Source organism: Anastrepha ludens, chromosome 5 (genome assembly GCF_028408465.1).
Source record: "Anastrepha ludens isolate Willacy chromosome 5, idAnaLude1.1, whole genome shotgun sequence".
Taxonomy (NCBI): Eukaryota; Metazoa; Arthropoda; class Insecta; order Diptera; family Tephritidae; genus Anastrepha; species Anastrepha ludens.
The window spans coordinates 56,112,663-56,256,841 of record NC_071501.1 but is presented as its reverse complement, the minus strand read 5'-3'; the positions used below and the strand labels follow the sequence as shown (position 1 = coordinate 56,256,841).

At 38.0% G+C, this 144,179-nt stretch overlaps 2 protein-coding genes across 2 annotated transcripts; both read right to left on the bottom strand.

Annotated features, from left to right (window-relative positions):
• Window positions 1–5,713: 5,713 nt before the first annotated feature.
• LOC128863776 (vacuolar protein sorting-associated protein 11 homolog) lies at window positions 5,714–10,543 on the bottom strand. Its single transcript, XM_054103113.1, has one exon. It carries the CDS (start codon window positions 10,317–10,319, stop codon window positions 8,001–8,003), a length of 2,319 nt encoding a protein of 772 aa, XP_053959088.1. The 5' UTR covers window positions 10,320–10,543; the 3' UTR covers window positions 5,714–8,000.
• A 38,125-nt stretch (window positions 10,544–48,668) lies between these two features.
• LOC128864015 (homeotic protein caudal) lies at window positions 48,669–139,777 on the bottom strand. The gene is made up of 2 exons (XM_054103481.1): window positions 138,704–139,777; window positions 48,669–49,226 (listed from the first exon to the last, which is right to left on the bottom strand). The coding sequence occupies exons 1-2, from the start codon at window positions 139,335–139,337 to the stop codon at window positions 48,763–48,765; spliced, it is 1,098 nt and encodes a 365-aa protein (XP_053959456.1). The 5' UTR covers window positions 139,338–139,777; the 3' UTR covers window positions 48,669–48,762.
• Window positions 139,778–144,179: the final 4,402 nt, after the last annotated feature.

The window sequence follows — 144,179 nt, the reverse complement described above, 5'->3', positions numbered from 1 at the left end:
GCCTAATTCCAAAGATCGACGAGGAATGGACAAACCTGGGTTGTCTTCAACACTTTCGGCTACAACAGCAGAATTCTCGCTGTTCGTGAGGGACGTGCATGGGTTTTATTCTTCACATCACTAACTTGTCCCAACAGCTTGAATTTTTCACCAATATCTGTATTGCAGTCTGACAAGGTGCTTCACGATGACACAAAAATGTTCGAGTTCAACGAACCATCTCTGCCAAATTTTCACCAATTTTATAGTGAATTTTAATAATTTCAATGCGTTGTTTAAGCATGGATCGTTAAATTTTTTTTAATGGCGTAGTTTCTACTTGTCAAATGTCAAAAAATGACAGGTTCAAAAGTGACATCTACGGAAATAGCAGGCTATTCAAAATACTACTTGTTATTGGAAAACCCTTTATGTGAACGTATTATTAGATTGCGTGAATCAAAAATAACAATTCTAATTAAACAAAAACTCCCCTTAAATAACGCACAATAAAATCAGTAATTTTCGCACATTTGTATTGTATGGGCATTGCTTGCATTCATTCCAAGCCACATCAGCTAATTCGCTCTGAGCCGAATAACAGTCTGTTGTCTAGCACACCTCTAAACATCTTTTCACCATGTTTAGAACCATTCGAAGGGATATACGACGATAAAAGTCTTTTTTATATCCGTAAAATTGACTTTTGTCCTTCGATATCTTCTCTATTTTTAATGAGCTCATACAAATTTTAGTACCTGTATAGTCAATATAAGTTGTCCTATCGAACCAAATTCTTTGTTTTTCGAAACCGTGCGTATTTTGTTGTTCTCTGTTTTTTCTCTGAATCCTTTTTCTTACGCAATATTTCATTAAATGCAATCGCCAAAAAAAAAAAAAAAAACTGAAATTGCAGAACCTGATTATCTTTGATTAACGAATCCATACATATATATATATATGAATATTCATATTTATATTGTAATAAAACAAGTAAAGAAGTGCTAAATTCAGTCATCACCGGTCGTCTTCGTCTAGCTCATCTAACGGTAAGCCCAAGAAACTAGCTGTTTCGACAGATTGGGTTTGATGGGGCATGTGGAAAAGTGGTTAGTGTCGTGCGGGTGCCTTAACCTGCTCCATTATCGAGAACGTAATTGTGCCAAGCTTATGCGAGACTCTCGGGGAAGTTGCAGAGAAATGCATCCTGACGTGCCTAGGAGGTCGCTCAGGCTCAAGCAGGTGTCTGTATGGGTGAGGCCTGCGGTACCACCCTAGCAGTTTGTTATGCTCCCTCACAGGCAGCATGTGTGCCTCGTTGTGTAGATGTTGTATCGGGGACATCAGGAGACAGCCTGTTGCGGTCCTTATTACAGTATTTTGGCAGGTCTGAAGCTTCGTCCACTGCGAATCACTGGTTCCAGTCGACCAGACAGGCGCAGCATGACTTTAATGTGCATCACGATCTTTGGCATTCAAGCCTGCTAAATGATCGTAGGGACAGCTATTGGCAGAGCAGATAGACGATTTGACATTCAGCACTGTAAACAACGACGCCCCCCACATCACAATTGCTAGCGTAGGTCTGATAAATAGCATAACCTGGCGACCTATGCTCTTGCACAGCGACAAGGTGGATATTACTTTTAACGCTTGTACTTCGTCGGATTCGAAGAGATGTGCGAGCTACTTTAGCCGGCCAGAGCCCCCATCTCCCCAGCCGCCAGAGGGAGTCTCCCTGGTCTCCTACGCCGACGACTGCACGATAATGGCGTCAGGCAATGACAATGGTGACCTATGCTCCTAGGTAAACGACTACCTCGCCCGCCTTTTTCGCTTCTTCACTGAGAGGAACTTACAACTTTTCCCCATTAAATCCACGGCGACCATTTTCACCACCTGGACAAAGGAGGTCAAGCGACAACCCCACCTCCCCCTGAGCTGCCTCCCAGGCATGTCAGGAGGCATTTCCTTAATTACGCGGGCGAGATCCAAGACAAAACAGACAGACAGTTACTGGATCGGACAGTGTACAGACAGGCCATAAACGACATTCATCGGGAGACCCTTACCACTTTTTTAAGCTCCGGACCCCCGAATGCCGTTATCGGAGTCCAATCACCACCAATCGCAGACGAAGCGCTCAAAATCCCCCGAGAATCCCGCGTAACCTTGGCACAATTACGTTCTGGATACTGTAGCAGGTTAAACTCCTACTTATCCAGAATCGACCCCGACATATGTCCGGGATGTGAGGGCACCCCGCACGACTCTAACCACCTTTTCACATGCCCCATCAAACTCACTCATCCAACACCCCTCTCTCTCTGGACCCAACCCGTCCAAGCCGCTAGATTCCTGGGCCTACCGTTAGATGAGCTAGACGAAGACGACCGGTGATTACACTACCCTGACAGGGCAAAGTTACTGCTACAACAACAAGAAGTATTTTGAGCAAGCCTGCTGCAAGGGATTGCTCCTGTGACGAAAGATTGGGGGTGGGGTACGGTACACTAGACAGGGTTTGTTTACTGGGGTGGCAGCCCTTGGTCGGTAAAAACCCGAGTCATTCCGGTAACGTAGAACCGGCTGCCATGGTCCGCACTGATCTTTATGTGTAGTATGTATATCAGCGCCCATTTTGCGGAGTCAAACAAACTAATAGCATATAAGGGTACTGATATCAGATGGACGGAAATTTAGGCTATGTTCAGAAACGTATTATAATGCGCAGTACTTGCAGCGCTGGCAGCACTGTCAATGTGACAATTCATGCAACTGATAGATTTGTTGAAAAATTGCAAATAGATTGGTTGCATTTATGAACGCGCTGTGCAGTAAAATGGAATTGTTACTAAGTTTGGTCATGGACGATGTATGTGAGGAAAAAACCGATAGTCTTTTATTAAATTTAAGAAAAAAAAACCGTGTAAAGCTTAAAAGAAGGACATATCTTGTCAAAAGTTTAATATCAAAACGGAAAATACCTAAAAATAAGTCTTTTTTTTGAAACAATAAAATCGTTTCCCGAGGATATATTTTATTCTCATTTTCGAATGTTTCTATCTATTTTTAAATCTTTATTAACTTTTTTTACTTCATCTACGACCTTAGCCTAGAGCACGCTCTTTTTCCTCCTTCCCGACGTGAACTCGTTCTCCCTGCTCAGTTGGAGGCACTAAATTATGCCAACTTTTTTTTTGACGTGTGATAACGTCTTATAATTCGATGTAGCCGGCTGCACGCACCAAAAAATGTGTCGTTATCTTGCTCATGCGCATTATGCCGGTTAAAATTCTACCTTCAAGCATCGATTAGTTTATGTCAAGCTGGATTTGATAGTTATATTTCCTGTGCAGACAATATCAACACACTCTGTATTGTCATAAAACAATGCACTGAGCATAACTCCAAGCTTCGCCTGCTGTTCATCAATTTTGAAAAAGTGAAACAAGCAAAGCAAGCAGGAAAGACAAAAGCATTTACCTGATTCAGATTCTTTATGAGTGGGTGCGCAGGCTTTCGAAAACGTGGATAATTTGTATCACTTGTGAAATATAATCGCCGCAGAAGGAAACAGCATTGCATTGGCCACACCCCGAGGAAGAGTGCAGACAACATCGTCTGAGGTGCTGCGATGGAAGCCCTTCCAACGGACAGGATGTAATGTAGGCAGACCACGAACCCCCTGGCAACGGGGACGGAAATGAAGTCTTTGATTAAGACTTAGAGCCCTTTCACAAAACCTTGTTCGATGGTTTCCGTCAATCGTTTGACGGTGCTGCTTAAAAACTCTCCTGCTGAGACGCTAGAACCAGACGATCTCACTGTGCTTCAAGAAGGCATAATGAGGCCTTTAAAGGTTGGACTTACCCGCTCCCGCTGTCCTTTTACGGAGTTTCCTACAGGCCGGGTCTTCTACTTGCTTACTGAAAGGACGAGAAGATCGCAGAGTGGATTTCCAACTTCGCACCTAGACTTGTCACTGGGAGCTGGTAGGAATATTCTAATATTCCGACCATATATAGCAAAGACATTAGGAAAGCAAATACAGGTAGCTTTAGGAACATTTCCGAAGAAATCACCTCAAGCCCAGTTGCGCCTAGGGTCCGCAAAACTATGACTAAGGAGAAGTTGGCATTAAATGAAGTGTCACAGATATAGATTGCGGATATACGTGCAATGAGGAAGACAGAGCATACGTGTTACTGGCTAGACATTTTTCGGGAGCCTTAATTCAAATCCTAGAGTCCTTTACTGTGTTCTCAACGACCCAATCGGATTGGAAACTAGCTAAACACTTGTTTATCCAGCAATCCATAAGGTGGACTGTTAGTTCCGTTATCTCTACAAGACCTCGGCGGCTGATGATATTACAGTAAGGCAGAGATTTAATTATAAGTTTATCACACCTTTTGGGAATAATGCGAGACTGTCTAACACTGACCTACATATCAAACACCAGAATGGATAGGCGCTGGAATATATAGATCCAAAAGAGATTGACTTAGAAGCCTCGGGAATGAGCGAATTGCCTTCTAAGCGACAGTCAGGCGGCACTCAAGGCGTTGTCATCACTAGCCCTTGAGTACATGGTGAAATTGAATTTTCTAGGAGTGCACAATCACATCCGGCTCATACGCGCCCTAGGACACATGTGATTAAGTGGGAACGAAGTAGTGGATGCCGTGGCTAGAGGCTATTAATAGGGCTCGAGCCCTTCCTTGCTATGCGACAACACGTCAACAAGGAGAAGCTTAGAAGTAAAGAACTAAGGCTTAGAGATGTGAGCTGGCACCAAATGATGGGGTTACGCCATACCACCAAGTATATTCAAAGAATGTTCAGACAACTCATAACCCTAAGAAAAAACCGCCATTCTCACAGGTCACTACAAATTGTGAAATCATCTGCACAGAATTGGCATATGGTTCACTGACCCTTGTCAGCCAGCTCGTACCACCAGCTGGTACCGGAGCGTTTGTATCCATCCGGACGGCATGACCCAACCAACGGAGACGCTGGATTTTTATTCTCTGCCCTTTGTCGATGCCCTCGTAAAACTCATACAACTCACGGTTCCATCACCTGCGATACTCGCCGCCACCAATGTGCAAAGGTCCAAAAATCTTCCGCAGAATCTTTCTCGCAAACACTCGAAGCGACGCTGGATCGGATATTGGAAACCGTCCAAGTTCTGCGCCGTACGATAGGGCGAACATGGGTAGAGCCTTATAAAGTGTTAGTTTTGTTCGTCGAGGGAGGACTTTACTACTCAGTACTCAGTCTAAAGTATAACTTGTTGGCAAGATATTCTGCGCTGAATTTCAAGGCTGACATTATTATCGATGTTAATACTGGTTCCTAAATAAAGAAAGCTTCTTAGAAAGGATGAAACTAATGAGTTAAAGCGTTATGCAAAGGAACAAAACGTTTCAAGGCATATTCGTCATGAAAAATACTCACTTAAACTGTAATAGCCCCCGTGGATACTAAAATAAAATATTTATTGAAGTGACCGTCAATTTTCCACCTTTACAGGTTGAGAAGTACTATAGACTAAACAATTCCGCTTTCCAATATTTGGTAGAGGTGATTGAAATGCATATCTAGCCAATTAAAAATCAAATTTGTGTTTCGTCACTAGTGTTTATTAAATTTATAAAGTGGTAACCCAACGTGCTAGAAATTTAAATAGTTTTAATAAAAAATTTATAATTAAAAACTAATTTGTAATATTATTTCCTTTTGTTATTGCACTTTATTTCTCGTTTTTATTCATACTAGAACAAATTGGGGGTTAAGTGATTGGGTTTGAGAGGGCATGTGATTAGGTCGTTAATATATTGCGATGTGCCTTTACATGCCGGATATATATTGAGTATGTCGGGGTGGTTTTTGTATAAATAGGAATTTAACCTGCTACAATATCCAGATCGTAATTGAACCATAGGAACGCGCTATGAGGCAGTAAAAGCTCTTTGTCTGCAATAGGTCGTGATTGGGCTCCGACAACGGAAATCAGGGATTGGGAGTTTAGGAAGGTGGTAAGAGTTTCCCTATGTCTGTCTATACTTATATACTGTCCGGACCAGTAGTTGCAGTTGTGTTTTGTCCTAGACCTCGTCGGTATAGTTGAAGAGATGTCTCCTGATTCGCCTGAGAAGTGTCTCAAGCTGTAGCAAATGCCTGCATGATTGTAGCAGCATAACATTCCCCATACTTACATACGGGGAATGCTGTTGGAGTGACAATCCTTGGCCGGATATAAATCCGGGTTGTTCGGTAAGGTAGAACCCACTGTCGTGGAAACGGCCTGCATGGTTGATTCGCGTGGTAATTTCCTATGAAGAGTTGCTTGCTGAGAATTTTGTTGTGCTCCTTAATAGGAAGCCTTGATGCCTCATTATGTGGGTGTTGCAGGGCATGTCGTGATAACAGTATTTTGGCAGCTTCATCCACTGCGAATCACTAGTACCAGGTGACCAGACTTGCACAGAGTAATTTAGCACCGACTGGCCAATTGCTTTGAATGTCGACAGCAAGATTCCTTTGTCTTTGCTCCAAGTGCTGCCGGTTAGCGATTTGAAGACCTTGTTGCGGTTTTGGATTTTGGTAGCCATTGCGATTGCACCAACTTCAGGGTAATAACCAGCCGGGCAGCAGATGACAGGGGATAAAAATATGAAAAATTTCGATCTCGACATCAGCAGGTGCAATATATTGTCACAAACCGTGTGGACCACTCCCAATGTGTCTAAAGGCCTGAGCAGGTCTTAAGGTGGCACCATCCGTTGCATTGGTTGCATCTTACCTATGTCGAGTTTACGTGGAGTCGTATTTGGCAAATGCAGCAGAAGTCAACTTCGGGTCCAGGGTTAGGTCCTGAGGAGAAGTATTAGCAACAGCCTTGTTGAATGGAGCTGCACCACTGACGATAAACGGGGGGTGAGGTTCAGAGCTCTAGACAAGGCCTGGTCGGGAAAAATCCGAGTCATTCCGGTATGTGGACCCAGCTGCCATGGTTCAGTCATCAGCTGACCTTTTTTAAAAAAGCAAACTTTGTTCAAACCAATTTGTGTTGGAGAAGAATTCTTCTTTACTCTTAATGCGAAAAACTTTAATAAAAAATTGCATAGCTACTATATATCAATTAGTTTAACTTTTTTAATTTCAATTTCATGTATACAAAATAAACTGTTTATTTGACTCTAAACAAAACTAAATTATTCTTCGTTTCGTACTCAAAAAGGGAAGTGTCTTTGAAATTCTGCATAGTTCTCCACAAATAAATACATTTTGTGTAAGGCAGTGTTGAGTCGTACTCTCGTGTAAAGATCTACTTACCCATTTCTAATTACACCATGCTATTGAATCACATATTTGGTTTTTTCATACACATTCATATGTACATATGTAGCTAAACGGTTGGTTTATTGACTTGCTCCAATTTCATAGGTATTAATATATTTAATTTATGTTAAAACTTAAAATTATTCACAAAATTATACCTCAAGAGATAACAAATCGAAAACGGACGCGTTCAATTTAATAAAAATTGATTGTCATGTTCGTAGAAAAACTAAAATATTATGTTAATTAATGTATACATATATATATGTATATATATAACATAAATAAGGGACATTTTATAGAATTAGAATACAGCGACGTAATTTTCAGCTTGCTTTGCTAAATGTGCATTGCAATTTTAAGTCCAGACAATATTCCATATTTTTTGTGACGCCTGTTGCCTTATTTTACAGTTCACATCAGTTCAAGTAGTTATGCCACTACTAAACATAACTCCTTGATTTATTAAATTATGTACATATAAACCAATTGTATTACCTATAAATCTTTGTGAGGGACTTAAATGTTATCTAAAGCAGGAACATTTGATATATGTACATATTGTGAAGGCATTCACTTGTTTAATTCTGTAGAATATCGACTTATAAGTAAATAAACCAAATATCTTTATTATTCATACGTATGTCCATAACGTAGGTACGTTTAGTTCACTGATTATCTTCTTGCGGTAGGCAGAAGGGACATGTATTGCCATATAAATTATGTTCAACACATCCTACGTGAAAAGCGTGCTGACACAAGAAATAAATTGCAGGTAGGGTCAAGCTGCATTTGCAAATAACACAGATATTCTCCCTAAATTCAACGGGACACGTTCTAAACTTTAAAAGGTAAGCATTTAAAGACTTCAAACAGAAGACCAAAGGCTTTATTTTATACTTAGATTTATTATCATTTTCGGATTTATTGGTGCAAAATAGTTTCTTTATGTGAACTACCTTATAATTTTTTCGAATGGAAATTCCTTGAGCTACTTGCAGCATTGCTTGGTTTCTCTCACTCAACATCGTCCCAATTATTTTATCAACAAAATCAATTTTAATTTGGGAACTGCAGTTTATGACATCGAATGCCTGCATCATCATATTTGGACCAATAATGTACGACTCTTTCTCGAATTTAAAAGGTATATTGAAATCACAGTACTTAACACAGTATTTTAAAGACAATTTCATCTTCTTGTATTTCTCATGCAGGTATATAATACCAGGCCAGAATGAATAGTTCACAAATGAAATCACAATTTGCTCGGAATAACCAGTACCGTAGTTTTCTAATAATTTTATTATATCTGGGGCACTCCTTCTTCCTTTTTGCCATTCAAATAGATGCACTTCCAATAAAAGATTAAACACCAAGGTACTTTGATTAGATAAAGAAAGTAAATGTTCTAAAAATTTCGTACAGTTTTCGTTTGAATCTATCAAAAGCGATATATAGCGCTCAGGAGTCTTAACCATCTTTAGCGCTTTAAAAATCTTTTGCCAATACGTCGAGTTTATTCGAGGACAATTCCCTATTAGCTGATCATCAAAAGTATTATTAAAAGAATGATCCGAAGGCTCTTTTAAGATCGCATCAACATTATTTAAAAATGTTAACAAAGTCTTAGGAAGTTTATTATCACAACAGATTTCATTTGCCGCATTATTACATTTAAGACTTATGTTTATTCTTTTTTTGCAATTCTCGAACAGTTCTCTTTGCGTGGCCGACGCTGTGTCAGTGGTTACGAAATTACTAATATACTGCAATAATTGACTATTGTACTTTAAATCTACGAGTTTTTTTATAATAAAATAAGAATTCATTAATCCTATTGTTTGCTTATATTTGTTAACCGCTGAAGATACATCTCCTTTACGCAATAAATAATCACCATATTTTAACAAGACACTTCCTGTAAGGCTGAGTCTTCTATTATTAATTTCGTTCAAAGCAAGTTCATAAAGATTACTATTCATTAATATCTGCAATTTGCATTGAATACTCTTCTCTATGGTAATATAAATGTTGTTATCGTTCAATATATAGCAGAACAATTCATTCGTTACTAGCATATTATTGTTTGACTTTTCAATATCTTTTTGGAAGACAATTGTTTTTTTGTAAATATCAATTATAATAATATAACTTAGCGGTTTTTCCTCCGATTCCATTAATATTACAATGTTACTTTTTAAACAAGCAATAACTTTTTTCCTTCCGCTTATGGCGTAACATGGCCCCCTGCCATCTATTGTAAAGCAATAAACTGCATCATCTCGCCCGATCAAGAAATATGAATTTTCAGCATTATGTTGAAAAGTACAACAACTAATAGCAGTTGTTGACGATTCCATAATTGTTTCGGTGTTTATAATATTACTGTTGATAATATGATACAAACGAACATTATACTCCGAGCATACAAACATGTACAGAACATCCATTTTTTGCTGAAATTCAATCCCTATAATGCGACTTTTGCAAGAAGGAAAAGTTATGAAATTTGATGTCATATCTGAATTTATAACAGATAGGTGAAATAGTAGTTCACCCGTATCTAATCCAATAGAAATGCATAACAATCCACCTATTGACAAGCACGCTTTAAGAGATGTTACACATCCATGTGTGGTTAATTGTGCTGAACCAACAAGGGCAGCTCCTGTACGTTTACTGATACCAGCCAAGTTTAAGACATGCACATTTATACTGGAAGCTGATTCCCCTTCAGCTACGAGAACGAGGAATTCGTTCTTGGTTGTAAGTGCACAGAATCGTAGTTTAGAGCACGGACACCGAAAGTTGATTGCCCACGAATTTCTAAAACATACGTGAATTATTCCCAGAGCCTCGCAGAAAATATATAAACTTCCATTGGTGCAGTGTGCAACTATTTCCGACTGTTTATCAACTTTGCAAAAATTTGAAAATAGCGCCAGTTCATAAAATTCACAACTCCTCCATTCAAGAACACTCATTTCTTCTATATTTTTCAAATCCAAAACTAAACGTAATTAATCCAAATGTAACAATGGAACGATTAAAGTTCCAAGAGTATAATGTTCATATTTTTTAAACTACCAAATAATATCGCGAAGCCGATACTTTGTAAGCTGACCGCTAAACGTTCAATAAATATTCCGATATTTGGATTGACCAACAAAATTAAATTCGCGCTCCACTCGCGATATGCTTTACACGTTCAATATTTATCGCGTCGACGTTAAGCTAAATACACACCAGGCAACCGTTGCAGCAACTCGCCCATGTTGAAGCAACCGTTGCCTCGTGTGTAGCTGTGTTGCCAAATGATGTTCGTGTTGCTGCAACCGTTGCCTGAAATATCAAATAAATTTGATTTTTGGGATAGGTTGCTGCAACCGTTGCTTCGTGTGTATCATTGTTTACAGCTTTTACTCGTTCAGTTCGTTGAGCACAAGCAAAGAAGAATGTTCGTGCGGAGTAAAATAAAGTGAAAAAGGAAAAAATGGCAATTGAAAATAATGAAAATTATGTTAATTTTATTAACGAATATAAAAATTTGAGAGAGCTGTGGGATATAAGTAGTGAAAAATATAAAAAATAAAAAATTTAGAAAAAAAGCATACGAACAATTAAAAAATGAATACAATAAAATTGATAAAAATTTCAAGTCCGCAAAAGAGTTTCCTGTTGCAAGATACCGCAAAGTTATTGCCAGTCTAATTTCTGCTGATATTGCCTCTCTCATTATGGTATCTTGTTTCGTTATTTTGGCCTTTACGAAGTCCAACAATTTTCTAAACAGGGCTTCGTCCATCCTCATGTAATTTTTATAGTCCGCTGGCTCATTTTCCTTCAGTTCTTTCAGCAGCCTCTCGTTCGAAAATTCGATTTTTTTAAAAGCCAATTTTTGGACCAGATTTTTTTTCTCTTCTTTTGTTGCATCTCTTCTTCCTCATTTTCGTACAAAAGTTCGTCAATTATAAAAATAAATAAATAAATAATTGGCGCGTACACTTCTGTTAGGTGTTTGCGCTTTGTGGTGTGCGCTTTGATGTAGTTCCACTAATGGAGGGACCTACAGTTTCAAGCCGACTCCGAACGGCAGATATTTTTATGAGGAGATTTTTCATGGCAGAAATACACTCGGAGGTTTGCCATTGCCTGCCGAGGGGCGACCGCTATTAGAAAAATGTTTTTATTAATTTTGTTTTCACCGAGATTCGAACCGTCGTTCTCTCTGTGAATTCCGAAATGGTAAGAGAAGTAATTTTACACATTTCGTCGATCATTTAAAAATTTTAATTTTACGTATCTTCCGCTTGCACCTTTCCTGCACCACAGTTATACACAATACTGAGATTGAAGCAACGGTCGCAACGTGTTTCTTAAACAAAGGCAACACGTTGCTGCAACCGTTGCTTCAACGGTTGCCTGGTGTGTATTTAGCTTTACATACTTGTCGCAGAGAACGTAAATTCATTCATGAATTTACGTTCTCTGCTTGTCGTGCTGTTTGGCTGAAGGCTTGAGAAATGGGTACGAGTAAGGCCCACCGCACACGGGTCGTATCGTCAGCGGCACTATATTTTTTTTAATGTAGCGACGATGACGATACAATTGGTTGTCCGCACACACTGCAACTAGCTATCGTACAAGTCGAGTTGTCAATACGTCGAACGGGGAAGAGAAATTTATTTTATTGTATTGTCTTTTCCATCGTAGGAAAAATAAAAGAAAAAGGAGGTGTGCATGCGTACATTAGGAATAATTCAATGGGCAGGTTATTCATTGCCACAAGGGAGTTACAAGAGGACGAATGCAAGTTTCAGACTTTTGCTTACACAAATGATTATAATGATTATAAATTTCAGACATTTTACAGAAAGTCTAAAAATGCTTTTAACGAGCTTGTAGAATATTTGAAGCCGACTATTCAAAAACAAAATACTAACACTGAAAATCAAAAACACACTACTAAAAGTGTACAGGTTGGCCATTTGAATACAGTTGTGAGACAACGAAGCATATGCCTCGCATACATTTTGTCGCATTCGCTACGATAACGCAACACGCTTAAAAAAAGGTTGTAACGGTAGTATTATTATTTATCAAAGACACAACCATAAGTTATTTTACAGTGTTTGAGCTCTTCTTCTTTTTAACTGGCGCGATAACCGCTTTCGCGATTTTGGCCGAGTTTAACAAAGCGCGCCAATCGTTTCTTTCTCGTGCTAACCGGCGCCAATTGGACACACCAAGTGAAGCCAAGTCCTTTTCCACCTGATCTTTCCAACGCAGAGGAGGCCTTCCTCTTCCTCTGCTACCACCAGCTGGTACCGCATCGAATACTTTCAAAGCCGGAGCGTTTGTATCCATTCGGACGACATGACCCAGCCAACGTAGCCGCTAGATCTTTATTCGCTGCGCTATGTCTATGTCGTCGTAAAGCTTATACAGCTCATCGTTCCATCGTCTGCGATAATCGCCGTTGCCAACGTGCAAAGGTCCAAAAATCTTAAGCAGAATCTTTCTCTCGAACACTCCAAGCGTCGCTTCATCGGATGTAGTCACCGTCCACGCTTCTGCGCCATACGTTAGGACGGGCATGATGAGAGTTTTGTAGAGTGTTAGTTTTGTTCGTCGAGAGAGGATTTTGCTGCTCAGTTGCCTACTTAGTCTAAAGTAGCACTTGTTGGCAAGAGAGATTCTACGTTGGATTTCCAGGCTGACATTGTTATCGGTGTTAATGCTGGTTCCTTAAGAAACGAAGTCCTTTACAACCTCGAAATTATAACTGTCAACAGTGACGTCCTGCTACGCGAGTGCGCCGACTAACGGGGCATACGCCAACAATTGTACGCTCTTATAAAATATTGTGCCTGAGCGATTGCGGGGGATACCAAATTCAGACATCGCGGCATACAGATGACTCCTTTTCATACTGTCGAATGCAGCTTTGAAATCGGCGAAAAGATGGTGTATGTCGATTCTCGTTTCGTGGGCATTTTCCAAGATTTGGCGTATTGCAAATATTTGGTCGATGGTAGACTTTCCAGGTCTAAAGCCACATTGATAAAGTCCAATCAGTAGGTTGACGATAGGCTTCAGCCTTTCACGCAATACGCTCGCTAGAACCTTATAGGCGATATTTAGAAGACTAATCCCGGGGTAATTGGCACAGATTGCAGGATCGCCCGTCTTATGGATTGGGCAGAATACACTTAAATGCCAATCGGCAGGCATGCTTTCATCCAACCATATTTTGCATAGAAGTTGATGCATGCACCTTACCAGCTCCTCGCCGCCATGCTTCAATAGCTCAGCCGGCAGTCCGTTGGCGCTCGCGACTTTGTTGTTCTTAAGCCGCGTTATCGCTATTCTCACCTCGTTATGGTCGGGTAGCCGAACGTCAATTCCGTCGTCGACGATTGGGGTATCGGGATCTTCACATTCTCTGTGACATGCGCAGCTGTCACTATTTAACAGGTTCGAGAAGTGTTCCCTCCATAATTTAAGTATACTGTGGATGTCAGTCACCAGATCGCCGTCTTTGTTCTTAAAGGAAAACGCCCCGGTTTTGAAACCTTCTGTAAGCCGCCGAACTTTCTGGTAGAATTTTCGGGCATTGTTCCTGTTGGCCAGCATCTCAAGCTCCTCGCACTCACGTATTTCGGCCTCTCGTTTCTTCTTTCTGATAATACGTCTCTCTTCCTTCCTTAGCTCTCTGTAGCGATCGCAGCGTGGCTCTATAGGCAGCAGCATGACATTCCTCGTCGTATCAATTGTTTTTTCGGGCTCGCTGGAATCCGATTTCTTCTTCGGCGGTGGTACGTAGGGAACGAGAAATGTTGCTCCATTGCTCGTGCATGCCGGTTTGTTGGGCAGTGCTCTCTGAGAGCAAGAGTGAGAGTCGAGTGGCGAATTTTTGGGCTGGCTGTTGTGACTGCAGCTTTTCGATGTCGAACATTCTTTGCGTAGGTAGATGTATGTTTTTTGCTGCACAGAGGCGTGTGCGCAGTTTGGCTGCAACAAGGTAATGATCTGAGTCGATGTTGGGTCCTCGGATCGTACGTACATCTAATACACTAGAAGCTTGTCTTCCATCTATCACAACATGATCGATATGGTTTCGCGTTTTTCGATCAGGAGACAGTCAGGTAGCTTGGTGTATATTTTTATGCTGGAATCTGATGCTGCAGACTACCATGTTTCGGGCCCCGGAGAAGTCGACCAGCCTCTCTCCGTTACCGGAATTTTCGTTGTGCAGGCTGAATTTTCCGACTGTGGGACCAAAAATTCCCTCCTTGCCCACCCTGGCGTTGAAGTCGCCAAGCACGATTTTTATGTCGTGGCGGGGGCAGCGCTCATAGGAACGTTCCGTTCCAAGCGCTCATAGGCGGAATCTTTGGTCGCATCGTCCTTCTCTTCCGTCGGGGCGTGGGCGCAAATTAACGAGATGTTAAAAAAACGGGCTTTGATGCGGATTATTGCGAGACGCTCGTCGACCGGAGTGAACGACAGTACTTGGTGACGAAGTCTCTCTCCCACAACAAATCCGACCCCGAATTTGCGCTCCTTTACATGGCAGCTGTAGTAGACGTCGGAAGGTCCTATGTTTTTCTTGCCTATCTCAGTCCATCGCATTTCTTGAATGGCAGTGATGTCAGCCTTTACTCTCACGAGGACAGTCGCAAGCCGGTAAGACTTTCTTACACTGAATGTTCGAATGACGGTGCAATACGAGGGGTGCCTTTTATATGTCGGGATTTGGCAACCCTGGTGTTACAATCTGGCAACTGGCAGCTGTATCGCAAAGTTTGACATTTTTTGGCTTTTACGTACTCAGAACGTTTTGAAATACCAGCGCTATTTGTGTTGTTTACAGTAATTTAAAAGATTCATCTCGGTCCAAAAATGGAATTAAATCATGAACATTTTCGTGCGATTATTTTTTACAACTTTCGACGTGGATTAACTCAGCAACATTGCATGGATGAACTTAATTCATTTTTTGGCGATGAAGCTCCATCAAGGACCAGTGTTTATCGATGGTATGGTGAATTCAATCGTGATCGTAGTGCACTCTAAGACGAATTTCGTGAAGGTCGTCCAAAATCAGTTGTTGTTCCGAAAACCATTGATGCTGTGCGCGAACTGATATTGCAAGATCATGTGACCTATCGTGAGATTGAGACAATCTTAGGCATTAGTGCGACCAGCATACATTCAATATTGCATAAACATTTGACTGTCAAAAAAATTTGTTCGCGTTGGATCCCACACAATTTGTCAATCGCTCAAAAAAAGGCTCGTGTCGATTGGACGAAGAAAATGCTCAAAAAATACGATCGCGGGCTTCGAAACAAGTCTATGACATCGTGACAGGTGATGAATCATGGATTTACGCGTATGAGCCCGAAAGTAAACAGCAGTCGACTGTATGGGTGTTTCAAGATGAGCCAAATCCAACAAAAGTTGTTCGCGCACGAAGCACTTCCAAGCAAATGGTCGCCTGTTTTTTCGGAAAAACTGGACATGTCGCGACCGTACCACTAGAACAACGCAAAACAGTAAATTCTGAGTGATACACAACCATTTGTTTGCCAGTTGTCTTCCAAGAAATTAGGAAAACCAATCGCCAAAGACGGATCACTCTTCACCAAGACAATGCGAGCTCTCATAAATCGGCTCAAACAACTGCATTTTTGAGCACCCAAAACATCGAATTAATGGGTCATCCGCCGTATAGTCTTGACTTGGCACCGAATGACTTCTTTTTATTCCCGTACGTAAAAAACAAACTGAGAGGTCAACGTTCTTCGCGGTTGCGGCATTCAGAATGCATGTTTTGGAGGTACCTCATTCAGAGTGGTAAAAGTGCTTGGACAATTGGTTCAAACGCGTGCAAAAGTGTATAGATCTTCATGGAGAATATTTTGAAAAACAATAAAGTGATTTTCGATGATTAAAATTTGTTTTTGTTCTCTTATCCCGACATATAAAAGGCACCCCTCGTATGATTATATGTCGAAGAATAAAATTGGATTTAGATTTTTGTGTCCCTAAAAACGAGAGGGACGCATTTTGCCATGGTGCTAGTTTTAACGACTCGGTAATTTATTGCGTGCTATAAAAGATTTATAGGAAGACGCAGTTGATGTCAGTGATAACGCGATGGCATTTATTGGCGCGAGTAAGGTGGTTAAGAGAGCACATGATTATTGGAGGGAGCATGATGTCCTATAAGATCTGAACCTGAAAGATTCACTGAATTGCACATCATGATTCCAACAGCCCCATATCAGGGTGTAATTTATGAAATCCACTGTAGAGTCAATGATATTTCATTTGGTGCAAGTTGTGGGTCACAACTTGTAAGCTTCTCATTAAGGACGCATTAATCAGGTCTACAAATCAGAGACGCTAATCCGTTAGCACCTGTGAAATTGCTAGGCAAACATGGCCAAGGCTAAATTTACGTCTGTCCAAGAGCATTATAAAACTGAATAGACTTCAAATCAGGACTTTAGTAGGGTCCCTCACAGGACATTGTCTCATAGGAAATCATGCAAAGAGATTAGGCGTTTACACGCATGATTTCTGTCGTAGCTGCAGAAATGAGGAGGAGTTGGAAACAATTCAACACCTTTTTTGCACATGCCCAGCTCTAGCCAGAAGCAGGAACCGATTTTTAAAATCCTACTTCTTAACGAATATAGATAATCTATACATTTTAGGTATCAACAACCTTTTACGCTTTGTCAAAAGCTCAGGATGGTTTAATATGGAGAGGGAAATGTAGCTCAGCCCCCGCGGTTTCACAACGGACCCATTTCGTGGTCTAAGTGGCATCGTTGTCTCTATGTGCGATGCGGCTGCCAAACCTAACCTAACCTAACCTAAGTTGTGGGTCAGCGAACGCTGGTACAAGAGCCGTTGGCTTTGTTAATGGTCGATATTGAAGCAATATTAAACTCTAGATCATTATATGCTTTATCGCGCATTATGCATTATATACCCATACGATGTACAATCAGGTTTCTTCTTGATAGAGTTCAAGTGTAGCCAAGAACGGAAGGAAGTAAGGTTTGGAAGCAGGGAAAAGCAATGGTGTAAAAGTTTTGGTCTACATGCCAAGTAAACTATTTGAATAGTCTGCAGGAGAGAAAGGAGAAATTGCGCTTGGAGCGTGACATTTTGAAAATTGAAGTCTGAGAATCTTTTACCCGCGCAGTGAGCGTTTGGTCGAATATGTGAGCTTATCTGGAGCAAGGACTAGTTGGTGAGATCTGTGAGACCAGAAATGCAAATGAGCAGATTAGTTTGTCCAGTGAAGAAGTGGTTACCGTTACAATATCGCAGAGTATCTCTAAAAGAGCACTAGACATAACCCTATCTTTTGGAAAAAACGTAGGTTTTTGCTGGGACTGTTTCGTACAGGAACATTTACCACTGTGCGAAGGCTGTATTTCGCGGTGGGAGCGCTATTGTTAGGAAAACTGATGTTAATATGAAGTTTTGTCAAAAATATGTATACACTTGAGGTGCGCCGGTTAGAGTAGAAAAAATAAATATGCGCAAAATGTTGTGTGCCAAGAGTGTGCTTGTGAGCAATGTTTTTTTAATTGCGAAAAGTAAGTATGTTAATGTTGCTATCAAATTCAAAACATGAACTTACATCTTCTTCAACCAAAATCGCACTCGATATTTCCTCCATAAATGCAATTATACATACAACATAATTGCACAATATCTCGCAATAAAATAGACTTACCAACGACGTAATTACGTAAATAATCGTATCAACTGATGCTAACTGATTAGCTTTCCAAACAAAAATGAACTCGGTGTGAAAAAAGATCACTGGAGAAGGTGATATCAGACTCACAAGTGTACATATGTGCATACATACAAAAAGTACTGGTGTATAGATATTGGGCCATATGCATAAAACTAGCAAAAGCTACCTTGTAGGGTTTACTACCGAGTAGTGAAAATGTGATACGGATATGGAACATTTATTTTCATATGCATACAACTTTTTCAGTTTACCTAAATATGTATATATGTGATATTTCATTTCAGTTCGAGCTAAATTTGCTTGTATAGATATTATACTATATTTTCTGTGTATAACTACACTCATTTATAGATCCTTACGAAGAATTGCGCAAAGTAGGGGAATCAGTTCCTGATGAGATATTTTAAACAGCATTTTCCGAATGGCTCAACAGTACTTACAAGGCTAAAACAGGAAAAACTTCACACGCACTACAGCTGAAAAAATGTTTTTGAAATACATATTTATCCAAAAATTTTAGCATCTAACAGCCAAACGCCTTCAGTGAAAGCTTAGAAGAAAAGATAAGCTACCGTTTAATATAAAAAAATTATTATATAAGTTACGGATCTTGGGTCCGTTACACTAAAAAAAATTAAGGGCCAGCTGCCCAGGAAAGAAACACTTATAATTCTTTTGATAGTTCACAATTATTTTTATTCTACACAAATTACTTAATCTAATGCAGCTAACCCGGAACCCGTCTCAAACTCCACTAACTGGACGTGGTGACGGTCGCTTACTTTACACCTTCCTTCCCCAGCTGCGGCGCAGTCGTTGTGTAATTTGTCTGAGACCGGACTTGGCCTTGACTTCCCACGGGTGCGTTATTGAATGTAATTGTGCAACAGGTAACGTCTCCTGTTGCATTGCATTGCGAAATTGAAATATGCTGACACTGCGGCACGTGTAGCGAGCAGCCGTGGGAGCGTCGCAACAAATGCGACTGCAGCGTGTTAACTCTTCCCCCTCTAAAGATCTGCGTCCCGCAGATCATGATTTGGAGAGGTGACCTTTTTTGGTCGGTTCCGAGAACTTGATTGCAGTATCGACATATTCAGCTCAGGAAGTTTTGCTCCAGTTGTTAGCTTTCTCCAAATTAGCAAAATGAAGACCATTAGCAAAATAAGTCCTAGGGCTTCGGATGTTGCAAACCAGTTGGTTTTATCTTTCAGGTAACCCAAGAGTCGTATGTTTCCGGAGGTCATCTCGTGGACGAGATTGAGATCCACAGCCAGGCTTCTATTCGTTATGGTGGACAACACGGGTGGGAGCACCTGCACGCCTGAGCTGCTAGTACTCCAGTAGGTTTGGTTATTTATTGTAATAGTCTCGTTCTCCATCTGCAGGATATAAGAGCCAGACAAGTGTTTATGTGTTTTACCTGACCATATGCTGCTGTTCAAATTATCCAAGAATATTGTGTCCTCCTTGAGCACCTCAACCGTTGTTTCCGTGCCAATTACGTAGCGGCAACTTGTTTGCCCACCCTTGAGTAGACGTGGTAGACATTCATCTTCGGACAATAAATCTAGGGCTTCCTGCTTGCAGACCATGGCGGTGGCGAGGTGGAGACAGCTGTTTTTAATACCATATGTCAGTTGTTTATTAATTAAGATTGTCTTGTACTTCAGATCAATTCTATGACCATCCTTCAAAATAGAGCGTGTGATCAAGTGATTAAACCTCGTTTGAGCCACCTTAGGCATGGACAGCACGTAAAGTAGAAGAGTACCGTTCGTGTAGATTGATGGTTCACTATATTCAATGGCTTCGACGACGTTACTGTACGGAAGGACTTCGATTTCGCTTATTAGGCTATTTATTTCCTCTTTATTCAAAAGATTGCTGTTTGCAACGCCTGCTTTGGCCATTTGACATGCCCGTATTAATTCACTAACGTCATCCTTGAGAATCATCAATTTGTGCTGAATCTCCTGTGAAAATTTGGCTTGGTGGGTACGTCCCAGGACGTCATTTGTGGCCGTTGCAATCCCGTTCACGACCTGTAATAACTCTTCAGTTTTCTTGAAAATTTCAGAATTTACCTTATACTGTAAATTATTGTTGTCTATTATTTCATTTTGGCTCCGCAGGACTTCATCCCAGTCTAAAGCATCAGGTGAGCCAGCAATCCACTTCCAAGCTGACCCGATCCAGTTGATTGAACGCTTTGGTCTTTTGGCTGTAGGACCCTTCAGATCTTCAAGTTGAGTTCGAATTTTTTGTAACTGATAAATGGTGACATCTGTAATTGGATCGGTCTCGTTCGTCCTGGCAGTTTCATATTCTAGCCGGTTTGCAACCCTCTCGTAGCGCATTAAGTCGATGATGTGGACCAGTTTGAAGTGTCCGTTGATTATCCAGCCGTACCCATCACGAACAGTTAGAACAGGGGAATCTAGGTTGAATACAACATATGCTTGTGCGTTTGCACAGAGGCAGATTCTACAAATTAAATTACAAAATGTTAACTTAATCCTAGTTTATTTTCCACACAGTTTACATTTTATAAATTGAATTTAGACTAAAACACTAGTATTTCTCTTAAGTAATGTTTACACATTTGGTTGGAAATTACGAAAAGAGGGAAATTTAAACGTAAATACCAATTAAACAATTAAATAGAATGCAATTGATTTTTAAACTTAATTATAGCTACTTGAAATTTATTGTAGTTACAACCTTCGAAAACATTTCTCCATTCATTGGCAATCAAACTTAGTAATAAGGCTTTAAATTTCTAATACTATTACTAGTGAGTGGAGTCTGGGAGGCTAAGGGTTATCGGAAGTTCGTGAGGACTCAGGAAGTGATGTTAAGAGTGGAACTTTCTTTGACAATTATTTTTTAGTATTTTATTATTGGTTAGTTTCATTAGTAAACGTTAGTAAGTTAGACTAATTTTATCCTTTTGGAATTGTAGTAGTTTCTGTAGATTAATAAGTTAGTTTCATTATTATTAGTTTTAGTTAGCGAGTTAGTGATTCTTTATTTTTTCCTTTAGGAATGCTTTCCCTTTTTTTTGTTTTTTTTTTTTTGTTTTTGTTTTTTGCGCTTTATAGCGTTTATTCGTGTGCAATTCATGCAGTTTTATTTCTATGGTCTTAAACCTTTCATATTTCCATCGCTTTTGTTTGCCATGGCACAATTTTTTTTTTTTTTTTTTTTTTTTTTTGTTTTACCATAGGAATACAGACGTAAACTCAGATGACATTGGAAGGCTCGCGGTGATCCCTTTTAGCCATAAGCGTTAATGATTGCAAATGGCCTACTCATGGCACGAGTGACTTCACGTCAATTAAAGCCATAGCCTTTTGGTGGAGTTGAACCACTTCGATTGTCGTCACTCGAACCATCGAGTAAACTGGAATTGAACCAATATGACTTGATCGAATACAAACAAAATTTGTACCCAAACGCCTGGGACTTAAGGATCTATGCATGAGTTTTTTGTCTCTTGACCAATGTTGGTTGAAATATTCTTGACATTTTTTTTTTTATGTCTCATTTGTGTGTGGGATTTCCCACTTTGGATAACATTAGTATTTTTTTATATTACTAGACATTTCTTATGTCTGATTTGTGGAATTTTTTCCCACTTTGCGTGATAATAGTCGCATTTCTATTTTCAGCGACAGCTTCTTTTTTATAAAGCGGTTTCTTTTTGCTTTTAATTTGTTTGTTGGCGATAAATAATTCATCACCACTATGAAAATTGCGAGGGGGCGAGCGAGTTTTATTATGTCTTGTATTTCTACTTTCTTGTTCGTGTAATAGAAGGGCTTTTACGTCATCATTAGTATGTTCCCTAAAGTTTGTCAATTCTTGGTAATTTATTCTCGCAGTTCTGTTAAGGAAAATATCAGCGGGCTTCCGTTTTGTTACCGAATGTATTGTATTATTGTACCTGTCTACCGTTATGGCAACGCGCTCTTCGGGTGTTAATCTAGGAAACTCAACGCAAAGGCAGCGATATATTTCAATCAGAGTGGAATGTAATCTCTCGACTTGACCATTGGCCTCACTTCGCTGCGTTGGCGTTTGGTAAACCTCTATTCCTAAGGATCTAATATAGTTTAATACAAGTGGTGTCAAAAATCCGCGCTCATTGTCCATAACTAAAGCCCGTGGCACTGTGAAGTAGTGCAGCGCAACTGTTAGTTTTATTCGCAAATGGGTGGAAGATTTGTTTTTTATTGGAAATAGTTTGGCAAATTTTGTAAACTTATCGATGCAACTCAAATATTTTTGTCGCTCTATTTCGAAAATATCGATGTGTAGGATCTCACACGGATAACTAGGAATTGGGGTTGGCTGAAGATACGGTTTTGAAGGGTGCCTATCATACTTATTTAATTTACATGTTTCGCATTGACTAACATACTCTCTGATTTGCTTGGACATAGCTGGAAAATAGAATTTTTCAAGGATTTGTTCCCTGTTTTCGCGAGCATTTCGATGAGCACGTTTGTGTTCTTGCTCGATTATGTTGAATACCCTATCAGCAATCGTTACATCCTCTACTATGCGTTACGTGATCCTGATTTTGTATCTACTGAAGTTATTAACATACGCATTTTGCAAATTATGAATTGAACCTTCAGGTATTTTAATTCCATTTATTACGTTTGGGTTAAGATTCTTTTTGAGAAGATGCACCAGGTTTTCACAATTTAGTATGGGCATCGTAATAAAGTATCTTTTATAGCCCCTATGCGGTTCTTCGCTACATTCGCAACTCGCCCCCTGCCTAAGTATTATTTGGTTCCTAAACACGTTTATGGGTGTTTCTACGTGTGGTATGAGGTCTGAGCTATCCTGTTCAGCAGAATGCATAGTACCTTCCGATGCAGTATCTGTATCAGATGGTGCGTCAGCTACAGTACCCGATGGCTGAGCAACGATTGAGTCTGTGAGTGCGTTCACTTCCGTCTTAAGACGGGAGAGTGCATCGGCGACCACATTCGTTTTTCCTGGTTTATAAATTATTTCACAATTATACTCCTCTATTCGAGCTTTCCATCGCTTGAGCTTTGCGTTGTAGTTGCGATTACTCACTGAAAAGGTCAGCGGCTGGTGGTCTGTGTAAATCTTAATTTTCTTTGCACCATACACATAGGAACGTAGATTGTCAAGTGCCCAAACAATAGCGAGGAGCTCTTTTTCATTCGTGGCGTAGTTCTCTTCTGACTTATTCAGGGATCGCGAAATATACGCTATAGGTTTATCTTCGCCTATCACCCCTTGTGATAGAACCGCACCAATAGCGTAGTTCGATGCGTCTGTCGTCAGGTTGAAGGGTTTGGCGAAATCTGGGAAGGCTAAGACATCAGCAGACACTAAGAGTTGTTTCAAATCATGGAAAGCTTCCAGAGCCTTCTCGTCAAGCTCGATTTTTACTTTTTTAGAGGCGTTGGCTTTTACCTGTGCATTTACCCCTCGTGTGAGGTTGGTCAAGGGTTTAGCGACCTTGGCATAGTCCCTAATAAACTTCCTATAGTATGAGGTCATACCAAGGAAACTCTTTAAATCCTTCAGGTTTTCTGGAGGTGAAATCATTTTAATTGCTTCGACTTTTTTAGGGTCAGCGCGTACTCCTTCGGGAGTAATTATATAGCCAAGAAATTCGACTTCTTTTTCAAAAAAACATGTTTTTTCAAGATTAACTTTCAAGTTCGCTTCTAGGAGTCTTGAAAAAACCTTCTCAACATTATCCAGGTGTTCGTTTGGGTCTTTGCCAAATACGATGATGTTATCGATGTAGACATAGCAAATTTTGCCAATGTATTTCTTCAACACATCGTCTATCATTCGCTGGAAAATAGCGGGCGCATTTTTTAGACCAAACGGTAAACGGAGGAATTCATATTTCCCGTTCATCGTAGAAAAAGCCGTTTTAGAGATGTCCGAGTCTTTCATTGGTATTTGGTGGAATCCAGACGTTAAGTCTATTGTCGTGTAGTAATTCGCCTGTCCAAGGCTGCAAAGGGTCGCGTTTATGTCAGGAATTGGGTAAGTGTCAGCGATCGTCACTGTATTTAGTCGTTTGTAGTCGATCACCATTCGGTACTGTTTTTCCCCGTTCGCCTTTGGTTTTTTAGGCACTACCCATATTGGTGAATTATAAGGACTCTTTGAAGGCCGGATGACACCTTCCTCAAGCAGCTCATTCACTTGTTTTTCAACTTCGTCCCTCATACACGCTGGGTACGGGTAGCTTTTACTGTATATTGGTTCGGAAGTTGATGTTTTTATTTCAGCACGGATGTTTGTCTCTACGAGCTCATTGCCATTTAAAGGTTTAAAGAGCTCCGAATATTTTTTTAATAAGGTTTCGACCTTCCGATGAATTCCCAGAGGCAAATCCTTGCCTATTGTAAAATTGACATGGCAAGACGTGCGTGCCTTGAGTGGAATTTTGTAATTCCCTATTTTTAGTAAGTTATTTTTCCTATCAATTACCGCACCTAATTCTCTCAAGGTGTCGTCCCCAATGATCCCGCAGAATCCACTTAGAGTAGGTAATACAAAGAAATCAAATTCAGTGGAGTTCCCAATGCTTTCAAATAATTTTACTTGTACCTTATCTTTTATTGGCACAGTACCCCCCACAGATGCCACACTAAAAATTTTCTGCACCGGAGTCGTTTTTTTCGTAATGGTTTGTCTAATGAAGTTTTTGTTGGCACCGGTGTCTACTAAAAAATCTAAAACGCGGCCATCCGGCATCGTATATTCTAGGTTTGGTACGCTAGATGGCCGGAGGACAGAAAATCCTCAGATTCTTCGTCATTGCTAGGTTCTTGATTGGCATCCTGTTCTTCGCTCACCCCTTGAGCTATGTGATACAGACTTTGCTGTTTGACGTCCTGCTCCTCGCGTTCCTCCTGCACAGTGTGATACAGCCTTTGTTGCTTCCGTGGGAGATTTTCAGACCTCGCACTACGTTTAAAAGGATTGGGTCGATTGATATAGTTTACTTTGCGTGTCTGCACTGAAGGATCAACCTCCATCCTCTCAACTGGCGGACGCGACGTGGAACTTTGGATGTCATCTCTTGAAAAAGGACGATAATTTTTTGGGTATTGTGCACGCTGCTCTTGAGCGTGCCATGTAGGTTTTGGTGGCAATTGTGGAGGTTTGATCCTATTTGGGGAGTAAGGGGTGCTCGGTAAGTTGTTTATGGGCACCACCACACGATTGCTAGCCGTGGAAGAATGAATTGTAAAATTTCTAAAGTCGACGTTTTGGATCTCTAAGCATGCCGAGTAAGCTTCCGGCAATGTTTTAGGACGCTGTATAAGCATCATTCTCGACATTTCCCCATTCAACCCGCGTATGAATACGTCTAGCGCACGGTTGCGGTAAGTTTCAACTAAAACTCTTACTGTTTCGTCCGTGTAGGACTCGGTTTTTATCTTATTAATTATGAGAGAGAATTGATGATTCACCTTCGCGTAGAATTCATCAATTCTCATTCCCTTTTGCTGAAGTTGATGCAACTGGTGCTCAAGGGTGCGAATATCCCTTTTATCTGCATAGTGCAGAGAAAGGCACTCTTTGATTTTCGACCAGTTGCTATCGAAAATGTTATACGAAATTAGTGCGGAATCAGCAGCACCCCTCACCTTTTGTCTAATGTGCTGTAAAATTGCCCGATATAGGGGCTTACCCCTCACGACCTCGAAGTCCGAAAGGATGACTTCTACCGAGTGCACCCAGGACACGTAGTGGACAGGATTCCCATCAAAAATCTGCAGCTCCTTGACACAGTCAGGGAGTCGACTGATGTCCCTTATGTCGGCTTCCGTTTTAGGGGCTTGTGCTACCATCTCTTCACTGGGTTCCGTCTGGTCATTGGCGGTTGGTGTAAACATCCTGGAACTTATTGAGTCCAGGCGGGATACCCGTCTTTCGATGGTGTTCATTTTTTCAAGCAGGGCGTTAACTGCCCCCGTTAAATTTGTTACCGTGGCCCTCAAATCTTCCATCTTTAAAAGAAAATATAAAAGGAAATGCTTAAGTCAACTTACGCAAGGATACACTCTAGTTTCATCAGCGCCTTTATTGTATGTTCAGCGTATTGTAGCTCTCCTTGGCCTTACGCCCTATGATCCTTTAGTTTTTTGCTGAGCAGGTTTATCAAAAACCCTTTTTCACTTTTTTAATTTTGCCAATCGATTTTTTATTTATTTTTGTTATTATTTAATACACTTTCTTTTATTTCATCCACTCTCACTTTTAACACTCCTGGGTCCCTGCTCGGGCGCCAGTTACGGATCTTGGGTCCGTTACACTAAAAAAAATTAAGGGCCAGCTGCCCAGGAAAGAAACACTTATAATTCTTTTGATAGTTCACAATTATTTTTATTCTACACAAATTACTTAATCTAATGCAGCTAACCCGGAACCCGTCTCAAACTCCACTAACTGGACGTGGTGACGGTCGCTTACTTTACACCTTCCTTCCCCAGCTGCGGCGCAGTCGTTGTGTAATTTGTCTGAGACCGGACTTGGCCTTGACTTCCCACGGGTGCGTTATTGAATGTAATTGTGCAACAGGTAACGTCTCCTGTTGCATTGCATTGCGAAATTGAAATATGCTGACACTGCGGCACGTGTAGCGAGCAGCCGTGGGAGCGTCGCAACAAATGCGACTGCAGCGTGTTAACTTATATAATCGTACGCAGGAGAAGTTCAGCAAAAGGTTTACAAAAGGTTTCCATTCAATCATTGGCTGCGAAAACACCGGAAAATGTTCATTGACCATAACCCTTTCTATTTAAAAATAAATGAAACATTCTGGATGGTTTGAAACTGAAGAAATTAGGGCCTCCAACTAGGGAAACTCCAAATGCAGTTGTTATCTCGGCAATTGGCGGCCCGCAACTGACTCAATACTTTTGTCTCAGCTGAAATCTTTATTGAATTCAGTTAATACATACTTTAAATATTAAATATTTACAAAAATTTTATAAAAAACTTTCATTTTGTTTCACTTGTTGCGCCTATGTGCTCTTGAACAACCAGACAAATAATGAGAGAGAAATAACGTTAGCTGTGAAACTTGAAGTTTGCGAATGTTGGAGGAATCAGAAAATGCGATTGGTTGTCATTGCAACCGGTGGAGATCTACAACTATTTCTTTAGGCCAACTATTCCTTTTCGTATTGTCGTCAACGATGACCACGACATCGTTTACTGCAATAGGTCGAATTGGCGGGTGAGACCACTTAGATTGTCTGGCAAGGCACGGCAGATACAATCCTAGATCCAAGGCTTCCAGAATTGGTTAGCTAGTTGGATTGAAATTCGAAGGCATCGATGGAGAACTGTCCTCATAACAACTTAATTCGCTAATTCCGTTTGAGTTTCCTAGCAGAAAGTGATTGGACGTAATGCATCGTCGTCAGTAGTCTCCAAGGACACATATATCAGACGTCTTGAATTGAGAATATTTTCAATGTCAGCCAGAGTAGCCCTTAGAACTTTTTCACGTAGTATTTCTTCGTGCATAATGTCCATTAAAATAGATTTTGTTGACCGTATCATTCGCTCCCATACCCCAGCGGTTTAAGAAGCCGAAGGCAAAATGAAGCGGATGTCACCTTTTTTACCTCGCTGACAAGCGCTCGGCTTGGGCCACGAAAGTTTGTGCCGTTGTCGGACACAATGCGCTTGCCGTGGCACGTAAACAGCACAACCCAGCTTTTTTGACGCCACCGCTCAACAGCTGTAAGTGGGAGCCTTGTAAATGGTGTCAGTCGTTCTATAGGCAAATTTCCAATTTGCGATGGTTGCGGCTTAGCTTTACGATTGCGACACATTTGGCTTCTTTTAGCGCCCTCTTTTACCATTGTCTGCCAAACACCTACGCAGTATCGCTGGCGTATTTCATTGACGATAATCTCATATTGATGGTGGGGAAATTTTCTATAATAAAAATCAACTATCAAACGCGTTACCATGTGATTTTTCGGGAGTAACTTGTCGCTTTGACGTAAAAGTGAGTTCATCAAACACTTCGTTTGGAAACTTCTCCACATTCCTAATATCTTTTCGATAGTAGTTTCAGGCTCCTCAAAACATCTGGATGATATCGTGTTGTCAGCAGAGAGAGCAGCCAACGTTTGCTAGGAATTGGAGACCCAGTTCCGCATCTCAATTCCTTTTTCGTTATGGATCCAGCGAACAGCAGTGGCCAAACGTGATAACTCTTCTGAAGCTAATCATCGACGAAAGTGTTATTTATAACGGCTTGTACAGCTTCGGGATAAGTTTCGGAAAAACGTTGAGCATTTTGATTTTTACGTAGTTCGCTGGAGAAGGGGAACACGTGAAGTAGAATACCCATCAACGAATATAGCTTATTAGCAATCGCAGTATCTCCGCCTTTGACTGCACCGTGCCATACCAATCTAGCTTTGTTCTTTTTGATGTGCAGAAACGCGAATATGGTAAGGTACCATGATCTGCAACCTATCGATATTTCGCGAGACTCCAATTTGCGTATGTGACCCCTTTCCTTGTAGTCGTCAATTTTGTCGACGATAAAGCGGTGGAGTTGAGGATCCCGCTTCATCTTGCGGGATCTCATTAGTCGGCGGCGCGCCATAGGAAGTGAGTCGGGTAAAGCGACGACATCTTTTTTCCATAGCAATCTCGTTTAACATCTCTTCTCTGTTGCCAAAATAATTGAATTTCCCATCAATTGTAAAGAACGTGAGCGAAACGGTTTATCTGGCGCATAGACACCGATAGCAAAATGCTCGTAGGATCACAGCTGCAGATGTGAAGCATGCGGGGCGTCACTGCGTGCTCAGATGTGTCTCGACCATAAACGGTCCGTTCCAGTCGGCATCTAGCAACAATCAGATTGGAGGTGCTATTCTCCGTAACTTCAATTGGTTCACAGATTTTTGAGATGGACGTGCTTCTCAATTGTAGTACTGTCCAATGTTTGAACAGGTAGACCTAAACGAACAATATTACGTAAACTTCGTAACAAGTAGTTTGGAGCGCCCAGTTGTGTCGATGCGATCTCAAAACTTATAAACTTGGAGTTATTTTCGCTCTGAGTAATTTCGTTCGTCAATTCGTTCAATTAAGCAGCACAGTTTAAATAATCGGGCAGGCCAACCGCCTGAATTGTAGCGTGACAATTTTGCACTGAAAGTGAAAATGCTATGAGCGTTTCCAATTCATCGCCCCAACTGTTGGCTCTTGTCTCAATTGTATCTGCATTGTTTAATGAATAATGTCGATTCTATCGTAAAGCATTCTCAGCGCCTTGATTGCCAGTCCGACTATTGCTGGCACTGCTTGGAGACACTTAACACTTTTGCAGCCTGATAAGATTTTCTTGATCAGTGAAGCCACATCCATCGGTAGATTACTCGTAATTCGTGATGAATAGGGGTCAGTGCTGAAAAGGTAGGTAAATCCTTCGTTATAACTTGTCTGCTGGAAATCTGTTCATGTATAATACTGTAAATGTCGAAGGGTTGTTGCTGTATCGTTACTACGTCTGTTAGCCTCACGATTGGTCGCCGGTGGTATTCTTCGACAATTACGCTAATATGTTCGGAGTCGTCTATTTCCAAACTTCGATGGATATAGGGACCACAGTCTCAGTTTTTTCGTAAACAAATCTCTGCACTCTGTACATCGGGTGCTTCATGTGTATGCCCCATTATTGTAGTATGTGGATTCCCATGCTAATTTTGAAAGTAGGTTTCTTTACACTAAATTCTTTTAAGAATTTAGGACACTCCCTGAAAAACTGTAACAGTAACCCAAATTTGTAACTGACAAATTCCTTACCGAATAGCCTAGAAAATTAATTTAATCTATAAAAATAAATAAATAATTGGCGCGTACACTTCTGTTAGGTGTTTGGCCGAGCTCCTCCTCCTATTTGTGGTGTGCGTTTTGATGTTGTTCCACAAAAGGAGGGACCTACATTTTCAAGCCGACTCAGAACGGCAAATATTTTTATGAGGAGCTTTTTCATGGCAGGAATACACTCGGAGGTTTGCCATTGCCTGCCGAGGGGCGACCGCTATTAGAAAAATGTTTTTAAAAATTTTGCTTTCACCGAGATTCGAACCAACGACCTCTCTGTGAATTCCGAATGGTAATCACGCACCAACCCATTCGGCTACGGCGGCCGCCATACATTTAATCTATACTTACAATAAATATTAGTGCCCAAAATACATTTTTGAAGATTATATATACCCCGGGCCCGGAGTTCTCAGAGGGGCCCGACTCAAGAGTAATTCGAATTATATGAATTAGACATAATTAGAAAGGGCCCGCATTGCAATTTTCCCAATTGCTCTCTACGGCCCTGATCGGAACATGTGATAATCGTACGGCGCAATATCTGGAGAATATGGCGGGTGGGGTAGGATTTCCCATTTAAGTGTTTCCAGGTAAGTTTTAACGGATTTGGTAACATGAGGCCGAGCGTTGTCATGCTGTAGAATCACTTTTTCATGCCTCTCCGCGTATTGCGGCCGCATCTCGCTCGGCTAAATCGCATCAATTGAAGTCGATACCGATCCCCAGTGATGGTTTCGATTGGTTTTAACAGTTCATAATAAATAACACCAACTTGGTCCCACCAAATACATAGCAAAACGTTCGCAGCGTGAATATTCGGCCGAGGCGACGACTTAGAAGCATGACCGCGCGGCCCCCAAGACTTTCTTTTTTTTTTGGATTGCTGTAATGAATCCATTTTTCATCACCCGGCACGATACGATGAAGAACCCCCTTCCTTTTTTGCCGCTGGAGCAGTTGTTCCCAGGCGACAAAACGGCGTTCAACATCCCTTGGTTTTAACTGCCCGGGAACCCAAGTCCCCTGTTTCTGAATCATTCCCAAAGCATGCAATCGATTGGAAATGGATTGGCGGGCAGCTCCTAATACTGAAGCAAGCTCTTCTTGCGTTTGACACGGATCCTCATTGAGCAATGCCTCCAATTCAGCGTCTTCGAAGGTTTTTGGCCTTCCTTCACGGCAACGGTTGTTCACATTAAAATCACCGTCTTTGAAGCAATGGAACCAATCTCGGCAAGTTGTTTTACTTAAAACAGCATCTCCATAAACAAAACCAGTAATGTGTTGAAGCAGTTTGTTTACCATTGTCTAAGCTGGGGTTATTACGTTTAGGTTATATTAGAATCGATTCGACAAACTCCTGGCGGCATCTATTGACAAACAGCGGGAACTTAGTTGCGCATGGCTCAAGAAGTATTCGGGTTGCCAGTGACCATTTACGTTGAGCGATAACGCTTTTAAACAAAATTATTGAAAAAAATTGTTTTGATATCTGGTAAATGGAGTTTTCTTTCTATATATTAAAAAATACAAAACGAATAAGATAGGTTAGGGTATATAGATGTTCATACGAGGACTACTTGGACGGAAACACAAAATTTCATTCGTTGTTGTACTCCTGCCATTGTGAGAATAAAAGGGAAGAAGGCAGGGAAGAAAGGATAGGAGGAAAGGGATTCATTTTTGACGGTAATGGAGAAGAAGACCAAACGGTGACTGTTTACGGTTGTGTTAACCGCTTCATACTACTGGTGCATTAAAATGATCTGCAGAAGCATCTTGCAACTTGCACATTTGTGTACTAGCCCCGCAATTAACTGGGTTGTCAAGTATCTCAACTTTCAAAGAGCAGACCGCAGCTCCTCAGGAAAACCTCAATACTTTCAGTTCGCAAGGAAAACCTCGAAGGCCCCGTTCTGTCCCTGAGACTAGGAACTCAAATGAATATGAGTATGAGCCTGAATTTGTGCTCGATGTGGAGATTTTCCCAAAATGCTCCTCCACCAACTTTTCCGACCGATTTCGAATCATCTGTGAAAGATGCCCTGGCCCTGTCTCCAAATGCTACATCCCTCCCCTCTTCTTTTGGTTTGCCTGCACAGTTTATTGATCAGGACTAAATCGGCTCTACTCTGTTGAAGATAAAATTGACCTACGTCGTTTTAAAATGCTGAAGATTTTCCAGCCCCGCCAGTTCGACGTCCTCATTGACCCATTCCTCCAGAATAGCTACCCGATGTTAGAGATGGACCCTAGTATCAAAGGTGCATCGTTAGTCAACATTCGACATGACGGACTCAACTTCCATGCACGCAGGAGCTCCGTCTACCAACCATCACATACGGAGCTATAGAGAAATTCCTTTAAGCATCGATTGGGTAGCCTTTAGGACCACAATATTGAAGCAAGATGTCCGAGAGACTCTGAATTTTGCAGAATCAGCGCTTTTTGAAAAGGTTCCTCAGACTTTTCTACTTCAACTGCACTCCAGTAGTGCATGAGACTATTTGAGTTGGTTGGTTGGTTAAAGTGGTGATTCTTCCAGGATCCAATTAGCGCTTCCCCACCATTTTGTTGCCACATCCTCGTTACCAACTAGTTTAACGGTTATTTACAGCATGACTATATCCAGTCTGTGCGGTCTAACAACCTTATTCCGTTTTTGACGTCTAAGCCAGACAGTTGTTCCAGACTCTCGAACAGCGGTTTACCCAGGGTTAATATTCTGTCCTTCCATAGGAGAGCGCATTCACAGAAGATACGGAAGACTGTTTCCTTTTTCTCCGGTTGTTTACAACTGTGACAGTATATATTGTGAGGGATACCCATTTTGGCTGCTTGAACTCCGATAGATCAAAAGCCAGTTATGACTGCCGTTAGTCTCCAGGCGTCCCGTCGTTTCATGCTTACTAATGTCGACGATTGCTTGAGGTTGTAGGTAGGCCATAACGTTCTACTAATTTTGCATTTCGTCTGGTCTTTCCATCTACAATCAGCGATTCGAAGATAGTGTCGAAGTTGTTTAGAGAGAATCCCTTATTCGATTCTTCCTTAGATGGGAAGAGAATGGCAAAATTGCTATTGAATGTTACCGTCGGGACGATGTAGTCAGTCCTCTCCGATGTTAACTGAGTTTGTCGCAATAATAGACTGGCATGACCATAAGTATTTTCTTTCCAGCGACCCACTTCATTTAACTTAAATGCACTCATGGTTGCCGTATTCTTAATATGTAGGTCTATTGGTCTATCTCTAGGACATGATCTGATTGCACCGAGTAATTTGGTATTATACTCTCTCACTCTAGAGCTTTCCATCAAACTACCGAACCATACGATAAAATAGGTCGTATAACCGCCTTATACAGCCATAATGTATGCTTAGGTTGAAGACCCCATCTTCCAAGTATACGTTTACAGGCATATAAAGCAAATTCTGCTTTTTTTACCCGTTTTTCGACGTTTAATTTCCAGCTAAGTTTGGAGTCTAGAATTACCCCTAAGTACTTTGGGCTGGGTGAAAGTGAGAGGGTTTGTCCGTCAATATTTGGTAGGGTAAAAGTTGGTACCTTATATCTGGTGGTGAAAAGCACAAGTTCTGCTTTACGCGGGTTTAAGCTTAGGCCTCATCCTGCGGCCCAAGAGTTAAGCTCGCCTAGCGCCCTTTGGATGATCCCACTGATCGTATTAGGACCCAGTCCTGACGCCATTAGCACCAATATTAAGTTTTGTTAAGAGCCTGCCAGTTTAGCGACGTCGCTAATCAATATATGTTAGATAGTTCTTCACGATTTTTGGATCTTTTAACGTGGGAAGCTTCCTATTCTTGTGAGCAATTGAAATCGGGTGTGGCGAAAACGGGGATTAAGAGGCCACCGTCACAGGAAAAGCGTTGGCTTCCTGTCGCTGTCGCTGTGTACCACCAAGCAAACTCAAGTGTCCGATAACGCTTCTCAAATAATTGAAAAGTACTCTGACCACCAAAGCGTTTCAGGATTCCAGTGACGCCGAATGGAGGGGACCCTCCTGCTTTACATTAGCTGCCGTTTAGGCCTGGAACAGGCTCTTTTTAGAGATGCTACCGAAGGCCTGGAAAACTAGAGGAGCTTCCCTTACTAGTGCTGAAAATTACGCGCCCAAACATTTTCAAAACAACTTTTGGACATCGGAATCGATTAACCTGAAATTGATTGCACACTAAATGATATCTCATTTCCGTGAACCTTTGTAAAATGCATCGAAATATCCAAGCTGTCATGAACAAAGTATTCTAATATAATAACCAACTACCAAAATCCTGATTTTCTTCACGAACGTACGATGTAGTTCCCAAGAATGATGATTTCAGCCACACAAAAACTGTGCATCGGAACCAAATGATAATCAAAAAATTATGAACCGAATTTGGTGGAGGCAAAAGTCATTACCGATAAATTCAAGGGAGATGACTTACTGATTCACGCGTCCCCAGTTCCCCTTGCCTCTTGTTTTTGTAATGAACAATAAAGCGTAAGGACAATCATTAAAGCGTAAGGACAATAACTAACTATTTGAATTTGGAAAATTCGTATTATTCACATATCAAATATTCAACGCTAAAACAACAAAAATTTGGATACATATATTATCTATAAACCTAATGAAAAAACCAAAAATATTGTATACCCAGAGATTACCATTACGGCGGCCGCCGTAGCCGAATGGGTTGGTGCGTGATTACCATTCGGAATTCACAGAGCGAACGTTGGTTCGAATCTCGGTGAAACACCAAAATTAAGAAAAACATTTTTCTAATAGCGGTCGCCCCTCGGCGGGCAATGGCAAACCTCCGAGTGTATTTGTGCCATGAAAAAAGCTCCTCATAAAATATCTGCCGTTCGGAGTCTGCTTGAAACTGTAGGTCCCTCCATTTGTGGAACAACATCAAGACGTATACCACAAATAGGAGGGGGAACTCGGCCAAACACCCAAAAAGGGTGTACGCGCCAACTATATATAAATACATATATATATATGTGTGTATAAAGATTACCAGGTTTTCTATTTAGCTATTGTGAAAAAGAAAATTGTGAGGGGAACTTTGGCTGCGACGTTACTTGGGGACCCGGCAGCCGAATTCTGCACATATATTCGCACACTCATCCAATCAATAGGTATTCAATAGCAACGAGTCAGCATGAGCGTATATTCGTATATCACTAACACATTCTTATCGCCAGCCGAAATTTCCACAATCATTTTCACTCGTCTATCCAGTCGTTGTTCAGACGGCGCGAAGTGCCATTGGTTGATTTCTTTCGTATATCACCAACACAATTTTTTGTGAACACACCTCAAGTAACGTCAGCCCATCAGCTGATTCTATCAAATGCGCTAAAAGCCGAATAGCGGTCTGCTAATAACACAGCTTTAAAAATATTTTCACCATGCGCGTGCCGGTTATCGCTGGTACATTTGGAAACATCAAATAAAGCATGTGGTAGTGAAACCGTTATGTAGGCGACTGAACGACTTGATTACAATGAAGGCCAAATTGTTGAATACCGCAAGAACTTTCAATCACACGTTAAAGTTTGACTCGACATTTATCTATGTACCTCAAAGGTAAAATTATGTGTTTTCAGATTTCCTGCCATAATGGACATAATGAATTTGAAGCAAACTAAATTATCAACATTATTTTCTTTGAATATAGAATACCTTTCGGCACAAGTGGCAAAAGAGATGCCGTGTGCTGATATAATTATTACTCTTATTTACGCAGCGTATATTGAATTGTTTTATTTCCCAACACACAAACAGCACTGAAACTGTTTCCTCGCTAATTTCTGCTAGTTTTTCGTGCACTTAGTTTTTCTTCGTTACGTCTTTTGAGAGTGTAATTTCCTGTTTCCTCTCTTTGTTTGTAGAGTTAAAAAACAATTTTCTAATTTAAGGTTAAGTGGCCACTCTTGTTTCAGATCAGTTATTATAAGTAAGGAAGTGCTAAATTCGATTCGAACCAAATTTTATGTACCCGCGCACATTTTATTTTTTATTAACTTCGACTGCGTGTTAATTTTTGGAATCAAAATTATACCTCGTAAAATCATACGGACGGACAAAAAAAGTCTTGACATATAAAAGGTGAGCACGATTTTTGCCCGATTTCAATATTATTTATGTCGTGTTTAAATGAGGTTGGTACGTGTACTAAATTTGGGCAAGTTTTACAATAAGTGTTTTTATTTCCTAACGAAATATTAATACTGTTGCGACTTTCTTTACGCTAACATCTAAATCAATCTATCGCAATAATTCCTCTGTGTTCGCTCACTATGCTCAAGATGTTTTTTTCCAGCGTCGTTTGCTTCCTTCCGCCCGAGCTCGTTTTATAGTGCGCACACTGACCGACGTAATCGCAGCTTCGTGTCAGCTGTTACGATGAAGCTAACACACAGTGTTTCCAAACAGTACATTTCGAAATCATTTACAAAATAAACTTAGAAAAATTTAAATTTATTAAAATAACTTAAAAACAAGGTTGAATAATGTTATTTATAGATAAATTAACTATTTGCATTTGTTGGCTTTTGGCTTTGGCTTACTAAACAATGAAAAATTGTAACTGATGTGTGTAAAAGTATGTAAGCAAAAATATCAATGGCAACGTTGTCTATAAACAACCAAACACAAACACACACAAACCGATCAATTGTGTAAATATGTAACTTAAAGAGCGCAGTTGTTCTCTACGGGATAAGTTTTGCTTAATTTTGTGTTCTCTACGGGCAGCGGTCAGGGACTACGATGCTTTGGTCAGTGTGCGCACTATTAGGTTTGCTACGTGGTATTCTGCACCTGCGTACAATGTGCAAATTTTTCCGCATTTTTAGCACTTTATTTTCAAGCTTCTTGGCCCTGTGAATTGAGGAATATACTCTCTTATTACTTTACTCATGGTTTCTTCCAATGAGGTAAGTTTTTCAACTTCAACCCGATGTACTTTGTGCACTGGCTTGCTCAAGAGAGCAGCTGTTTTCTATGTCAGTGCAACAGACAATGTTTCAGCAAACGTCTCCTTCGGTCTTAAGTATGCTGCCCGTTTCGTGTCCGGATATCGTATACCCCTTATGATTGCTTGACACTTCATCTTTTCAACGAAGTCTGTGTTGCCAAATGTCACTCAATCTCTGTCGCGTATTCCTGCAAGCACTGGTGTAAATATTCGGACAGTTTAGTTGTAGTTTACTGAGGCGAGCCTTCACTGCCTCTACTTTAGCCTCAGTCGCTTCCAGTTCCGACGTTATGTGAGTATTCTCTGCTTCTGATTTGGATATACGCGTATCCTGTTTCTCCAGCTGCGCATCTATCTTTGATGACAACTCCGCTGACATTTGCGACATCTGTGCTGAGATCTGTGATATTTGTGATTTTGTATGCAAAGACCGCGATAACATTTCCGATGTTGCGATAATATTTGCGCAGACATTTCGAACATTTTAGATTCCACGTGCGATGACATTTGGTTTAATGCAGCCATAATCACTCCCATGTCTATACCTGTTGAAGATCCTTTAAGTTATGCCAATTATTACCAATTGTTACGAATTTTCTTTACGCTAAATCCAAACATCCAACATCTCTCACAATAATTTCTCTGAGTTCGATGACTAGATGGTCAAATAAAAGTCACGAAAAAGTTCCAGTGCTCGATATGGCGAAAAAACCATCTCCTCCAGCAAAGCTAAGCCCGTCAGAGGAACTGGCCTCTAAGAGACAAAAGTCTCTTTGGCCCACCCCAACCCATCCAGTCTCAGCCAAAGGCCTCCAAAGCCTTTAACGAGATAACAAAGGAGCAGCTGTCAGTGATAATTATCGTGAACCTGTAACAAATAGGACTTACGGATTAGAAGAAGCTAATGGCAGGAGCATCTCCATTGTTATCGGGTCGGCTTCAATTTCCACCAAACATTATGGGGCTTAAAGAACACTGCTAACTATTAATTTAGCTGTAGCAGCAATGAAATATGCTTACTATAGTCATCCCTCACAGAGAGGAAGTCCTGGATACGACGCTGGTCTTGAGTGCTGCCTAAGATAGTATCAGTGATTGGCATAATTCCTGGGAGCCTTCCCTTTCTGACCATTTCTACATTTCATTTGAACTCTCTTTGTGAGCTCGCACTCTTTCATGTAACAGAAATAGAAGGAGGACTGTCGCGATAAAATACAAAGTGTCACTGTCACCATCATTCAACAAACATGTCTCTCTCGATACGCGCAGCTTCCCTTTAACAACTGATGAAGCAAATTCTTTTGGAACAAATCCTGTTTCTGTAGATAATTTGATTTTTCGTCTAAAATTGATCTAAAATATTTAATTTTGCCTTTAAAACATCAAGTCTTAAAGTTTGGTGGAACTCGGATTAATATAAGAAAATGAATGGAATCTTTGCAACCTATAAAAATGCCCTCAAAGTCTTGAAAAATTCCGTCCGGAGGACAGAAAGAATATCCAGAAAATACTCTGTAAAAACATTGAAAATGTTATGAATCGATTTCGGAAAATATTATCGAAAAATTTGACTGGACTTATTTAAATAACAAAATGCTAGATGTCATAATGAACGTCTACTTTCTCTGGAGCGCAGAGGGCCCTGGCGCAAACACTTTCAACTTGACGAACTAGATTACTTCCGGAAACATCGCAAGCCATAAAACAGTTAAATGGACAATTAAGTCCTTCCAACCAATATCAAAGACTAGATGTTACCTTTCCCACTGAATTACAGTGGGATTGCACAATAGGCGAATTGCAGTGTTAGCACTTTAAAGGTAGCTCCATGGACAGCTGTACACGAGATTGCCTGCAAACAGCAATGGCACTCCTCAGGGCGGGGGTATACTCCCCCTACTCTCGAATCTCACTGTAAATACTCTTCTTAAATTTACAAAACGTAAGCTGTAATTTCATCGTGAATGCTGACGATATTGAATTACGGACATCTGGAAAGCCTTTCACTGCTCTAAGCGAGCTTTTACAAAACGCTCTCTTTATTGTAGAGAAGTAGACTCAATGCCAACGCCAAAAAAAATCGAAATTGTGCTATTTACGTTGTAAAATATGTTATCTCACGGCGAAATGGAAAGTCTTCTTCTTAAGTGGACCGATAACCGCTTACGCGATTTTGGCCGAGTTTAACAAAGCGTGCCAGTCGTTTTTTTTTTCGTTGGACACACCAAGTGAAGCCAAGTCCTTCTCCACCTAATCTTTCCAACTCAAAGGAGGCCTTCCTCTTCCTCTGCTACCACCAGCTGGTACCGCATCGAATATTTTCAGAGCCGGAGCGTTTGTATCCATTCGGACGACATGACCCAGCCAACGTAGCCGCTAGATCTTTGTTCGCTGCGCTATGTCTATGTCGTCGTAAAGCTCATCGTTCCATCGCCTGCGATAATCACCGTTGCCAACGTGCAAAGGTCCAAAAATCTTACGCAGAATCTTTCTCGCAAACACTCCAAGCGTCGCTTCATCGGATGTTGTCATCGTCCAAGCTTCTGCGCCATACGTTAGGACGAGCATGATGGGCTGGGGTTAGGATAAGTAAGGAAAATTAAGTTCAGTAATAATAAGTTGAACTCAAATTAGCCGCAACAAAGAGTGAACTAAGTAAATGATACAAAAATTAAATTTGCGTTTTTGTAATTTGCACGAATATAATCTCTAATTAAAATTATAACTTTACACTCATACGCCGTCTTTCACTTTTCTTCTTACTTCGGCTAACTGTAGACACTCGAATCTTTTAGCGATATGTTCTTTCGCTCCACATCTATTTGCTTGCATAATTAATTTTTTCTTCTTCTACGACGCCATTCTGATTTGCTCTCATTGATCACAAGTAAATCTGAAATTGGGGAATCCCCTAATTATAAAATAGGCATTTTGTTCGTAATTGCATGTAAGGAGTAAAACATTATTGTATATTATATTTCAGTCGCGGTTTTGGTTTTGCAAAGAGTGTTTCGTTTTATGTTTTCTGGTGAAAATGAGTTCTAAAAACCCGTGTGCTTAACATTAAAACAAAAGGCTAAAATCCTCGGCTTTTTTAAAAAAAAGCTCATCTGTGACGATTTTAGCACAGAAATATAATGTTGCTAAATCAACAATTTGTAACATTTAAGCGAAAAAGCAAGTGATTTTAAAATGCGTAAACATCACGTATTGTGGACCTGGAAATAGAAAAACACTGCGTTCTTCAGAGTTGCCCAAAATGGAGAAAGCTCTTTATCGTTGGTTTATCCGAATGCGAGATAAAAACTGGCCAGTAAGTGCTCTAATGTTGAAGGGAAAGGCAAAAATACTGCACGCAAAATTTCAAGAAAATGAAGCAAACTTCTTCGCTAGTGATGTATGGCTCCAAGGATTCAAGAAGAGGTACCGTATTCGTCTTCTTAAAATATCAGGCGAAAAACTGTCTTCGCAACCTCAGCTAGTAGATCCGTTTAAAGAAAAACTCAAAGCTAAAATGACCGAATTGGAGTTGTGCAACGATCGGTTATATAAGTTTGGAAAAGAGAGCCCCAGGGGTAAAGTCCGAGAAGCAGCGAATCACGTTTTTATGCTGTTCAAACGCCACTGGATCCCACAAGCTTAAGCTTTTGCTAATTGGAAAGGCGAAAAATCCACTCTCCAAACTTTCAGTGTCCCACCGACTATAAGAGCTCGAAATCCGCCTGGATGGCGTCGGCTATTTTTAAGCAATGGTTTCATGAGTCATTTATTCAGATTTTTAAGGTTAACTGGTTGTTTTTTAAGGTTACATCGTTTCTACTAATTAAAGCTCTCCTCCTAATCGACAACGCTCCTTCTCACCCAAATGAAGCTGAAATGACATCGCAAAATGGGCAAATTCCGGCAATATTTATGGCACCAAAGGCAATAAAAATCACTAAGTTGCATTACAGAAACAGCCTTCTAGCTTCAATAGCAGCGGGTAATGCTACCAGATGTTAAAAAAAAGTAAAGCTAAATAAAACTGAGTGAATTATTTAACTAATTATTAAAAAATGTATATTTTACAAAATTATAAACATTACATTTTAATTAGAATAGGCCAGAAAAATGTCATGAAGAAAGAACTAAAACTCCGAGACTAAATAACAAAAAAAAAAGCTAAATCAAGTTACGAAAATGGTAATCTGGCCATACTGGTGCTAAAATCACGTAACTTGTTGTCAAATTCGCTGAGAGCAAATTACCAGGACCACGATAGGCGCCATCTCGTTATTCTTTTCATCATGTTTATGAACGATTGAACGATATGAACGAATTAGCCTTGAAATTTGGAAATTTAAAAGCACGCCAGAATGAGTCCGTTGCGTCCATTGCGGCACCGATTTTGACTCAAAGCCGATTGATTTGTCTGTATTTGTTCAGGTCGCCGTAGCCAAATGGGTTTGTGCGTGACTATCATGCGGAAGTCTTTAGGACCGAATCTCCGTGCATGAAACACCATAATGATACAAATATTTTTTTCTAATAGCGGTCGCTTCTCGGCATTCGAAGACAAACCTCGGAGTGTATTGCTGCCATGAAAAAACTCCTCATAAAAAATCACAGTCGCCGCAAAAGCGTGGTCCCTTCAAACATCAGAAGCAGGAGGAGAAACTGGGCCAAATACCCAAAAAAGCCGTAAGCGTCAATTATATATATCTATTTTTATAGAGAATGTCACATTCCAGACGCTCGTATTACAGAACATAAGTTGGCCAACTCTTTTCTTTTGAGGTATGGCAAGTCCGACCCAACAACAAAATTCGCAACACACAACAAAGTAACAGAAATGCTCGTATGCCATAGATAACTAGATGTGAAACTTATTCATTTTGAGAGAGAGCGCGCCCATGAGGACGTTTCAAAACTTGGTAGCACTCACACATTATGGGATTTTGAACAGCTGATAGGCGAAATGGCTGGCTACCAGAAGAAACGCGCCAAAAATAATTGACGAAAACAGTTCCTTTTTTCATAGTGGAGAAATGACGCGTTGAAATGTTTATAATTATTTGTCTTTAAATTAATTCAATTGAAATGTAATAATTGAAGGGAGTTTGTAGAATCCAAAGCTCGTTATATCCCTTTCGACTTCTACTTTTAATTAGTCTTATGTACATAATGTAATTTTATTGAAAACTGTGTGCTGGTTTATGTAAATTTGTATTGTATATACGTAAATATTCTATGGTTGAAAAGCGTAAGTGAGGGAACCGAATTTGTGTTCGAGATATTTTACAAAAAATTAAAGGTAATCTGCTTTAACTTATTCTATTCGTTGTTTGAGAATTTTTTTTGTTATCCAATTTCTGTGTTATATTAAAAAATCGCAATAAGTCATGTTTTTAATTATAACTTATATTTTTCGCGTTCATTACTTTATTATTATTAAATTACTTTTGTATTTCAGTTTTAAATAATTTCATTTACATATAAATTTTTAAATTTTTGCTTACTTATGTACATATTTCATACGGATTGTGCTTATTTTTAGTATATGTAGCTGTTTACGAGTGATATAAGGTTATAGGGCAACCGCACACTAAATACTAACCTCAATGATGGTGTGGAAACTAAAAATTCCAGACCTTTGGTTCAAAAATACCCAATTCATGTTTCTACCGGTGTGGCAATATTGGAAAATGTTATAAAAAATGCACATTTTTCAGCGCTCTCACGAGAAAAAGAGTTTCACATCTAGTCATCTATGTCGTATGCGGCAATGCTTTCATTGTGACATCCTTTTGAGTTTTCTACTATGTGGCAGTTGAACGCTTCGCCACATCGGAGTAATTTTCGTTTGGTTATTGAGCCTATCATAATATTTGCCAGAATTTGTGTTAGTTTGTTATTTGTGACCAACAACATTAAATTTGTAAACAATTCCACTTCCATTCCACTGTTCCATTTGGGGCTAGAAACGCTGCAACTCTTTCCCGAGCCTATCATGTAGGCTACCTCGACGGCACATGTATCCTGTTCTAAAATTGTATGAAAATTGTTTATTAACTTGTGTTTTCTACACATACGTAAATACTGCAGGCATACATATGTATGTATATACTTACTTAAATTTTCTACAATTTAAAATTCCTTTTTGATTTTTACGCTTTGAATATTAGTCAACAAACAAACTGTTAAATTGGGGTAAGAAGTCGGAAGAATGTAGAAAGAATAAGTCTTTACGATCTTCACCGTGCCCCCACGTCTATTATAACAAGGATAGATTACCCGGTTTGGCCATCTGAAGCAAAATTTGGAGAGTTACTTCGGCTGCCAGGGAACTAGGCTGCAGAATTCTGCCCGCTTATTTAAGTATTCACACACTCGTCTAATCAATGATTGCTCGGACGGCAACACAGTAACATAAGTGAACGCTGCTTTGATTTTTTTTTTTGTATGTCATTAACACAATCTAGATTTTTTCACAGATAGACGACCGAACTTCGGCTTCAGCTACACAAGCTCTGTTCGGACTTCTGTTAGGTTTCAATATTGGAGTCGGCCGGAACACTACTGACAAATTATTCCCACTTCTGTAGCTCCGCTGCTACTTGGGAACCGTTCGTGCGTTAGACGCGGTTCTGCAGGTACATATACCTGACAAATAATTTAGTACAAGTTGCAGGCATGGTTGAATAATTTTATTATGTTGTTTATAATTCCTGAACCCTCCAACATTTTATGGAGAGTAAACATGAACAAACATTAATTTTTGTCAAATTTCTATCTATTGCAAATTACGCCACACTCATCGATCGTTGAAATTTCAAGCGATTGTTATGATTTGTGGTGTGTTTGTGTCCCGCAATATGTGTTAATCACTTCTCATTTTACAAATTTGTAAGTTTACCAGGTTTACGCCTATTAGATGCTCAATATTTAAATGATTTAACCCGCTTTTCATGTGTCGAAACATACTGACCTTGCATTTTAGTTTTGATCTGATGACATAAAAAGAAATAATTTGCGGATGATATAAAATCGAAATGTTGATGCTAAAAACAGTGACCGACGTAAACGCAGTCCCTTGTCAGCTGTTACGATCAAACTAATGAGAACTCCATGTAAATGAAAAATTCCTTCCTTCCGTATCGTAGATTTTATTTCACGATTTTTTTAAAATTCCCGTAGAACCCTGTCAGCTAATTGCTTTCTCACCACACAGTGTTGCCAATCAATACATTTCGAAATCATTTACAAAATAAACTTAGAAAAATTATAATTTTTATTAAAATAACTTAAAAACACTGTTGAATAATGTTAATTATAGATAAATGAACTATTTGCGTTTGTTGGTTTTTGGCTTTGGTTTATTAAACAGTGAAAAATTGTTACTGATAGCGCGGATGTGTGAAAAAGTGTGTAAGCAAAAATATCAATGGCAACATTGTGTAGTTACAACCAAACACATGCACACACAAACCGATGTATTGTGTAAATATGTAACTAAAAGAACGCAGTTGTTCTCTGCGGGATGAGTTTTGCTCAGTTTTGTGCTCGTTAAGGGCTGCGGTAAGGGACAATGTGCGTCGGTGAATGTTTCCAGCAATACGTCGGTCACTGTTTGCTCCATTATATTTTCATGGGGAAAAATGATTTTTAATGTCTGTACTGTACTAACATATACGATTCTAAATTCTTTTATGAGCACTGATGGTGGTGCCTTGCCAAAACAGTTACTTTATTTTTCGCGATTTTGACAAGTCTGATGTCAGCTCCCATCTCAATACAAAACAAAGGAATAAAACAAAAGGAGGAGAAGTTACATGCTGGTAAAAATTCAGTGAATAGCTTGGTAATATTGTGGCTTGTGAGATTTAAACTAATGAAAACGAAGTGGCGTGTGTTAAATTGTGAAAGTACAAATTAAGACAAAGCCTCCAAATGCAGTTTGTTTGCATTTTTATGCGGAAGACACCGTTTTTGTTTTTTTTTTTGGTATGCGAACCTTGGAGGTGGAATCTTCTACAGATACGCATGAGCCGACTTATGCGTATGGCCGATTCACATGCAATATTCCCCGGCCCTTTTGAACTGAGTTTCGTAGTGCCTGCGGACTAAACCACCTCATCGCCTCGCTGTTCTGCTTTTTCCCTAGGTATTACCAGTTAAGATATTCCTTCGAGGGGCAGGATGTGTTTATTCACTCATTTGCCTGCGTTGATTATCATCATGTCTCAGCCTTCACATAATTGTTGAGGCTACGTTACAACCATAGTTCCACGTTTCTTCAGATTCTAGTATATATTGTACTAGGCTAGTAGCTGTCATGCTCTCGCCGATATTTGAGCGTCACATGCTTCGTTCCCCATCAAATCTAGAGCACTCTAACAGGGCATGCTCAGGCATTTCATGTTTTTCTTGGCAGTATAGGCAGAACGGGGAGTCTGTGTGTTCGTATTTGTACAAATACTGCCTGAAACAGCCATGCCCAGTTAAAAACTGTGTCAGGATGAAGGTAACGTTTCCATATGTTTTCCGAATCCATTTCTGTATCTCGGGGATCCTAGTGAAGTGGTTCTTCCCTTCCCACTATCATTCCATTTGGACTGCCAGTTTTGCAGAGCGGTATCATCGATCCTCAGTGAGGCTTTGTCACCAGATAACCACGCGTTTTTTGCATGCTGGTATTTTAGTTTCATGCATTTTACCTTTATATCGAGGGGGATTCTGCCTGCTATTACCCCTGCTGCTTCGTCAGATATGGTCCTATAGCCTCTAATGATTCTGAGATTGCATAGTCTGTACACAAAATTTAGCCTGTCTCATTTCACTACGTCGCCCCACACTTCCACACCGTAAAGCAGGATCGAGCTGCAGACGCTTGCTAACAATGCTCTCATTTGTTGCCTTGGTCCACCCACATTGACCATCAGTCGCTATAAAGCTGCGCAGGATTTTGCAGCTGTGAAGCATGCGTATTCCAGATGCTTTTTAAAATTGAGCCTTCTGTCAATCATTACCCCCAAATATTTTATGGTATCTGTTGATGTTATATTGTGACCACCAACTTTTATTTGAATGTTTTCAACTTTTCGCCTAGAACTTATGAGAATCGGTCTTATGGTCTGCTAGTCTTAGCCCAGACGATTGTAGCCATTGCTTAATTTTATTGATGGCGTCCTCTACCCTTCGTGAAACCTCTTTTAGCGTTTTCTACAGAACTACCACAGCTAGGTCATCTGCGTACTCAACAATGCTGCCTTGTTCGTGCTGTTCAACGCGTAGCACTCCAACATGATATTCCACAGTGCCGGGCCTAGTACAGAGTCTTGAGGAGCTCCTCCAGTTACCTTATAGCTTTTGGGGCCTACGTCTGTATCATCCCAGAGGGTTCTGTTATCAAAGTATGAAGCAATTAGCTTTATCAGATAATTCGGCACATTCATACTCCGAAGTGCCATCAGTAGTTGGTCCTATTTGGCCGTATTGAACGTGTCTTTGACGTCCAGAGTCACGACTGCGCAATATTTTCCATCTACTGCACTGCGGTGCTTTCTGAAACCGTATTGGCAAGCTGACAGACTTGTATGTCCTTCTGAGTACTGCTCTGGTTGGTTACAGATTATTGCTTCTAGCACTTTGCCAGTGGTTTCCAGCATACAGAGCGGCCTGTATGATGAAGGATCTTCTGGAGGTTTTCCAGGCTTCGGCAGTAAGACTAGTCACTGTTGTTTCCATTTCATAGGAAAGACTCCGCTTTTAATGCATGTTGTGTACATGTTTCGAAAAACTTCTGGTCTCCCTTGCAGTGCTTTTTTCAGCACGGCGTTAGGGATTCCATCAATGCCCGGCGCTTTTTGCAATTTAATTCTTTTGCAGGCCAGTTCTGGTTCGTTGAGGTCTACTTCGGGCATTTCGTCCTCGTTATCAGTGAAATTCCTTCTGATAGAGAGTACATCTTGATCCGGAAAGAGGTTTGTTACTATGTGTAGCATTTTAGCTTGTGGTAGCAGCATGCTAGTACTCCCATTCTGGACTTTTTTTGTAACAATTTTATAAGCGTTACCCCATGGATTCGCATCTACCTCACTTAGGAGGTTATCAAATGCCTCCGCCTTGCTTTTTTGTCAGTGCTAGGCGTTTGGCTTTGTATTCTGCCCACAGCTGTTCCCCCTCTGACCTATTTATTTTGCGCTGATATCTTCTCCGCAGTTTGTGGCATTCGATTCTCAAATGCGCGATGTCGTCGTTCCACCAATAATTGGGTGCTCTCCCGTTTCCTTGGCGTTTGCGAAGCATTGCAGCATCGCACGCAACTGATAGTTGGCATATTATACAGTTGGCTTGCTGGTTTGCTGTGCCTCAAGCTTCCTCTATTTTCTCAAGAAAGTACAAGAGCATTTCTTCGTCTAAGTTGCTGGTTTTCCAACTTCGTTTTTGTACTCTTTCGACGTGTTTTCGCATTTGAAAGCGTTGTGTAGGACAGGATCATCTTATGCTCACTATGTGCATAGTTCTCAGACACATCCCATCGTGCTAGCTATTGTTGGACTAGCAAAGGTCAGGTCTATGGTAGATCTACCTCTGCCATTGTCGAAGGTACTCTTATTGCCCCGATTTAGTAGCACTAGGTCTAGACTACCAAAGGTATCCAGTAGTGCTGTTCCCATTTGTGTTGTTACCGGGCAGCCCATTCAGTAGCCCATGCATTAAAATCGCCTGCAACTACTATCGGTGCTTTCCCTCTGATGGCTCCGGTCAATGCATCAACCGTTTGCTCAAAGTCATTCATGCTGCAGTTTGGGGAAATATAGCAGCTACAAAAAAAATGCCCTTTATTTTGGCGATTACGAATCCGTTATATTTCTGGGGCTGAATCTCAAAGGAGTAGTTGCTGCAGTTCATTATGGCTGCGTTGCCATTTGCATCAGATGCCCGCCGATTGCTATCTGATTTGAAGTGGTACGGTTCGCTCAAAAGGGCGATATCAATCCTCATATCCTCATTTAGCGTTTGGTTGGGGAGATCTTGAATAGCTACACAGTGATTAAGGTTTAATTGCAGACACTTAATCATTCCTGGTTTTATTGTTAATCGCTTTCTTATAATTATATCCAAAATGTGTGCTCTGTTTCGCTAAACCCCTTGATTTTACACACAGAGCAGCTTGGATTTGCAGTGCATATTTTCGCGAAATGTCCTTCAGTTCCTAATCTTAAGCACATTTTACCTCTATCTGTGTTTTGGCATGATTTCACAACATGACCGAATTCCAGACACCGATAACATCGAGTTAGCGGTGCCTTTTCCCGTAGTTTGCCTACTTGTAGCAATTTCCTCGCATGCTTGGTGGGCAGTACTAGAGTCGCTACTTGCGTGTTATCTCGAAGTACCCGCATTGAGTTAACTGTGCTATCTGTTAATCCATGAATTTCTGGGAATTGTTCTTTCACTGCTTGTATGACGTCATCTTTGGTAGCCGTTTCTTTTAGATCTCTACATTCGATGGCGGTTTGTTCACGCAGGCTTTTCACACTCGCCGAATCAGTCAGAATATTTCCTACCTGCTTTTTAAATTTTTCGGTTTAGTTACTAGGACCATTTATCAGCTGAATAAGAATTTTTAAGTGAAATATTATCAATTATATTTATATAAATAAGTGTCCTGGGGGTATAAATCAGTACCTCCTTTACAGTTAATTGTTAATATATAATTTGTGGTTATAATAAAATTGCTATTGTAAAAGGTAATTATAATATTGTCACAGTGCCATTGAACTAACGCTCGCTACAGCTGTAGACATCTGAGCACGTTGTGTATGTAGCTGATGTGATGGAGGGGCCGCCATTGCAAATGGGTGGTGATGACTCATGTGATGCAATCCCATTGTTGGCATACTTATAGTCGTCATTGAATGCAACGTATGCTGAAGATGAAGACCAGGCTCTATCTTAGGCTTTGTACCGATTGAATTTGGGTGTTCGCAGTGGGGAACCGTGCTTGCCAAAGATGTTGTGTCAGAATTTTTTTTATTTTGCTTTCTTTCTTTGGCTCTTCGATTTTGGAACCAAATCTTCACTTGTCTCTCAGACAATGAAAGAATTTGCGCCAACTCGGTTTTGCGTCGTATAGTTATGTAGCGAGAAGTGCAGTATTCCTTTTCGAGCTCTAATCGCTGAAAATCGGTATATACCACTCTATATTTGTCCTTCGTACGAGTTTTTCCTGGAATTAAACAAGAAAGAATTCTCAATTACTACAAGAGCACTATTAGCAAGTATTTAGAAAAAATATATAGAAAAAACAAGGAGAGAAGTCCAAAATTCGATTCGGAACAAACCTCATATACCCCTGCAAAATTTATTTTGGACTGACTGACCGACTCTCTGTCTGCACGGTAACTCGAGAATATGATGTATTATGCTACCTTAATTCTGAAATGTACTTTACACTTAAGATTTGGTAATGCGATCAGAAGCATTATACATAAATTACTATAACACCTTCAAGAGAAAAACAAAATTAATGTACATCTACAATACAGGCATTATGATTTTTGGTGGCTTAAGCATGTTGAAAGAGATCTAATATTAATTATATCAATTTTATTATTAATAATATTATTAATAATATTTAAAGTCAAACTTATAGGTAAGTTCTATGATTCGTGAAGAGAACATTTCAACTTTGTTTTCATTTCAAACACAGTTTTTTCTAACAGTTTCTGTCACCTAGCAGAATTTTTTTTAAGTTAAGCGTAATTTTTAAGTTAACCGAGTATTTAACGGTGTTTGATCACTTAACACATAACATGCCTATTGACTGGACTTCGTTTTATCAGCTAATAAAACTTAATATTTTCCATGTGTTAAAATAATTTTCGACTTTGCACTTACTCACTATATCTTGATCTTGTGCGAATAAAAAATATCGATATCATTCGACAGTTGTCGAACTTAGGGACGTCAGACCAATGAATATGCCAACTGTTCCTTGAGGGACACCAGCTGGAACTTCTGTTAGGTCTGGAAATTCATTATTTATATCATATAGACGCAGAAATAACGATTTTTTTTAATCTTTGGACAATCTTTATAAGTTGTATAGAAAATTTTAAATTTATGAGTTTAATTACTAGCCCATTGAGCCGAACGGAGTCAAAATCCTTTTCAATGTCGGCAAGAACTAAAGCGGTCTACTTTTTGCTATTGAGACTTGATTTTACATGACAACAAATTCTCTGAATTAGTGCTTGGTACCGTGAAATGTCCTGGGCATAGGACTGGCTTAAATTTCAGAAAGGATGAAATGATTGTAAAAGACCAACTTTAAAATCTTTACCAAGACTATTTTGATATCCGCACTCCAAGAAATCTCTAAGGATCACTAAGTGGCGAAATTTTCGTCTTGAGTGTGGTTGTGAAATGGCTAGAGCATCCAAAAAATATTTAAAAGCTTCTTTTTTAGCCTGGAATATTGCATATACCTGAAATTATATAATTTCTTTTGTAAATACATAACCAATAAGTTTTACTATTGTATAATTACAAAGTTTCCGCTAGCTTCAAGGATTAGAATCGTCTCGCAACCCGATTTTATTCTTCCTCAAAAAACTCGGATTGTAATTGAATACGTTTATAACACGTTATATTTGAAATTTGAAAAGGTCGAGCCAAGGAGCACCAGAAGATTTGGTGGTCTACACATTGCCTTTATTGCTTCCTGTTGTATCTTCAGATCCAGGGGGAGCAAATCAAGTATAGCATTTAGGGCCTCACCAGAGGTTGTACTCATGGCACCCGTGATGCATAAACATACACTTCTTTGCAGCCTGTATAGTTCCCGGATTGTGGACTTAAACATGCTCCGTCGCCACCAGACCACAGAAGCGTAAGTGATAATTGGTCTGATTGGTGGCCGCCGTAGGCGAACGTAGGTTCGAATCTCGGTGAAAACACCAAAATTAAGAAAAACATTTTTCTAAAAGCGGTCGCCCCTCGGTAGGCAATGGCAAACCTCCGAGTGCATTTCTGCCATGAAAAAGCTCCTCATAAAAAATATCTGCCGTTCGGAGTCGGCTTGAAACTGTAGGTCCCTCCATTTGTGGAACAACATCAAGGCGCACACCACAAGTACGGAAGGAGCTCGGCCAAACACCCAAAAAGGGGTGTACATATATATACCTATATATAATTGGACTGATAAGTGCTGTGTATATCTTATGGACCACAGCAAGTTTAAGACCCAAGGTTTTACCAAAGGCTCTGCCGTATTACTGAAAAATCCTCAATGCGCGATTTACCTTCAGTGAAACATGTGTCTCCCAGGTCAGCTTCTTATCGAAGACTACTACTAGATATTTAACTTCATCGGAAAGACCAAGTGTCACACCTTTCAGTGTGGTAAGACTGAGTCCATCCAATTTCCGTTTTCTCGTAAACAAGACTATGGTTGTTTTGTTCGGATTAACGGAAAGACCTTGTCTCATGCACCAGTCATCGATTTTGTCAAGAATCCTCTGCACTTTCGTACAAAGCCTCCTTTGAGATTTATCCAATGTTAACGCACATACATCGTCCGCATATGCTTGGACATAAAAAGCGAGTTCCTGCATCTCCGCTAGTAGAGAGTCTACGACCAAGCACCACAGCAGCGGAGAAAGAACACCCCCTTGGGTACATCCTTGCTTGGCGCTGACGGTGATTAGTTCGTCATTGTTCTCACCAGCGGTTAACAGCCTCTCAGAGAGCATGGAATGTATCCATTTTACAATGGTTTGATTAACTCCGTGTCGTTCGGCAGAAGAACATATCGAGCCGAAAGTGGCATTATCAAAAGCCCCCTCAATGCCCACGAACACGCCCATTGTGTATTCCTCAGCTTCCAGCCCGGCTTCAATCTTGCTAACAAGATCATGTAAGGCTGATTCACATGATTTTCCACTCTGGCAAGCGTGTTGATTTCTACTAACTGGACTTCTCGGCAATACCACCACTCGAATATTTTTCTCCACCACTCGTTCTAGACTTTTCAACACGAACGATGTCAAATTGATTGGTCCAAAATTTTTTGCTAGGGAATAGTCGTCTTTTCCTAGTTTCGGAATAAATACCACTCTTACGCGTCGCCATTGGGATGGTATATAACCAAATGCAAGACAGGCTATGAAGATCCTTTTCAGGGCCTCAATCAGCATGTCTCCTCCTTTTTTAAGCATTGCTGGATATATTCCTTCGGGTTCAGGGGACTTAAAGTTGTCAAAGGAAGAGAAGGAAAACCTTATCGATTCTTTTGTCACTATGCGACTAGCAATAGAGCTATACATAGAGGTTCCACCGTTGTTACCGTTATTGTTCATGCCAGTCTCTACTTCAGAGAGAGTTCTACTACCCGGAAAATGGGTTTCGAGTAGAGCATTAAACGTTTCCGATTTGGAAATGGTGTATGAACCATTAGGTTTTTGAATGGAATCCAGCCTTACTGAGCGGTCTAGATGAAGGGCCTTACAAAGTCTCCCTGTTTCCCTCATTTCTTCAACGTTACTGCAGAAATTTCTATAGGATTCAAGTTTGGCTTTCCGTACTTTTTTCTTATATTCTCTTTGTGTAAGTCGATGATTATTAGCCCAGTCCTCTTCTGTTTGGATCTTTAACGTTATACTTAATATAATAATTTTTAACTTTTCGTGTAACTATCACGAAATAGTGATATTTATTTCGGGAGATAACCTATTGGGCAGTGACACTATTGTTGCTTCAACTCGTAATTTGGTCGATACGGGGCGACGAGCAATATATGCATGAATCACTTTGTGTCTGGGCTGTAAGGAGGGTGGGGAAGCACCGGAACCCCCATCTTGGTCAATGCAGAGGAAGGCGGTGTGCGCCGGCGCATTGTCATGATGAAGGGTCCAATTGTTGACGAGGTCGGGCCGAACACGGGTGATGCGGTTTTTCAGCCGAAGTAGCACTTATTTGTATAATGCCGCGTTTAAATTGCTTCCTGGAGGTACAAACTCTTTGTGGACGATGCCTCGAGAGTCGAAAAAGATGATCGGCATGGTTTTGACCTTGGATTTCGACATGCGCCCCCCGGCCTTCCTTGAACGACTTGTGCGACCGTTTTACCTGGGCACTGGAGATTGGTCCTCGTAAGCCTCCTTAAGAAGCCCAATGGTTTCGGTACTCGTTTTGTTTAGCTTTACGCAAAATTTGATCGAGTAACGTTGCTCCAACGATCGCTGCATTTTCGCCACTGCAAAATCCTAACACACTTTTAAAACAGCTTTCACGCGCGGAGCGTTGTTGGCTGCACCGCTGTTGCCAGCGAACTGGAACCGATTTCTAGTGGAAGGGGAAGGTCCAACGATCATTTTCCCCCACCAGCCGGTTCTTGGCAGACGCTCCGCGCGGGAAGGCTCATTACTTTTCAATCAAACCCTGTATATATGTATATAAGTACAACGACAATGCATACCAGTTTTGCTCCATAAGCTTGAGCTTATTTCATTTATCGACTTTATTTTTTTACTTTTGGGAAAGTTTTTTTAGCTATAGCAAGTTTGGGAAATGCTGATACCTAAATGAAGCGGTCAAGTTTTTCCTTTGTAATGATGTATATTTTGCAGCTTTTGTACAGGTTGTGCCTTTAAATATATTGTTTTTCATACACGGTTCTGGGCTGTTGTTTTTGCGCCGTCCCATGTGATGTCGGCATCTGCTAGTTCGCGCAGCATTGACCTACGCCAAGTGATCTTTGGCCGACTGTGACCTCTACTCCTTTGAGGGTTCCAGTCCACTGCCATTCTCGTGATGTTATTTGGTAGTTTTCTAAGCGCGTGACCTATCCATCGCCACTTTGATTTGCCATTTGGGCTCCTAATTCGTTAATCTCCACAGCCCGTTGTTGCTGATGATATTCAACCAGAATATTCTACAGATGATGCGGAGGCATTTTGTTAACGAAATATTGTAGCCTCTATGTGATGGTGTTGGAGACCAGCCATGTTTCACTTACGTCCAACAGTACAGACTTCATACTTGAGCTGAATATTCGTAGTTTAGTACGCCGATCGCCGCTCTTGCTTTGTTTAGCCGGTAGTTGGCATCTTTATCTGCTCCACCGTCTGCCGTAATAGTGCAGCCGTGGTAGCTGAAGCTTTCGACAAATTCCACCTGAGCTCCCATCAACCACTATATATGCTTTATTGCGGTTGACTCTCATAGCCTCCAGTCTGACAGTGGATGCCAGCGTGACTAGTCTGTCCGCCTTCGGTTGCATGTCAGTGTGCTTGTGAGAGAGGAGACAGATGTCATCGGTGAAGTCCAGGTCATCAAGATGTCAGGTGAAACATCAGTTGGTTCATAACGTCGTCTAGGACGATGGCGAATAAAAGGGACGACAGGAGACAATCATTCCTTACGCCGGAATACAAGCATAGCTACTCCGCGCTCAACGCCCGAATTCCTTTATTTGAAATTTTCTTTGCTATCAATAATCGATTAAAATGGGATATTTTTAAGAAATAGTTGCATACATGCATACGTTTGTTTTTTCTAAAGGGTTTTTCAATAAGGGCGTGTAGATGTTGAAATGGAATAAAATGGCGTTTGCTGTGTGGTACGTAGCGCCGTCCTGCTGGAACCACATGTCGTCTAGGTCCATATGGTTCAATATGGACCATAAGAAATTGGAACGGCCACCACGCCTACCGAAAAATGGGCGCAATGCGTGCAACGTTCGCGTTAATGAACACTTATTTTGATAATAAAGTTTTATCATTTGAACGTGCTGTTCAATCGTTTAACTTGCCATGATGATTTGGCATAAACAACTGAATAATAAACAAAAGGTTTGACAGATGTCACCAAAACAAAATGGCTGCCACAGGGCGCCAAAATCGACCCGCGCCAATTGAAAAATCGAAAATCGCCAATCGAATTTCCCACTTCTTCGGATAGGGAAATATAAATTTTTTTAATATTTTCATTTAATGCCTGGTGTGCATGCATACATACATACGTATTTTGTTTGTTTCATGTTTGAATGAACCATACTTTAATAGGTTATTATGGTAAGTATCAGAATTCCAGTGAGTGGCTTGACGATATATCTGGTCGGAAAAACTGCCTACTGTTCTTTACTGATAGCTCAACTTTACAATAAAGTTGGCTTTGGTGTCTACTGTAAGAAGTCAAAAGTAAGCGTTTCGGCTCGTTTTCCTAATCACTGTAGCATATTTCAGGCTGAAATTGTAGCCATTACTGAGGTAGTTGTCTGGTATTGCAATTGATCGGTAACGGTTTAGGGTTTTTAGTTGGTTTAGATATCGACTACCAACGGGAGATCATATTGTAGTTTTTTTTTTAATCAAAATTAACTAAGTTTATACTTTCATATTACATATTATCATATTACACAGTCTCATAATTTTCCCCTTTTCATTTAATTAATTTATTCTGTTTAGAAAAAATTAACTACAACTCCGTTTTAACAGTTTATTTACATGACGGTAGGGTATTAAAGGCACTAGAGATTTGAATGTACGCATACGATTGAATTGGACCACTTGCACATTACTGGAGATCGATGAAGTAGATAGCGTAGTAGGCTGCTAGTTGGTTTAAATGCTACTACAAATACATACGCACATACAAAATATAGCTGCGGTAAGAGTACGAAATCAGTTAAATTGTTCTCGCTTTTCATTACCTTGGGCTAGAAAAGTGCTTAGTTACATCGTTAGTGATACAGTGGAAATTGACATTTGGAACACTGGCGGTAATTGATTTGACTATAATTATATAGAACTCGGATGAAACGAATGTGAGATGATATAAACGTGGTGATAAAAATGCACAAAGTGAGTTGGTATATTTTTGCCATTTAATTTAGAATACTTGTTTTTTAATGATATTTTCAGATTTTAAGTAACAAAATATTAAATAATTCAACTAGAAAGATTTTAAATAGGAATGAAATGTAAAATATTTAAATGTATCATTAAGGAACATATTGTATTAAAAAAATCCAATAAGCATTAACTTTTTCTAGCAAAGAACGTATACAAGCTTTATACACATGTTCTTTGCATCTAATATACATATGTATGTACATATGTACAAATATGTATATATATGTATAGTGGTGTACGCCTTGCTGTTGTTCCACAAATGGAGTGAACTACAGTTTTATGCCTCCTCCGAACACCAGATGGATTTTTAGGGGAATCTTTTCTGGCAACAATTTGAGAAAAGAACACGCAGCCCTATGAAAATGCTGACCAAAGAACACCAAAATTATAAATACAACATTATAACAAGAGAAGAAAATTCTATAAGTAAATTAGTTTGACAGCTCTCTTATTTACTTTTCTAACGTCCAAATGTTCTACTTCAGACGACCTTTATGTCTTTGCAAAAAAGTAAAGCTTTTTTCATTGAAAAGTCATTTCCTTTTTTTCATTAACTGTATTCATATCATTATGAAAATAATAGAAATGTCTTTTAATGACAGAATGACGGAAAATGCATTGCATGTCACCAAAAGCATTTTGAATCATAAAGTACATACATACATACATATATCGCACATACCATCTTTTCATTCGGAGGGAAAAACCAGTGCTTTACGGTTTTGATTCGCTATAGTCTCGACAAATGATAAAGCATAAGAATACAAATATAAAGACTGCGCACCTACAAAAATATTTCGGTTTGCACTTCCAGGTCACAATATATAAGCCGGGTTGGCAAAGCTGTCAAATTAGCATACATTTGTAAAAAGAAATGCATGAATTCACATAAAATTATACTTTTACAATAAAGAATAAATAAAAAGAAATTTGTCAAACTGAGAAAAAAATAAATCTATTTTGTGTATTACATAACATAATAAAACTGATTTGGGAAAATTAATATTTTTGTGAGTTCCGACTTCTGATAAACAAACAAAAGAAAGAGAAATTAGTTGTTTGTGAAGAGGAACCGTAAGCAATGGAAATTGCGAAAGACAAGAAATTATAAACAAAAATACATTTAAAATATTATATTTAAAAATACAAAAAAAACGCTAGAATTTGCATTCGGGGGTATTGTTATAATTCGTCCTATCACAGTTCAACACGTGGCATTTTGTTTTTATTCATTAGTTAATTTAAAAATCAAAACTCTTTACATCACATTATTACCAAGCCACCCACTGAATATTTACAAACAAATATCTGCTCTTCATTTCGTTTATTTATCTGTAGCGCTGGCGTCATCCAGTTCTCGAAATCACGAAAACTAAAATAACGGTATGAATTTGAAAAAATCAGCTGATTTGCTGAAATTGGATGTATGTATCAAAATAGCCGTTATTAGTCACCTAAAGGACAGAACCCACTACTAAAACATTAGTCCCAAATTGACGGTTTGGAATGCATTATGAAGCAACATAGTCCAATTATGTTTCTTAAAAATCATCGAGGGCAAGCGATTTCTGTGGACGGTATATTTTATCTTCGCAAGTGGAACGAATATTTTCTGTTTATAATGAGAGAGCATCCTTCCTTCAGTACACACACATGGTTTCAGTCACTTGGCGGAACGCCACGCAAGACCAGCGATACCATGGCAATATTGCGTGACTTCTTCCATAATATACTGATAAGCCGTTTTGGTGACATATCCTAGCCATCCAGACCGTCCGATATTATCTCTATGGACCTTATTGTATGGGGTACCTCAAAAGAAAAGTCTGTGAACTAACTTCTAACTTCTTTTTTTTTATAATTTAATACTTAAGCGAAAGAAATGAATTTTTATAAGATCAATGAATAGATTATACGAGGGGTACAAAATAAAATTTTCAAATTCTGAAGGTAGGTTGCAGTTTTTACTTAATGCTGTTTTCTCGCTCTACTGTAAAATTTTACTAAAACGAGTTAACAGCTATTACCACGACGTATTATTTAAGTTTTATGTAACAAAACTTCACTTACAGACTATTTCTGTACCTAAACTACGAGAATTAATGCACTAAAATTAGTTTTCCATAATTTATAAGTAGAAGTATTTTAGCAGATTGAATGTATGTATGTATCTGATTTAAATTAAATGTAAAATTCTAAAGTAAAATTTTAAATTTAGACTTAGATGAAAATAAATCAAAGAGCGTAGAAAGTGAGGAAAAGGGAATGAAATTTTGAGAAAAATACATGGAAACATTTTCTTACATATGTATATTAAGTGGTAGACAATATTTTCGACACCACACAGTAACTTCATTAATATGAGCTTGGAATCGAATTGGACGGACTACGAATGGTAAAATAGATTTTTAAGTCGTCCGTATATAAAAGATAATGTCAATATTGAAAGTATTCACATTCCATGAATAAATATAACAAAGAGCAAGGTGCGCAAAATACTATCCTAGGGAACACCAGACGGTAATATGAGGAGATATCATCGACAACGGCTACACATTTACGACGGGAGATATACGATTTTATCAAAGTTAGCTTAGTTGGGCCTCCAACTGTGTGGGACTAACTTTGTCAAATGCCTTAGGAAAGTCGGTATAGGTAGTACCAATGATGATCATTAAAGGCTGACATATAAAACTCAGAAAGATTAGTGACTTGACCCTACCAGTCATGAAGCCATGCGGGTTGTTGAGTATTCAAATAGTTTAGAAACAGTTGAAAATTTACGAATAGGCCTGTAGTTCGCATGTCATTCTTATTATGTACATTTTTTGAAAATGGTCATAAAGGTAACTTTCAAAGCATCAATAAACACGCCCATTTCCAATGATCCGTCAAAAAGTATTAAGAGTGGATAAACAAAGGCGGAACAATTTTTGAAAGGTTTGCGTAGTCGACCTAATATGCAGAATACCATCCAATACATCATCAACTATAAAGAAAGCGATCAAAAATTAATCGGAGAATTGGCAGAAGGGATAAAATCTTGAAGGGTTTCAGACGGTGGAACGAAGTTAGAAGTGAAGAAATCAGCAAGAAGATGAGGAACTTCCTGGTATTGACGATGCAGGTCTCTACTCAAAAACTTATATTCATTGCGGTGGCGGAAACCCGATCTTTCTTTCTTTTTTAAATTCTTTAGACTCTTTAATGAACCAAGGAATTCTATAAAATGAAATGAAATGGTATAAAATGATTTCATACAAATTGTTTGAATCTTATTTTTAAAAATTTCAAAATAAAAATTGCAAAAACTAGTATTTTTGTTAACTGCAGATAGGTTTTATGTATACAATATTAACAAACTCAAATTCTAAATTTAGTGGAATTCGATGCAAATTGAGCATAGATAAAGGATCACGGCGCTGACTTAATAAATTAATATTTTTATTATTGTAATAAAGACCAGATACAGAATCGCAAAGAGGAAATTGTTAGATTATTTATCTGCACAGTTCCAAACCTGAGAAATTTTCAAATAAATATGATTCGGCAAAGCCACTAATATTTGTTTGAAGAAAATGAGTTACTATTGGCTTACGAGGACCATTCTAGGTTACCTAAATTGTAGTCGCCAAGAATACAAAAGTTTATGCTAGAATTCTTAGACACTAAAGCTATTTTAATATATAAATTTAAACGAACCTAAGGGGCAGTATATATTTATTTTACAGGATGAAAGTCAAATTCATTACATGGAAGTACATATTCGTATAGAAAATGGCGCAAAATTAATCATCCAATTTTGTTTTAAATAACTTTTCTATTGAATAAAATGATTTTGAGTGATGGAAATTTTTATTTTGACTTCTACGCGCTCTTGCTTGTCTCTTTTTATACTGCAGCTGAGAGACCAATAAGTAAAGTTCAACATCGTCAATTCAGTTTAAATATTTTATGGCGCAACAAAAATAAATTCATTCACAAGTTCGAGCTTATATTTCTAGGAACAAAGTACTTCCATTCATCAAACATCTCACCTCATGTGCAGGAGCCGTCCATATTCCAAATTTTTCTCGACAAAAATTCTAAATCTAAAATTGAAGAAATCACTGACGACGACGCAAAAATAGTTAAAATGAAAATATTTCTTATTATTCAGAATTTCTGCCAGTATTTTTTTTTTTTGTTTTTTGCCAATATTTGGTGAGCTTGTGTCATGGTGAGTTCCCGCAGCTCCGGGTATGTAAGAACCTCCATGTGTACTGTGCATCAAGTGCGCACTGCATACACTAAGAAGCACAAAAAGCACACGTAGCTTTTAAAAAAGTTCTGTCTTGGACATATTATTATATTATGTATATTTTTTATCTCTCGTTAGATTAACATATTGGCAAAAAAACCACAGAAACCTATGTATAATAAATAATAATGACCGAGGCCGTGAATTGTTAAACCAAAATTGTTCAGTCAATATAGAATTTTAGTTTAAAAGCTTTAATACATAGTTATCGTCTTGAATATGATATAATATCTAATGGCATACTAAAGGGCTAAAAAGGTAGCTAAGTGAATTGTGAAAAAATTTTATTGACGCTTAATGATTCATCATTTTCGTCAATTTGTTGTACCTATAAATGTGCCCTGCATTTCTTGAGCATTTTTAGCGAATAGCAATACTTTTGCTGTGGTAAGTTCGCGCAGCCGCATGTGTTAGTATTACATATGCATGTATGTACATATGTATATTATCTTGCTGTAGGTAAGTTTGAATATGTATGTATATATAATTGGCGCGTACACCCTTTCTGGTTGATCGGACGAGCTCCTCCTCCTTATTTGTGGCGTGCGTATTGATGTTGTTCCACATATAGAGGGGCCGACAGTTTCAACAAGCCCCTAAGTTTGTATGCATGGGTAAAATTACACAGTTGGTATATTTTTACATGAGTTGCTCTTTCTAATGTGATACTAAGATTCTGATACTGCATGTATGCATGGGTAAAATTACACAGTTGGTATATTTTTACATGAGTTGCTCTTTCTAATGTGATACTAAGATTCTGATACTGAATTTAGAATACTTGTTTTTTAACGAAATTTTTTAAATTTTATTGAATAAGTACTGAAATATGGAATAATTCAAAAAGATAGATTTGTAAATGAAGTGGAAAATGAATAGGAAAGAATTATTCATGTACTAGTACACATATTATTAATGTACATATGTATGTACATATGCATATGTACAATATATTATAATAGCACCTGTGCCTAGCCTACATAGTTAACATTCTTTGTCATTACAGCGGCATTCCCCAAGCATTTATGGGATATTTATGATGTTACAATAACAACAAACACAGTCTTTGCCATAAATATTATGTGCGGAACACAATATCGATTAAGTTCAACAGTTTTGCTCAAATTCTCTTATTTGCGAGTACGGCAGCTAATTTTCGTCAGTCAACAGTCAACCACAAAAGCGCCATTCAAGCAGAAAATTCGAAGCGTTCACATGTACATATGCCCGACACATACTATGCGCGTGCGATATGCACAGGCAACCAGTGAAGATGGGTGCGGATAAATATTTTTTTAAAGAGTTCGTGGTTTGATACAAACTCCAACGTTGTCGCTAAACATCGTTGTCCTAAATTAATTTTGGTACTTCTTGGGCTGGGACTCTAACATTTTTTTTTTAAATATGTACATACATACATGTACATGTACATACATATATAGTTTGGCGTCGATCATCGATAGTTTGGCCCATACACGTTAAGTGCGCATGCATATAATTTGCGGGCGGGTTTAATTTTTCTTTTTATTTTCTCATATGAAATATGAAATACTTTCGCAGCGCGAATGATGCAGTACATTTTTTTTCGAGAAGAGAACACCATTACGAGTTTACACAGACTCAGACAAAAAAGATCGAGTTCCTGTTGATTTGAAAATAAAAAAGTTAAAGTTAGATACAAAATTAGTTTGTGTATTAGCTCTATTCTTTTGCGCCCTGTAAAAATTTGCATTTAGGTGGTGGAGTATAGTGAACGAAAAACCACAAACGAATTAAGTATTCCGAAGAATCTTTGGTAAATATATAATATTTACATAGCTTCAAATAATATGCCCGTACATTCCATATGACATAACATAGTGCAATATCTAAACTTTCATTTGAATTAGCGTTTGTATTACAGGAGAAATTCAGATATGGCTAAGCTCGTTCTTTTAGTCATTCTTGCGTTAGTTGAGCAGTTATAGCCCACTCTGGCCTGATGGTGAGACAGCCGGTTCCAATATCTCTTGCAACATTCGAAAGACCTCATTAAAGAGGCGAGAAAAGACGAGAACTTCCTTTACGACATTTTAACTGATGATGAAACATGGTGTTTCCAACGTGAACCTGAAACTAAGCGTCAAAGTGCCGAATGGGAGGCTCCAGACGAGCCACCACCCAATAAATCGCATTTGGAGAAGTCAAAAATTAAGTCGATGCTCATTTGTTTTTGCGATTCGTGCCAATGGGCCAAAACCGTCAGTGTACTTTTGTATCTTGGCGTTTTGAAGCGTTTGTTGCATTGCATTCGTCGAATTCACCCTGAATACCGGAAAGGAGCAAGCTGGCGCTTATTGCATGATAATGCACCATCTCATCGATGTGAGTGATTTCTTGACTACTGGTAGAAATAGTATTTTAACCATCAATCACTTACCGTGTTCGCCTGATATGGCTCCCTGTGACTTCTACCTATTCGGGAAATTGCATTTGACCATGAAAGGAAAATGTTTTGTGTCCGTAGAGGCCATCCAAAGGTTTGTACCGACATCCTGAAGGACATTCCGCTCAATGACCTGAAACACTCTCGAAGTTATTAGAACAAAGCTCCTGTCATTTCTATTTCAGCTCAGTCTTGTTTATTTCGGACTTTACCTTGTAAACCAGAATTAGAAATACTTTTGTTTCCGATTTTATGAAGCACCAAAAATTTGCGCAGCGAGTAGAAAACATGTTTTGTCTTGATTTTTATAGTGCAAATTTCTTATACTCGTATGTCCGAATTTTATACAATTTTATTTTATATTTTAATGTTTTTAGTGGAAACTATGTTTCTGCAAACTACGTGAAGGTTCTCATCAGTAAATTCAGTATGGAGGAAGAGCTCACCGATAGACGGCAGAAAAAAATAGCATTGTGGAGTAAAGTTGTAAAGATAAACAAAGATATAAAAATAGATTGAAGTTCGGCACAAAGAAGGTTTTTAAATCTTTAAAAGAGTATGATAATGGTTACAAAGCGCTTTTTAATGTCTTCAATTGAAAAACATTTCGTTAAAAACTACGCATAACACTAAAGTACATAAAAAGTTACGCCAAAACTTACGTTAAAAGTGAATCAGCTTCAGAATGAAATATGTACATCGTGTATTCCACAAACAATGATTCGAAATTTTTCTTTTTATAGGGATGTTTTTAAAAATAAAGTGATTACTCTTTTAATGTTTTTGTTCTTACATCCAACAAAAAATTATGACTTCTTGTCTCAACTATTTAATTCAATAACACTTCCATTTTACCTATTTCAGCAAAGCACGCGGACTAAAATGCAGCCAAAATATAAGCAAATATTTATACATATCAGTTGTATCATATGTCAAATCTGCAGAGTTGTCAGTTGTGCGCTCACTGAAAGCGTGATGCATATCCGAAGAGACCCTTACATGCATGTAGACGCATTGGTTGCATTTGGAGGTCAAAGAAATGTCTGTGAAGGTGTTGAAAATTGTGTAAAGATTTGCATTATACATTTAAACTCTTCTCATTTTTTTTCCTTCACGTTTACTTTTAATAAACATTTAGCCAGTGACAACCGAAAATACATACATACATATGTATGTATGTATGGGTATTCTATGAGTGTATGTATTTTATTTTTGGCCTTACTATGTACACCTGTACAAAATAATGAAGCGCGACAACATTCCAGCTTTATTTAGAATTTTTAGAAAGATTTTGGGTACGCATTTTTATAGCCTACTAAAGTCACACACAAATCGTGGGGACTTTCGAAAATGATTTTTGACTGAGATGTTAAGCATTTTCTTTCAGATAAAAAGCTTCCGAAGATACAAATTTTAATATATGTTTTTTATTTAATAAACATTTGTGAATTTTGTACAAAGTTTGGAGTTTTGAGTAATATAGTTTTTATTGCAGAATGCATTATGCTTTTATAAAATCATAAACAAATAATAAAGCACAAAAAGTTGGTTAAAATTTGCTAATTTGCGCGCTCTTATTACTTTGAACACAAGTGTATGTATACTACATTCTTGTACGTGTTGCAATTTCATTTAGGTCATTTGAAAATAATCCATGTTGATTTTGATTATTAGTTTTTTAAATCGATTTTAATTGGTTAACAGTCTTCAAGGAACGTTTTGCACCATACATTAAATACGGAAGTAAGTAAATATTTCTTATTATATGCACATATACATGTCTGTAAGTATGTATGCACGATGCATTTCTATCTACATACATATGTATGCATGCATGAAAGAAAATGCACAAATAGGAATGTGTGATAGACATACATTTGTATCAGCAGCAAAACAAATATTACACTCGTTTTATTTAAACAAAAACTACGAATCTTTGATCTAATTTCTCTTGAAATAAGTGTTGATAACGTGAGTCGACGTCTCGCATACTATTCGGTCGTTTTTAGTTGTTCTAAATTACTGAAATATTTTGTATAACATTTGTTATCTAGATACGATTTTATTTGCTCACGAATTACGGATTATGAACGAATATTACATACATACCTCTCCCATCATTTCGTTTGTTGACATATTCAAGAGATTTATGAAATGTAAATGAAAGTGCCTCGTATGTTTGTAAATATTATACACTTGCATACATATATGTCTATATAAGTACATACATATATATGTATGTATAATTTGTATGTGTTCCGTATAACCTCGTGAAAAATAATAATATAAAGTAGTAGGAGATCCCATGTACATACATATACACATTTGTACATATACATGTACATATACATACATATATATGTATATGCCCAAGCAACTTAGGCATGCATACATATGTACATATGTACATATGTATGTAATAATTTCAATTGCTTTTTATTCATTTGAAGTAACAAACAATATTTAAAGCAACTATACATTTTTAACTAGCAAACGTACATTTCACTGTCATAAGCAAACAGTTTTAACGCGTGGTTTCGCCGTATGTACATATGTACATAGGTATGTGCATATGTACATATGTATGTGTATAAATAAGTAATACGCGCATTAAAATAAAAATATATTTTAGATACATACATACATACGTATTAAGTTAGCAACTATTGAGTTAGAGTACACCTATTCCTGGTGCTTTAAAACAAATAAATAAGATGCATTTGTTAACCCTTGAGTTTTGAGGGAAAAAATCTTTATTCAAACTTAAACTTATGCAAACAAGGCCATGGTAATAAATTTCACAATTAGACTTGTTCTGCTTCACAATATAGAACCGGAAAGCTTTCCTTTTCTCCTTCTCCTCTTTTTCTAAATTTTTTTGCGAGAAATTTTCGAATAAATAAATACATACATATGTACATCGACAAGCGAAAGATAAATGCAAAACAAAGAGAGAATTTTTTTATGGGAAAAGCCCGAAAATTCATTTTTATTTCAAAAACTTCTAACAAACATCATGCAGAGAGATTTATAACATACATATGTATAACCTTGCTCATAATAGTGCAACGACCGAAGATAAATATGTGCATAATACATAATACATACATACATATGTACATATGCTCATACATACTTACATATGTACGCAAGATCAATATGTAAGAGGTCACCATGAGCAAATTATCAAAGATAACGGATTTTACAACCGCCATTTGTAAACAAATAACAGTTCACAGCTGTGACACCAGTCATGGCGATTTCGGTTCTTCCAAAAATGTTGCCTTTTAATTGCCCACTTTGTTTTTCGTATTCGATTCTAAAATACGTGTAGTCTGGCGAGCAAATGTTGTGTTTTTTGTTTGCAATTCTAAAAAATGCAACCGTCAACGAAGTTAAAGGAATATAATTTTCTCCCTTGGGCAGCTTTTGTTAGAGGAGTTTGGTTGCCCTGAAAATCAGTTAATATTAAGAAATGTGTGTGCTTGACAAAGAGGAGACAAATATAATAGTTTACACCGTGAGAATGCAAACTTTTTTCGTAGAAACAAAAACACCACTCAGTTGCACATTCAATACAAATTCATAAATCATTTAAAATATATGATTTCGTTACCTTCGATGTAGAGCGATTGCGCGCATTAAGTTAATTCGTTCCTCTTCTTCTTGATTGGCACGATAACCGTTTACGCGATTTTAGCCGAGTTTAACAAAGCGCCGCAGTCGTTTCTTTCTCGTACTAACAACCGCCAGTTGGAAACACCAAGTGAAGCCAAGTCCTTCTCCATCTGATATTTCCAACGCAAAGGAGGCCTTCCTCTTCCTCTGCTACCACCAGCTGCTACCGCATTGAATACTTTCAGAGCCGGAGAATTTGTTTCCATTCGTACGACTTGATTCAGCCAATGAAGCCACTAGATCTACAGCTCATTGTTCCATCGCCTTCGATATTCGGCGTCACCAACGAGCAAAGGTTCAAAAATCTTTCACAGAATCTTTCTCTCAAACGTTAGAACGCGCATGATGAGAACCTTGTAGAGTGTTAGTTTTGTTCGTCAAGAGAGGACTTTACTACTCAACTGCCTACTTAGTCTAAAGTAGCACTTGTTGGTAAGAGAGATTCTTCATTGGATGTCAAGGCTGACATTGTTATTGGAGTTAATGCTGGTTCCTAAATAAACGAAGTCTTTCACAACCTCGAAACCATAACTGCCAACAGTGACGTGGGTGCCGATACGCGAGTGCGCCGACAGTTTGTTTGAAGACAGGAGGTACTTCGTTTTGTCCTCGTTCAACACCAGACCCATTCGCTTTGCTTATTTTTCCAGTTTGGAAAAGGTCAATATTATCGGCATACGCCAACAATTGTATGCTCTTATAAAACAATTTTATGCTCTGCGGCTCGCACAATCTTTTCCAGCGTCAGATTAAAGAAGTTACTCGACAGCGAGTCACCCTGTCTGAAACCTCGTTTGCTATCAAACGGCTCGGAGAGGTCCTTTCCAATTGTGACGGTGCTATGGGTATTGAGCAACGTCATCTTGCATAGCCGTATTAGCTTAGCGGGGGAACCAAATTCAGACATCGCGGTATATAGGTAACTTCTTTCCGTACTGCCGAATGCACTTATAAAATAGACAAAAATATGGTGTGTGTCGATATTCCTTTGATGGGTATTTTCTAAGACTTTGCGTATTGTGAATATTTGGTCGATAATGGATTTTCCAGGTCTAAAGCCACACTGAAAATTCGTTTACCGCATTTATTTACAGCGAAGATAGCAATCTTTTCTCCAGCTTGCATGATTCTAGATAGAAATTCTACAGAGAAATCTTAAATGCAGTGGAGGCTTGTTGATATGTAGTCGGTGGGGTTGTTATTAAATGATACTCCTTGCAAAGGATTGTAACCATAGTTCTAATGGTCCAGCTCCCTATTTCTTTAAGATTGACCGTGTTAGTTACAATAGTTGGCGCTTATAACCTTTTTGGGTGTTAGGCCGGGCTCCTCATCCTATTTCTGGCGTAAATCTTGATGTTGTTCCCCCAATGGAAAGTCATTTTTTATGAGGAGCTTTTTGATCGAACCGTAGTTCTCTCTGAGAATTGCGTACGGTAGTCACGCACCAACCCATTTGGCTACGGCGGCCGCATTTATAAATATAAATATATATAATACTTATATATATATTGTATGTAGTGAAGTGTCATCGTCAATGAATTTATACTATCAATCGTTGTGGTTTGTTTATGATATCATTGCTGGTCGTATTGATTGCCCGGAACTATTGTACATACATGAAGTGATAAGTGACAATATTCCGCTACGAGTCCCACGCTTTCAATATCCATTTCATGTCGAGCAAATTATTTATTATTTTTAGTCTTTAACTTAATATTTACAGCCCTATTCCGCTGTTCTCACAACAACACCACCCTTTATTATTTACGAGGCAACGAGAGTTGAGAAAGTTTTCTTTCCCTGCCGTAAATTCAGAGCTCAAAAGCTCACAATTTTAAGAAAACTTATGATGAATGAATGAAGCCCTCACAAAATTAAAACAACTAATTTAATATTTGAAAATTAATAGTTTCCTAAGTATCTATACTAATATTATAAAGAGGAAAACTTTGTTTGTTTGTTTGGTTGTAATGAATAGGCTCAAAAACTACTGGACCGATTTTAAAAATTCTTTCACCATTCGAAAGCTACATTATCCACGAGTAACATGGATTATATTTTATTTTGGAAAAAGGGCTCGAGATATAGGTCAAAACGTGGAACCTTCGGACGTGTATGTACAATATGGGAACCAAATGGAAGCTGTTGGTGAATGCTTTAGTTCAGAGTATTTTTCATGCCGCTCCGTGACTAGGGTCTCGAGGTAGAGACCAAAACGTGGACCCTAGAATGAGTTGTACAATATGGACATCAAATTGAAGCTGTTGGTGAATGCTTTAGTACAGAGTATTTTTCATGCCGCTCCGTGACTGGGATCTCGAGATATAGGTCAAAACGTGGACCCGGGTAACCTTTGGTTGTGTATGTACAATATGGGTATCAAATGAAAGCTGTTGATAAGTGCTTTAATACGGGGTAATTTTCATACCTATTGATGACTAGGGTCTCGAAATATATGCCAAAACGTGGACCCGCCGTGTCTTTGCACCGAATTAAACCAAACTTACGCATTTTGTTAAGTAAGTATTGAAAATGGGTTTCGTAAAGTTTGGTTGTAATTCGGAGCACTGGCAACGGGTACAGCGTTCTTTTGAACCAGCCATAATGTCGCTTACTTTTTTAACGCTTGGGGCGGAACTGAACTGTCAAATTGACAGTGTGAGTTACAATGTGTCAATATTTCTTTCTGATTTGGATGCCATAAGGAAAAAACGTAAGTGCAATATGTAAAAATTGTTTGTGAATTTTTTTGGAGTGGATTTTGGAACAGTGAATAACTTCTTACGAAATTTGAGAATTTAATGTGAAATCCGAAGGAAATTATGTGTTCGTGGAAGAAACATTTTTTTCGTTTTTTTTTTTTTAAATATAAATGGATAATGGTTAAAAAAGCTCCAATGCTTAATAAAACATATAAATTGAAACGAAAAATTCATGGATGATCAGGAAAAAAGACGATTGTTTCTTAGTTATTCATATGCGTTGATTTGAAATTTAAAAACAATCTTCTTTTTTCCTGATTTTCAATTTATATTTTATATTTACTCAAAAACAAAAAGAAAAACAAAAAATATTGTTTATGCCAAAGCGCTTGAATAAAGAATAAAGAAATAAATAATATGAAAATCATATATTTTCTGTTCTAAACCATATCTATTCTATTTTAGTGTGCCCAGCGAAGGGGGCCGGGTTTGCTAGTACTAAATAAGACAATATATTAATAATATTTTCATTTATAAATATCAGAGGTTGATTCTGTTAACTATTCTACTCAGTCGATTTCCCAATATCTCACATGCCACTATGTTATTTACTTAGAATATGATCCAATAATTATAAAGTTTAAGTTCATATGTAACTTAAGTCTCTATCTCAAATAAGATGTCAACAACGACTTACTCTTATCTTTTAAATCCCGCATACAATTCTGCTTTCACTTCACTATTTTCCAACTATCCGTGGTCTTATCATTTGGTATACATATCTTTTAAACAAACACACTTGTATAAAATTTTTTGAAAATGAAAAGTTCGCTAAAGAATTAAAACTGGGTGCGAATTTCCACACCACCTGTTGCTGTGGCAATAGTTGAATTCAGTTTAAGTAACCTATTCCACACAGTTAGTTGCAAGGCGAGAGCGATAGAATACAAGAAAATAAGCAAGGAAAGAGAAGATTAAGGGTAAGAAAATTGAGTGCAAAGCCAAGAATATAGAATAAATCGTGCACACATGCATATGTACATATGTAGATCTTCACATTTACACACACAAAGGTTTGTTTATTTTCTGTACTGTACATGACGCAGAAATTCTATGGTATAAATCATAGCACCAATGTACTATACATTTATTTTTCGTAATATTATTGTAACTCCCTTAATTGCACATCTGGTCGATGGTTGTATGCATTATTAAGCCATTATTCCCAGTTATTTCTGGCCAAATTGAGTTGCATGCCATCGTGTTGAACAAAGGCGTGCACATCGATAATCCATTGTAAGTAGAGCTTTTGAAGACGGGATGAAAGACTGAAATCATTTCTTAAAGCAAGTCGAGATGACCTGACCAAATGAGTTTATGCGTAACTAACATTCGAATCTCTGGGCATAAAAGATCAAATAATATAAAAAGGTTTTTCTAAAAGTGGTCGCCCCTCGGCAGGCAATGGAAAACCTCCGAGAATATTTTTGCCTTGAAATACCTCCTCATAAAAGATCATCTACCGTTCGGAGTTGGCTTAAAATAATTTGAAAAAGCCTGTATATTAAGTAATTAATAGCAAATAACTAAAATAATACAATTTGAAATATTAAGAAAGAAATTTAAGAAAGCTTATTTTTGAAATTTGTTTCGAGATGGTTGTCACTTGTTTGAAATTGTTAATCCAACTAAACTAGTAAGCTAAGTGAAATGTTACTATATGGGGGAAAATATTTATTTTGAATATTCTTTTGAATTCTATAATGGATGCTATTCGGAAGTCTCCAAAATTATTCAAAGCTTTCCATGCATTTGGTATAAAAAAAGACATTTATGTAGAGTTTTATTAAGTTACCGTATTTCTTAATAATCATTTGAATATCAATACATAAATAAATAAATACTGATAAATCAATTTGATACTAAAAAATTCAGAAAAAAGCCTCCTCACATTTAAATATATTATTTTAAATGAATGATTGCGTTATGAAATTAGGGAAGAAGTTTACAACGGAGTTGATTTTTTGATAGTTTACTAATTTTTGCGTACGTCGCTTATTTCTGCTATATAACGCCAACAGAAAATTAGAAAAAATGTATAAGGTATCTTCTAAGGTTTAACTAAACATATCCGAAGAGATTTCTTTTAAAAATTTTTATTTGAATAATATTTTATCTTAAACAAATGGTATAAAACATGCACAGTGCTGTAGTTTCATAAAAAATTCAAGATTTCTCAATGAATTGGCTGGACACAAACGACCCATCGACATGGGATTAAGGATGCAAGTAGAATTTTTAAAGATGAGCGGAGCTACTGCCACTTCTGGGAAAGTACGTTTATTCCGAAAACAATTTCATAAAACTAGACCAAACTTAGTATATGTATTGTCACCCACCTACTTTAGACATTAAAATTATTTTATTATTTTTATTATTATTATTTTAATGTTCGAGTTTTTTTTAAATACACATTACATTTCATTTTTAATCATTAACATTAGAACGTACGACAGTGACACTAGGTCGCTTGTCGAAAAAAAATCTTACATTTTACATATGTTACATCAAATAACAGATAGAATCGTAAAAGTTTAAATAAATCCATGTATATATACAGTTCTTGGGGTATTGACAGTAATTTAATTTAATTTATTTACGTAACTTTTTGTTTTTTAATTTATAAGCTTGTATTATGTATTGAATTCACTTAAAATTATTTTTCGATATTCTATAGCACCAGTGATAAACTTAAATAAGTTATTAGAAAGGAGGTGTGAAGCCTTTCAAAATACAGCTGGTGCAAGAATTGAAGCCGAACGACCTACCGCAAAGCAGAATTTTTGGTGAATGGGCTCTTGGAAATTTTGGCCGAAGATCCACTTTTTGATCGAAAAATTGTGTTCAGCGACGAAGCTCATTTTTGGATCAATGGGTACGTAAATAAGCAGAATTGTCGATTTTGGAGTGAAGATCAGCCAGAAGAATTTTAAGAGCTACCAATGTATCCAGAAAAGGTCACAGTTTGGTGCGGTTTATGGGCTGGAGGTATCATTGCACCGTACTTCTTCAAAGATGCTGCGAATCGTAACATAACTGTGAATAGTGAGCGCCACCGTGAAATGATATCCAACTTTTTTTTGCCCAAAATGCAAGAGCTTGACTTGCATGACATGTGGTTTCAGCAAGACGGTGCCACATGCCACACAGCACGCGTTGCACAGCACAATGGACTAGTTGAGAGGTGAGTTCGGTGAACATTTTATTTCACGTTTGGGACACGTCAATTGGCCACCCAGATCGTGCGATATAACGCCTTTAGATTATTTTTTGTGGGGCTATGTTAAAGCTCATGTCTATTCAGACAAGCCTGCTTCAATTAACGCATTGGAAGACAACATTAAAGCATTTATATGTGAGATACCGGCCGAAACATTGGAAAGAGTATGCCAAAATTGGACTAAGCGATGAACCATTTGAAGCGCAGTCGTGGTCAACATTTGCATGAAATAATCTTCAAACTTTAAATTATATGGACTGTACTATCGATTTAAATAAAATTTTATGCAGTTTTCTGAATTTTACGTGTGTTTTTTTGAAAAACTTTCCTATATCTCTTAAAAAATCACCCTTTATATCCAGATGGGCCAATACCATTTAAAATTTCTATGATTTTATTTCGGTTTAAACTACATTTTCCAAAAAATCTTTGGTGAACTCTTTTAAGTATCGTGCATTTTCCTAAGAAATGTGTGATGTCTTCAAATTCATTCAAGTTACATAAAGTGCAATTTAAATTCCTTTGGCTTCCCAAGTATATTAAATCACATCTGGCTTTTCATAATCCACATAATTTTATAGATTCCAGTATTATCGTTTAAATAGCTTCGGGCGTTGTTACGGTCTAATTCCTTATATAATCGGGTGCTTTGGTGTGCCCTTTCCCATAAAGTTCGAATATTCTAATCATGAAGATTTTCTAGTATTGAAATTATATAATATTTCTATTCCACTCTTTTTTATTCGAAGTGCCCCAGTTACCTGTTATATTTAACTTTTGTGCCAGATTACTAATTCCTTCAACACAAAATACATATTTGTTTTTCTAAAATCTTTTTTGATAGTATATAAGGCAATCTATTATCATCATATTTAAAAAACGTTTTGAATATATATTTTAAATGAAGCTGCAGGGTATACAAATGAAAACTTGGAACATTTGTCTCCAAGAGAATGCAATAAGATGGCGTATTACTCGGGAGATGAAGTACCCTTTATAAAAAATTAAGTAGAATTTTGTCTACTTCTTCAAACAATGAGTTTCCCCATACCTGAGTAACATAACTCTGGATTGCTCTGGTCACCGCTAAAAACAGTTTCCATTTTGACGACGACTCCGTTTGATGTTACAAGCTATAAGTGGGTAGATGAAATGGTTGAAGAAAGGACGGAAACTTATTCACATACCCAATATACATATACATATATAAGTACATACTTTGTATTAAGAAAAATTAGTTTAAATACAAATAATACATTTACGAGAAGTGAATCCTTTTTATGTGGTGATTAAAATTTTTTTTTGGTGCTTTAACAAACTTCTGACTTTGCAATCATTCAGAACGAATCTACATACATTAAACATCTGAAGTTAATGTGGCTTTATGTTTTTTCGTTTGTGTAAAATGTGTTTTCAAATGACCCATACCAAATATATTTGTTAGAAAAATTATTCTTTTTTGGGGGCTAATGAAATTTAAAGAACTAAAAATCCAGTAATTGGATTTCCTTATTGTTTCGTCTTTAACGTTTGTTTCCGTCATACCACTTGTGCTTTAGTAGAAAGAAGTCTCTGCGTTGTACGTATATTCGTTTTTCTAAACTTCCTTATTGTTTTCTTACAGGAGTTTTGCATTTTTTACATATTCCGGGAAAATGAGACGCAATTTGTCGAAAGCAGCTAAAAAGCGGGAGCCATAGTTAGGAAGTTACAAGTGGAAGAACTTCCATTTAAGCGGAGCGTTCAAAGATTGAGCATTTTTCATTTCGTTTATAAATCTTTCTTTTCACATTGTTTCATATTTCGTTACTTATTCAATATTCCAATTAATATCTTCATATGTGTATGGAAAACCATGGGTTCGGTAAAACCCAACTCCGGACCGCCCATCACATACCTTCATCATATTTATAAAAATACGCCACACTAAATATTTAAACCCATTTTTAGTGTACTATTCAGTGGCAGCCGCCGTAGCCGAATGGGTTGGTGCGTGACTACCATTCGGATTTCAGAGAGAGAACGTTGGTTCGAATCTCGGTGAAAGACCAAAATGCAGGAAAAATTTTTTCTAATAGCGGTCGCCCCTCGCCTAGGCAATGGCAAGCTCCTCATAAAAATATCTGCCGTTCGGAGTCGGCTTGAAACTGTAGGTCCCTCCATTTGTGGAACAACATCAAGACGCACACCACAAATAGGAGGAGGAGCTCGACCAAACAAAACCAAAAAGGTGTACGCGCCAATTATATATAATATATAGGTATGTATATACATATATTCAATGAGACATGCACTTATTGCAAGAAAATAACTTTCTTTAGTGCAAAAATGCTTATAGCGACAAAGAAGTGGCGTGGCATCTGACATATAGCCCAAAATATTACAATAAAACCAATATATGCATCTTTAAAACCAATGAACCTAGGGAACTGAAACTTGACACGAATGCAAAATTGTATACATACATACATATGTCATACTTATGGTGAAAAGTGTAGGTATTGGTATAGGAAAAGGAGTGGTGACACCTCCCATATAAACTAAAATTTCCTAATCGCTTTTATCCGGAACCACAAAAGTTAAGACAATGGAATGTGATACAGTTACACATTACCTGTCTTATGGTGAAAAGTGGTAGCCATTGGAAAAGGGGGTGTAGCATCAGCGTAAACGGAAATTTCAAAATCTTAAAACATTTTTTATCGATCACTAACGATTTTGAATAAAATTACATAATTTATCATAGAAACAATTCAAAAAAAGCTCTCAGGAATATTAAACAAACTCTTTCCTATGCAGTGTTTTTGGTATTTGAGACTTAGACATTTTCAAATAGATTGCATATAACTGAGTGACAATATTGTGATTTTTGGATTAAGGCTATTATTTATTTATTATTAATTTTGGTTCAACAATTCGTGGCTTTGGTCCCCGTTGTTATGAACACTACTCTACGTGAATACAACTCATAGAAGCTTTATTTGATTTCCCAATATTAGATGTTTGATACTTCTTCATCCAAAGGCTAAATGCTGGTACAATAACAGTCGAAAAACGTTTCACTCCCGTTTCAGAAAAAGTTTATGTTAGAAAACACAAAGCAATTTCAGCGGTTACATACAACCCTGTGTTCAACGCATTCTATCACATAACATAAATTATTATCCATTGTAACTTATACTCGTACATTTGTAGTGACTTACTAAAATCTGCCTCCCTCGGAATAAAGACATCTAACAGGAAGCACAAAAGAAATCGTCTAAGCCTTAATCAACTGTTTATAACTTTGCGGCTATGTAAGGGTCTTTCAAAAATGACGTATAGATGTCAGTAATCAATAATTTCTTCGTCGGAATGAGTCGACCATTATAATTTCAAGAAACGGGTTCTGTCGTGGATAGAAAAAGGACTGGCTGAACAAAAACTGGACGATCTGTTAAGAATATTGGTGCTGTATAACCTTCATCGATATCTCGACGTTCTCAACAATTAGGCATGCCTTAATCGACTGTTTGCCGAATTTCACCTGTAGACGTGCTCGTGGTGGATATTTAAATGACATTTTTAACATAAAATTGTTAAGAGCCGTATTTTGAATAAAAATAGTAAAATCTGAAAGAATCAACATTTTTACATGTTTTATTTTAAAACAACATCTAGGGGCGTCTTTTGAAAGACTCTTTATATACATACGAATATTTCTGTACAATGTTTAACAATAAGAGAATGTAAAGGAATATATTAATTTAATATTTATCTACTATGAGAGAAAGAAAAAATAGTATTTTCGAAATTTTCGACAGTATCGAAATGTGTAATATAGAAGTTTTTTATAAGCTACTTGTAGCAGTGCATCTTAGGGTGTTTTTCTGCCACTGCCGAGCATTGAATTTAGAAGTCATATAACGTAAATTTTGGTATTTACACTTGCATTCTTGTATGTATGTAGATATGAGAATGAGATGTGTCATGTTGTAGGTAATGGTTACTCCAGTACGTATGTAACACTATATGAATTGAAATTTTGAACTTTTACAGTTTACAGATCTTTGTATACAATATTTTTATAAGCATAACTAGATACACTTTTTTTTGAGGTTGGGGATATTTCTCACATTTTTTGAGATTTCGAAGTTTATACATGAGCGGAGAAATGGGAGCATCCATAATAAACACAGAGAAGATTGTAATGGAGAAACGCCAGCCCCGTGACCTTCCTCATGTTTTAAATTTAATAACATTGTAAAGTTCGCCACCAATTTGCAGTTTTATTAACCGAGTGGTCCATTTATACCAGAATTGAGTGCGGTGCATTCTCACTAATGTACATACATACATACATATTTTGCTTTGCACAGTTTTTGGATTCTGTAGAGAATCAAATCGACTCATTGCCGACGGCATCTTAAAAGGCATATGAATATGTATTTATTTCTACATACATATCTTCCTTTGTAAAAGGAAATTTTAGTCATCAAAATTTGTATTAAATATTGCAGGAAATAAATCATGCACTTTTTAATTTGCGTAAGAGCCTTGAATTTAAAATAAATAAACTTAAAAGTGAAAGAAACCTAAGGTATTTCATATATTTAATTTATGGTATGAAAGTACATATTCTTACATTTACGTAGGTATGTAAGTAAAGAAATCTGTGCCTGAAATCTTGAATGCATATAAGGAACTGGACAGACTAGTTATGGTTAAGTCGAGATAAAAATAGCCAAGCAATGACAACAACAATTCCACTTCTTTAAACTAATTGGCCATTGACATACTATGTACATTATGCATTTTACATATGTATATTTATATACTCGTATGTGACAAGTTCAACAAAATCTTTAATTCATATATTCTTACATACATATGTACTGAAGCAAACATGACCTACCTCATACCACATTCGCATGTCTTCGTACACGAATTCAAGAGTAAATACCCCTATGGTTGAATTCCTGCCAAGAATGTTCGATTACAAGATTTGACCAACCGAAACAAAATTGTGAAAGTAACTTTGGCTGCCCGCTGATTTCACACACTCTTCAAGTGACATGGGCATTTGCTGAGTTGACTTTTTTGTATATCAGCAACCTAATCTCAGTGTTTGCCGACCTCTGTTGTAAACAAACCGGTGTCATAACCTCTGTCACTTCAGCAAATTAGTTGGCCAAACCTTTGCACTCTGTAAATCGTGAATTCATCCCCAACGAATGCAAAAACCATTCTAAACTTAGCTGCATGTATATACAGTATTTCCCGGATATAATTACCGTCTAAAATGTATGGATTCGGTACTTAACACAGTTCAGGGCATAACAAAGAAAACACGTTTTTTTTGTTCAAAATTAGCTATAATCATCAACGTAATTTTTATCACGAACAACAAATTCATTCCAGCGTTGCTCTAACATTTCTATACCACTTTTGTAGAACGATTTATCTTTTGCCACAAAATAGGCCTCGCTGAAAACCTCTTCATTCGAGCGAAATTTCTTACCGGCGAGCATGTTTTTTAGGTCTGTGAATATTCAGTAGTAGTAGTCGCTGGGAGCCAAATCTAGCGAATACGGTGGATGTGGGAGCAATTCGAAGTGCAACTCATGTAGATTTGCCATTGTTTTGATTGACTTGTGAAACGGTGCGTAATCTTGAAAAATAGCAAATGCGGCACCCACTTTCTAAAAGTCAAATGGTTATGCAAATAAAGCCATTCAACTTCACTTTTCATTCACGATCATTCGAAAAGATTTTGTGGATTTTCATTTGGACGTCCACAGCATTGTGCATCATCGGTGTCTCTATAACCACGTTTGAAGTCAACAAACGATCGTTTTATTATTGTTTCTGATGGAGCGGAGTCCCTATAACACTTTTCACCCATTGGTTTGCTTGAACGGTATTTTTACCCATCAAGAAGCAGTGCGAAATAAAAACACGAAACTCCTTTTGATCCATTGTATTAAAAATAAGAAAAGTAGCGTCGCTTTTAGCACAAAAACTCATGAACTAATAAACAGAATACCATGAAATTTGAAGAGCTGTCTTTTTGAGGTAAGTACTAACTGAAAAAGAGGTGATTGCAATAAAACTAGTGCCTTCTATGTGTTAGATCCGGGACTTTTCAGCCCATGTGTTATAAGAATATAAGTAAGGAAATCCCGCTTATACGAGTAAGCACTGACTGTGCATACTCGGTTATAAAATAGCTTGTATTTTATAGCGGGGATGAAATAGGGGCAATTGCAAATATAAATTTATTTGTAGAGATAAGACGAAAACGTTGTATAAGATGCTCACCACATATTCTTCAAATGCCCGCGCTTCTGTTCTGTAAAAGAAAAACTCTATAGAGCATTTGAATAACCTCCTTCGCCGGAAACATTCGTACAACATATGCTGGGATCAAAATAAATGTGGAATGCGGTTTGCGACTTGGTAGCCTAGACTATGAAAGAGACGCTAGTGGGCTAATCGTTCCCTCTCCCGCGATGTAATACTTGTCGGTAGTCACGCGGTGAGATAAACAGGTTTAACCTGGCCTCAGAAGGCCACTTGAGGGTAGCGCTCTGCCACAGAGCGTATGAAAAAACAGGGCGCTTCACATTATGATTATTAATGCGTATGGTGTGGTGGTGTTTTCAAGTGGTGTTTTCTCCCCTCACAATAATGTCGCATTCATTCCGCTCTACGCCAGCGCTTTCAGTTTTCCTTTCTCAAATTGTTATACTATGGCGCGGGTGTGGCATTTTTTACCCTGTACAAAAAGTGAGTGTGAGCGTACCTCAGCTTATTTTTGCTTATCTATGTATAAAGTTCGTCTAAATAGTTGTAGGAATAATTGGTACAAAAAGTGCAAGAAAATCATTCAATATCATTATAATCAATATAAAGTATATACATACATATAGGCACATACTCTAAAAAATATGGGGTATGAGCATAAGTTTCCGTCCTTTCTTAGCCAAAGTTACGAATTGTTGAAACAATTAAATAATACATAATAACGGCGTAACCGAATGAGTTGGTGCGTGACTACCGTTCGGAATTCACATAGAGAACGTAGGTTTGAATCTCGGTGAAACACCAAAATTAAGAAACAGTTTTTTCTAATAGCGGTCACCCCTCGGCAGGCAATGGCAAACCTCTGAGTGTATTTCTGCATTGAAAAAGCTCCTCATAAAAAATATCTGCCGTTCGGAGTCGGCTTGAAACTGTAGGTCCCTCCATTTGTGGAACAACATCAAGACGCACGCCGCAAATTGGAGGAGGAGCTCGGCCAAACACGCAAAAAGGATGTACGCGCCAATTATATATATATATACATATATACTATATATATAATATTATGTGAAATATGTGCCATTGCAAGCTATGTATAACTTTACTCCATCTTTTAAGTAGCATACGGACTCCTCTGAGGAAAAATTCGACTTCTTTTGACTTGATTCATTCATTGAGCCAGTTTGCGAAGCTTTTGTAAGAAGTGAACCGCTCTTCAATAAGGGTTGACTGCATTGATCGGCACAGGTGTTGATTCGAAGGTGCAATGTCTGAAGAATACGGCGGATGGGGCAAGTTTTCCCAATTTAGTTCCTCTAAATATTTCTGAACCGATTTAGCAACGTGTGGCCTGGCGTTGTCATGCAGAAAAATTAGTTTGTCATGTCTACTACATGTCCCATTTCGGCCGTTTTATATGAGAGCTCGCTTCAAACGCATTAGCTGCAGTTTAAGGAGTTCATAATTGATGACACCCTTCTGATCCCACCACATGCACAACATAATCTTTAAAGCATGAATATTTTTTTCGCTGGTTCACATGACAGGCTCTAACATTTTCGACGCTTAGTTCACTGTCTGATATAATCAATATATTTGCAGATTTGAAATTGAACTTAAATAAAACCTCAAAGCGTTTTGGAAATACATCCGTTCTGAAATGGGTTGTACCAATATGGGTCAACATTATTTTAAATCGTGACTTTCGGAGTAGTTCATTCAGTTTTTGCTATATTAAAACTTTTCTCTATTTTGCTTGGTTTTTAGCATCCTATTTTCGTATTCTGTTAATGGAGGGAGGATCTCAAATGCTTTAAGAAACTGAATGCAGCAAAAAAGGCATTTAATACTAATAAAATAATCGCAATCCACTTAAGTACATATTTAAGTAAACAAAGCACAAAAAGAAGGCAAAGGCATATGTTAAACAAAAGAAATCGTGGCTTTATTTCTGCGCACTTGTTCTCAAGGGCATTATAATTTTATTCACACAAAATAATCGAGATGGATATGAGGCATCTTTGGTTCGTCACTTCTCTGCTTGTCCGTGAAACCAACAGCAAAGTTTCGAGCTAAATTCGCCACTAGCAAGTGTGATTATACCTCAAGAGTGATAGAATACACGATTGCGCCTTCCGAATTCGCCAGGTCGTAAGAGCCCACGGATAAACAAACAAAAGGAAGGGGGTAGAAAAAGAGTAGGCGCAAGCAATGGAAACAACCAAACACAAGAAATTCTACGCACATACACATACTTTCTTAACACGGCGTCTTTCGCATAAAAACACAAAGTACTGCATTTGGAGGCTTTTTATTCATTTGTGCTTTAACAATTCAACACGCGGCACTTGTTTGCATTCGTTTTTTTTTTTAGTTTTAGTCTTACAAATCATAATATTACCAAGCCATTCAATGAATTTTCACAAACATGCAATTTCTCTTTTTTGTTTTGTTGACGAATCGTAGAAGGCTATGGATATCTTCTTCTTGATTGGCGTGATAACTGCTTACGCGAATTTGGCCAAATTTAACAAAGCGCGCTAGTCATTTCTTTCTCGTGGTAAGCGGCGTCAGTTGGACACACCAAGTTCTTCTTCACCTGATTTTTCCAACGTAGAGTAGGCCTTCTTCCTACTCTGCCACCATCATCTGGTACCGCATCGAATACTTTCAGAGCCGGAGCGTTTGTATCCATTCGGACGACATGACCGAGCCAACGTAGCCGCTGCCAACCAGTGCCAACGTGCAAAGGTCCAAAAATCTTCCACAGAACCTTTTTCTCAAACACTCCAAGAGACGCCCCATCGGATACTGACAACGTACAAGCTTCTGCGCTATTCGTTAGGACGGACATGATGAGAGCCTTGTAGAGTGTTAGTTTTGTTCATCGAGAGAACTTTACTACACAATTGCCTACTTAGTCTATAGTAGCGCTTGTTGGCAAGAGATATTCTCCGTTGGATTTCATTTGGCTGGCATTATTATCGATGTTAATGCAGATTCCTAGCTAAACGGGCTATAGATATATGTACGTACATATAAATATATACTAAAATGCTTAGAATGAATGGATGAGTGGATTTAGCCTGGTTTGTTCATCAGTGCGCAGGATAACTGGAGCAAAAACTAAGAAATTTCAGTGAAACTTGGTACCCATAATATTCTAGGTAAGTTTGTATTGAAAATCACGCGTACTTTCTATATTCCAAGATTACATTTTCGCCCGCCCGTCTGATGTTACAAGCTACAATTCGAAAAAAATGTTGATATATTTGCGACACTTAGCAAATATTCTAACTTGAATGTAAGGTAAGTTTGTGTTACGAACGCTGAAAATCGGCCATACCGTCCTTCCATACATATAACGTTAATTTAGAAAAAATAGGGACATTATTTATAAATTATATAAATATAAATGATTAAAATCTACTAGGGATGCACCCAAGGAATGAAATACGATGCAAGTAAAATTTTGAAAAATGGGCGGCGCCACGACCAATTTAAGAAAATGCATGTACGCGTATATCGTTAAGGACTTATTAAAACTTCTCCAAACTTGATGCACGTATTGCTCACCTTCTCATTCATATCCGGCATAATTATTATTGAAATCATATAAAAACCATGTGCACTTTTTATACGTTGGCACTAAATTTCCGTCCGTCGCTCTGTTATTTCAAGCTATAGCTCCCATTGTCTATGAATTTGTTTGATTCCAAAAACTAACAGACAGACAAAATTTAATTTTACTAAAATGTGCAGGGCTACTTAAAGCTCGGGTTGAACCGAAGTTAGCACTTCATTACGAAAATACGTGCAGAGGTGGAATTACTTAAGGAATGTTAATCACAGATGTGGCAACCTAACAAATAAATCAGAACTCAAATTAGTTAACTCAAAGCGTTACCTGGTGGTTGTTCCGGGATTTATTGATCAAGGTGGTATTTGTTCTGTGATGTACTTGCTGAAATGTGCGTTGCTATGTTGCAAGGGCAAAATTGTAATCAGAAAAATATTTTTTTTCGCAGCACAGCCAATGCATATTTATATGTTGACAGTTTTTCAAACACTGGTACCAACACAAAAAAAAACAAAACAAAATCAAATATATAATACGTTGTACGTGAAATTTAAAAAGTCGCTTTACTTTTTGAACGCACCCAGCATATCACGGAACTGAAATTTGTTTTGTAAAACTAACTCACAGCCTTCAGCAGATAATAGTCAATCCTTTCAAGTTGAAAACGTATTGAAGAGTATTCCCTTCAACTTCAAACGGGAATTACGCCCTCTACTCGACATGATTTTTTAGCGATTAGGACAATATTTGATTAATCTCATATGTTATTTAAAACCTATTTCATTCTAAAAATATACGGTATTCGTTTTTTAACTGAAAAATGTTTAAATTTTCTTATTCCCACAGTTTGGGGAAACACCAAAAATACATTTAATTGCCCAATATACTAATTGAGTATTTACCCAGTATATTAAATGGGTATTTACCCTTGTGCTATATTGTGCATCATTAATTTCCATTTAGCAAGGAAAAAGTTTAATAAATTTTTGGCAGAGAGAAAGGAACGAATTCCCCTTTTTACTTTTACTATGCTGTTACGCGTATGGGGCCCTAACCGATTTCTTGTTTTACATTTAACGTTTGCTGTAATATAAAAAATTGTGTCGGTGTCTGCATTTGATTTTTATGTCAATGATTTTTTTTTACATTTACATCATTTAAGTTTTTATATCGTAAAAGCTCATACCATAGTTATCAATGGGTGGATATTTCAATTAGCTTTGAATGTTTTTGTACTGAGCAGATATTTCTTCAACACAATATTTAATTTTTTTTACAATTAAAGATATTTTAGTACTCGAGCTTCTTGGAGTTGTTTCCTTAAGTTTTGGCTCTTTTAAACAAAAACTGAGCACATTATAAGTAAGAAATTTACGAGAGCTTATAGCTTTTGAAGACATATGCACATTTTTCTAATCCACATTTTCCAGAAGTTGTTAAAAAAGGTTAAACAATGCATTACGGAAATTGTAGGGGTACTATTCACTCGCAAAACGATATACATACATATACACATATGTAAGTAAAAATGTAGGTAACTTAAATAATTTTACCTTGAAATGCATATGAACATATATACTCTCATACAAAGTGTGAAGATGGAGCTATTTAATTCTGAGGGTATAACTCTGTTCCGTAATCGTTCATTAAAATCTCGAATTTGGCTTAAGAGTTCTTCGAATGCAAATGTAGGTATGTATGTAGGTATAGAAATACAATATATATACGATTAAATTATGTATTCTCCGAGTAGAACATAGCAGGATGCAACTAGTCATACATATGCATATCCACATTCAACAACACTGTGCTAAATATCGAATTAGGGTGTGAAACATTAACTTCTACAGTATATGTAGACGTAAATGAGAAAACGAGTTTATTCTTCAGGGGATTAATTGGAAATAAAAAGGAATCACAAGCGTAGATGGTAAAAACCAATAAAACCATTATTTCGAACAGTTGTGTGTAAGAGCACCTTAAGGACTTCCTTTCGAAAATGGTGTGAGTTTTTGTTTTTAACAAAAAAAGAAAAAATTTGGCCAAGTACCTAACGTTTTAATTTTTCTTATGCTTTTTCCATTTTCTTATAAACTTGTCACTTCTCTATATGTAAACCATATATGTTTTTGTATTCGTAACCAATTCAATGTCTATTGAACATAACTTCGTTCCAGGTAAAATATCAGTTAGTACGTAAGATAAAAAATCAAAGTGCCACTTCCACAAAATTCACTTTAAGCCGCAAATACAGTTTAGAACGGCTTTCTGCTGCTTTACGATGACAATGGCTTAATTTATTAAAACGTTTCCTGCGCGTGGCTGCCATTTGGAAGGTATGGTATTTGCCATGCACTGTGACATGAAGCATTCAAATAATATAAAATATAGGGTGGGTCATGTAAAATTTGCTTTTTGAATCGGCTATAAAAGAAAACTAATCAATATTTTTCATCATATTTCAAACTTTTTTTTTATTTTGAAGATTGAACATTGTCATTTATGAATGAAAAATAATATGACTGCACCGACTGGCTTTACAGTAGGCCATTCGATCAACCCAATGTAAGCACATTTCCGATTGTTTGGGCCCCAATTTCATGAATGACAACTTCGATTTCGTGTTTTAAAGCATCAATCGTCTCTGGATGGTTCGCAAAGCATTTGTTCTTAACGGCTCCACACAAAATATAGTCCAACGGGCTTAAATCACAGCTCCGAGGGGGCCAATTGATATCGGAATTCAAAAATGGAAGCCAAAAAAAAGTTCGAGTGTAACTTTGGCAGTGTGACAAGTTGCACCGTCTTGTTGAAACCAAATGTCGTCCATGTCGTCCTCTTCAATTTTTTGAAACAAAAACTCGTTGAGCATGTCACGGTAACGCTCGCCATTTACTGTAACCGCGGAAGAAGAAGAAGACTCACCACTTCGGAAATAGGTTTTCAATATTTCCCAATTTTGTTCAAGCGTATAGCGTCCCATTTCGTAAATGTCGAACCTTTAAGTAAATTATGAACACGTTTGACATGTCATTTGTGTTACCATTCTCAAAATAATAGGTGGACCAAAAAGCAAACGCTATATGGCCCACCCTATAATATATGGGGATCGGCCTTCGGTGAGGAATAACTAACTTTACTGTTCAGCGCCGACATAGAAATGTAGATCGATCCATTTTGTAAGACAAAGTCAAGATGACCATAAATATTTGTATTTGGCGAATCCGTTAACCGATCAGAACAAATGATAATCAGATTAGAGTTAATTAAATTTACTAACTTTCGGTAATGCTTTATTGTTTTTTATTATTGTAAAATTAGCCGTTTTGAATACATCAATTGGTTTTGGTTTTTTTTTGTTTAAATATTAAAACTTTCGATTTATATTGTTATTTTTTACTACTTTCTTAAAACTCTAATATATGTAGGTATAAGTATCTAGAAAAAATTTAAGATATATAATAATAGATGTGAAAAAATCTTCAAAAACAGTCCACGTCAAAATGTACCTCAGGTAGAATAACACTTGATGTATAAATGTAAGCCACTTTTATATTCCATCTTACACCAAATTTTGTTAAACAAACACAGCAACTACTTGCTTGGCAATTAGATTTCTTGTACTTACAGTGTACTCTTTCCTAACGGAGACCTCTCTTAAGCGGACAACTCCCATAAGTGGACAAATTTTTCAGTCCCTTAGATGTCCGCTTAAGAGAGAGTACACTGTATTTGCAACGTCAAATGTCTTACTTTCGCCGCAATATTATTAAAATGAAATATAAACATTCATCATCGGTTGGCGCTGCAACTCTGTGTGAGCTTTGACCTGCTGAACAAAATGTCTACATACATATACAGCGGAAACTCCCTTTGGGCGGACACTCCCCGTCATTCAACTTTTGTGTTTCCAAGAGAGGTGTCCGCTCAAGGGGAGAGTAACTTATTTCAGAACTTTTTAATTTTTTAATTAATTGAATAAAGATAAAAGATGTTGATATTATATCATTCAAACCAAAATGTGTATGTATATTGAATATGTATAAAAGTGCATATTTCATTTATGTGCAAATGCGCATATAAAGTAATTACGAAAATAAAAATAAATATTATATTTCAGTCAATAAACTACATTTTTTTTTTGTTTTTTTTTTTTTTTTTTAAATTTTTTATTGCAACTAGTTCATAAATATTTACAAATGACTAACAAGCTACTTAATTATAATAACAATACACAATTTTCACTCTACATGACATAAAGCGTTTCTATGGAGGTATGAGATTGCTAGGTTTAGTGCGTCTGAGCCTTCGTATTAATCCGTTGGTTTCAATTAAATGAAGTGCTTCTTCATTGATGTGGTTTATTAGTCTTTCTTTATGGGCAACTGCAATCTTTGCGATTTCAGTATAGACGGAGTTTATTTTAAGGTCGCGCTTAATGTCGGAACTTCTGCAGTACCAAGGTGCTTTGACAATGCACCTAAGGACCTTATATACCTCGCATAGTTTGAGTATGGGACCTGTTGATCATCTATGTATAGTGGTATATGTTGTATTTAAGTGTTTGTGAAAACTGCGTGTACAGATTTTGTTTGGTTAAGTTTAGTTTTCCATGTAGGTATGTACATATTAGTCCACTGGCAGATCTTATTTAACGCGGTTTGTAATGTGGCTGTCGATTCATTTTCAGTTTCACCAACTGCAATCAAGGCACTGTCAATAAACTAAATAAAACAAGGTAAATACATTCATTGCATAAACAACATGGAAATTGTCGATTGGCGTAAGTTTTTTTTTTTTCTTTCAAAAGGATTTTGCAGATGTTGTTCTAATTTTGAACCTAATAAGGAACTTATCCGGCTTATTTCTTTTAAAATTTCATACAGAGACTCAGTGATAATATTACACCAAATGTACTGAATTAATTATTTTTTATCTGGAAAAACTCTGTATGTAAGATGTGCTTTGAACACCTTACCTACTGGCTAACAGACAGAGAAATCGTAAGGTTAATAAAATCACGGTACAAGCCAAACTATTGGGTTGTCCGGAAAGTAATTGCCGATTTTACATATACTATAGACCGCGTTGATAATTGTTTTGAACAGTTTGTGACTATTTATTTCAATTTTTTCTTTTGACAGTTATTAGCTGTCACTTTTAGCTTGCTTTAGAAAAAAGTGTGCGTAATTTTTTTCATATTTGTTTGTTTGGCGTCAATTTTAATATGCAGCCCACAAAAGAGCTTTTTTGTCTATTTTACTTTATTATTTCCATAAAGGAAAAGGGGCAGAGAAGGTTGATAAAAAGTTGCGTGATTTGTATGGTGATAAAGCCTTAAAAGAAAGACAGTGTCGAAATTGGTTTATCAAATTCCGTTCTGGAGATTTTTGACTTAAAGATGAGCCACGTTCAGGTCGGCCAAGTGATGTCGATGAAGTTGTTATCAAGGTTTTAATTGAATTGGATCGTCCTGTAACTTTGCGTGAGATTGGAGAGAAGTTAAATATACCAAAATCAACCGTTCATGAGCGTATAAAGAGTCTTGGGCTGGTAAAAAAGCTTGATATTTGGGTACCATATGAATTGAAAGAAATTCATTTAACAAACCGAGTCAACGCTTGTGATATGCATCGTAAACGCAATGAAGTCGGTCCGTTCTTGAAGCGGATTATCACTGGTGATGAAAAAAGGATTGTTTACAATAACGTCAATCAAAAATGGCCATGGTCCAAGCATGATAAAGCACCACAAACCATCTTAAAGGCTGATATGCACCAAAAGAAAATTATGCTGTCAGTTTGGGGGGACTGGAAAGGTGTGGTATATTTTGAGCTACTTCAGAGCAACCAAACGATTAATTCGGATGTCTACTGCCAACAATTAGACAAATTGAATACAGCCATCAACAAGAAGCGACCAGAATTGATCAATCGTAAAGCTGTCATATTTCATCAGGACAACGGCAGACCGCATACATCTTTGGTCACTCGCCAAAAACTGAGAGAGCTTGGCTGGGAACTTTTGATGCATCCACCATATAGCCCTGACCTTGCACCGTCGGTCTTTGCAGAACTCCTTAAATGCTAAAACTTTCGGCAATGATGAGGCTATAAAACGATTTAGGAAAAGCTGCAGTAGTCCGAGAACTTATACGACCTTTCAGAATTATAAAGAAATGTACTCTAAGCTGAGAGCTTTATTATGCTGAGAAGACCTTTCTTAGAAATACACTTAATTCATGGCCCGATTATAATGGAGTGCCCTTTGGTGTGAAACGTGCGTTCGAAGGCTTGCCATTGCCGAGAGGGCAGGTTCTTCTAAACTTCCAGAATAGTGTTCTTAAGTGCTTTTTCTTAGTGTCGCATTTTCTAAATATGGCGTCTTATAAGGAGATTGGCTTGATAGTTTTTGTTCGTCGAGAGATTCTCTGCTTTTCACTTGTCTACTGCAGCCGAAATCTCACGAGATGGCAAAACTTATATTTGCTTTGGTCTGTAAGCAGACATTGTTTCTAGTATTTATGATGACTTTTAAGTAGACAAAGTCCTTCACAACCACAAACAGAAGTTAAAAAATAGTCTATTGACATATGAATTATGTGCTTGAAAATCTTGCACGTGTGCCTTAAATTCTACATTCCTCGATCCATTCCGACGCTTATTTAATAGAGCTAGAAGAATTATCCCATGCTAGACAAATCGGGCTGTTGGACAATGAGCGGCGAGGAGTCACTAAAGTTGCTTCTCGACTCTCATTTTCGCACGGATACCTTCCCTAGCAACACCAGGAGAAATGCACCAACCGATTCTCTTATCCGTAACTGCTTGCTTTATAAGCTCCGTCTGGCTTGGGCGACTGTCACTTTCGCGATCTTCAAGTCGCCTGCCCCATTGTCCACTTACCTGCACAACTGCTGAAACCTGCAGCTAGTGAGCCAGTTACTACCCTGATCTCGATGATGGCGCACTCGAAACTGGTCAGAGAACGCCTGGCTTCACTTTCGATCGCATTCGATTTCTTTGATGTTAAGCTTATCTGTGTACCTGACCACACAGGCATGGGTAGTCACAAGGTAATTCCCGCGAAATGAGCAAGTAGACAAGCTAGTAAAGTCGAAGCTAGTGGCTTCGTTTGGATCGGAGACGCTCGATAAAGCTTCTGAGGTTAGCAAAGCCTCAGCTCTCGAATTTTGTGGGTGTCCTTGCAGGACATTATCCACGACCTATTCATGTTGTGAGATTCGGCATTACTTCGAGCCTTTTTTGCGTGAGCTGTATAGAGGAGCTGTCATTTTGGCTCCCACAACTGGCTCCCTTTTCTCTTTTTCTTGTTCTTTCTCCTCTCGCTTTTTCTCTGCAATAGTATCTCAAAGGAGGAAATTGGTGGAGTTTTTTTCATACAAGTGCGTCTTCTCTTTGGGCAATCTTACTGCCTAATCTAACATTGCAGGTCAATAGAACAAAATATCAAAAAAAAAACTCGGACCTTGAAATGTACTATTCTTTTGAGTACCTGTGTTATTTTTCCAGGTCTTCTGTATTTTTGAGGTTCAAAAAATAGCATTATCATTTATATAAGCATGATAGAGTTTTCCCACAAAATCTCTGTTTATAGCTCCTCGAAAAATACTTGGAGCGTTCTTAAGAACTATTTATCAGGAAAGCCGTTATTAATGTCCTCTTTTTTTAAATTTATTGAAATAGTGGATCCAAATCAGTTATGAGAAAATATGATGAGTTCCTTCATTTTTACAGTAATGTATTAAGATTAAATAATGGAGATTTATCAGCAATAATTGCTTTCATTATTTAATTTTTTTATTTATTTAAAACCAACTATCCCGTTTGATATCGAAGTACCATCTTAACATATTCCTTTCTTCGGTACCACCCATATCGATGAGTTATATGGATTGCAGCTTGGTTGAATTATTCCTTTTCCTAATAGTTTACCAAAACAATTATAGATTTAAGTTTGATAAAAGAACATATATAAAGGATTTTCCAATAAGAGGTGTTATTTTGATAACAGATCAATGGTTTCGTTGCTTGTGCGGCACGTAGCGCCGTCTTGTTAAAAATAAACGTTGTCCAGATCAATACCATCCAATTTCGGCCATAACAAATCGTTAATCATCTCTCGATAGCGCTTGTTGACGAAGCCACCGAGGTGGGAATGGGCCTCATCACTCAAGAAGAATTTTAATAGTTTCAATGCGTGTTTAAGCGTGTATCATTCCATTCTTATTAATGGCGTAGTTTCTACTTGACAAATATCAAAAAATTACAGCTTCAAAAGTGCCATCTACCGAAATAGCGGGCTATTCAAAAGTTTGAAAAAACGTCTGACCGGGATTGTGACCATATCATTCCTTTTTCGAAGTTTCGATTACAAAAAGCTGATGATGAAAGCAGTAAAAGAAATATTTTAATTGTGGTAACCTGAAAACTTGGACCGAGTTTCTACTGTATTTACCATTGATCTGTATATTAACGGTTTCATGTATATTTAAAATTAACATTTTTGTTTTTTGTTCGTTTAGTTTCAGTTAGTTCATAACGAGGCATTCCTAAATTCGATCGATATAACTTACTATTTTGAACTTGCAGTCATTTATAAATGTATGTACCTTTTAGGTAGATTAAGTTATCATCTGCATTTTTGATATATTAAATATATATATATACTGCATTTAACAAGGAGCTGTGAGGTAGGCCCATTTCTACTTTTAATTTTCTGATATTCACCCGTTTACCCTCATTCTATGAAATCTAACCTCAAGAAATACTTTACGGGAAAGTGTTTGGTAGATTTGATATCGAAATCTACACTGACGGTTCTAAGATGAATTGTGGTGTGGGAGCTGGCCTCTATTCGGAACCGCTTCGACTTCCTGACTATGCCAACGTGTTCCAGGCTATTAGCAATCAGGAAAGCTTGCAAATTACTGAAACACTACAGAGAAATTTGTACAAGAGTAGCTATCTTTTCAGACAGTCAAGCAGCTATCAAGGTCTTAGATTTCAACTTCATTTCATTCAAACTAGTTTCACAATGTATAGAGGAATTAGAACTGTTTGGTCATTGACTTCAAGTTACTCTGATATGGGTTCCCGGACACAGGAATATAGAGGGTAATGAGAAAGCAGACGGGCTAACGAGAAAAGGTTCGACATTAGACATAGCAGAGACGGTGGTAGTTGCCACCCCATTCAACTCAATAAAAACATCCATTGCGTCACACTACTATGCTTTAGCCGAAAGAAACTATATACAATTATGTAACTAGATATATGCACTGCATCAAGAAAAACATGGCCCTCGTGCAACATGCAGTGAACGAATTACTTGTTAGGATGCTCTCGCTGAAACAATTCACGTATTACTGCAAACCTTACAGGTCACTGGAAAGTAGGGGATCATGCAGCCAGATTCAACCTTCCTTTCAATCCCATCTGCAAAAGCTGTCAGGGTGAAAAAAAGTCTTTTCCACTATTTATGCGAAGGTCACAAAATGGACCTGACTTAAAAAAAAAGAACAGCGGTAATAAAATGGCACTAGTTGCTAATTAAAATTATTTAGTACAAATAGGTACTCAACCACCTCAACAACAATTTTAACATAGTCGCCTTTATTTTTTTATTTCTAACAAAAAACACTTCGTTATTCGACACCATTTGAATTCTCCCTTTTTTAAGTTCTTATCACATTCATATTTTGTATAGAGACCCTTATATTGGTTATATTATTTATGAAAGAAGCGTTAAATTTATCGATGGTGGATACCATTTTTGGATATCAAAGTTTTGGATTTTTATAAGCACCACAAAAGTTGATATTTTTCAACATATCCCTTGGGTTTTCCGTGCGTTTTGTCATTTGTAGTACAAGATTTATATCAGAGATTCAGAAATTCAAGATGTGCATATAAAACTTTGGTACGACGGGTTCTTACTTATGGTGCTGAAATCTGGACACTGAAAGTTAATGATATAAACCAGCTATTGCCATAATGAGAGAAATCTACGGTTCTATTCGGCCTGGAAACGGCACGTATCGCATCCGTTACCACAACGAAATTGAACACCTTATTGGTGGTGAAAATGTAATACGTTTTATTAAAGCGCAGCGGACTAGATGGATTGGTCACATCATAAGAATGCCCCACGAAAGAATCCAAAAAAGTGTGCGTCCAAGAGGAAGAAGAAAGAGAGGCCGACCTAGATAGGGATGGCTTGATGACGCCGAAGCAGACTTAGTAGCGATGAACGTTCGTAATTGGAGAAATGAGGTAAGAGAGAGATTGAACTGGAGGAGGATTGGACATTATTTTGGAAGCTTTAATAAAACATTGTTTATGTAAATAGATACAGATATACCATATTTGTAAAAAAATACTTCTGTATATATGTACAATAGTTTTCTGTTATTATTCCGGATCTATATATTTACAGTTAACCAATTTCGTTTAATTTATCAGGGAAACGAGGCAAATTTATTTAGGCACTAAGGTATTTAGGTGCATATTTAAAGAAACTATAAAATTTATCTTTTTAATCTCTTTAAAGGTAAACCTTTTTTGTTCAGGATTTTTTATATCCAATTACATACATATGTACATACTTTTAATGTGTATATATGTGCATACATAAGTAGAGGCATGGAAGTTACATATACAAAAGCACCTGATTTCGCCAAAGACACCTTCTATGAATTCTTAAAGAACTAAAAAAGAAATCAAAACAATTTGTAACCCAAAGCCAACTTCCGGCTATATTATATAATTGTCGCAGAAAGAGTATAGGAAAGTCATAAAAGCAATTGAAAGAATTAATATGTTGTTAAAAAATTAAGCAATGGCCAAACTGAGTACCTCGTAAATTTCCGTTTAGTAAAATAGCCAGTAGAACTTCTTGTAAATCTGAATTGAAAGTTCTTTTTATACAAAATTATTTGCTGTATTCAGAGTCACGTCGCTGAAATCAAAATTTATACATAGTATCATATACATACATATTGATTAAAAAAACCCGTTCACACCACTGCGGTACGAAAGTTTCATGCAGATAAGCTACATGTGAGCATTCATACATACATAGATGCATATGTGCTATATACGCAAGAATGATAGAATAAAAGATTGGGTCTGCCCGAGTTACGTGAACGTTAGTATAGAAAATCTATAATATAAAAATGAATCGCAAAATGTGTTGGTAAGCGCATAACTCAACAACGCATGGACCAATCTTAACAATTCTTTTTTTAAAATGTTCCTTGAAGTCCAAGGATGGTTTGTAAGGTGAGAAAAATTCGAATAATTTCCGGGAAACCCCTAAAACAGCCCTTTTATTTTTTCCATACAAATATTACGCGTTGGTGTATGTGTGTGTGCTCGTGTTGTACGGTCTAATGCGTTCACACAAAAGTGATCGTCAACCCGACCAAATTGAAAAGTCAAAAAATGTAAGTGCTATAGATTTGTTTGGTCTCGCAATATTCTTTCTTTTGTTTTAGTTTCAGAACGAGTTAAAGAATGATTTCATTCACAAATAATAAATAAAAATAAGTAATAATTCTAAGAATAATCGTGCAGGGCTGAACAAATCCAAACATATTTAAGAATACCAAAAGATGAACATATTTTAAGACGAACAGAAGATAAACATTATAAATTAATCTAGAAAACCCATGTTTTTCACATGGTCAATTGTATGTTCCCTGTTCCCGTGTTAGAAAACCATCAGATTTTTTTGTATATTCACCAAGTAATCAAACAAAAAACATTGTATATCATAAAGCGCTACAATAAAAGTAAAACAATTTTTTGTTAATAATTATGATTCATTACAATAAAGCGATTGATTTACAATGAAGCTATTACTGAAAATAGTTATATACGTTTTATTTCGTTATTCTTTATTATATCGGTTATTAACCCTATGTTAATAATAATAATAATAATAAATAATTAATTATCTCTATGTTTTGTCATTTTATAAATATTTGTCACCTTTAGGTTCCCACTATCCCTTTATATTATTTTTCAAACAGGTTTGAACCTTAAGTTGCCCTCTTAGTTTGAATCCCTCTGGCAGACATCCCAGTCGGGGTTTTTAGCGAAGATACTTAGGTCACCCGAGCTGACCCTTTTCTTTAATTCTCCTGAACAGAACCGTCACCATGATGGTAAGGCGGTGTGTGAGGGTCAGCAGAGTAAAAACGTCTTAAGGTCGAAATATTAACTGCCACATTCAAAATCTAACGGGTGATTTTTTAGCTATTATCTTTTCAAACAGTTGGTTTAAACAGCTCACGCACGTTTCGTGTTTTGCTTCACTGTCAAACATCTTCTGTTTGGTCTATAATTTAACCATGAATCGTCTTACAAACGAACAACTCTTGCAAATCATTGAATTTTATTATAAAAATGTGTGTTCTGTTAAGAAAGTTTATCGCGCGCTTCTTCCATTTTATGGTCAGTTTAATCGACCCACTGAAGCGGATATTCGAGCTATTTTGACTAAATTTAGAACCAAATTTACATTATTGGACATCAAACCACCAACACGCTTACGTAGAGTGCGAATTGAAGAAAATATCGCAGCTGTATCGGCCAGTGTTAATGATGACCATAAATTTGTCGATTCGTCGCCGTTCGCAGCAATTGGGCCTCTGTTACTCAACAACGTGGAAAATTTTGCGAAAGGATTTAGGTGTGAAGCCTTTCAAAATACAGCTGGTGCAAGAATTGAAGCCGAACGACCTACCGCAACGCAGAATTTTTGGTGAATGGGCTCTTGGAAAGTTTATCGAAAAATTGTGTTCAGCGACGAAGCTCATTTTTGGATCAATGGGTACGTAAATAAGCAGAATTATCGATTTTGGAGTGAAGATCAGCCAGAAGAATTGTAAGAGCTACCAATGTATCCAGAAAAGGTCACAGTTTGGTTCGGTTTATGGGCTGGAGGTATCATTGGGCCATACTTCTTTAAAGATGCTGCGAATCGTAACGTAACTGTGAATGGTGAGCGCTACCGTGAAATGATATCCAACTTTTTGTTGCCCAAAATGCAAGAGCTTAACTTGCATGACATGTGGTTTCAGCAAGACGGTGCCAGATGCCACACAGCACGCGTAACAATGGACTAGTTGAGAGGTGAGTTCGGTGGACATTTTATTTCACGTTCGGGACCTGTCAATTGGCCACCCAGATCGTTTTTTGTGGGGCTTTAGATTATTTGTTGTGGGGCTATGATAAAGCTCATGTCTATTCAGACAAGCCTGCTCCAATTAACCCATTGGAAGACAAAATTAAAGCATTTATATGTGAGATACCGGCCGAAACATTGGAAAGAGTATGCCAAACTTGCCATACATCATCACTTCGTTTAAAAATTCTCTTCAACGTTTTAAAAGGGCTTCTCTTGAGACTTCGTCCACCCAAATAAAGGATGGCTCTTGGCTATAACGTGCTCTAGCTAAACACATCATTAAGCTCGATGCAAACTCCACACTATAGTATTATACAGGTATATGGTATTTATTGCATAAATAATCGCAGGGCTTCAAGAAAATGTAAATCATGGGAATTTCGTCAGCCAGGAGTTGAAAAATCAACTCTTTAGCATTTTATCAGCATTCATAGCATCACAGCTTGTTGTGAGCCTTAGCTTCCTCCAAAATTCTTCTCCTCCTACGCCTCTGAGGTCGTTCTCAACGTAATCTAACCTCCGTTTCCGCGGTCGTCCTTTTCGCTTTTCATGAAGTATGCGCGCCTCTAGAACTTTGCGAGGTATTCTTTCATCTTGCATTCTGCAAATGTGCCCTAGCCATCACACAACCCTTTCGCTTTGTAGGAATTCCTCTATCAACGTTTTCGTCTCGTAGGAATTCCCCTATCTCGCTGTCTGATGCGATATACTTCATGTTCTTCTCGTACTGGACCCAGTATTCTCCTCAGTATTCTTCTTTCCAGATTGTTTAATTGTATTCGTTTTCAATGTCTATGTTTCGCATCCGTACGTTGCCACTGGCCGAATCAGTGCTTTATATATTTTGATCTTCGTTTTCCTATGCACGAGCTTACTTTTCAATAGTTTAACGTGGACAAAATACATATGTTCTGTTTGCAGCCTGTACACGGTCTTGGATAGCAGTCTTTGTATCATCTGTTCTACTGAGAAGCAGTTCGAGGTATTTAATTTCATCCACGCTTTCAAATTCGTGATCGCCAATTCTAGGATCTGGCGCTTTTCTCAACGTGTTAAGCCTTGCGAGATACTTCGTTTTGTTTTCATTGATCTTTAAACCGAAAAATTTTGCTTTTGATCGGAGTGCTTGAAATATATTATTCTCTGAGAACATTTATATTTCCCGCGAAGATGGCTAAGTCATCACCAAAGCCACATATTTGCGAAGCTTTTAGCATTTATTAAATATTTGTTGTTGCACTCCATGTGAAATACATTGAACATCTAATTCAAAATGTTTCTTTATATGGGACGCTCTCAATACACAAACAAAAGATAAATAATACTTTTTACAAAAGACAAATTACTTTTACGATGGAGAAATTCTAGGAAATATTAATTCTTTTTTTTTTTTCTTTTTTCATATATGTATGTTTGTACGATGTATGTATGATTTTCAGTACTTTTTTTAATCGCAAGTGGTCCATTCGCGATCACTTACGACCCTTTGCTCACGTAATTAACTTGCTTTTTTCACTATTCGAAGTATTTTTGATGGCAATCTTTTCCTCACAATTTTTTTTTATAATCTTCTGAAAAAAGCTTAAACTTTCAAACTTTGTAAAAAACTCACAAAAATTTAGAGAATTAAAAAAAATGGTCATCAAAATTTTGAATTTTTTAATCAGAATTTCTGGAAAATTTTTTCATTAAATTTGACTGCGATAAAATCACTTGTTGAATGCACAATATCAAAGAAAATATAAATAGTTCCGTTATATTCCGCGAATAATTTTTTGTATGCAAAAATCGTACAAAAGTGAAACTACGGGTTAAATACGCACGAACTTATGGACTGAGCTGATAAATTATAAACGTAAAAAATTTTCAAATACTTGAATATACGAGCATGCCAATAAAGATGAGCAATAAAAGGAGAAGATCTAAGCATTAGAAACAAAAGATTGGTAAATTTTTATGACGCTAATATCACCTGCCATCCTGAATTTACTGAATTTCCTGGAAACCAGATAAATATTTCTCGTCCACTAGGAAAAATATCTTCTAGCCATAGCGGTTGTATTTGTAACCGAACGCTGAATTTGCGTGTTCTGGTCCTCTTACATTTGCCATCAAATCATCCTGCGAAATCTGTACTTCATTAATGGTTATATTCATCACTTTCAACTAAAATCCCACTCACTATCGCTATCTTCTAGAATTTTTGGAATTTCTTCCGCCCTTAAAGCCTGTTCGCATTTCAACTCTATTTAATTAACAACAAAACTGAATTAAAACGCTGGTGAATTGAGATTAATTTGTTTTAGTTTTTGGTACCACAGATATGATACATACATACATGCATATGTATTATGACAAAGATTTTTAACGGACACCTTAACTGAACTTTGTTTTGCTATGCTGCCAAACGGATCATTATTATCAGTAAACAGAGAAAATACAATCCCGTGTAATTTCTTCAACAAAACTTAACCGAGGAAGCTCACCATGCAAAAATCCAAGTGGTTCTGACTGGATTTTAATCGGTTTGATACATTAAGACCGGCATTTAAGCATACTGTAGACGATTTTATTATCGTAAAACTTTTGATTCATAAAACGTAGAGCGGGGAATATGCTCGAGTACGTTCATAAATCACATATGAACAAATTTGTTGTTTTGTAATCATTTTTCAAAAAAATTGCACAAGCTTGCGCCTGCAATATTAGTTCTAACGTAACAAAGAACCTTGAAAAAAAAAATTAGCGTAGTTCTCTTCGGGGGTATTACAATATTATATGGGGACAGGGAACCTGTTAAAACATTTGTCGTATCGTGTACTCTAGGGGGTTAAGTGTGTTTTGGTTCTATTATAGAGGTAGGGCACACAGAGGCGACTGGCAGGAACTGCCTAAAGCCTAAAGACCGACCATTGTGGTAATATTCCACTCCTGCACGAGGTGCCCCTGCTTTCGACCGAAAATGGCGGATCTAGAGAGGCAAACTCGAAAAAACCCGTAATCACAGGTGTTATTCGTACCGTGCCTAAGTGATGAATGGCACTACGTCAGTGTGTCTTTTAACGGTGACCTCCAGATACCGGGCGCCCTCTGGTTGTAATTAGCCTTACCGCAACATCGGGGCACTATTGCGGCTCGACCTCCATTCCCCTTTACTCGTGGGATTCACTTATGTCTGAAACTAACGATAAAAACGAAAACAAAGAAAAGGCAACAATGCCTTCTACAAACCAGGTCAGCAGTGACCTTTCGGCAGCTACTGTCGAACAACAACAACTGCCGCAGGCAACAAAAGGCAGCGAATGCCCGACCTCTGCCATAGCGCAATTAGAGATGGAAGTAGACGAAATGGACCTAGGGCCCATCGGGAAAACTTCCGCTTTATCACCAGAGGAAGAGGAAAAACTCTTAACTTTTCCCTCAAAAAACACAAGTTCGGCTAAGAATGGAGCGGAAATGGAAGTGAAGCTGCGGCGCAGCGGTGCCGCCAGAAAGCGACTCAGGTACCACCTGGGTAAAGGTCACTCCATTGAAGAAGCGCGACAACTAGCACAGCAGCCAATGAACTTAAAGCGTCAGCGCTCCAGCAGCACCACCCCTAAGCAAAGATCTCCCAAAAGAGCTAACTTAGTGGAAAGGACAACTGACCCATCAGAAGCCGAAAGGGCAAAGGCAGCAGTGCCTAACCTGGAGGTGAAAGAAGGGACGGCTAAAATGTCCTACAAAGATGCTGCATGTAGCACCAAGCTGGGTATCATACCACCTGATTATCCGGCAACGATATGGCCTACGGATAAACTAAAGGCCATTCAACACGCTATCCTGGACAGCATAAGGAAAAAGCAGACTGGTGGTGCCAAGCCAATCTTTAACAGCTGCACCTTCCGCGCAGGATACATAGTTGTCTCATGTGGCAACGATGAAACAACCGACTGGTTAAAGGCAGCAATGCCTAAACTTGAACCATGGAAAGATGCGCAAATTAAGATCGTTTTAGAAGAGGACATACCAAGGCCTTTGATCTTCACATGCCACTTTCCAGAACTGGACAGCACATCCACAGAGGACATCCTCAACCTCCTGGATGGGCAAAACTCTGGCCTGAACGTTCAGGAATGGCGGGTACTACGTAGAGTACAAAAGGGTAAGGTGACGGAGCTAACCATCGCAATCGACCCCATCTCCGCCATTGTGATCAAAAAACATCACTACTGGTTGAACTATGGGTTTAGCACAGTTCAACTTAGAACTAAGGCCAAAACCCCGGAGAAGGATGCTGAACCAGAAGCGCCCAAGCCTCTCGCATTGCAGCGGACCGAGGAACAACCCTGCACTTCGGCATCGGCGATCGCAGCAACCGCAGTGAGCGTAACGCAAACTGATGAGCAGCCATGTTGCTCTAAAGATGCGCCACACGCCACCAAGCCTGCACCAATGTCAAGTGCTCAAAGGGTAGAGGAAGGCATAAGAATGCGACCCCCGCTTCGTGTCGACAAGAAAAATAATGGTCCAAAGAGGACCAAAAAAGGCGAGCGTCACTCTGCTGAGGAAGCGGCCTTGCTGGGTAGCAACAGAGGCAAGAAAAAGGCAGCCAGTGCCAAAAAACAGAGGCGATAATGCCACACGCTATCCTAAGCAACAATAGAAGGCAACTCGGATGCCTTCAATTAAACCTCCACCATGCAAAGGCTGCCTCGGCTGAACTAGCAAGGAGGTTTAACAAACAAAACTTGGATATAGCTCTAATCCAAGAACCGTGGGTACGTGACAGAGTCATTGAGGGACTCCAAGATGTTAATGGTAAGTTAATCTATGCCAACAATGATCACCCTAGAGCGGCAATCTTAATTAGCAATAATTTAACTTTCATTCCCATTTCGCAGTTCACTACCACCGATCTCGTTGCGATCTGGACCAAGGTGCCAACAGACAAAGGCGAGCACGAGGTAATCATTGCCTCTGCCTACCTTCCAGGAGATGAGGAAACTGCTCCAACAAGGGAACTTGTAGCCCTAGTCAACTACTGCAAGGAGAACCACCTACGCTGGATAATAGGATGCGATGCGAATGCCCATCATACGATATGAGGCAGCACAAACATCAATGCGAGAGGTGAGTGCCTTCTTGAATTCTTACTTAGATATAATGTATCAATAGTAAACCGAGGCAATGAACCAACATTTAGGAATGCAATAAGGGAGGAAGTACTTGATCTTACCCTATGCAGTCCAAATGTACTATCAGAAGTCTCAAATTGGCATGTGTCCGGGGAAGCATCAATGTCGGACCACAGTCTTATCAGGTTTGACTTAGGTGCTACCTTACCGCACATAACAATTTACAGAAATCCAAGGAATATAAATTGGAATGTCTTTCACTTTAACTTAGAACAAAGTGCTAACTACTCTAAGCATCACCTGGTGCTTAAATCTGAGCTTGAGATGGAGGCAAATGAACTCCACTCAAACATTACGTCTGCATTTCATGAGAGCTGTCAGGAAAAAGTGAAAAAACCACGAAGGGATGTCCCCTGGTGGAATAGTACGCTTTCAAGACTACGCCATGAAACCAGAGTATTATGGAATAGGGTCTCCTACTCAAGAGCTCTAACCAACTTCAACAAAGAATTGAGGAAATCTAAGAGAGCTTCCTGGAGGGATCACTGTGATAAGATTTCAAATCTTCCTAATGCTATCCGCCTCCAGAAAGCCTTATCAAAGGATCACTCAAACGGCATATGTACCCTGAAAAAGCCAGATGGTAGCTACACTAAAAACCCGGAAGAAACTAGCCAACTTCTACTGGACACCCATTTCCCGGGATGCCATGCTTTACATGAGTCCACAATGTTGGTAGAACCTACCACTTATGCTGACAGGGAGGACCTAAAGCTGGCAAATAAGCTATTCCATGAAAATCGGGTACAATGGGCTATATCTACATTTAGCCCATACAAATCTCCTGGACCTGATGGGATATTCCCTTGCCTTCTGCAAAAGGTAAGCCAATACATTGTCCCTACTTTGTCCAGACTATATAAAGCAAGCCTATTGCTAGGTTATATTCCTACGAAATGGGCTGAGGTAAAGGTCGTATTCATTCCAAAGGTAGGGAAAAAACCCGAACAATTGCCTAAGTCATACAGACCGATTAGCCTTAGTTCATTTCTCCTAAAAACAATGGAAAAAATATTGGATCAGCACATACGGGAGAATAACTTGGTTTATTTCCCACTGCACCAACTTCAATTTGCCTACCAACAAGGTAAATCTACTGAGACTGCAATACACAGTCTGGTAACCATTATTGAAAAGGCTATTGAGTCAAAACAAATCGCACTTTGCGCTTTTATTGACATAACAGGAGCTTTCGATAATACGTCCTATGAGGCAATCAACAATGCCCTATCTCAAAAGGACGTACCTAAACCCATCAGACGATGGACTATATCGATGCTGAAATCCAGAACGATCAGTACAGAATTAGGAGGAAGAATAAAGTCTATCAAGGCCACAAGAGGTTGCCCGCAAGGGGGAGTACTCTCTCCTCTTCTGTGGACACTAGTAATAGATGAACTTCTCCACAAACTGAACAACCTAGGATTCCACACCCAGGGCTATGCTGATGACCTGGTAGTATATATAGTGGGCTGGCATGAAGAGACCATCTCTAACCTCATGCAACAAGCCCTCAACATAATAAACAAATGGTGCACTGACAAAGGGCTCTCTATCAACCCATCTAAAACTGCGCTAGTGCCGTTCACCAGGAAAAGGAATATCAACATCAAATGTCCTGTCCTGAATGAATCGACTCTACAACTCTCCACAGAGGCGAACTACCTTGGTATCAACCTTGACAAAGCGCTTACCTGGAACTCGCATCTTGAGAAAGTTACTGTAAAAGCCACAAGGGCATTCTATGCCTGCACAAGGCTTTTTGGTAAAACATGGGGGCTCAGCCCCAGAATGACCTACTGGACATTCACTACAGTTGTTAAGCCTATAGTCACTTATGCTTCCATAGCATGGTGGCCCAAAGTCAAGCAACGAAAGGCGGCAAGCGATCTTAACAAATTGTACCGCCTCATCTGCATCGGTATAACAGGAGCAATGAAAACATGCCCAACTGACGCTTTGGGCGTGCTCCTAGGTATACCACCGCTTCCCATCTTAATTGAAAAAGAAGCAAGATTGAGTGTCTTAAGACTAAAAGGCAACGCCGATCTTAAAAGTGGAGATATGAGAGGGCATCTAAAGATCTTAGAAGACTTTCGACACACTCCTATACTACACAGGGTGGATACAATATCTCCCAAACCCATTCTCTACAGAAACTTCCGAATTACTATTAATGAACGAACAACTTGGAGAACTAATTCTATCAATTTCAAGCCTGGATCTCAATTATGGTTCACTGATGGGTCCAAGCTGGAAGATGGTAGAGCAGGGGCAGGAATCAATGGGCCTAAATTTAAAAAATCGATTCCGATGGGACTCTACCCAACAATATTCCAGGCAGAAATACATGCCATTGAAATATGTGTGAGAGAATGCCTTCGCAGGAAAATGAGAGGTACTCACATCTACATACTCTCAGATAGTCAAGCGGCTCTAAAAGCCCTTCTATCAACAACTATCACCTCTAAATTGGTAAATGATTGCCTAAACCTTCTCAACATGTTAGGAAACCTCAACACAGTAACTCTAGTCTGGATTCCGGGACATGAAGGGCATGAGGGGAATGAAATGGCTGATGACCTCGCAAAACAAGGAGCAAATATGCAACTTACTGGTCCTGAGCCTTTCTGTGGACTCACGAAAAGCCACATTAATGAATTCCTCAGGAAATGGGAAGAAAGGAAATTTGCTGCACACTGGCTAAATTGTGCCGGTCAGCGTCAAGCCAAACAATTTCTTAGTCCCAACAAAGGAATATCAGACAAGCTACTCTCACTAAACAGAGTAGATCTGCGTCTTTTAACAGGATACCTCACAGGTCACTGCAGCCTGAGGTATCATTTAAATAACATTGGTCTATCAGAGACCAATGTCTGCCGCTTTTGCGAAATGGATATAGAAAGCTCAGAACATGTGCTTTGTGAATGTCCTGCGCTGGGCAGACAAAGACTTCACCACCTTGGTGGTATCGTAGTATCTCCATGCAATCTTTGGAACAACAAACCCACAATAGTGCTAAAATTTATAAAAAGCCTTAAACTCTAGGGTTACAAAAATAGGTCTTGCACAATAGATCAACTCTGGTCGCAGTGCGTAATGGCCTTCTAATAATAATAATAATAATCGTGTACTCTAAGCATTTGCATTTATTGCATACGGGCGCATTTAGCAACGAGATTTCGTTTTTGTAACTGGTGCATATTTCAATATAGATGATGCTATAGATTGCTCCTCAGATCGAATGGATCTAAAAATGGCAAGAGTGTGTGTCCCACGTGGACTCCATATATACATAGTTATTCTTTCTATGTCGCATTTATAAATATCGTTTTTCATAGTTATATCCGATACTTTCAATTGTTTTTTGAAAAATATTGCAAAATTCTCTCTCCGCTCTAATCGGCGATCTATAAATTGCGGTTTTCATGATCTGATTTCCGCGGTAGTGACACTTGCATGCAAGTTCCATATTCTTCATAAAAAATCGAATAGCTTTAAGTTATCTTCATACAAGTATATAGTATACCATATATTGTTGCACACCCCATTCTTACTGAGTTAGAAAGATCAAATATTCGTAATTGTTAAGTTCGATTTCACATTCGCCAATATCACTCCACAGGTATTATATATTTATAGAATTAAAAATAATACTAACTTCAAACTCATTAATAGGTACATAAGTGCAATCTGTCAAGCTATCTAGACCGAAATTAAACAACTTCGCTCAGATATTGCAATCGTTTTTGAGGACAGTTGCCCCTAAGGAAAAATACATTCGCCATTTGGTGGAACAAGAAACTTGGATAACTAAGATGTCCAAGTCGAGCATTCACTTGGTCCAAATTGGTCACTATGGTCCACCTCCATAGCGTTTTGCAATGCTACCAGTATCATTGTAACGTTTTATAGTGCGATACACAAACATTTTATTCATTTTGAGGTGAGTGAGCTCACGAACAATGGTTGGTTATGATTTTCCAGCCAAATATAATGCAATCACACTATTACGTTTGAGTTCCATCACAGAAAAAAAAATTCAACAGAACTGAGACGCAAATGCTTTAGACGGCTTATAACCAATATATTGAACTGTCATTAGAACAATTTTGACGTTGATGTAGCTCATGGTTTTTCAGATACAAGCAGTGTGAAGTTGGTAACACTTCATATCGTTCACCCTGTATACAATACGTACAAACAGTGATACAACTTTCAAATTTTGCGAGAATACTTATTTTGTAGATGAGTAGTGTGTCCTGCATTATTAAAATTTTTTATCAAAATTAGTCCTTTGTTCGGCAAACATTCCGTGAGTTTAATTTATTATCTTCCCTGATAAGATTAATTTTTGATTAAGGAGCTTCGAATACAAGCAAAATTTCCAGATTTGGAGAGACCAAAATCCACGAGAGGTTCATCAAGAGCATCAATACTTTGAAAGAGTCATTGTTTGGTTTAGATATTGTTTCGGAAGTAAGATTGGCTTCATTTATTTGTGGATGTGGAAGGAGTTAAGCTCAATGTTATCGAATGCATTTGAAAATAAAACAATAACTGGGGCAAAATCACTTAAACTGTTTTTTTTATTTAGCTTAAAAATTTGTGTACTCTTAATAAAACACCATTAATTAATTCGTGTTACAATGGCATATGTAAAGCTGAACGACAAAAGTAAGTCTATTAGGGAAAACCGAGGCGACAATACCATGTGAGAACCGAAGAAATCCCAACCCAAGGAAACCAAACAACAGCAAATAACGAATCACATTAGCATTGCATTTTAAAGTGGCGAACACCCCTCATGCATATACGAGATGCCGCTGAAGACGACGCTGAACACAAATTCCTCCAACGTATTCGTTGGGTACAAGAACGTCGAACGCCTGGAAAATGCAGTCGGTCACATAACCACTAAAAATATAATCGACAAGATGCTAAGGAGCGAAGAAACGTGGGAAATCATCAGTGGTTTCACAGAAAGAATTTCCGTACTATACAGGACATACCATTGCTGCGACGGCAGCTTTGAAAAATCCAAAAAAAAAGGGTAGCGGAAAACAAAGCACAAACAATAGCAAAGGTATCTAATAGACTACAATATTGCGACATCCGAGATAGTATTTTTGGCTGTGACGTAACAATTGATTAAACAAGCAAGAGAACAGCGTAGTGCAATAAATTCGCTCGTTAATAACATTCCAACAACAAAATGAAAACGAATACCAAATTATTATGTCAGTAAATCAGCTTTCTGTAAATTTTTTTTAGTGCAGGAACGTCGCCACCTTCTGTACTCTCTCCAACATGACTCCATTTGGCAACATCAAACAATTAAACCCAAAATGAATCATGCTAAAAGGACGAAAAATAATCAATGCAAACGTTACGGGAGTATTGACATGCTAGGCTTATCCTAGGTATTTAAAATAAAAACATTTCTCTCTCTCGAGTCTATTTGTTAATAACTTTGTTCGTGTAATAGGCACCGTTAGAAAAGGTATATATTGTATTTGTCACATTAAAAGGAGACAATAAAAAAGATTTCTGTGAAGTAATATAGTAAATTGCTCATCTACTTAAATAAAAACTACAAATTCATATCAATTAAGGAGATGTAAAGGCTCTAGAGTAAGACTGATCTTCGACTGGCTGTTAATTTATGGAATCAAACAAACTTATAGACAATGAGAGCTATTTATAGTATATAGTTAGCACTACATGGGAGGTGGGCGCGATTGCCTAAGTGTCTCGCTAAGTTTCACCAAAATATCTACATTTTCTCTCAAGTTAACTTGTAAAAGCAGGCGGACGGCCGGAAATTTAGTCTTGACATAGTGGGCATTGTTTTTTATCCTATGTCAGTAATACAGGGGGGCTGATGAATTTTGCTACATTAAGAAACTCAAATACCTTTTTTTTTAGTGTATGGAATTCATTTATTTTTTTTTCAAGTTGAAGGTCATTAAATTTTATTAAATGTAACTTAACTAGTTTTAAAAATAATTGAATTTAAATGCCCCCCATGCTCGTTGACACAAGTGCGGCATCTTAGTAAAAAGTTGTTGCCCGAATGGATTGTAAGGTCAGGCGACCTGGGGGGCCAACGAAATTCGGAGTTTCTTGAAATCAGTTTATTGGGAAATTTTCGTCGCAACTCTGTCATAACAGTCTGGGCTATGTGAGACGTTGCCCCATCTTGTTGAAACCACACAGAGTTGAAAGGAATTCTCTTTCGGCGTAGTTCTGGATAGAAAAATTCTTTCAGCATTTTCAAATAACGGTCTCCAGTAACCGTAACGGTGTGACCACTTTCTTCAAAAAAATAAGGCCCGACAATACAGCGTGAAGAAACCGCACACCACACTGTCACGCGAAGAGGATGCAAGTCCGTCTCGTGGAGTATCCGTGGGTTAGAAGTACTCCATATTCGACAATTTTGTTTGTTCACATTGCCGTTTAAATCGAAATGGGTCTCATCAGACATGAAAAGGCAGTTTAACATGTTTTGGTCTTCTTCCACCATTTGCAGGATCTTCTGGCAAAATTCCAAGCGAATCGGCAAGTCTGCTGCATTCAGTTTGTTAACCATTGGAATTCTGTAGGGAAATAAGTCTAAATCTTTGTGCATTATTGTTTGCAAAGACTGTCGGCTGACACCAAGTTGAGCAGATAAGCTTCTTGTTGAAACCCTTGGATTGCTTTGTACAGCTGCAGCTACAGCAGCGATCGTTTCCTCCGTCCGAACTGGTGGGTTTCGATGATAAGGCCTTCTTGCGACTGTTCCTTGCTCAGCAAAATTATTCACCAGTCTCATTATGGTCCATCTGCTCGGGGGATCGCCGCCAAACATCCGCCTGTACTCTCTCTGTACCAAAACTACGGACTCCAGTGCGTGATAGCGGCGGACTATCCAAATTCTTGTTTGCGTGTCCCAGTTATCCATTTTAATAAATTTGAAAGATCAACCTGCAAATTAAAACAAAAATTGAACAGATAACTTAAAAAGAAAAAAAGTTATACAATTTTTTTTTGGTAGCGGCTTTCATCAGCCACCCTGTATTTATGATGCATATTGTAGAGTACGTATACGTACAAAATTTTTGTACCCAGTTTGTACTTTGGTTTATTAGGTCGTTATCGAGATACGCACATTTACCCAAAACTGGACGTGGCACCACCCATTAATCAAAAATTTTACTTATGTGGCATTTCTTTTCTTGGGCCTACCAATTTTACAAAATGTGAGTAGTTGTGATTTATTTATAACATGGAAATCACATTTTTTACTTTTTTTCAAATTCGCTGTGTTATTGACCCATTTTCAATACCAAACTACATGGGACCAGGTAAAGTGTGAACGAATTTACATGGAAATAATTTTTGCTTGAGTTATTGTACGCACGGACGGACAAACTGGTTCTGTATTCCAATTATTATTTATAATTGGCACTTACATCCTTTGTCGGGTATTTGATCGAGCTTTTCCTTTTATTTCATTTTGCGCGTATTGATGTTGTTCCAAAAATGGAATTAATAAATTAATTAGAATGCGATGTTGGAAACAACCGTCAAAAAAAAAAATGTCTTTAGCAATAAGATGCTCGATGATTTTCGCCAAAAAGAATAAGTCTTTAAGACTGTTTTATAAAATGAGGTGTAGCAAGTTGATAAGATTGCATTTTCTTCACTCACATTCCATCTTTTTCTACTTTTTAAGTGGTGGTAATATACGAAAAAAATCAAGAAAGCCTTCGCGCATATTACTTCGTAGCCGTCTGAATAACGACTGGTTGGACGAGTGGGTGAATACATGTGAAATGATCGTGCAGAATTCGGCTGACGAATCCCCCCGTGACGTGGCAGCCGAAGTTCACCTCACAATTTTGTTTTTCACCGCAGTTGTTGGTCAAGTTTGTTAAATCTATCATTCTTGTAGCCAGTGTTTCTCACTCAATTTCATTTTTCACCATAGCTGATGGAAAGCCTGGTAATCTATTCTTGCATAATAAGTCATCAACCAAAAATGTCCCAAAAGTGTTCGTATCTCACTACAGAGGTGAGAGCAGACGTAATTTGACTATTGCTTTTATTTCAGCTCCGCACACGGTTGTTTGGTATTTGCTAAGGTCCCATCAGCCAAACTATTTGCGCTTCCCAGAGGCTGCCGAAGTGGTGCGGCCTGGAATACTAGCCATTAATACTACTGCGCATTTTCCGGGCACTACCCACACGTGCCTTGGTTAATAAATTCGAGATAACCTCGATGTGAATTGTATTAGTCACAAGACAAACAAATTCAACTAGATATGGTTATATGATCTGATGCAACAGCATGATGTATGTATGTGCAACAGCGACGTCTCTTACGTTGGCAGACGAAAATTGGAGAGGAATCAATGCTACTAAATATATTGGGCCTAGATGTCAGTTAAATTGATGGATATAACGAATATATTTTAAAACAAATTCTGATATGCTAGGCAGCAAAATCGGATGCTTTTGAGATTCTGGCAAATCTGCGTAGTCTATGCGGTCACTAAACATAATGAACAGGGTTCACCTGTTGAGTTATCTACAAATGGTGTTAAAAATGCTGTGCTACTGGTTAATAGAAGATTTTTCTTATGCTCCTGTTAAACAATCCAAATAATAAAGTTTAAATATCTAAATACCCACGCCATGAAGTAAGAATGATAAACTACAAGATTCGGCCATCGAAACTGAAATTGTGATAGTACCTTCACGCTACGTCATGGTCCAACCAATGATTGTTCGCAATCAAGTTTACTCTTTTTATTCAGCTCTTTCAAGCAAGAAGTGTGGTCTTAAGATAAAACGTTTGTTAATCTTGCTATTAGCTCCTACTATATATTAATGAATGTTGCTACAACTATTGTAACACTAATTGCGAATCGGTACAAAAGTACGTAGGTATATGGATTGGTTTGAAGAAGCATTGACGTCTGAATGAGTATGAGAAAGTCCGCGTCGCAAATATCGAGCTTTGGAACCGATTGTTTTTTGATAGGATAAACTCGTGACCTTCAACGTCTTCCGTGCGTAAATACAAGATACAATCATAAAAGTAATACAAGAGGGTCAAAAAGTTATGACGCATTTGAAAGAAATGTGCCTGCTTTGGTGTGAAGTGAGAAATTACTTTTCCATATATTGTAAATTTTCTTAAAACATAAAGGTAAATATAATAATTGCAAAAGTATTATTTCAGGAATGTCCCGAGTTATAAGGGTTGTTCAGGAACCACTCCCTAATATCTCCACCAAGTGTTATTAAATACATTATTATACGAGTATATATATACATAATTGGCGTTTACACCCTTTTTTGGGTGTTTGTTTGGCTGAGCTCCTCCTCCTATTTGTGGCGTGCGTCTAGATGTTGTTCCACAAATAGACGGACTTACAGTTTTAAGCCGACTCCGAACAGCATTTCATGCTTCGAGCTGGCACAAATACGCTCGGAGGCTTGCCATTATCTGCAGAAGGGCGATCGCTATTAGAAAAAAACCTTTTCTATCATTTTCGTGTTTCATATACGGAGATTCGAAACATCATTATACTTTGCTAAAATTGCTCATGCGGCATTAACCTAGCCCGACCTTTCAAAAACATTTACTTGTTCACGTTGGGGGCGTTTACGTATCCATGCAAACGGAATCATAGAAACAGTGGGTACAGTTCTTATTTATCGATTTCGCCTATTTTCAATGCCAAACTACCTTGCGCAAATAGTAATATGTGTCGGGTTGTCATTGGCACCGACGAACAGACATGTCTGCTTATATATGCATGTCTATATCTATCTTGATTCCTTCATGCTGTTGCACATTATAAACTACTTGGGCACAAGTTCACTCCGATATAAAAATGAAGTTCATCCAAATTGGGCTTTTCCACTATGGGCAATTGGCCTATACTTTCGTATTCTTCCATAAATTAATTGTACTACGAGCGAATATCAAGTGATTTCAAAAGTCGTCTTCCGATAGAAAAAAATCGTCGCCGATTTGCGACTGTTTGCGTTATTGTAAAACAAGTAATTATCAAAACTGTTTTCAAACAAACTTAAAATCCAAATGAAATTATAGATATGAGTGATAAAGATAATAATAAAGACCAAAGTGGCACAATTGACGCGACTAATACCGGCAGAGAACTAGAACACGTGCTTAGCATGAAATTATCTAAAGACCCAAAGTGCCAAATGACTTTGCCATAAAATCTTTGTATACAATATTATTAATAGTAAAAGCTTACTTGGCCGCCGTAGCCGAATGGATTCGTGCGAGACTACCATTCGGAATTCAGAGAGAACGTAGGTTCGAATCTCGGTGAAAACACCAAAATTAAGAAAAACATTATTCTAATAGCGGTCGCCCCTCGGCAGACAATGGCAAACCTCCGAGTGTATTTCTGCCATAAAAAAAGCTCCTCATAAAAAATATCTGCCGTTCAGAGTCGGCTTGAAACTGTAGGTACCTCCATTTGTGGAACAACATCAAGACGCACACCACAAATAGGGAGGAGCTCGGCCAAACACCCAAAATGGGTGTATGCGAAAAAAAAATTACCTCCTTTAATTAAATAATAAGTCTAATGAATCAACAATATTTTAAACTGCAAAATGACTCTAGGAAAACTTAGACCCTAATGCCTATCTAATGCAAAAACTGTCCGAGGTATTCACATGTACATAAGTAGCAATAGCGAAATGCTTTATTGGTGCGTTAAATGTACGAAATCCATTGGACGATACCTGCCAAAGAATACAATAATAAAAAAATATGTGTACACAGTTTAAGCAACAGAAATAATAGTTTAACCAACTGGTATCTCATTGCAGTTCTAACTGTGACACAGAAAGGCCGTCCATTAATTCTAATGTTTGTGCAGTACGAATTGAGATAATCAAACGAAGAGATTTCACGATGGAAAAGCAAAGAATAAATTTCTCCTCCTTAAAACATGTCATACGAGTCGCTTCGCAGCGGTGTAATTTCTTACGACTCGGCTGTCAGCAAAAGCACTTTGAAAGTAAGTTCTACAATTAGCGCCATTAGGCGGTCAACATCCCCTTCGCCTAAGAGATCAACTTTCTCTTAAAAATAATTGGCAAATCATCTTTGGGAGACGTTTTACAAAACGCATGCAAAAAATCAGTAAATTTTCCATACAATAAAACCCACCATAAGACGATGAAGATAAAGGCTCCGCTTTTTTGAGCTTTTTATTGAGTTGAGGTCAAACATATTTGAAATCCTTACTAAAGATAATAGCAAAATACCCCAGGAGGTAATTAAACTTCAACGTGGGGAACGTATGTGCATGTGGAAAATACGAAGGAAAAACATTTAAATTATCATCTATCATCATATTATTTGTGTCTTAAAGACCTGGTTTATTAATGGAGTTAGTGATTATCTGCATGATACGAGTATACCTAATTATAAGCTTTTTCGTAATGACAGGGGATACACAAAAAGGTGGCGGGGTTGATATTTATGTATATCTCATATTCGTACAAGTGATGGTAAGGTTGAGTATTTGCTCATTGAATTATTCAACCATTCTCTGAAAGTGTTGTTATCATGGGTTTATAACCCTAATAAATATTGTGGTGTAAATAATTTATTTAATATGCAAAAGTAGATTGCTGTGGATTATAACAACATAATTGTTTGTGATGACTTCAATGTAAATTTTCTAAGTAGTGATTGCTATATTGTCCGTCTACTAAATGATAATAATTGTTGCCCGAATCTTCTCGATTATTTCATTGTATCTGGCCCAGCTGTTGTAAAAAAACAACTCGACCAATTGTCTTTTATACCTGATCATGACTTAATTTTTTATTCTTTTGGCAGTGAGTTGGATCACCAAAGCGTAGCAGTTGGTCCTTACAACTTTTTTAACTTTCGCCTTTTAAATATTCATAATCCTCGAACTGTACTTTCCCACATGGATTGGTCTGCCTGCTGGGACAGTGTCTATCCACGGTAAATGAATAGCTTGATTTCTAAAATGAGTTAGTTTAAATGCACTTAAACCTCATGCCCCTATTTGTAATACGGAAAGCAAATGATCTTCGTGCGCTTGGTTCAACAAAACAGTGATCAGGAATCGGAATAGGCACTATTCGAGATGAAAAAGAAGTCGCACAGATACTAATAGGTGCGCATTTAAGGGAGAACAAGAAAAATTAACTTTGTTTTTATCAAGAAGTCGGTCTCTTCGTTCCCGAATAATGTTCGTTTGCATGTTAGTAAAAGCCCATACTACGTACTTTAACCTGACTGCCTTAATGATATATGGTACTTATTTGTCAATCGCATGTTTGCCTACTTCCGAATTCACTCTCTCTATCTTTCTCACAAAATCATTTCTTCTTGCTTCTCTGATGCTTAGAAAACTGCTACTGTGCTCCGATTGCTAAAAATAAGTTTTCATGCAGCCCTACTGATCTTTGTCCAGTCATACCTTGTCATACCTTATCCTCTCTGTCTAAGGTTTTTGATTCTTTAATGTTTGAACAAATATCTTCACGCATAAATAAATTCAGTTTGCGATTTTCATTCCAGTTTGGTTTTAGAACTATTATGATCGAAATTAAGAACTACTTTGGGTTAGATGAATTGACAATGACATAAGCCTTATCTGTTACCTGTTTGCACAAAATGCATTTGCTTCTGCTTCTACATCTTTTTCATTTCTTTAGTTGGTGACACGCCTCTTAAATTTGTTACGAAAGCAACGAGTCTTGGCTTTTTTATTAATTCTAGCTTAGCTTGTGTTAACCACGTAAATTCTGATATTAATACTCTCTCTCTCTGGTATTAATACTCTCTAATGAGTGTATTTTAAGATTTTTTTTATTTAATGAGAGTATTTTAAGAAATTTAAGAATTTTCCAGCTGGAGATCGTGGTTACTGGGATATGAAATATCTGATGCTATCATTTTAACTTATATTGGATAAGATACCTTACTATCTTTATGAGAAAGGAGTTTTCTAATTGTACCTAAATGCAATTAGTTAATCTTTGTAAATGCTCTCTTATCTTCAATTCGCAGCAACTTCAGTTAGATCGACTTCAAGAATGTCTGTATTCACACTTTTGTTAACTCAGCGCAGTATTGCGCTATACACAAGTATTGGTTTATTGTATATTCATCATCTCGTTATTTTTATTCTATTTATTATTTTTGTTGTATTAATAACTTGTTAAATAAATCTTTATATATAAAAATGAATGTTTGTCTGTCTGTCATCAATGAACTCAAAAACTACTGGACCGATTATTATAAAAATTGGTAAAGGTTTGTAGAATATGCTCATTGATGCCACTCGGCACCAGGTGGTACTGCAGAGTAGCAACTTCTGCCCCGTTCAACCAATTGTCATAAAAATTAGTATGAACATGTATTTTTACACAGAGGAAACGAATATGTCATGTTCATAGATGGCATGTTCACAGAGACACATAGTTTTTGATTGAAGACATATGTTTGACAATGGGAATGCCTGCTTCAAACCGACCTGCAAACAACCTTTTCGATCGTGATTTGCAACGAGAAACACACTATGATTCTGACGAGCTGGGGACATTCGTTAGAACAAATCTTCCGCAGTTGATTCCAGAATAACGCATTGCGTTTGACAGAATCATGCGTGCAATCACAGAAGAAAGCGGTGGACTGTTTTTCATAGATGCGCCCGGTGGTACAGACAAGACTTTTCTTCTTTCACTAATTTTGGCAACTATACGATCACAAAATAATATTGCACTGGCTATTGCATCATCTGGAATTGCGGCAACTCTTTTGGAACAGCGCATTCAGCATTGAAACTTCCGTTGAATTGCAAAACACTGATCCATCAATATGCAACATCAGCAAAAACTCTGTAATTGGAAAAGTTCTCCAAATATGTCAAATTATCATATGGGACGAATGTACAATGTCTCACAAGAAATCATTGGAAGCGCTTGACCGTACACTGCGAGATTTCAGAGGAAACAGACGGATCTTCGGCGGCGCACTCATTTTATTGTCCATTATACCACGTTCAACACCCGCTGATGAACTTAATGCATGTCTTAAATCATCAGTTCTATGGCGTCATTTACAGAAATTGACTTTGATTCATCAATTTCCATTCGCCCATTTCCAATATCCAGTAATTGTTTTGCAAAATTTCCAGCCGTTGGGATTTGCATCCCGTTGTAGTTGTACACGCATGTTAGTTTTCAAAGTCAGTATCACCCTGCCAGCAAACTACTGTAAGATCACAGAAAGCATCGACGAATTGGTGCAAAAAGTTTCCCAAACATTGCACAAAACTACAAAAACCATCACTTCACCTTCACCATTCAGCATGGAATACAAAGTGAACCGAGAACATATACATAAGTCTATCGATACTGTAGAGAATCAAGACGAGGTTGTCAACTATCCTACTGAATTCTTGAATTAGCTTGATTTGCCAGGCATGCCGCCGCACGTTCTTACATTGAAAAATTGAAAATTGGCGGACCTATTATTCTTCTTCGAAATGTAAATCCACCACGATTTCGCAACGGATCCAGACTCTCAGTCAAGAAAATGATGAACAATGTTATCGAGGCAACAATTTTGACTGGAAAATTCAAAGGTGAAGACCTACTGTCGCCACGTATCCCAATGATCCCGACAGATATGCCATTCGAATTCAAACGTTTACAGTTTCCGGTGCGACTCGCTTTCGCAATGACTATTAACAAAGCACAAGGACAATCGTTACAGTCGTGTGGGGATTAAATTTGGAGAATCCATGCTTCTCACATGGACAGCTCTATGCGGCTTGCTCACGCGTTGGAAAACCTTCTGATTTATTCGTCTACGCACCAGATGGAAAAACAAGAAATATTGTGTATCCCACAGCACTTCAATAAACATCGAATTGAAACTAAACTTTGTAATGTCACAATTTTTTTCGAAATAAACAAAATCAATATAATGGTTAAGAATGAATTAAATATTTGTGTACTGATTTTTTCTTAAAAGTTATTTTTCTTAAATTTATTTTAGTTGTTGGCATAGCAACGCGCGCCGGGTACAGCTAGTAAATAAATAAAAATGAAAATGTACTACTCGTGGTTCAAGTGACTACAAAATATCGTGTCTCACCTTTTCTTCCACACAAATTTCCAAAAGTTAACGACATTTTGTAGCCACTTAAAACTAGCAATTTCTATTCGAATTCAATGGTCTATAAAACTGCATCCCAAAAAAAACTTTAAAAATTCTGGTTAAAACGTTGAAAGCTTTGATGACATTTTTAAAAATTTTGTACATAGCTTGAAACTTTGCGCTATACTATTTTCCGTTGTTGTAGTATGAACTATATTACATATGAGTATAAATCGTAGGGATACGAATTAATAGTGGTTAGAGCAAGTATAATAATATTTTTTGTCGATAACTTTATGCCTTTGTTGAGTGAATAGATATCTTTTCAGTGTTCCATTAATAATAAAAAAATTTAACGGTATATATCGAGATATCGATATTTTAAGATCGAAAGTATCAAGTCCGGCGAATGTCGATATATTTGGAGGTCTAGCAACAACAGATAAAGTAGTATTATACCTACCCTGACCTGCTAATATCGTGTTCTTCGTTTAATTTAAGTACTTTTTCCGTAATTTATCAGATTTGTAACGAAGGACTGATACCGCGGTACAAGCACCATTACTTTTTTCGTCTAGCTTACAATTGCAATACCCCCTGGCGGTCGCTGTGTGCAAAGAAAGTGGGGAAGCGGCCGGACGCTCAGCCACCATATTCTTAATGCCATGGAAATTGGAAAGCCTCATGGTTTTTATTACGAATGCTGCAGAACAGGAAAGGTAAGTGTGTTAATATAAAGATTTGGTTCGTTCATGTGATGGCCACGAAATTTCGACAACAATTTCTTTCCACAATATTTTTCCTTTTTTTAACACTTTTACTAATTTAGAGGAGAATGTAGAAGAGCAACTATCCTCGTGAACCACAAAAGAAGAACAAAGTGGACGATTTCTTGGGAGAAGTGTTGGCCATAATGCGCGATAGATATCCTTATGCAGGGGTAGAAAAAAACCACAGTTTCTTTTAATTGAACTCTTAACGGCGGAATTTAATTGTGCTTAATATTGATTTAGAGTGGATTTTGATATTGATTTAGGCTTGAGTTTTATTTTCGAAATTTTCTGACTTTATTAAGTTAATCAATCCTAAAGTGGGTGATATTTTGTAAAAATGGGACATGGTAAACACTAAACACGAGAAAATAGAGCTCTTATAAAACGTATGGGCGAAAATGGTAAAACTATTGATATGCAAAAAATCATTACCGTTACAGTGCAGCCACAACATTTTAAATTAAGATCTTCCTAATATATCAATATATTTACTCTAAGTACATCCAAAGATGTTTCCAGTTTTGGTAGTGGTCATAAAAGAAAATTCAGTGCTTTTTCAAAGTCTGCTCCGTGTGAGCGCATCTTCTCAAAGGCTGGTTTGATGATAACAGATAGAAGACCGTGAATGAGTCCAACAAAAACGGAGATGCTAAATTTAAATTCAAAATACTAATCTAAACACTTTTTTGTTCCTTGTTCACTCCTCGACAAGACTTGCTTTGCGTTAGTTACGATAATCTATTTGAACAAACAATAAGTGTTTATATAATTTATATTTACATTTTCAGCCGCAAAAAACTTAAATTGTCACTTTGTAATAATGTAATTTTGGTATTCGCCTCCATTTTGCTCATCTCTAATTAAAACCCATGTTTTTTCTAGAATGAATGAAATTTAGTGAATAGAAACTAAAAAATGCAAGAAACTCACTGCCTAGAAAAACTGATATTAGTGTTGGCGTGGCTATAGTGGGCAAGAGCAAAGCAGATCATTTTAAATCAGCAAGCCAAGTAACGCTCAAAATAAATCTATAATGTAGTCTGGATAATTTCAGGAAGCTTGTAGGAAGACGATTCAATGAATCTCAGCCCTTCATCAGAAAAGAAAAACACACTTGTCAAAAATGCACAATAAATATCGTTGCTAAAGCCCGCAAAGATAAACCTTTCCAATTTAGGAAAAACGTTATTTGAATCAACGAATTCAAGATAAATGGGTCCATGGAAAACTTTTCTATAACGCCTTAAGGTCAAGGGCTTAACCCCAGATTTCCACCAAGGGTGGGTAGATACGCTAACAAGAATGTCATGGCATACAGGTCGTTTCTTGACACATCGTAGGACATATTGAGCGCGTAAGCAATAAAATGGCCGTTTTCAGTATTCGAATATACTCCATAACAAAATGGAGCCCTTTGTATGCAGAACAATGTTCCGAATCACATCCCAATGCCTCTACAGAAAAAAAATTATGGTGCTGGAATGTCCTGAAAAGTTTCGACCTTATTCCCATAGTAAACTTAAACAATAATAACTTAAAAACTTGATCATTTGCGAGCCGGACTTCATGGCATGGTGACCTATCCCAAAGGAAAGATGTCAACATCTTTTGGAGAACATAGGACGAAGTTGTCAAGAACTGATTAAAAACGGTGGATGTACCGTAAAATACAAACATATTTTCTTTTATGGATCGTTTCGCTTTATTAAACTATATCCAGATCTCAATATTTACAACTGAGTCAATAATATTCTTTAATAATTTCTCTGCGTTCGAAAGCGTGAAACGTTGGATGATGAAATAGCAAACCTACTGAACATTTTGACAGGAAGATGCCATTGATAACTTTGCAACATAACAATCGTAGCATTGCTATCTGGGCATCCTTTATTTACGTGCATATATTGTTGTATCTGTTAACGACGAATCTACAAATAACTTTGTAAATTCTATCAATTATGCACTTACTTACATATACATATAAATACATGGTTTTATGGGCCTACTCATTTATTTATTATCCATTATTAATTATTTATTTGCATATGTATTGCTTGGTTGGCTTGTATATGTTTTTGTTTAGCATCGATTTATTCGCCTAGGCTTATTTATGTGTTTATTTATTTAATTATTTAATAATTTTAATTGCAGATATTTAACTGGGATATAGTTATTATAGTGATATTTACAATTATAGGAATTAAAATTATATACATAAACAAGTATGGTGGTTATGGAATACATATGTATATGGATTTGTTTAATATCTGTTTTTTCTTTTGCGAGCATTCATACATGCATACATATGTATCTGCACTTAAAGTTTGTATGAAAAAATAAGCGAACGGTTTTATATGCGCTTATGAAATAGTTGCGGATAATATTCTTTTTTTTTTTGATCGGATTTTTTTCAGTTTAAGCGCAGATACATATACGCACCAAAAAACAGAGCTGATATACATAACTATATGCACCTAAAATATTAACAAGATACCTCTGCTTCTAAGCTCATATTTTACTATATAGTTTCTATAGATCAATAAATAGAAATAAACAAACTTCTGCTGTGAGCAAAAAAAAAAATGAAAATTTTGTTGAGGATGTAATTACTTGTTAATCTTTTGCCGTTCATTAACTTCACCTGAAAAGTCGCCACTTCTAAGAAAGTGAATTATCAACTATAAACATAGTGCTCGTGGGTAACACCAGTTTACAGCCATAAAAACCTAAGATCCCGACCATCCACTTCTGAAATCGATCACTGAGTCTGAAAATTCATTTGTTTCTGGCATGTATTTTCCAGATATCGTAAGCAAAATAAAGCTTTGGATTAAAGCGAAAATATAACCAAAACACTTCTAATACCTTCATTAAAAGAGATTTTTAGAAATGGTTTTTTTTATGGTAATTTAAAAAAGACGGAAACCCCCAATGTCCACCATGCAAGAAATCCCAATCCGTTTACCATACTTCGGCTCATCGCCATTTATTTATTTTTTTCTGGCAATATATGGCGAATTTTTATTCATATATTCACAACGCAAAAGAAATTTTCTGACATTTTACAATAAGAAAAATAATGCATGTTATTGCTAGCATCTGGCAAATTACAAATCTAGGAAAACAAAGTACAAAATACTTAAATTTAGATGTAGTTAAGACTACAGTAAACTACAACTGCTTTCTCTAGATTTTGAATACAGAACTGGTGGCGTTTATCGGTTAAAATTAAGTTGTATGCAGAGAAAGAACTCCCACCATCACAAGATGTTACCAGAGCATACATACATAAATTGACTCCACAAGTGGCCGGAAATTTGAATGCCATTTGCTATTCGTTGCTAATAATCACCCGAAAGCATTTTTCTACTTTCGATACCATTTATGTATACAATTGCACCAATTTTTGCCGGCACTATCTGCCCACACGTTCCGAACGTAGTGTGTAACTCTTCAAATGTCTGTCAAATGGCCATGGATTCTGTCAGAGGGACTCCTCAATTTAGAAGGACTCCTTAATATAAATTAAATCGCCCATCAGCATTTTGTCGTCGCTGCTTCTTACAAAGAAGCTCATCGCGTTAAAATGATTCATATATGCTGCGTCATCTTTTACCAGCAACCAAACTTTTTCGTCATTGTCCCCTTCAAATGTAGAATCCTAAGCGCACTGTTAATTAATCTAGGGATGGTACTAGTTTTAGTTTTCGCTAGCTGCTTACAGGCAGAGAACTGGGTGCCACATCAATTGAAGGAGAGGGATATCGAGAGACGTTTGGTGCCGTGTCAGATGCTTCTTGAACGGCAGAAAAGAAAAGGTTTTTTGCATCGCATCGTCGCTGTCGAAAAAGTTGAAGCCTGCCAGGTTAACCAGGTCCATCGACAGTGAAAAAATATATTCATGCTTCAAAGGTTATGTTGTGCATCTGGTGGGATCAGAAGGTTGTCATCTATTATGAACTCCTTGAACCATCCAAAACCATCTCTGGCGATCGTTATCGACTGCAGCTAACGCATTGAGCATTTGCATTGAATCGAGCTCTTAAAGAAAAGCGGCCGGAATGGGACGGTAGACATGGTAAACTGATTTTGCTGCATGACAACGCCAGGCCAAAAGTTGCTAAATCGGTCCAGAAATATTTAGATGGACTGAATTGGGAAATCTGGCCAACGCCGTATTCCCCAGACATTTCACTTTCGGATTACCACCTGTTCTGATCAATGCAGTCGGCCATTATTGGAGAGCGGTTCACTTCTGGCTAAATGAAAGGATCAAGTCAAAAAAAAGCCGAATTTTTGATTGATAGAGTAAAGTTGTAACTTCCAATGGCACATATTTCACATAATATATTTGTATGTTTATGTATTATTTAATTGTTTAAATAATTCGTAACTTTGGCTAAGGAAGGACAGACACTTATTCCCATACCCAATATAGTACACGCAATTTGTAAAATGTGCAAGAATATAAGAGGGAATTTATTATTTATTATTTTTTATTAACAAAGCAAAGAAATGCTGAAAGTTCCACATTCAGAACTGCAAAACCGAAGACTAAAACGAATAACTTCGACAGCTCTAACAGATATATATATTTATATACATAATTGGCGCGTACACCCGTTTTGGTTGTTTGGCCAAGCTCCTCCTCCTATTTGTGGTGTGCGTCTTGATGTTGTTCCACAAATGGAGGGACCTACAGTTTCAAGCCGACTCCGAACGGCAGATATTTTTATGAGAAGATTTTCCATGCCAGAAATACACTCGGAGGTTTGCCATTGCCTGCCGAGGGGCGACCGCTATTAGAAAAATGTTTTTCTTAATTTTGGTGTTTTCACCGAGATTATAACCTACGTTCTGTCTGTGAATTCCGAATGGTAGTCACGCATCAACCCATTCGGCTACGGCGACCACCAGCAGATACTTCATCATTAAAATAGAAATCAGCTATAATTCTTATGTGAACCTATTCTCTGTTTTATGTCATAATTCTTATGTGTATTTAACCGTCTTATGTCATAAAATTCTTATATGCAATATCCCTCTTCTGCTATAAAAAGAAGAGTACTTTAAAAAATGAGGACTATGAATAAGTTCGTGCGGTTTTTTTCGAAATTTGAAACTTTATTGACGTAAAATGGTTACAAATTTAATATTCAAAATATTGTCCATCGCTTACTACTACTTTTTCCCATCTTTCTGGCAATTCACGGATTCCCTTTGTGAAAAATTCGGTCGGTTTTGCCGCAATCCACGAATCGATCCATTTTTTGACTTCATCGTAATTACGGAAGTGCTGGTCAGCCAGGCCATGTTGCATCGATCGGAAGAGATAGTAATCGGATGGCGCAAGGTCTGGACTATACGGCGGGTGGGGTAGGACATCCCATTTGAGCGTTTCTAAGTATGTTTTGACCACTTGTGCAACATGTGGCCGAGCATTGTCATGTTGCAAAATAACTTTGTCGTGTCTATCGGCGTATTGCGGCCGTTTTTCTCGCAGTGCTCGGCTCAAACGCATCAATTGTCGTCGGTAGACATCCCCCGTAATCGTTTCATTCGGTTTCAGTAGCTCATAATACACAACACCCAGCTGGTCCCACCAGATACACAGCATAACCTTCAGGCCATGAATATTCTGCGCCGACGTCGATGTTGAAGCATGGCCAGGGTATCCATACGTTGCCCGACGTTTTGGATTGTCGTAATGGACCCACTTTTCATCGCCAGTCACAATTCGATGCAAAAAACCCTTTCTTTTGTGCCGTTGAAGCAGTTGTTCGCATGCCATAAAACGGCGTTCAACGTCTCTTGGCTTCAATTCATACGGCACCCAATGGCCTACCTTTCGGATCATTCCCATGGCTTTTAAACGTTTGGAAATGGTTGATTGATCAACTCCCAAAGTTTTTGCAACCTCTTCTTGCGTTTGAGCCGGATCTTGATCGAGCAATTCCTCCAATTCGGTATCCATGAACTTTGGCGGCGCACCCTCGCGTTCTTCGTCTTCCAAGCCAAAATCACCACTTTTAAAGCGTGCAAACCACTTCTGGCACGTTCGCTCAAATAGAGCATGCTCACCATAAACTTCCACCAAGATACGATGACTTTCGGCTGCTTTTTTCTTCATATTAAAATAATGAAGAAGAATTCCCCGCAAAAACACATTATTTGGCACGAAATTCGACATTTTCAAGTGTGGTAAAAATATTGTTGTTTACGCTTCAAATAAAAAACTTATACTGACGTTTGTGCCTTACGACAGTAGCTCTCCAATGAATGTTTGGAAATGTGGATCGATGGAATAATAATCAAGTTACGCCATCTGTTGTAAAACCGCACGAACTTATAAATAGACCTATTATTTTCATAATTGTTAGCCAAATTACTATGTGTCGAAAGTTAACAGATGTAATAAATTGGAATGAGAAAAAATTAAATGAATTTTTCACGGTGGAACCATATCGATATCGCTTTTCCTTTAAAATATTACACTTTGCAGAACTAAAGTAATAAACAATGGATGATTTTTCAAAAATCCAGTATTTTTACTAGTAATGGAGCAAAAAAGGTATATAAGTCTAAATTACATTAATTTCAGTTTATTTTTACACGTGTACATTTAATACATTATTTAGTGCGTAGGGTTTAATACTCATGCGATGTAAAAATAATAGCTTATCGGCATTTTCACCTTGCTTGCAGCACTGAACAATTACGCACTAGACACAGTCGATGTGATAGAGCAAATGATATTTCAAAGCAACTTAAAAAGTGTGATATCAGTACAAAAATAATGTTACAAAAACAAAAAGTTTACATAATCGTCGTTCTTTATCTTCTTATGGATATGACATATCACCTATGCTTGTCTCTCTTTCCCCACTTTGTCAAAAATATCTCAGACCTCACTTTAGTGATTTTAGTTTATTAAACTTAACTTTAAAAAGGCTATTCAGATTATTAGTTCACGCAATAAAAAGTACCGCGAAATAACGGCAAAACTAAATTTAAGGTTGGAGTTCATTGCTTTCGGAAAAACTCTGACACCAAAATGCATCAAAAGAAATGTATGAAAAAAATGCGTTGAAATTATATGGTTTTTACTATTTTATAATTTCCATAGATATTAGAAGTCAAAGCTTTTTATATTAAAATGTAATTACATTTCCCACTCGATCCCTATATTTTTATTTCAATCACTTTCACTTTGTTTGCGGCAATTCTTACATCAAAGCCAGCGTTCGGTCTTTGCTCCAATCAGAGTGGATTTACACTTCGTCTATGGAAAATTTTTAAATCGACTCCTTTATCTAATCCGCTTTACTCAAAATCTTATCCAATTTTTTAGGTTCACATTCTGATAATATTGTTACTTACACTGTAGGTAAAATGTCAAGTTCTGAAATGATACTAAAATACGCTGGGGTATTTCTCCGTATTTCTGGATCAGATCATTTCCTCAAAATATTTCGGTTTTAAGTCCGCATTGTCTCTCTAGAATTTGTCCAAAGAAATAAACGAACTGGGCGAAAGGTTTCATTACACCATAATGACATTCGAAGATCATTTCGGTGGAAGAAGAAATGGCTCTATGTTGTGATTTTCGATTGCAACCAAAAAAAAAAAAAAAAAAAAATACATTGATTTTCCAAAAACATAACTCAAAAGGGGCCAAAATTAAAAAACAAAAAAACATTAATTGAAATCCACTAAAGAAAAATGAATGATAATGAGTTTTAAATAAACATAATTCCTAAAAGGATTGCAACGCTTTTCATTAAACCAAATCGCTTGAGAGACAATGCAAATATATATCAAAAAAAGGAAACCCTAATTTAGTGTCGAAACGTTTTTATGTGCCAATATGGGAAGTTATTTAATTTCGGCTTAACAAAAAAAGTCCTGTTGTATAAGTGATAATGATCGACCCGATATAAATACATAGTTAAATGATCGGAAAAATGTCTTTTAGTGTATGCAATAAATTCTCAGAGATGAATTTAATTAAAAAGTTGAAAATATTGAACAACATTTATTAACGAAAGGCTTAATATAACATCCTCCGATCCATTTTTGCACACGTGAACAAGGCCTGCATATTGTAAGGTAAAAAATACCTATGCCTGGCCGATTTCGTAGATCTATTCATTTAGGTTTTTTTACGCCCACAATTTTTTTTAATTTGAGTTAGAAAACTAAAATTTCCTTCTAAATCCAAATAAGATGAAATACAATTAGTACAAATGTCTTATAATAAGGTTTTTATTTTGTTATAAATTTTGCTTCTAGTTTCGCTAGTTCTGACGAATGAAAGATCCAAAATTGTATTACGGTAATGTGACCAGCAGTACTCAACGCGAACGAATAGAATATCAGGAGAAAAATACATTCATAATACTTACCATATATACATCTTCATCAGATGGTAGGTGGCCACATCTGTGATTGACATTCCTACCGAAATTTTATCGCCATTGCTTAACATTAAAGTTACGCTGTCTTGAGTAAATCTACCTCTGCATATGTTTTCAATTATTTATATTATAGTTTTAAAAATGGATTTGAATTTACAGCAACGAATTTGTATTAAATTAGAATTAGAAATTTTGGGGAATTGTTTCGGTAATGATAAAGGAAGCAGCCGTTTACGAGTTGCATGAAAGCTATAGAAGAGATCCTCAGTCCATCGAGGATGAGAGCTGGGAAAGGACTTGAAAATTGCTTATGGATTCTATCAGGACATTGTAGTTAATAATTTGGGTTTTTGCCGTGTTGCTGCAAAATTGATTATTGGTCCCAAAATACCTGAATGTCATGCAAAAAAGAAACAATTGGGGGATTGAGTGGAGAGTTCCGAATGAACCAAGACCAAAACAACCACATCATTTTCAATCAAAAAAGAAAGCAATGTCTCGGTTTTTTTGTATTACAACTGTGTTGCACATCACGATTTTTTGCCATAACATCAGACAGTTAATAAGGACTATTATTTAGGCATTATTATTAAATTAATGGATGCCAATTAATTGAAGTGAGTGATTTAAGTGGGAGAGGAAGTTTTAATGTAAATTTGCAACCCAGTGATACAGCGATGCGGCATCTGGAATTACGATAAATAAAGCCCAAGGGAAGAGGTTGCCGACTCTTGGACTATGTCTAAAAGATTACTGTATTATTCACGGTCAAATGTACGTTGCTATGAGTAGTGTTAGATCTTTTACGATGCTCCTTAACACGTTCCCGCCGGCGCTGTTATTCATGGTCTTCGCCCACAGACGGCAACGTTTACATCTTTTCGATCTATCGGAAGCGATTGCAGGTTATATAAAACGAAATTTTTTCATAAGGCTAGTCGTTTATGGCTTCTCATCTCATAGGTACCGTCTAATAAAGTACCATTGGTGGTACACGCCGTCCCATGGAGCAATCTTGTGAGGGCCGCCGCTGGTACACGCCGCTTCATGAAGCAATCTTGTGCGAACCACCGGTGGTACGCGCCGCCCCATGAAGCAGACTTGTGCGAGCCACCGGTGGTACGCGCCGGCGTGAACGTGTTAAATAAGTTTTGTGCTAAATAAAGAAGCGTATTGTGAAAATCTGTCTAATTTTTTAATTAAAGTAATATTAGTAAGAATTCGTTTACTGCTATTACTAGATTTTAAAATTAATCAGTAAAATATTTTGCAATTGCGTTACTTCTCATTCGCGCCTGCGATTTCACCCGAAAGTCGATCCACGTAATTTGTCGGCACAGGCTTGAAGGGCTCTTATCTCATCCGTCCACACTAAAACTGTTAATATAATACATGCCTAAATATCTACAAATACAAGCGTAGAGCATGCAGCATTACACCACCCATGGTTTGATAATTTTTTCGAATATCAGATCGATCATGTTGTGATAGATGGAAGACACGTTTCTAGTGTATTAGATGTATGTACGTCACAAAACCCAACATCGACTCGGATCATTACCTTGTTGCAGCCAAACTGCCGAAATGCCTCTGTGCAGCAAACAACGTACATCTACCTACGCAAAGAATGTTCAACATCGAATAGCTGCACTCACAACAGACAGCCAGAAGATTCGCCACTCGACTCTCACTCTTGCTCTCAGAGAACACTGCCCAACAAACCGGCATGCACGAGCAATGGAGCAACTTTTCTCGTTCCCTACGTACCGCCGCCGAAGAATAAATCGGATTCCGGCGAGCCCGAAAAAACAGTTGGTACGACGAGGAATGTCATGCTGCCGCTGAAAGAAAGGATGCCGCCTATAGAGCCGCGTTGCGATCGGGCCATGTGGGATCGTTACAGAGAGCTAAAAAGTAAGAGAGACAGAAGAAACGAGAGGTCGAAATACATGAGTGCGAAGAGCTTGAGATGCTGGCCAACAGGAACAACGCCCGAAAATTCTACCAGAAAGTTCGGCGGCTTACAGAAGGTTTTAAGACCGAGGCGTTTTCCTGTAAGAACAAAGAAGGCGAACTGGTGACTGACATCCAGAGCACACTTAAATTATGGAGGGAACACTTCTGCGCATGTCACAGAGAATGTGAAGATCCCGATACTCCAATCGTTGACGACGGAATTGTCCTTCGGCTACCCGACCATGACGAGGTGAGAAAGCAATAACACGGCTTAAGAACAACAAAGTCGCGGGCGCCGACGGACTGCCGGCTGAGCTATTCAAACATGGAGCCGAGGAGCTGGTAAGGTGCACGCATCAACTTCTATGCAAAATATGGTCGTATAAAGGCATGCCTGCCGATTGAAATTTAAGTGTACTCTGCCCAAACCATAAGAAGGGCGGTTCTGCAATCTGTGCCAATTACCACGGGATTAGTCTCCTAAATATCGCCTATAAGGTTTTAGGGAGCGTATTGTGTGAAAGGTTGAAGCCCACCGCCAACCAACTGATTGGAACTTATCAGTGTGGCCTTAGACCTGGAAGGTCTACCATCGACCAAATATTTACAATACGCCAAATCTTGGAAAAGACCCACGAAAGGAGAATCGCCACCCACCATCTTTTCGTCGATTTCATAGCTGCATTCGACAGTACGGAAAATAGTTACTTGTATGCCGCGATGTCTGAATTTGGTATCCCCACAAAACTAATACGGCAATGCAAGATGACATTGCTCAACACCAGCAGCACCGTCAGAATTGGGAAGGACCTCTCCGAGCCGTTTGATACCAAAAGAGGTTTCAGACAGGGTGACTCGCTGTCGTGTGACTTCTTTAACCTGATGTTGGAGAGTATCGTACGAGCCGCAGAACTCAGTCGCTCAGGCACAATATTTTTTAAGAGTGTACAATTGTTGACGTATGCCAATGATATCGATATCATCGGTCTTAACAACCGCACTGTTAGTTCTACCTTCTCCAAACTGGATAAAGAGGCAAAGCGAATGGGTTTGGTGGTGAACGAGGACAAAACGAAGTACCTCCTGTCTTCAAACAAATAGTCGGCGCACTCGCGTATCGGCACTCACGTCACTGTAGACAGTTATAATTTCGAGGTTGTAAAAGACTTCGTTTATGTAGGAACTAGCATTAACACCGATAACAATGTCAGCTCCAACGTAGAACCTCTCTTGCCAACAAGGGCTTCTTTGGGCTAAGTAGGCAACTGAGCATTAAAGTCCTCTCTCGACGAACAAAACTAACACTCTACAAGGCTCTCATCATGCCCATCCTAACGTATGGCGCAGAAGCTTGGACGATGACAACGTCCGATGAAGCGACGCTTGGAGTGTTTGAGAGAAAGATTCTGCGGAAGATTTTTGGACCTTTGCAAGTTGGCAACGGCGAATATCGCAGACGATGGAACGATGAGCTGTATGAGCTTTACGATGACATAGACATAGCGCAGCGAATAAAAATCCAGCGGCTACTTTGGCTGGGTCATTGAAAGTATTCGCTGCGGTACCAGCTGGTATTAGCAGGGGAAGAGGAAGGCCTCCTCTGCATTGGAAAGATCAGATGGAGAAGGACTTGGCTTCACTTGGTGTGTCCAATTGACGCCGGTTAGCACGCTTTGTTAAACTCGGCCAAAGTCACGTAAGCGGTTATCGCGCCAACTAAGAAGAAGAAGAAATATTTTTGAACCAAATTAACTTCCTCCAGTATAGAGATCCAAAATTGTACATAGGTCAAAAAATTGCGAAAAATAAAGTAATTGTTTTGGCAGACGTCACCTTCAGTATTCAATTCGCCTTGAACTGGCACGATCTAATTTCTGAAAATGCCATGTATACCTGTATAAATGGCACCCGGCTGACGGTTATACGTGTAACCGTAAGATATTTTGATTTTTGTCGTGAAGCTGTGTCAGCTGATCTCTCACCACACGATGTTGCCAAACAGTACATTTTAAAATCATTGACAAAATATTGATTACATTAAAATCGATATTTAATAAAGTTAATTATAGGTTAATAAACTATTTGCATTTGTTGGTATTTAGCTTTGGTTTATTATACATACAATGAAAAATTGTAATTGACGTTTGTAAAAGTACATACATATGTAAACTTATGAATGGCAACATTGTGTCGATACAAGGAAACGCAAAGCGATGTACGTATTTTTAAACATGTAAGCAAACCAAAGCAGCTGTTTTTTACGTTCCTATACGAGTATAAGTTTTGCTCAATTTTGGCTATCTCAAGTCAAACGGTCACGGTGTACCAAGGTGGATTTAATAAGGTGACAGCATTCACCCAGCTGAATTTTTCGCCGTAGGTATGGCTTATGTCAAAATGATATGCTTTGTTTGTATGTATTGGTATGTTTATATTCGTATGTTTACATTTGCTTGCTGATTTTGACATGATGCTTGCACCAAACGCAACAACAAATACATGTAGGGTTTTACTTATATGTGTTTGCTGTCACCTGTAATAAATTCGCCTTGCGGTGTACGTACGTGAGTGTGAACAGTTTAAATGTTCGTGTACCGCGCCACTAATAATAAAATTAGTCGAGAACTTAAACCCGCTGGCACATAAACTAGAACAAGCTGACACGATCTATCTTATCACAGTACCAGAAATCTATTAACATTTGGATTTATTTTGTGTCTCCGAATTTCTTTCATTCATAGATTTCCACCAGCTCCCCAGTTTTGCAGATGGTAAAAAAGTTGCAAGTAATAGCAACACTGAAGTAAACAAACAGCAAAACTAAATATATAGCTACACGTACATACATATTATAAGTACCTGCAGCGAATTGCTTTTATTGATTTATATTCTCCATATTATTTATATAGTTCACAGAAATCTATAAACAATGTCTTGATTGCCGTATCTGCGTCTCTTTTCCTAATTTTTTCATGCATTCACGCATGCATGTGAAAACTGTTGGCTTCTGTGCGTTCACTGCGGGGTCCAGTAATAGACAAAATTCTGAATGTATAGACAGCGTTTAAGTATGCGTTTGGCGTTCTCGACAAATTTCACTACAGCGCAGGAAGGGACGGCTAACAAATCACCATACATTTTTAAATGTTTATGTTATTAAAAACTATGTTAGCCATGACTTATAATACGTTTCCACTAAACGCAGAGTTTGCAGTTGTTATAAAAATTATATTTAAATTGTGATTCGTTTGTCAACTTGTTTTATTCTTGTGTATGAGTGTGGTGTTTAAGAGCTTGAAAACATAAAATGATAATAAAAAAAAATAAATAAATAATTGGCGCGTTCACTTCTGTTAGGTGTTTGGCCGAGCTCCTCCTCCTATTTGTGGTGTGCGACTTGATGTTGTTCCACAAATGGAGGGACCTACAGTTTCAAGCCGACTCCGAACGGCAGATATTTTTATGAGGGGCTTTTTCATGGCAGAAGTACACTCGGAGGTTTGCCATTGCCTGCCGAGGGGCGACGGCTATTAGAAAAATGTTTTTATTAATTTTGCTTTCACCGAGATTCGAACCAACGACCTCTCTGTGAATTCCAAATGGTAATCACGCACCAACCCATTCGGCTACGGCGACCGCCCTAAATAGATATATTGTTGAGAAGATTTTTTTTATTCTAACCTGGTAGAAAATGTCATGGCATTTATTTTTTCAATATGATATCCGCGGCTATGAGTTGCACGGTCCGTTTGATCAATCCAATTTTTGACTACTTTTTCTAATAAATCTGAATAATAAAGCTGAATGAGCCCAATCACTAAAAATGCGCCGTAACCGATGGTCATTTGACTTCAATTCTTGCACAGCTGCATTTTATAGGTACGTAAGCCAAGATACTTACGTCAAATTTTCCACGTAGTCAAAGGACAAATTGACAACGGCGACGAATCGTTATTTCAGCGTCTTCTTCACCGCTTCGCTCTATGAATTTCGCAGAACAGATTTATTTTTTTCTAAGTGTAGTAAATTCCTAAAATTTGGAAATGTTGGTCTAGCGTTGAACTATATATGATGTCTTGCCTAACCTTACTGAACAGAAAAGTCAACACAGTTTGCCGTTCTCAACTGTAAAAACATAGTTATCGACATCGATAATTCTCATACAACTAAAAAAACGCCCGTTATATATAAATATTACACGCGGGTAGCCAATAAAATTGTGTTGATAATAATGTTATAACAAACGAGAAAAAGTCACGTAAACGAAAAGTATTGCCACCATTTAATATAGCAAAACCTATTTCTTGTTAGCCAAAACTTAACTTAACTCTGAAAATTTAGAGAGCTTTAGGGCTTAGATTCCTAAGATAAGTCTCTAATTACGTCGAATTTGAATAAAATTCCTCCAAATATGCCATACAAAATTAATTTTTCGCACAAATGTCAACACGTCAAAATGAACTGTCGGAAATAAAGACAAGGCAACAAACAAAGAAAACAATTCATGTGGCGGGTGCAATCATGATCAAGAATGTCAGAGTACAAGATTGCGCCTTCCGACTTCACCGCGATGTTAGTGCTGCGAATAAACAAACAAAACGTAAATAAGTTACTTGTGTGTGTAGAGGAAGAGTAAACGAAAGCATGTGTAAACTGTCCAACACAAGAAATTATACACATATACACGAACTTTTTTTGTTAGCATTGAGATATTGTTATAATTCGAGCTTTCACAATTTCACTCGCGGGATTTCATTTTACTGTTTGCTTTGATTTAAAAACTAGAATCTTAAAATCACAATATTCACCAAGCCATTCACTTAATATTCACAAGCACTTAATTTCTCTTCTTCTTGTTCGCAGCATTTACGTAATCGGTTGTCAAAATCGTGAAAAATATAGTACTGGTTTTCGGAAGGTGCCACTTTCTGTATCGCGATGACGTGATCCCTAAGTTGCTACGAAAACTAAGTAAAGTCTTAGCTAACACAGCTTTAAATTTCGGCCTTTTGTAACTTGAGAGCTTGCCATATCTTCAATTTTATAATTCTTAAGAATACATGTAATTGAAAATAAAATTAGTTTTGAAAATACAATGGAGCCAAGATATATATTTGAAACTCTCAGACGCGGATACCGTTTCAGCATCGATATGAAGTTTCGGAATCTGGCCACTATCATTGAAAGCGAAAGTGTCGTGCACTGTTTTCTGTCTGCTTATGCGTAAACAATTTGTTTCCACAACTTCAGCCCACTGTAACAATTTATTTTGTAAAGCATCAGCGTTCTCAGAGAGTAGCGCGACATCATCTTCGTCTCTCTAATAAACAATAAAAATCTGTGGATGGCTGCGGACTCTTAGTCTGTCGGACATGCAAAGGAGTAAGAGTTTAGACAACGATTTTGAGTTCTGGCAAGAGCGGGACAGTGACAAAGAAAGTTTTCAATGCGTTCGACCTCCTCCTCGTTCCTGCGCTTGCGACAGAAGTCATTTTAGGGAAACACCATATATTTCCCATGTGTTCCCATAAGGCAGTGCCTTGAGATGATACCAACCGCTGTATTAATGGAAGGCCGGTCTAGATTGATGAAGATGCTAGTTCTGTATTTATTCCTTCTAGACCAAACCTGCCGCATACAAATGGTCCATCTACTGTTCGCTTGCGCGATGTCTAGATTCTTACATTCTTTAGGAGGTTTGCACTTCGACCTCATGGTCGTTTGTGCCATCTACTCATCACAGTACTTCATCCAAGCCCAGTCCCCTTATTAAGCTAAGAATATAGCTGGGTTGGATTGAACGTATGTGCCTTTGGCTGCAATTTCCCAAGATGTCTTTACCTTCTCCGCGCTATAGCGCTGCATTCCAGGAGAAAGTGCATTTGAGTATCCCGAAATGCGTCGCAGAAACAGCAAGAGTCCATTGATCGAACTCCGATCATGTACAGATGGCTACGCAGTCTGCTGTGGACTGTGAGGATGCCCGTGAGCATTCTCAGATTATCCTTCGGGAGGGATATACGCTTTTTAAACCTCATTTAGTTGTACCCTCCTAGTAAAGATTTTGTCTGACGTAGCCCCATAGTTTGGGGCCAGCAAACCTCCCTTAGACCTAGTTATTCACTCGTGAGCTTCTCTTTGATGGTATGTTGTTCCATAGTCAGGAAAGGCTCGGGTCTTAAAGGCAAGGTCGCAGCATATCTCGCCAATGCAACCGCTATATCGTTCCCAGTCATACCCTTGTGTTCTGAGACCCAAATTAGTCGGATGCAATTGAGCATTCCTAGTAGATTAAGTTTCTCGATAAACTCAAGTACCAGTTACGATTTGATCTCACAGGACGATAGGGCCATTAGTGCTGCCTGACTATCACTCAGAATGGCAATTCGCTCATTTCTGCTTGGAAGATGCTTGGAAAACTGCCCATTGCCAGCCCAAAACAGCGGCTATGTCTTCTGGGGTCTTCGAGTCATCTGTATACCAGGGCAGGGTAAACTCCTGGAGTTTGTTTTAAAATGCAGGGCTACTCCAGTTTAATTTATTATTCAGTTCAATTCTGAACTTCTTTTCGAATTTGATCACCTTAGTGACATCATCTCTGGGTAGCTGGGTGAGTGGGAGCTGCAACCTTAGCACTTCCATGTTTTTGGATGACATTACTTTTCCTCACCCGAACCTTTCCCTGTTGCTATTTAGAAAGGGTACGCTTGGCTGACTGCTAAATAACTATATGGAGCGGTGCCGAGCATCACCTCCATCGCGGTCTGCAGCCAGGTCCGCATCGCTCCCGTGATGCACAAAATGCTAAGCGCTGAAGCACATCCATTTCAGGATTCTTGAGCTACAGTCCCAAAATCTTCAAGCTGGACGTTTGTAGATTGAGAGCCTTTGTTGCCTTGTATAAGGTTGTGTCAGCATGCCTTTTCCAATTAAGCTTGGCATCCAGCACGAGGCCAAAGGACTTAGCTTCGCTGATCAAATTTTCTGGTAAGGTTTTTCTCCTGGTGAAAAAGATGATGGCTGTTTTGAATGGGTTTATGTCCAGACCTACCCCAGCACATCATCTTTTTGTCAGGTTTAAAGCTCTTTGCAGTATATCGTAAAGAGTGTTCTATAATCAAAACGTCATCCGCATATCCCTGACAGTGGATTCCGTTGTTTGTCAGCAAGTGAAGCAGGTTGCCTACTATTAGGCTCCACAGGAGGGTGATAAGACTCCCCTTAAGTGTCCCCTCCTCCTAAGTGCCCCCTTACGTGTTTGTAGCTCGATGGTACTGTTCGCTTTTGCGGTTTTAACTATCCTTGTCTGAAGCAGGGTCTTCATCCAACTGCCGATGGGTCCCTGCACGTTTCTAGTGCGCGACATAACCTAAGTGAGAGGCATTGTCGAAAGCTCCCTCTATATCAAGGAATCAACGCAGAGTCGTAGACCTTCCTTCCTTGGTTTTGATGGAGAAGTGTTATACGCAGAGTATTTGATCTGATTTCATTATCGATAATCTTCTCCATTGCTTTTAATGCAGAGTAGGTGAGACTGATTGGTCTGAAGGACTTAACCATCCAGTCCTTTTTTCCTACTTTTTGTATGAAAACCACTTGTGCTCTTCTCCATACTGTTGGTATGTATGCCAGTGCAAAACTGTCTCACATTATCACAACTAGGTGTGTATAATTAGCTCCTCGCGCTGATTTAGTACTACCGGGCGAATTCCATCAGCCCCCATGGTCTTATATAGGTTGAACGAGCTAACGTCCCATCTTATGGATTGGTGGGTAAACATTTTCAGTTCGATTGGGTCGGCCCCCGTATAGGACTCCGGGATCTGAGTTACGGCTCCCGGAAAATTTGTGGCCAGCAAGACGGTTGATCTTTCTACCTCATCGCATGTATTTGTGCCATCTATCTTTTTTATACTTAATTGGATATCCCCTCTCTCTTTAGCCATAGCTTTATGGAGCCTACCTGCAACGGGGTTGACGCAGACGAAAATGTGGACTGATCTGATCCAGAACTTACTTGAGAATAAAGGGATGCCCACAATCTGGACAGAGGGCAGAATGGACTGATATAAGATCAGTTTCCTTTCTGTCCAGTTAATCCGCAATGCAATTTTCAGAAGTGAATATATCATATATCCAGGAGCCCAGACAACGTTTGAGGCGTAGACAGCTCGTTTCGAATAGCCCTACATTCGATTAGCGCTTTGGACGAAGTACTGTAGAAATTTAGAGACGACCGAATAACTAGGTTAGCTGCAGCACTTTTGCAATTAGCCCGGAATTTAATCTAAGGTCTATTGTGTCAAGAGTCTTGAATGGGGTAGAAAAAAGCGCACCTGTGAGAAACATGGATGCTGCCTTTTGTACCCTTTTCATTTTGCTCTTGGATACCGTATTTTCCAACGTTTTCCGCCAAACACTGACTCCGTAGGAGCGGATAGGCTTCACAACCGCAGTGTACAGCCAGTGTACGATGCGAGGTTTTAAACCCCGTCTTCTATCTTTAGCTGGTTTGCATTCATACAGAACAGTGACTGCTTTTCTCGACTTGTTTTCCATGTTCGGCACCAATTGAGTTTACGGCACAAAATAATCTCGAGGTACCTTACCTTGGTAGCAAGTTAAGTTCCATCCCATTTAGTAAAGGGGGCCTTGAAGTCAGGTATTTTATATTTGTTTGTGAACGCACTATTTCGGTTTTCGTGGCATTGACATTCAGTCTACTCTTCATGGATCAGCTATCTACAATGTAGAGAGCGTTTTGTAACAGTTCGCTCAAAGCTGCGAGATGCTTTCCTGATCCCGTTAATGCAATATCGTATGCGATAGCATTAGAGCAAGTATTTTTTCAAATTTAAGAGTAGAATATGTACAGTGAGGTTTCAGAGTATGGGGGGAAAGTACCTACCCTGAGGGGTAACCCTCGCTATATGCCTATATGTCGTCCCTCCATTTCCAATATAATGGTTCCTATCTTAAGAAGTAGCCGAACTAATAATAACACCGGCCGTTCAAGACCCGCCTGAAGTAAGGCGCTGAAAACAGTATCCGGCTAGATGTTTTACAAAGCCTCTTTTAATCAAAATACCTAGCATAAATTTTTTAAAGGCAAGTCCCCTTTCTAGTTTCCATCTGGTACTCTCCTCTTGTCTTTAGAACGAAATTTAGGGCATGATATTTTAAAAGCCGTATTGTATATTTTGGGAGTAAAATTTACAGTTCTCTCACCGAGAGAAGCGGACTTTGCCTGAGAAGAGTTCGCCCCATCAATTCTTAACTGTAGCCTATGCGTACCAAGAGAAGCGTATTTGTGAAATGATGCTTTGTATTTTGTTCAGTACTTTCTCCTTCAATATCTGTTACATAAGAGAGTGGGAACTCTAGGAGAGTTCAAAAGAAATATAGATGATCAAAAAAGGAGGACTAATTGAAAACATTCCACTCACTGATACTATCTGAGAAAACTCTCGAGACCAGCGTTGCATTACATGGTTAAGTATTATCAATATTTCAATATATCTGATGGCGTTTTTTGTAGTTAAGAAATTATTAAATCTTCTACTAAATACCTATTTGTTTTCTGAAATGAAATGCATTAAACTAGCTGACAAAATGAATGTGCAGCTGTTTATAGTACTTTATGAAGCAAACGTAGATCGTTCGTTGCTTTCACGGCCGCGGCAAATATGGTAGAACTATTTGCTGCTTCCGGTAATCGCTATATTCAGTGATCCTCTGTTCTTCAGACGCATCCGACGGTCGATGGGGAACGCTGAGTCTCTTTATAGAAAATAAATTTCGCAATTCACACGTCTGATCCACATTTACTTCACAGCGATGTTATTTTAATGTTTGCAGTTTAATTTCCGCAATGCTGTATTCTATCATTCCTGATTTTATAGAAGATATCAACGTCGGAAACCTTAAGGCTCCAGTCTATTTATTATGTCATCACAAAAGAAACTTAAAGAAAACACTAGCAATAGCAGTAATTTTTATTTGTATCTTTCTTTAGTATAAACGCGTTTCTTAATATTTAGTATACCTTTTGATGTACTTATGATCAGATTGGAGGTACTTTTGCCAAAAGGGTTTTTTGACAGATCACGAGTGACTACTGTCAAACTTAAATAAAGCAAAATCAATCAGAAGCCATTCAATAAAAAACCATTGCAACTATTGAAAACAACCGTTTGGTGCAGTATACGGACTGAAGGAATCATCGGTCCCCATTTCTTTAAAGAAGAAGCTGGTGCCAATGTAACAATGAATGGTAAACGCTATCGGGCCATGGTAAACGACTCTTTGATGCCGAAAAATGAAGCTTGTGATCTCCACAATATTTGGTTCTAGCAAGACGGCGCTACTTGCCATATAGCCCATGATACACTGGATTTACTCTGTCGTCATTTCGGTGAGCAATTTATCTCTCGTAAAGGACCAGTGGATTGGCCTCCAAGATCGTGTGATATTACACCTTTGCACTTTATTTGTGGGGAGTGTAAAGTATAAATGCTTTGTGGATAAAGCAGCTTCGATTGCGGCAATGAAAACCAATATTACTAAAGTTATTCACGAGATACCGACAGACCGAGTCCTCCAGCGCTGTCATTCGAAATACGTGTTTACCGATAGCCCAATTACGGCGCAGTTGCGGCTAACATTTGAAAAGGATTATCTCTAAAAAAACAAGATGTCATGAATGGTTCTACACAAAAATAATAAAGATTGTTCAATCAATTTGAATTTTCGTTGTTTTATTTTTATTACAAAATGTGGCATGAATATCCCCGAGGTGGGTAGCACATTATGCATATGACTTTGAGTTAAAGTTTAGGTTTCTTTAAAGTTCTGTCAAGCACATTTTTTCCGAGTAGGTATAAACAACATAAAAATTTATTTCCATATATATATTTATTCTTAGTCGAAATGTTTATTTATGGTATTTCCTTTTAATAATATTTTGACAACAGATTAAAAAAATGAATGGAGAAGACAGGGGTATTCGGAAAACTGAACAAAAACATATTCCTTAACCGCAAACAAGGAATATGGTTAATCCAAAATTATGACGCGGTTTACTTTCAGATAACGAAATTCCTAACAGGTCATGGTTACTGCTTGAAGTATGTACATACACCGCTTTGGGCTACGCCTTTTTGTTCCATAAGACGCATATGCGCCTTGTCTGCCCACGATTCTCGGCAAACACTATCAGAATATACGAAAGCCCAAAAAAAAATGTATCGACGTCGTAATGACTTCAAAGTATGGGTGGCATAAGCTTTCCCCAGCAATCAGTAACAGCTATATGTAACAAACATTAAAGCAAGCAGAAGTGTGTGAAGCATCCGACTTCGAGGTAAGCGACTGCTAAACAGACGATATCAGACTAAGAAACGGACTCTTTAAGTCGGAGTAGCATAAGAATGGTGAGAGGAGGCGCATAGATCCGACTGGCGTAGTTTCTAAAAATAAACAAAACTTTGGAAAGAGCCGAGTACAGAAAACTTGTGACGGACTCAAACTACCTCCCGACAATTTACTTAACGGTAGTACCGGGGTGGGTACGTAGGTGGAAGGGGGTTTCGTTTGAGTTTAATTCCCACAAAAGCGTGGTATAGGTGTTCGATGATTCCTCCTCGAAGCTCGTTAACAAAAACCGTCGGGCTATGTTTATTTCAATAGTTTAGAAATTATGTATACAATAAGTAAAGTAAACTTCTAAAATAAGTATATTAACTATTTGCTGTAGGCTTAATCATTCAAAAGCTTAAAACAAAGATAGCTTTAACAATCGGAACTTACCGGGCGCAGGTTGAGATGGATACGATGGTTTTTTCATCCACTCATAATACTGAGCTTTTACAGGAGAAGCTTGGTTATTGTAAGAAGCATTAACAATATTTGTCCCACTGTTGTTACTACTATTTGAAGGGAGGTGTGGTGACGATGTTGTTAAAGAAACTTCTGGGCTGGAAACATTACTTCCTGATATTGCTAAGGTAGGTGATGGTAAACTTTCGTTAATATGATGCTCATTTAAGCCTCGCCTGGACTCGTTTATTGATATAATTTCTGCAGAAGGAGGGCCTGTTGAATTAGTGCTGCGACCTGAACTAGTTGTAGTGTTACCTACAACAGTGCCATCATTCGATTCATTGATAAGTTGTTGCATATGAGGTGCATTTTGTAGCAAATTTTCGGTATTTGATAAAGGAGAATGCCATTCCGCGGCAGAGCTGCCTGGTGGGTGGAACATGTGGTGCGTATTATAATAAACCTGATGATGGCTATGCGACGATTCCATCTCGTTCAGGAGTTGATGATTTGCTGATGTAGGATAATTTGCTGTCCACTGCCAAGGCTGAGTGGGGGGGTAGTTCAAATTACTCGAAGTATGTTTCTGAGAATAAGGCAGGGCGTTGTAATATGAGACCATTTTGCTTGTTATATGATGTATTTAGTTATGATTTTTAATTGTTTACAAAATTAAAAGCACATAATTTAGACGAATATTGCATTGTGTTTTTTGCTTTAAGGCTTTGAGGTTTTCATTATATTGTATTCACTTGTTTACGTTTTCAAATGTTGCATTTTATGCAGGTGTTTACTTTTAGTTTTGTTTATATACTAGATTTCAATAGTAATTTCTAATACTTGATAATTTTTATTTCCGTATTTGGAATATTTTTTTCAATCACACTTGCGCTAGCACGTTCTTAATATGAAAGTTAGACTCTAAATAATAAATAAAATCTTTAAAGAACCGTTAATCAAACATTGTCTTGGTTTAGAAGTGTACAATTCAAGAGCATTAAAACCGTTAATACGCCAACTTCTTGGAAGCTTAAACAAAATAAACTATTTATTGCATTGGAAGGTAGCACATATTTTCCACTGAATGCCTTAATACTTCAGCTACCATTTTTAATTTAACTTACATCTGCCATTCAGTTGTATACAACCTCCAATAGAAACGAAGATACTCTAAAACTTTGTTGTCGTAATCAAACAAACACACATCAATAAATCCACAGGGCTTCCATTGTACAAGTATTCCTTTTCTTTCTTGCAACGTAAAATAACAGCTTAACTTGCTTGGATGTGTGCTACCAACGAAAACGGTGTTGTCCTACTCACTCACACTGCGTGAAGTCCAATTGGTTATTTGAAGCCACGCCTTCGTCTAATGAATTTTGCAATTGGGGAGGTTTCAAGGCTTATTTAATAATAATGCAAAATAAGAGCTCAATTTCACAAATTACTGGCTAGAAGGCGTACATTATTTTGAATAGAGTCAACCATTTTTATTAATTAAGGCTAATAAAGTGAAAATTGCTTAAGTGTAAATACTGATAACCCTACAAATATAATTAAAAACAAATTAATGCTATTGAAAACATTAAACAAATTATTGTATTTTATTTCATTACATACAAATATAATTGTAAAGGATATACGAATCGTATGCACACCAATAGACCAAAACACGCTAGAAAAATATTATAAAAAACCTAATCGTTAACCTTGAAAAATTCTTCTTCCCTGAAATGATGGAATAAGTTCATTTTAGAACCTCCCAAAACGAACTGTGCAAATGTTCGACCTAACCTTACGGGATATGTAGCTGAATATGAGGAATGGTTAAACAGCATGAGAAGTCAGGAAACAATAGCTAATAACAGATTTTGTAACGAACGAAGCAATAACGAAAAAACCAACGGAAACCGTTAGTAATAAACGAAATTATTCATTTGAATTTAACCCGAGAGATGGCCATATCTGATCTAGTATTTGATATTTCTAGTGATGATAGGACTTATAATGCAGTACCTATGCAAAAAACGGGCGATTGATTTTTATTCCTAGTTTGAATTAAAAGTTTTATAAATTTTATATATTATATTTATGAATTCAATGTTAGCTTTACACAGATTATATTTTTTTGTAATAAAAATTATTTATTTCTGTATTATAAATAGGTAACAGAGATGAGATTATTCATTTTTTCCTTTTTCGGAAAGTTATTTGGAGTTGTTTCATCTCACTTGATTTTTTAAAGTAGTGGAATATATCCACTAAAGACTATATGCCGCACGTATTTTTTAAAGGATTTTTTGCACGGTTATCCAAGGAACGTATCTACCGTTGGGTGAGGTATATATCACTTATAGGCCAAATCATTTACAACGTTATACATAATAACAAGTTTTCGGGGATTTTTTCGTATTCATCCAAAATAATACCTTTTGATTTTGCCTCTATCATTTTCGGCGGTTTAATTACGTTGGCTATCGACTCAATCACAGCATAATATTTGGATATAATCTTACATTTCCTCATTATACCAGCTTGAAAAGTTTCCGGAACAACCGTCAGGTGACTCTCTAAGTCAACTTATTTGAGTTGTATTTTTTTGTTAGGTTTCCACATCTGTAATTAACATTCCTACCAAAATTTTATCCTCATTGCTTGACTTTTTGAAAAATTACGCCGGAAGTAAGTCTACCTCTGCATGTGTTTTCGATTTTTTACAGTTTTAAAAATGGATTTGAATTTGCAACACGAGAATTTTCAAAACTTTAGAAATGTTGGAAAACAATTTCGGTAATAATACTCTTAAAAAACAACCGTTTACGAGTAGCATGAACGCTTCAGAAAAGATCGTGATTCCGTCGAGGATGACGAACGTAGTGTCAACCGTCGACATCGAAAACTCATGAAAACACCAAAAAAGTGAAAGAAAAGTTTATGTACAACCGCAAAATTAACCATCAGGGAGCTGGCAATGGTCTTGAACACTGCTTATGAATCCGTTGAGGACGTTGTAGGTAATGAATTGAGTTTGCGCCGTGTTGCTGCAAAGTTGGTCGTTGGCCCCAAAGGATGATGTGCATTTGATGCGCGTTGATATCGCCAAATACATGATTTCCAAAACTGAATCCAACTCAACATTCATCAAACGCATCATTCCTAGAGGCGAGACATAGGTTTATGAGTTCAACACGCAATCTAGGCATCAGACGAGTGAGTGAAGTGCTCCAAATGAATCAAGACCAAAAAACAACAAACGTTTTCAGTCAAAAAAGAAATCAATGCTCACGGTTTTTATGGTTTGCAACGGTATTTTACACCGCGAATGTTTGCCAGAAGGTCAGACAATTAATAAGGACTACTATTTGGGCGTTATGAGACGTTTACGTGAAGCAATTGACCTAAAAACAAAGGTTTGTGGAAAAACAACTCACAGATGTTGCACCATGATAACGCTTCATCGCACAATGTCATCATTATCTGTAATTTTTACAAAAGAACGAAATGAATACCATCAAACTTTACATGGCTCCCTGCGATTTTTTTTCTGTTTGATCGAGTCTAAAAATAACTACGGTGAACGCCGAAAAGAAGTAATGGAAAAAGTGAATACGGCTCTGATAGCTATACCAAAAATAGAGTACCAGAAATTTTTCGAGAGCTTATGGGGAGTACTTTGAAGGCACTAATATCACTTTTGAGGAATAAACTTGTATTTTGAGTTATCTGAATATATTGCGGGTACTTTTCGATCAAGGTGGTATGTCGACATTTTACGCCGACTCCGAACGGCAGATGGTTTTTTATGATAACGATTGTCATGAAACTGAGCGATGTAAAGTCCATTTTTTGCATCAATTAAAGTTTTTGTACAACCATATTAGCTGGAGAACGCTCGTCTTCGCTTTTTGCATAGGGTAGAAAATATCACATATTCGCCTGATCACAGTTTATCAGTTTGAAAAATAAAACGATAATCTGGTAGCTGTAGGCTGTATGAATGAGGAATAAATGCGACATTATATCGAGAAAAGAAAACACCATTAGTTTTACCAATGACGCAACTAATGATTTCATAATTTTTTTAAAATTAATTATGTATGTTGATATTGTGCTTCTGATTTCGGCAATGTTATTCTAGTCGTTGACACGCAAATTAGGTCTATAACTGTACAATGAAAATAAAGACTTTTTGAAAGCGACCATTTCAACATTTTCTGCACACCAGTTCATCTTAACAAGTGTCATATACCCAACAGAACGCGCAAAATACTTTGGCATTAATCTTGATCGATGTCTTACGTGGCGATATGCTATATTTTCAAAACGGTAGCAGCTTGAAATAAAACTTCGCTCTCTTTATTGAAAAACAAAAAAAAAATTAATAAATAATTGGCGCGTACACCCTATTTGGGTGTTTGGCCGAGCTCCTCCTCCTATTTGTGGTGTGCGTCTTGATGTGCGTCTCCGAAAGGCAGATATTTTTTATGAGGAGCTTTTTCAATGCAGAAATACACTCGGAGATTTGTCATTGCCTGCTGAGGGGCGACCGCTATTAGAAAAAGTGTTTTTCTTAATTTTGGTGTTTCACCTAGACTCCAACCTACGTTCTATCCCTTTATTGGCTACTCATATATAAAGCAATTTTGAAATCAATATGGACATAGAAGTGCAAATCTGGGTCTCAGCTTCAAACCAAATCTTAGCATAATACAGAGGTTCCAGTCAAAAAGGTTGCTCATGTGTGCCAACGTACCATGGGCTGGAATTGGCAACATCAGCCTGATGTATGAGATCCGGCTTACTAACCACCCAAATCCTCGGACGTCAAACCTATCAAGCCCATGCCATCTTTTCAAAATTGTAATTAAATGTAATACCGAAAGTCATTTTATGACAGATTGTATTTAATAAATGGAACCCGTAGCCGAATAGGTCGGCACGTGATTACCATTGGGAAGTTCGTAGGTTCGAAACTTCGTGCATGAATCAGCAGAAAAAAAAAGTTTTTTTAGTAGCGGTCCCTTCTCGGCAAAGCAATGACAAACCTCCGAGTATATTTCTGAAAATGCTTCTCATAGAAAACCATCTGCCGGTCAGAGCTGGCTTAAAACAGTAGGGGTACACCACAAATAGGGGAGGAGCTCGACACCTAACAGAAGTGTACGGGCCAGTTATTTATTTTTATTTCTTAGTTAAAAAAATAACGCCGTCCCCATCTTCTTCCCCTTCCCTTTCTGTCTACGACCCCGTTTATTATCACTCTTTTTTCCAGTAGCCCTTGCATATTTACAAAAATATGATCAAAATATTTCCACGAAGTGATTATATATTTAGGTTAGGTTAGGTTGACCTGGCTGGCTGAAAACCATCACATTGATCCTTGGTGTTACCAGATGGAGCTAGACTCTTACGTTTCTTTGTAGTAGACATCTTGTAATACGTCTGCGTTTTTTGCGAATCTAAG

Bases quoted from the DNA above. Each gene is read 5' to 3' on its own strand.
- LOC128864015 (XM_054103481.1), bottom strand. From the start codon at position 139,337: ATGGTCTCATATTACAACGCCCTGCCTTATTCTCAGAAACATACTTCG. The intron at 49,227-138,703 runs GTAAGTTCCGAT...GTTTAATTCCAG, and splicing joins TCCATCTCAACCTGCGCCCG to GAAAAACTCGTACGAAGGAC.
- LOC128863776 (XM_054103113.1), bottom strand. From the start codon at position 10,319: ATGAGTGTTCTTGAATGGAGGAGTTGTGAATTTTATGAACTGGCGCTA.